Source organism: Gambusia affinis, linkage group LG05 (genome assembly GCF_019740435.1).
Source record: "Gambusia affinis linkage group LG05, SWU_Gaff_1.0, whole genome shotgun sequence".
NCBI lineage: Eukaryota > Metazoa > Chordata > Actinopteri > Cyprinodontiformes > Poeciliidae > Gambusia > Gambusia affinis.
This window is the reverse complement of record NC_057872.1, coordinates 8,739,326-8,860,660: the sequence shown is the minus strand read 5'-3', so window position 1 is coordinate 8,860,660 and position 121,335 is coordinate 8,739,326. Positions and strand designations below refer to the sequence as shown.

Sequence of the window (121,335 nt, the reverse complement as noted above, 5' to 3'; positions counted from 1 at the left end):
ATTTCTGTAGTTGGTAACATGGCCACAGTGCTTTCTGTGCCATGTTTTGTTTTGTTTTCCTGCTGTTTTTTCTATACGCGGGTATAGACTGATACATGCATACCGTAGTTGTCCAAAGCACTCCCAATGAGCTCCGAATTATGAGCTCATAACCACCAGCGGCTGCTGAAAACGAGCTGATTTTAAATTTTTTTTCTTAATCATCTGGTTGGCTTTCATATGAATAACTGTTAGTATTCACACTCTGAATGCTAATAGTGTATCTTTTCTGATAAGTGGACTTTTGTTAGTATTGATATTTGTTTCTTAAAGACATTGTCTTAAAGTTGCATCCTAATTATGTAGCCTTCATACTTATACTTGATACATTTGGTGTCCCCAACTCCAGTCTTGGAGAGCTCTACTGTCTTTCAACTATTACATGCGTTGGTGATAAAGCACACCAGAATCACATGGATGCTTGATTACCAGACCTCTGCAGAACGTAGCGGCATGCTGAGGAAGTAGCTTGGCCATTTCAAGCTGGAATGTACTTAAAAATTGTAACATGGTCTCTCAAGGACTGATGTTGAAGAACCTTGTGACATAAAGTGCTGAAATGCCATAAATTCATATTTATGGTGGCAACATCTTGATGACATAAAGGGGGTGGACTGTGGAAAATGTTTGTTAACCACATCCAATGTCGTCATTGCAATAAAGTTAAACCGTTATACAGCAATTATGTGTCATCCTTATATTGTGCAGTCCCAGCTAATAACAAAATGCTTGTATATAATTGCAGCCTTTTGTGTGGGTCCCATTTACATTTTTGCTTTACACATTCTGTCACTGCAGTGGTGTAGACAGTGATAGTGTATGTATGAGGGTGTGTATGTGTTGTTTACAGGAGATGTTAAAGGACTGCTAAGACCTCTACAGGGTAAATATAACATCACTTCAGAATAGCTTAAATGCACGTTAGAGGCTGTCAGTGGAAGCTGGATGTTGATGAATAAATGAGGCCTTGCAAAGTGTTAACTACACAGAGTATTGTGAAGAATTAAAATGAAGCAGGACGGATATGAAAACCATGATTTAAAAAAAAATAGTTTTCTTTCTTTCTTTCTTTTTATCTTGTTCGGAGGAGGAAAACTGCCTGAAAGCCATTTTGCTTGATGGAGAAGAAACTCATAGACATGAAAACTACATGAAAACTACTGTGATGTGGTATGCATTAAACAGAATGAGATATTCAGTTCCGTCTGTCTTGTTATGCAGAATCCAGTCGTATTTACTCTTCGTAAACCTACCGCTGTTCACACCTGGAAACGTACAATACTCAAACCACTGATAAGGTGGTGAGACTCTGTGGTAGCTCTGAAAGACAGCTGTCGCATGAACAACAGAGACTTTGCTCCACTCCTACTAATGTGTACCTTTCTAGTTACACAATCCATGTTGTCTTGTCTGAACATGTTGCCTCTTGTTCAGTTCAAATTGAGGATGAAGCCAATTACTATTTATGTCCTGTAGGTCAGGAGAATAGCGATGTTCACAGACCTTTTGGACTGTGATGTAAATAATAAGGAACCAGAACTGGAAGGATTTTCGTTCTCGTGAAACGAAGATATCTCAAAATGTTTAACTGCATAGCCAATGCAAAGCATGAGCCTACAACTCATTCCGATTACAATTTATTTAAACAACTTAAAGTAGCTATGATACATACTTCTCAAAAACAGATTACACAAAGCTTTTATCAATGACATGGATTGTCTCTTGGGAGTTTCTCAGCAATACTCCCACATCTGATGACTACTCTGTTTGAGGACAGGACAGTATCAGCGTTGGTCAAGTTAAACGAGTTATTGTCCTACATTTTATTAGCTACATTTCAGTTCGCAAAGAACTTTGGGCAGCATGAACTGGTGGCCTTCATGAATATCAGAAATGCCTGACTAAGTCTCCTGAGCAGCAGTTGGATTTACCTAATAAATCTGTCAACAATATCTCGTGTCCAGTCTCAATTCAGTATCCATGACAACCAATTTCTGTACTTGCTTGCTGTATGTGTGGTGATGGTCTTCGCTGCCTTCATTGCTTCAGTTTTTAACTCTGATATAAACTACAATATAAGTCGAACTTAGAATTTTACACCAAATAAAAATGTAGGTCTGCATTTGCACACTGTAATTTGGCTTGTTTCTTTTGGAGTAAAGGCTTCATCCTGGCTGTAGTGGCCTTTCTGCCCATTGACTGCGAATAATGACACTGTCTTACATCTTCATGTAAGGCCTTTGGCTTGTGTTCTGGGGTATAAAAGCCAAAGACCAAAACACACAATGTTTGGACATTTCCATCATGTGTAGACACGCTTGTAATTGTTTCAACAGATGAACGCCTCACCTTCAAGCATCCTGAAATTGTTCCCAAGGATGGGCCAGACTCCACAATTCTCCTCAGATTACTTTTGACTTTCCCGTAATGTCAAAGAGGAAAGCAGTGTGTTCCAGGTGTGGCCTTAAACTGCATCGTAAATACACTTTATGAATTTATGAGCTAATAGAGCTCCAATTAGCTCAAATGAATCAGTTGACCTCTTAGATGTTTCCAAAGCCATGACATCATCTTCTAGGCTACATTTCATTCCTTAAAAAGGCAGAAAATCATACTGTTTGTAAACTTCAGCTTTTGAAGACTTATTCTTGCATATTATTTCTTTCATTATTGTGGCATTTTGATCGTCTAAATAATTTTGGTCATTCCAACTGACCTGAAACAAGAGAAATTTGGTCTTTCGCTTTAGAGAGTGAGGAAACGAGGTGTCTGGGCATTTTTATTTGGTGTATGTAAACTTCTGATCCAACTGTAGATTTTGCAGCCAACCCACTGATATTCATAAGATAAAATTATAAAATTCACCCCTGTACCATTATCAGCTCTCCATTATAGCTGGAGAGCTTGTCCAGCTCTCTAGCTATTGTGTCGTCATTGTGGGATATCGATGGAATATCACAACGGGATATCGATTGGACCCATTGATCACAAAGTGGATAATGGTGAATATGGAGCTTCCTGAGTTGAGCTTCATATCACAGGTTCACATTGTGTAAAATAACTATTTTTCTCAGAGTGTGACAGAGTTGAATGCCTAAAATCTCTTGAGGAACCTGACAGAAAGTCATGTCAAACGTTGCCTGATATTTGTGGTTCTATTTAATACAAAATTAAGATGAATGCAGAAACCTGGTTGATAAAAGAGAAGCACCTTTTGTTGTACCTATCATTAAAAAAATATATATTTAAGGAAGATGCCTGAAAATTTCTCCCCAGAAGACAAAAAAGTCTCCATCAATCACTTCAACTTAGAGGTCAGATTTGCCCCATTTTAGGATTCCACCATTCACAGGGCAAAATTTTATTACCCCTTTCTCAAAGATACATAAGAAGGATATCTGCTGTTTTTTCTCAGCTTACAACAAGTACAACCGGAAGTTGCCTTTGTCTAGGATAGCTCTGTGTTTCCTGCTTTTAGACTTCACTTCTGTGACACTTTATCAGTTGTAGTATGTCGGCACAATTCTGTCATCACACCACTTGATCAAGTTTTTCATACCAGCTCATATTTCATCTGTTACAATCACTCAGGACTTTAATCAGTGTTGCGTGATCTGCTTTTGAAAGTTTGGAGATCTCCTGTAGCAAGGACGTATCTGATCTCTGGGGTTTAAAGAGTGCTGCTACAGCCTGTTGTATTGACTGTTGGGGGTGTGTGCTTAACAGCACACAGGCTAATGGCATAAACCTTTTAGCCAGGCTGATTGTTTGACCGATAAGAGCCTGTTCTCATACAGACCCCGGTAGGCTGCATAGTTAAGTTAATTGGTATTTTAATGTTAAAACAAGGCTGCTCAACCAGAACGTCCTGATTATTGGATAATAAATTGTGACCATTGTGTTGTCCATGTTTTTTATGGGCACTGCACGTTGCATGCTTTTCACATTATTTGCCCTACTGTGCATATCATATCATCAACTTAGAACTCTCATTTAAAGGCTTTGATCATTGGGACACTGATAATACACAAGAACAGCTCACACCACTCCACACATCCTTTACCACCGTGCGTTTGCTCTGTTTGACGATATTCATCATGTTGTGCTGACCTTGCAGCTCAGAGTTCACATTGAAAGGATTTGTGTGCTGAAACTCACTTATGTTTCTGTATGTGACACAACCTGACAGCGCTTCCTGTGGACCTCGTCAGATCTTTCTCTGCAGGGTATGGGATCTTGTGTTGTGAAAATAGGTTTGTTTTCGGCGTGTTTGCGGTTTCTGTGCTGCTTAAGAACTCAAGGTCTGACAGAGTGCCAGTTGTGAAACTTAAACGGCACAGAGGTGAACCTGATAAGTTCAGAAGGGAGTACAATAAGTTTAACAGAGTTACCAGCTAAAGTTTGGGTGGTGCGTTTCTAGTTTTTCTTTTTTTTTTTTTTTTTTGAGGAACTGAAAATGAATATTTGTGGTTTGTCAGACTGTGCGGATTGTTAGGGCTTTAGCTACAGTAAGGAGTGGCTGAGCAACAGAAAGCAATACTAATCACGTGTGTTCATTTTTAGACGACTTGGACAAAATATCTTGTTGAGAGTCTTTAGCTAAAATCAGAAATTTAATGACTAGAGCTAGAACCGGATAAATTAATACTACTCACAACTTTAAATTAGATTAAAGTTTTCAATCATATTTTAAGTTGACATTTTTCTTCTTTTTCATTGCTGTCTGATTCAAAGGTAGAAATGCTTGACAGGAGCTGTGCTGCTTAAGAAAGTAAAGGTTATTGACTTGCCTTTGTAAACAGAGATTTTTGTAAAGCTGAAAAAAAAACTTTACCTTGTCAGTTATGAACATAACCTAAAAACAAGTTAATTAAAAGTTATATTCTTACTCATAAAAATAACACCTTGTCCTGCACTTAGTATTGTATTATCTAGCTTCCCTGGCACTCTATAATGTGGAGTTTCCTTTTAAACTCCACCCGACCATGTTGTTCTGTAGAGATATTATGGTCACAGCATTTAAGATCCTGGTATTGTTGAATGGATGGTTGTTTGGCCAGAATCTCAGTTACAAATGGGCTGTATAACAGTGGCACAACCCTTCGTTTGCTTGACCTTTTAAGAGTTCAGTAACTCTGAAAGAAAACAGTAGATTTATAAAAACACTGTCTTACAAACCTGTTTTGGATTCTGACCTAAAGAAGCTAGTATCTTCCTTCTGTTTTGTATGACATGTTGCCATTAGCAACAGTGTTTGGGCTTTTGGATATTGTTTGCACCTAAATAATGGAAACTGTGGCCTAATTCTGCTTTCCACTATGATCCATATGTTCTAACTCAATATGTCTCAGAGGAAACTCGGGTGAAACAGGAAAACCTGTCAGACGTACAAGCATAGTTGGAGATTAATACTTGCAGGGAAGGATAATGATAGTGTGAGCCTTTAAAGATGGTGAGTGTGTGTACTGAATGGTTGGTATGAATCAAAACAGTTTCTCTTTGGCATAGGATGACGGCTTAAAGTAAGCTAAGGTATTTGATTTCTCTTTTACTTTAAATTTGACTTTTAACTTGGTCGCCAAGTTTCCTTTTAGAGAACAATGATTTCAAAAGGTTAATCAACAACAAGTCAGGACATTCTGTACATCAGACATAAAAGTGAGGAGCAATGATCACCCTATCTGTGTTAATGAGCATGTTGTGTAACAAATGTTTTCAGTTCAAAATGCAAAAAAATAATATTTCTCACCAGTAATGTAGACTTTTAAAATAATTTTTTCACATCTACTTACATTACCAGTTTCAGGTGAAGTGATGATGTTTTTGTCTCATCGGTAGACATGTCATATGTTGTACTGCTCCCAACAAAGAAACTCAAATATTTTATTTCTGTCACGGCTGTGATTATTTTATAAATGATTAAGTGAACAGTTTTGAGTCAACATTTTTAGAAAGTGAAACCTTGTTTATAATTATTTGCCCTTTGGCCGCGTGTTCAGTTTATGTGACAGTTGCAGATTAGTGTGTCTATAAAAATGTTGTCCATGTCTACATATCGGCATCCCCAATAATTACTATCCATTGTCTAAGAATGCTTTGATGGGGGGAAAAAAGCAGGGAGTCTTGCTTGCTTCTCGATAGTAAGTACATTTACAACTGGCATATGTAAACGGATAGTTTGTTTCAAGTGATGTGAAACTTTTCTGCAACATTTCCTTTAAGGTGTAGAAGAACAATCTTATATTGCAGAGAGTTTGTTAAAAGGGAAGAAATCCTCAGTGGTGGAATGCTAAAAGCTAGTCAGACATGCACAATTTTAGTTAATTTTAGGAACTTTAAACAACTGAAACTGAAAATGTTTCTACCATGTGACGTAAAACTTTATTAACAAATGTTAAATGCCTACATTTTCAGATACGTTTTGGTTTGGTGCTCTTAACAGCTGAATAATGTTTGTGCTACACGCTAAGCTAACTCTGTTTGAGGATGTCGGGTGTATAACAGGCTGCAACTGGGACGTCAGCATTGAAGTAGTTAATTCATGTGATTTTCTTTGTTTAAGTGTTTTGAAAATTATCCTGTCTGACTCATATTCAGCAGATGAAGTGGATTGATCTGGCAGCTTTATAACTTTTAGTAATAACAGATGTTTTCTGGCTGAGACGAACTGAAATTCTGAGTTGGGGCATAAATACCCGCTCCATTTTTTTCTGTATGAATCATGATTCATAAATGATGTGAAATTTTATAAACTCTTCCTATCCTCTGTGTTTCTGCCCTTCTTTTTCTTCCAGGTATGAAGTCACTCCTCTTAACTCCAAAGTGAGTGAGCACTCCAGGTTCATCGGCTGCATCATCTGACCTATGCTGCTGAGTCAGTGTGACATCACGTTTACCTCTGTGGTCTAACGATGCGGACAAGACAAATCAAGTGTGACTTTTTGTGGATCTGAGATTACTCTATGGCTAGTCCTGTTTTAAATCGGTGACCATTCAGCGCCAAGCTGGACCCGAGGACTCAGTCTCCCGACACCCATTCCTGTTCCACTGCCCCGGCCCCTGAACACTCCTCGGATCACAGACACATACCTGAGCTCCACGGACCAGAGCTGCTATTAGCTAGTGAGGAAGAGTGGGAGAAGGAGGAGGAAGAGGAGGAGTACGTCGGTGTGCCCGCTGCACTTGAGGAGTTCAAGGCCACCTGCAAAGATGCCGAGACCATTACTGGTAATGTTGACGCATATATCATAACCCAAGGTTGCAGTCAGTAGCTTACGTCCATTTGGCTTTGCTGAAGCAGCACTTTGTGGCTAGGTATATATAATTCATCTTTCAAATATGCATAGCTTTAAAAGTCCATTTGGCTGTGACGACATGTTTTAGAAGGTGTGCACCAGAACTTATCTCCCTTTAAAAGTTGCAGAGTTACAAGCTCTCAATCTCAGAGGGTTGGATGAATACTGCTGGCAAAAGAACATGTAAAGACTCTATGTAGTGGGAAGAGTTTGTCTGTTTCTGGCCCTGTTTTAATGTCACATCCTGTCAGCGGAGCCTCAGGGGGGCTCAGCTCTGTGTACAAATGAGCATGTGAAAGAGAGATGAGCTCCCAGTAGTTTATCAGGTTTTTTTTTTTTAAACCCATTTCCACTACTTGTTTTCAAACCTCAGCTATTAGGTTTGAAAACACATAGTTTGAAAAGAAATTGTCTCAGAAAGAGACAATTTGATCTCAGTGGAGACAGCTTAACTTATTTTTATTTTAATTAGCAGCTTTAACTACTCCTGCGCTGTTGTTTTCTTACAGTTGACATTGTTTCTGAAGTAAGCAAATTCCAAAAGCCACTTGTAATGTCTGCGATTCTTAGAAGCTGAACTCCAGATAAAAGTTGCCTCATTTCCATCAGCAGGGTTTTTGTTTAGTGTTGCAGTGATTGAGCGCTTTCTTCTTTCTTGTTCATAAAAGCAGGAAATGTCCCTCCCTACTAACTATGTGCGTGACCTCAGTTCTTTTTATTATTTGAGCAGCAATGCCTCTCTATCCTACACTCACAAAGTTTCACAAAGAATGCCATTAGTAAACATGGCAGAGGTGTTGCTCTAATTTCAAGCATCCATCATGTAAATACTTATTTTTCAAGGTCCTGGACAACTTTCCCAATTTTTTAAAATACATTTTTCCATGAAAGTGACAACCATCCATGCATCCTTTTTTATAGGTTTTAGATTTCAACTCTGGCCTCTATTAACATATATATGCAAATCAGTTATGAGTTTTTGTAGTTCTCTTAATTTTGCAATTCTAAATTGTGGTTTTGTATGTCTAGCCTGAAGGTTCTCTAAAATATTTACATTCGCACTTTCCACTAATAGTTTTCTTGCAGAAAAGTTCAACTACGATAAAGATTTGCAGTTGATTTCAGGATTTGACCTTACGGTAGTTAGTCCTGAGTAAAACAATGTAGTTTTCGATTGACCTTGAAACATGAAAAAAGCATACACACGTCTTCGTAGGCCCTAGAGGGAGATGCTCCGATATTTTTCCACAGTTCCTTTTAAAGTCTTGCCAACATCGCTTGCAAAAGCCACTTTGCAAAATGTACTTGTCTGCTGTACAAAATCACATGCTGAAATAGGGGACATGCTGTGGAAACTTTTACTGGGATCATGTGCCTTTCCCATCATCCTACACAAGGCAAAGCCTCTAGAGACTAGATATGTGCTGCCCTCTGCTGGTTTGTTGTGATAACAGTATATAAAGCAATCCAAATAGTTTTACAGTTTATAGTTCAGCTCATGAATGAAATGTTGAGATCCCTCTTGGCGCTCCATCACATTATTTATTTATTTTCCCTCTCACTTGATTTCCTGTTGCCTTTAAATCTCCCCAGTCAGTAAATCCAGAAGATGAATGAACACAATGTGATGAATAGGACGGCCTGTTGCCATGGTGCACTTCCTGGGTATGAGGTTATTTGTCTGTGGTTAGCAGCCAGCAGTGATGTAAGGCATGAGGGGAGTCGCAGTGAAATTATGGGACACGAAAGGAGAGGAAAACCCTTAGAAGGAAAGGAGACAGAGGACCTGATAACACCGACAGAGTTATGCGAGAATCCAATCTCTGTGGAATCAAAACAGTTTAATTGGCAAAACCTTAATCATGCATCAGTGTTTTAGCTTGGCCAATAGTTGGTATTATCTGTTTTTATCCAAAACACAGACTCACACTTTGTTTTATGAACTATGATATTGCATCTAGGCAGGCAGAAATACTCTCAAATTGTCCTGATTTATTTTCACAAACCTCTCCTTTGGGTCCATATCAAACATAGACCCCCAAATGTCTCAACTACAGGATCTCAATGAAAAAGTGATTTCTGGCTATTGTCTGCCGTTTTGGCAATTTAACAATTTAGTTGCAGTTTCATAATGACTTTAATACCTTACCATTTCTTTACCTATTAAAAATATTTAATGCTGCATTGAAACCATGGTGCATCAATAGACCAACTCATTATTGTAGTTGTGGGGAAGGCATGTTGCACACAATGAATCTGCGATAGCTTAGGCATTCTTTAGCTATATTTATAAAGAATTATGATATTAGTAAATATAAAGTTACTTAGGTAATTATTTGTATGTAAAACATGATTGTTTTACATCATACATTGCTGATGACTGTAGTTATTTCTGTGCCCTCTGAGGCGCTCCTACATAAGCTTTAGAGCATTAGAACGCATATCGAGTTCTTTTTTCTCTGCCAAATCCTGGTGTTTATGGGATTCTATGAAGAAAAAGGCTGTGATTTGGCAGAGTTTCTGGTGTGGTTTTGCCCATGTTACCCAGGCTGATGATTATTGCTGTAATCTTTTCCACTGACCTGTTGCTCTGCCGCTCAAATGCTGGCTCAGAGCGATTCTCGACACATGGAGGATTACAAAAAAAAAAAGAGACATATTTAAAGTGTTAAATTTCACCGCCTCCCACACATTTCAAGCATCTGGTTCCCAACCTAGAGGCTGATACAGGCAGACGGTCTTGAACAGGGTCGGGCATGCTGTTACCTCCCTCTGTTTGTAAAGGATCAGGGGCTTGTAGAAAGTTTGTGATTCGCTCCGCTCATAGGAATTGCCCCACCGGGTTTGTTGGCTTTAAGGGTGAGGGAGAACGCTAGAGAGCAAGGGGCAGGGCGGTCCGTGGGGTTATCGTCATCGGCATGACAGACCAGTTTGGCTCGGGTCTCTCTCCACTCCACTCGTCCCTCCCCTTTTTCCTCTCTTTTTGTCTCGCACACACAGAGCTGTCCAAAAACTTTTAGCAGCCGCTCTCTAGCTCTTCCTGTGCCTCACCCTCCCAGCTCCGTCTCTCTCTTTCTCGCTCCCTGTCCCCTCTGTCCCTCTCCGGGACCAGTGGAAAATGTGACTGAAGGACAGGAGAGTAGGTGGTTGTCGGGCTCCAGACACCATGAGTGAGTACAGTGGTCTTTCTGCTGGTTTTATTTTAAACTTTACAGTCATTCTCAGCAGAGTTTTACTCGGTACATATCACCCCTTTGTTTATCTGTCCGTTTCAGTTGTCATGGAAATTGTTTCTTGCTCCCTTGTACTTGTGCAGTCTTTGTAATTTAAAGCACAGAATGATCTAATGTTGTTTGAGTGCATGATGGAAGATTTTCCACAAGTTGCATTGCTCCACTGTGGTGGTCAACAGGAGGCGGCCATGTTGAACTTCAGAGTCAGAACGTCTTCTTTCTGTTAAGCAACTCTTCAGCGCTCTCATCCAGGTTGGTTCGGCAATGTGACTCCAGTACCATGTGGCCAGTTGGAAACCAGTTCTCATGCTTGTAATGTGTGGGTTCGCTGCTCTTCTGTTACCTAACTCAGGCTTCCACATTACTGAATGTGCTGTGTTGGTAGCTGGGTGCTTCGTATCGTAGTATAGCAGCAGGACACTACTGCTGTAGTTGATCTTGAATTTCAAAGGTTTTCTGGGGTTTTTCTTCTCCCCAGACGTCACCATGATTCCGTCAGCTGCGCTCATCCCGATGTGTTTATTGCTTTGACTAATGGTGTGACAGCAGAGTATTCTATCATCTGATCCAACCAATGTCATCCTGTTCCTGGTGCTTTTTTTTTTTCTTTTCATCTGGTCTATATTTACATCTGAAGAGTGACCTGGAACTTGAAATTCTCCTGATCCTATCTAAGCATTTATTGATTGTGATAGACAGAACATCACCAGCTGTTTGTGCTGAGCTTATTTTGAAGTTTCTACCTCTGCTTTACTTTCAGTTCCTTCTCTAACTGCTTGACTAGTGCAGGTTTCCCAACAATAATATGTCTCTATTCTCATTAATAGGATGTCTTTTCTACAGTTTTCAGCAAGAATGCAAAATATACATAAGCAGAATCCAGTAAATTGTTTTATGTTTTTTTAAAAATTATTATTCCTATAATCAGTGGACTTAATGTAAAAAAAATTGTTTGGAAAAAATCAGTGGACTTAATGTAAAAAAAATTGTTTGGAAAAAACATTTAGACTTACCTAGAAATGCCTAAAAATCAACCAAATTGCTGCAATTGTTTTCAAGTACCTATGCATAAAAAAAAATCCATAGATTTGATGGATAGTAAAGTTCAGATTCTATCAAACCATTCAATGTTACAATGTAAAAAGGTTACATACAGAAAATATAAAAACCACACTATTTTCCAGACATTGAAAAGAATATTTACATTCTATAGGAGACATAAATTAGTCAATTGAAAATACAGATTAATATTTTCATTTTTTTATGAATATGGGTCATGTTCCTGTGTACTAAAACACACAGGAAAACTACTGAGTCTGCTTGCTGAATGATTCACCATCTGTTGCGCGCATGCGTGTGTGTGTGTGAGTGCATGTGCATTTTTCAGCACAGTCAGTCATTCAGTTTGGTTTAGCAAACTGTAACAGACGGCATTGTCAGGGAGTCATAGACAGACAGTGAAGCGACAGAACAGCAACACAAAGAATCTGTGTTGATTCTCATTCAGTGTTTTTACTAATGTGGTCAGTTAAAGCTTTGCTGTTTGACATTTCTTGAGGAAAACACAACTACAACATGAATTTTGTTTTGTGCAGAGACCTTATAGGCATCAGATATTTAGGGTTGTTTCTGTCAGACGTTGTGTCTTGTGTGTTGGGCGAAGCTCTCAGTTTTGGTTGCAACTGAGTCGCAGATGTTTGCTGCGACTCTTACACTGCCTGGGGAAAAATATTTCAACTATGGCTTTCTGCCAGAGTTGTAGAATGGATGAGCCTCACTTTTCACATTTTTACTTATCCTCAAATTTTAAAGCTGTGTATCTTTTTTTTTCCCTGTTCAATTTGTGTTGGTCAATAGAGTGAAATCCCAGTAAATGAACAGAAAACTTGTGGTTGTAATAATGTTATTGAACATTTCTAAAATTCAAATGATGTTGGTGCTTTTGTAAAGTAATGCACGTGTTATCAGATTTCTTTTACTTCGAGGTATAATTTTCAGATCATGAACAGTATTCCATACAATTATAATGATTTACAATATTATATTTTCAGTTGGTCATTGTTTTAAATAGCCCAGCTTTTTCCTTGATCGCCCACTAGAGGGCAACATCCACCTTCAGTTTTAGCTGACTCCATGTCTGTTATTAATTTTTCAACTGCATGTAATGAACAGCCAGCACTTCTTTAAGGGAACAAATGTTTCCTCAGAAAAAAGTAGACAATTTTTTTTAGTATTAGGGAAAAAGGCTTTCTAGGATGTAACAACCAGGAGTTTGAAGTTCACTCGTCAGATGTGGCTTTTTTTTTTTTGCTAACCTTATCCACCATTTGACAGAAGTTAATGATTGTTTTGAAAAACATATTGCCAAAGAAAGGCAATATGTTTTTCTATAGTTGAACACTATCTTGTCCTTCTCTGTGTGCAGATGTGTGTAACAGTGCTGACTTGCCAGAGCTCGAGATTGTCAGCCTATTGGAGGAGCAGCTGCCTGTCTACAAGCTGAGGGCCGACACCATCTTCGGTTACGATCAGGATGATTGGCTGCACACGCCATTGGTGGATCCCGACTCTTCCCTTGACCTTACCAATGAACAGATAGAAGAGACCTTCAAATACTTCTGTAAGTTTAACTCTAATTTGAAGTAATACCAAACTAAAAACGAACACTGTTACAATAATCACTATATTTAGAAAAGTCTTAATTGTTTAAGTCGGAGAGGTTAGTGACATTCTTCTCTGACGGTCATCTTTCCATTACAAGTGTGGACTTGGTTACCAAAACAAACACCGGCTGCATCTCCAACACTCGGGTTAATGTTCAGCTTTGTGTTGTGCTCTGAACTTGTGTTTTATGCATGTGTCTGCTTTTGTCTTATCAAACTGCCTCAGCGTTGCCACCGTTTCAGCTGGAAAACACCCACCCACCCACATAGCTGCCTAAGAGTCCAATAATCACAAGCAGGCTCACTGAAACACGTGCCGATGCTGCACGCAGCAAACCCAGAGAACTGAAGTCTGTTTAGTTTTTTACTCACCATTAATTATTCAGTTCTAATTGCTGTCTGCTTGAATAGTGACTCGGTTAGAGTAAGAGTAAATTTGCTTAAATTAGATTACACGTTCTATTTATATTCTCAGTTGAAAACTTAGACTTCACCTCTGTGATCAGTGATTACTGGGTCACTGTGGCCTGTGCAGACACAGGTCAAGGTCAAGGTTTCTTTGGGATTTCTGCCATGCCTTTTTTTCCCCCCTCTTGTTTGTCTGTATTTTCCAGGTATTACAGTTCCTGGCTCTCAGGATCTGCCATGAATGAAAGTTGCTTGTCACCTCTGACAGATGGTCTGGGTGTCGGCACCCTGAGGGCGCATTATAAATAAGCTCTGTTGGGACATATGGGGGTCTGTCAGGCCACGAGGCTTAGGCAGCTTGCACGAAGCATCAAACCAGACATCATAAAGAGTGGTACGCCTCATCATGTAAGCATTTAGTTATCCACTTAGAGGCCCAATCTTAAATCACATCTTCAGCACTCTTTTACAACATTTTTTTCAAAGCTTTGCATTTGCAGCTACATGTGCTAACGTGACCTGCTACATGAGAAGGTCGTGTCTGAGGAGATGGTGACATGGAGGCAGCTGATCAGCTCTGCTGCGATGACATGCCACCCACAGATTTAACCAAACACAGATTATATTGATATTTTGTCTGATTGGTAGAATTGATTCCATTGGATTTTTTTTCTATTCTGATTTGCATTGGAAATTTTTCAGCTAACATTTACTACAAATCTTGACATTTTCAAGATTTGAAGCACAGTATACTGAAAAAAATCAAGGTTTTAAAAAAATAACTTTAATTGTGATTTCTTCCAATGAAATAGATCCAGGGGTTGGATCAGATGTTTTTGGTAATATTTCAGAACAGTCAAAAATAATTATCACAAGCTCATGTTTTAAACAGTGTCGTGAAAAAAATTCTATTTCCAAGCACTGTTCAGGTGAAATCACTCAGTCAGGTTTATTCATGTATCGTGCACAATTCATAGAGCTTGTAGGACAATCAGTAATGAAGCAGGTCTGGATGAAAAGCTCGCTAAGCTCTCCCAGGCAGAGACAACACATAAGTTTTATACCAAAGATAAAGAATTAACAACAAAGGGTGAGATAGTCTGGTTCTGACGCAGCTGTAGAAAACAACTTCCAACCTTCTACATGAAACCCAAATAGTTCTTTTGGTGAGAGTTCACAAACATTTCATATGACCAGACTAGCAGATGTGACCTTATTGTAATTTTTCCATGACATTTCCCCCCTTTTGATTATAAATTAATATGAAAATATTTAATATTAATCAACACATTTCACTCCTCAGTCATAACACAATACTATCCTGGAAGACGTAACAAAAGGAACATATACGGAAGATACAAAAAACCTACCGGCAGTAACCTTGTCCACTCCATAACAATATTTTCACTGAGTTGAGTAGGAAAACTTATCTTGCAACCCCTCTTTGCCAGGGAGGCGGCCCTGTATATGTTCTGTCCAGGAAAAGTGAGGAGCTACCATACCAATGATTGAAGACATAAAAAGCCAAGAAACAATAAAAATAAAAAATAAAAATGTAATACAAAAGCTAATTAAGGAGGATAAAAAAAAATTACATTAAAAAATCATTTAAAAAGAAAAACAAACAACAACAACAACAAATATTAGAAATACCCAACACAAATGTCTGTAATTAGAACAAGATGAAGGCATGATCGTTGTCATAATGAACGTCCTTGTTTTTCTTCTTTCTCTCTCAGGAACTTTTTAAAATATTTATTTCAGTCTTCACTCCCCACTTCAACCACTCGCCAGTGGACCAGCAATAGTTCTTGGGTTGGGGAGCCTTTTGACGTATTAAAGCAACCAATGTTTGTTGTTATTTTCCATATTCCCTACCCAACACAGAACTTTCTCGTTTATATTTGTATGTTAAAACCAATAAATTAACTAAACACATACAAAGTGAGCATTTTTAGCATAATTTAAGGAATCTTTAACTATCCTTCAGCAGTACTCTAGCAGGCTAGTAACTAATATTTCTTTAAGCTCATTACTAATAAACTAGTTTCACGTCTTTTAATAACTGTTGTAGTTTTTCACGCTATTGAAATCAATCAGACATTTAAGCAGTGTATTTTAAAGTGCATTAAAATCTAAGAAATATATATAACCTTACGCCACATTTGTGTTTATCAGTTAAAAAAAATGCGGTTTATATGTATTTTTTATGCACTGTAGGTTAGAATTATGTTCCCTGCCTTCGTCTGGTGAAATTGTTTCATCACTCTCAAGGTGGTGACTGATTCCCTTTAAAGGCAAAAATGTTCATTCATTTTGGGCCAGCCACGTCACCACTGCCAACGCTACACGGCTTTTCCTGCTAACAGCTACTCCATGCCGAAAGGCCTTGGAGTCGGAGCCTGTTACTGTAGCAACCCCTCAGAAGGACAAAGTAGAAGAGAGGAGGGAACAAACGCTGACATGCAGCAGTAGGCGGGACCATGCTGGGAATTAATCTTCCTTTTTATTGGCCAGAAGCTTCCTCAAAGCCCTCCCTTTTAGTGTGGTCATGGTTAGCATCATTTCTGCTGCAAAACCCGTGACTGCTGCTGCTGCTGCTTGTCAGTGTATTCATTGAGTCATTGTAAGAGATGCAGAGCTCCATGTGTGGATCAGTGTTAGTGAGTAGTATTGTAACAGGGAAGACAAAGGACAGAACTGGAACTTAAGGGAACTGAATCACCTAGGAATCGGCCAAAAGAGGAAGACAAACCAACATGAAGCTTTAAATGGACCTGAAGACGATGGGATTTACAGCTTTTGCTCTGAAGCTTCGGAGTGACTGAGGAAAACTGATGAACAGAAAAAATGAGACAACACACTAGAGGACAAGGGGAGACTCGCAGAAGACCATCCGCTGATGGAAATAAACACAACAGTGATTTTTTTCTTTCTTCTTCCAGCTGATGACGCAGGCAACATCTCTGTGGAGTGACATGCTAAAATGGCACCAGATATCCAGTGAATAGTACTAATACACAGACAAGCTGAAAGGATATATGATGAGAATAAGAGGACCTGTTCTAACCTGTGTGGCCTCTGCTGACCACCAAGCATGGGCAAGCAGAAATGACTGACTGATCCACAGACGCTATCTGGAATTACACATTTAAGTGGTAGCAGCACTCCTTTAGCCATGCCGGGATGCTGGACATCCCAAAGATGCTAGGGCCAAACATGCTGGAACATTGGTGCGTCTTTCTAACAGAGCAGTGAGGATGAAGAGACGAGGCCACACAAGAGGCCAGAGGTTTGTCAAGGCTGACTACTATGAACTGGACTGGTACTATGAAGAGTGTACGGACGGTAAGAGACAATATACTTTAGTAAGAGTTGTTAAAGTTGAGTTCAGTATAGTTATACAGCACTAATTCACAACAAATATCAACAAGAGAAACAAATCAGTTGTATGATGAAATATATAATCAGGTTCTGCAGTCACACTATGCTGTTCATATCGTTAAGAAGTTAGGATTTGTTGAGTCATGGACTGCTCATAAAGTTTTTGTTATATGAAGACATGCATAGTTTAACATTTGTCTCAGATTTACAGTGTACAATAATGGGAAGTATTATTTACTGGACAGTAAAATAAATGTCAGCCATTGATTATGGCTAACATTTATTTTTGACAATCTCTATAAAGGCTAAAATATTAGAACAGTGTTCAAAATACAAAATTTTCAACTCATTTCAATTTATATTGTATTATATTATATTATATTATATTATATTATATTATATTATATTATATTATATTATATTATATTATATTATATTATATTATATTATATTATATTATATTATATCGTGTCAATTCACAACAAATAAAAGTCACCTAAAGGCTTTACAGAAAACTCAATTAAATCCAATCCAATTGATCTTAGCTATCCAACAGTGCATTCAAGTTCAATTTAATAGTGAAATTGGTTAGTCAAACGTTTTCTATTAAAGGAAGCCCAGCAGACTACATCAAGTCATTGATTTTCAGCATTCTCTCCTCCTGGACAAGCACGTAGTGACCGTTGATAATCGCTTGCAACATGTTGTTAACTTTTTCGGTAATATTTGTTCTCTAGCCATCCTGCTGTATCATTGATTATAGTAGCAATTGGCCTGATTTGTACAGCGAGCATAAAAGAACACTTAAAAAATGCCTGTTTTTTTTTGTTTTTGTTTATTTTGGTTGTTTGTTTGTTTGTTTTACAAGAGAATATAAATTAAATTTTTTAATCTGACAGCAACATTTCCAAATCCAACCTATTCCATAACAGGAAAAGGTTGAAAATTTAAGACAAAACAGTGGCATTACTCCTGTAAGCTGAAATCCACTAATCACTGAAAAATAGTTAATGTTGAATCTTCTTCCCTTAGTTACAGACTCTCACAATGAAGAGTGTTGTTGTCAGTGCAATGTCTTAATACTTAGACAAGATGTACAATATTAGAAAAACACACAATAATGTTAATGAATATCAAGATAACATAACTTGACATTAAAAATCTAAATGCCTCAGAAGTGTTATCACCTTTCTGCTTTCATCGCAAAATTTCTCACTAAAATATGTTTGTTACTAGCTGCTCAAGCTGGAAATATGTAAATTTCTCTGACTCTAGTTATAGCATAACATAAGGCATTATGTAGAATTTACACATGGTAAAACTGTAATATCCTAAAAATGGATTTCCAATAGCAACAAAAGAGAAACCTGTCCAGAACAAGAGCTCTAACATTTGGGCTTCTCGTGTAATTCACAGTGGATAAAATTAATAAAAATTGAAGAGGAAGAAAATGTTGGCTTCAGATTCGGGGACATTCTGAATGCAACCTTCTGGTTTTGCGAAAACATACAAGTTAGCTGGTCCATCCAGGGCTAAAGCAACCAGATGAAACTTAAACTTAGTGGTGACAGAAAATAAAGAAAATGTAAGTTTTATTCAGGTTTTTTGTGTCTGGATATAGATTTGCTGGCAATACATGTTCAGGTGTACCTCCAGAAAACAGAGTTTATACAAAATGCTACAATCTCAACTGACTGGCTGATTAAAGAGCAGTTTATTGTTGCAAAAGAGCTACCATTTAGCATGGTGGCCACACAGGAAAGATCTTGTTGAAATAAACCACATAGCATGTAATTGAACTGCATCTTAATGATTCTCTTTGTGGTTAGTGATGTTACCTAAATGCACTTATTTGGATGTGCAATATAATCACAGCGCTTCAGCGCCTTGACAAATAGATATTTAACTTTTTTGTAAGCTGTTCAATGTCCTTTACTAGAAACCACAGCGCATTCGAATGAATGAATGAATGAAACAAAAGCATGACTAACAACAAGGGGGTAATTATGTAAAGGTATAACCAAGCAGTAAAATCTCCTTAGGTGTTGGTGCAGTGAGAAGTATTTATGTAATGCGCCAAGGTCAGTTAAAGCATCATGTAGGGTTACATTTCAGGAGCGCCAGTGTGTAACCAGATACAGTGGGTAATGGTCCCACAGATTGGTTCTGGTGCCTGTGACTCATTGAGGATGCCTGGGGTGATGGTACCTGGTCATGTGACAGGTGAGGCTAACGGCAGCAGTCAGTAGCAGTCAGTAGCGTTTCACCAGGCTGTGGCTGTGATTTGTCTGCTGTCGCCTGCTTTGATCTGGCTTCACTGCAGCTTTCAGTAAAATGTGTCACCTGACCTGCAGCTCATAATACGCTGTTTATTTCTGAGACCTAAGATTAGGTATGTTCTGTACACCACTGTGTTCATGTGAATTTCTTGGGGTTTTTTTTATTTTTATTTTAATTTTAATTGTTATCTAATTCCACATTTCTTGTGAATATTGTTCGGATGGAGGAGGAAATTAATTAATTTCATGTCAGTGTCGTAATAGCCATGTGCTTCAGGGATGCTGTAGATTTTCTTACATAACACACAGTGTGGTGCAGCTCAGCACCATGAGACTTCATCTCCAGCTGTGTTATTCAACCGTGGCTGCCAGCCAAGCTTTGATTTCTAATGTTTGGTGTTTTGACTTTCTTGGCAACCAGATTGAGAGGATTATTTTTGACAAATCTCCTCATGGAAGCAGGAATAGCAAGCAGCTGATTTTATTCTGAGCTCGGCATGAGGATGGAGGGGGAAGTAGGTTGGCTTATATTTAGCTCAGTGATTTGCATGTGGCTCCAAGTCCCTTTTTTGTTAACGGCAGATTGCAACACTGCTTGTCGCTTTTAGAAGCCTTCAAACAAACTGGTCCGAATGAGCTGAGTCCAATCAGAACAAGGGCGTGGGAAAAACCCCAATCTATTGTTTCAATGAGAATGTGGGGGCCGCCTGGGAATAGGGGATGTCTTTCTAAATTGTTTTTGATTTAATTATTCAGACTTTTTAACCTGTCAAGAGTAGAAAAACGTAATTAAAAGTTGACTTCCTTCAGATACTCATTCAGCAAATTTATTTTCACTTTTGTTTTTTGGAAATAAAGCCACTCTTTTTATTAGAAATGTTTGGTAACTTTATAAGCGCGTCTGTTAAGAGAAACTGATCCAATTTATTAAAATTAAGCACAAAAGCAAGAATGAAACAAAACATACGGGCTGAGAAGAGTGAATGTGACCAGGAAAGCAATGAAATGTTGTTTGTGCAGAAGCCCTTTATTGTCCGCAGAACAACAGAGCTGTTCTGTGGGACATGCAAGGTCGTCCAGAGCTGGAATCACTTTTCTTAACTAATTACAATGAAAAGCGTGAGGTTTTGTGCAAAGGACTGGCATTTTGGACTAAAGCTCACGATCACTTCTAAAAGTTTGAGGCTCACAGGTTTCATTTTGTTGAACAGAAGAGAATATTTAATGTTTTAGTCAAAAGCTTTTTCCTAATTTCAACTGTTTTCAAAAGTTAAAGTGAACCTCCTTAAAACCAGAAGTACTACTAGGTGGAGTAGTTTTTAGTGATGTTAGGGCATCTCTTTACAGGGGTATTAGCATAATTAATGTCACTTGTGTAGTCCAACTACATCCATGCATTATTGCCCTTCACAGAATCTCAGAATAAAAAAGGGGGAGGTTCAAACATGAACTGGGTGAGATGTTTATTATGATTTAATGACATCGTGGCTCAGACTTGACTCTCGGGTGTTGGAAAAGCAAACCGAGTTTTTTGCACCACCAGTTCCAAATTAGACAGCATGAAGGGCAGAACCGAAAGAAAAGCTGTTGATTTTCTGAAAAGGTTTAAGACTCATTGAAGAGTTCACCTTCCAGCGGGGCAACGAGCTATGATCAAAATTTATTCATGGCCGAACTCATTCCTTACATTTCCTTTCTGTCACATAAAGTAGAGCAACATATAAAGTCGCACTAAAGTGCTTTGTGGATGTGTCAAGATGCAAGAACATATTGGTTCTTCTGCAAGACAATATAAATGATAAAATAAAATGCAGGCCGGACACAGTTTGTGAGTACACAGGCTACTTCCCAGGGACTGGAGTTGGAAGTTTGTTGTTATTGTTTTAATGTTTTGCAACTTGGAAGTCTGTTAAAGACCCTTTGGTTTGTGTGGAACTCGGCTAAAGTGTCTGGACGCTTTGGCACGCTGGTTTGTGTATAAAATGTTCTGTTAGAATCAGGTTATCCCCTCAAGAGGTCCAGCACAGCAAACAACCTGAATGAACAACTTTCATTGGGTTTGAATTAAACACGTTTTTCCGATGATTGGTTGCCTCCTGAGTGAGAGGGCAGAAGCTGTCCTTTTCAACAGGAATCAAACTGGAAAAACCAGGCTGAGGGATGGTGGCTACTGTCTGCCCGAACCTGTTCTCTGGTTTTAAAAAATGCCATTATGACACAATTTGAAAGGAATGCATGTTTTGAAAGGTAGCAATACTGCATATTATCAGGACAAGGACAGACAGGGAAATATTTTTCTGCTTGATGATACTGTGTGCTGGATCCATGTAAAACCTTTCACCTGCGGGGTTTTGTTTATCTCGCCACGCCCTGGAAACCAGTGGCTGTCGCTGTTTGCCCAGCTTCAGTGTCGCCATGGAGGCTGGGATGGGCTGTACCAAGGTTTCGTCACCTGAGAGGGGTTGTAAAATGTCTTATCTTCCTTTTAACCTGAGTAAGAGCCAGCACTCAACAGCTTTAACTTTTCCACCTTTAAGTTGCCAGTGTCTCTCCAGCATCGAAATAAAAATCTCCGTTAAACAGTTGCGGATTACAGAGTTAGGAATTATGTTCTTTAAAGCCCTTCATCTGTTGTATTAATCTGCTCCAACCCAGTTTTCTAACTTTAAATATGAGACAAGTGGGGATGTACCTCTCTTCCCCGTGTCTGTGTTGAAGTAGAGCAGGCCACAGACTGACCAGTCAGAGAAGAGAGGAGGAGGAGTTGATCTGTCTGGTAGTCTCTTACCGACCTGCGATAAGGGACAGCTGATACTCACGCTCCTACGTATTCATCAGGCTGCTATCCAACACATACAAACACGGGATCTTCCCTGTCAGAGAGGCAGGCTCTGCGAGAGGGAAATGCAAACATTTGTCTGTCAAACCCCAGACCTACAGCAATGTACTGGGCCCAGGTAGGACTCATGGCTTTGCCTCTGAGGACTTTGGGGTTTACTGGTTGGCTGTAGCCTCAGAAGGGGAGGATGGCTCTCTGCATGTCCGGCCATGAGGACGCAGTGGACTTCTCCAGCCAGGATCAGGATGAGGAATATGTTTGTTTGCCCATTCATGAAAGCACAAAGCGGCAGGAGGAGGATGAAGAGGCAGAACCTGGCTTCTCCAGGCATGGAAGATACAAACAGAATGAGCAGAATGAAGACATGGATGAGGAGCAGCAGATGCTTTATGAAGGTAGCTACTGGTCAGTAGAGACTGTGTGATAATCAACAGTCTTCATTGCTTGTTTTAAAGCATATAGATAAAAAATGTGCACGTTGCTGTTTTTCCATGGAACGATGTGTTTGTCCTGCAGGTGCAGTCCCTCCTTTGTGGCTCTGTCTCACACTGGACAGTATAGCTCATCCCCCCTGAATGACATAATGAACTCTAATGTTGTTGTAATTCATATCATAATCACGGTTAAGATGAATTGTAACCCAGATGGAATTGGGAAATAATGTCTTATGCTTCCGCATTGTGTGTTGCACATCAGCATTGCTAGCCGACTGTGCTTTGGGGGATTGATTGGTTAAAACAACAACAGCTTCTTCTTGTGTGTTGCCTTAGAGTTTGGTTCCCCTCAGCCTCGTCTGTAACTCCACACTGCAGATTCAATCAGCCGTCTTACAAATTACACTGACAGAAAACAACCCAAGATGTTTAAATGTAAAACTATCAATATAATCAGAGGTTCCCTGATTGATTTTTCCGTGATCGGAATTAAACCATTTTTGTAACAGGTCAAATATGAGGGGTTTTTTCCTCTTTTTTTTTTAAATGCATCAGAAGTGAGAAATTTTATCATTTTTGGCTTATTAATGCATCAGTCAATAACTTTTAATCAATTTTTTTCTGTGTGGAATATATAATAGTGCACTGCTTTTGACATATGCTGACATGCATTTTCGTTTTTGTTTGATTTGAAAATCTGTGAAGGAACTCGCTGCCCCTGTTATGATTTTTCAGAAAATCATTTTTAATCGCACAAAATCAAACTTGGCAAATCAGACCACTGGAAATCACCCGGGGGGAAAAATTGATTGTTGTATTGTTAATATAAACATGCGTTAGCATTTTACATGTTGCCGCATCTTAAGTTTTCTGTTGACAAGAGACGCTATGCTGTGCTAGTTAATTTTTATAAATAGTTAAGCCATATTAACCCAGATCCAATAAGGAAATGATTATTTTAGTGAAATCCCATTGTGTTACATGTCACCAGTCCGATCAGACTGTGTTCAGGGCATTGATTAAGATAACAAGAGCTCATTTCTATGTGTTGTCTTAGTCTCCTAGTGCCTGTGTGTTGCTCACTAGTGGGCTAAATGTGTCAGCCTTGAAAATTACGAATAAAAACAGGCTAATATGTTCAGCTGATTGTTTAATAACATCCATTATAATGTTAATATAACTCTCTGCCATGGCTGAACAAGACATAATGCGTCTTCTCTATTATGTCCTTCACATTAAAGAAGTAGTGGGTAGAGTGAACATGTCTTTCTTAAATTACCTTCTCTGTTCTGTTAGACTTTCTCTCATCAACATGTTTCTCCCCCTTTTGTCTTCAGAGCTAAATTGTTACTAAAATATTAATCAGTAAAGTATGAATACGTCCTCCTGGCACCGAAGCCTTTGTGCATTAATTTATCGTCGTGTATTTTCGATTAGTCATTTCACCTGGGAGGAGTGTTATCGCTGAAATAAGCCAGCATGCGCTTTGATTAGCTGCACGTACACAAATATAAAGTATGACAGGTAAACAGGCTGCACCCTGTCCTTCCACGCTTCCAAGGCAGATAGCAGATGAAGACATTTGTTGTGGTTTGGCAAGCATATGGGTGGATCTGGGGCTGAACGTGTATTACAGCGTGTGTGCGTGCGTGTGTGTCCCTTAAATAGTCTTGATCTTTAACCTTAACCATGAGATTCCTAAAAAAACTGCCAACATTTCCAAATCAAGCATGCTCCATAACAAACGGAGGTTGAAGGCACAATATGATAACACAGAGCAGTTTTGCCGTACTCAAACTATACTGTACTGTAAGGTGATGTATTTATGTCTAGTCTTTGACTAGGCCATTCTAACACCTACATTTGTTGTTGAACTTGAAGGGTCATATCTAAACATCCCTCCATTACATTAAATTTAAGGCTATGGTCCTAACATTGTAAAACATGAAGAAGAAAAAAACATTGTAGGGGTATAAATACTTTAGCAACGTACTGTATATCTTGTTTCTGACAGCCACACTGTTGCTCCAAGTGTTGATAACAAAATGTGTGCTTTGCATGGGCCGACTCTTTTTGCATTATTGTTTTGCATATTCCTTGCATCACATTCCCTTTTTGCTAAAGATAAACTTTGAAAGCATCAGATGTGATCAAATTTCTTTGGCTTTTTTTAGGGTTTCAATGGTGGCATGTGGAAAAGTCAGCCATGATGAGACATGTACCTTCCACTAGGAAATGATAACTGAATCTGCAAATGAAGGAGATGGAAAATAATAGAGGTGAACAGGGTTGCGGTTTTACACTCTGACCTCCGACACTGTGCTCAGTAGCTTATCTTTTCTGACTCATTAGTTAGGTTAAAGACTAGCGTGTTGTTTATGTGGGTAATAAAGGTTGTTCTTTGAATTTTGATCATGCATGTGCTTCTAACTGGAAGCGAAAAGAAGGCTGCAGAGGGAGCAGCTAGACTCTGGTTACATGTCGGCTGTGATGGTTGCAAGTTGAAATCCAGGGGGTGATGAGCTGTTTATTATGCAAAGTTATATAATTTGAAGTCTGATGATACAAACGGCGGTCCACCACCCACTTCTATCTGTCAGGGTCAATACTGGAGACACCTTTACTAGTCACGCTATGCAGGTCCAAGGTTCCATATAACTGAATCAGCAATTCAAAGACATAATGGTGATTCTATTTTGAATTTCAAATTGGTAGTGTAATAAATATGCTTTTTTTTTCTGCACCATTTGACCTCTAAAAGCTTCCAGTGTCTCGCAAAAGTATTCATCCTGGTTTTCTTCCAGGATTTTTTTTTGCTGAAGAAAGCTTTTACCGCAGCATGATGCTGCCATGAAGATGCTGTGTTCAGGAAGATGTGCAGTGCAACGTTCAAAATGTGAAATTTTGGGGTGTATAACTAATAGTTCTGTGGTCAACAGATTCTCCCTCCAGAGCTGTGGATGTCTGCAGCTCCTCCAGAGTTACTATGCGCTGCTTTGATTTATTCTCTCCTTGCCTGATCCTCTTTTTGTAACCTTTTTCTGCTACATAAAACTCCAATAAAATGCATTACCATTTTTGGTTGTAACATGATAAAATGTGCATAAATCAGTGAGGTGTAAACAATTTTTGCAATGTTCTTTAAATGTGACCGTTTGTCTCTTTTTATTTTTTTTATTTAAGGCAGAAATCCTCAGGGTCACGTTTGTAATGCCCGCTTTAAGATGTGCGTTAAGTGCAGTTGTTGTTGTTTGTTGATCTTCTTTTGGACATTTGGCTCTGAAACTTACCATTCCCTCCGTGTCTCCCTCCTGCAGTGTTGTGTGCAGACAGAGTGGGCCAGATGACAAAGACCTACAGCGACATTGACGCTGTCACCCGACTGCTGGAAGAGGTCAGTACGGAAAAGTAAAATCTGTCGAAGCAGATCAAACAGAAGGCGACATTTTTAAAGGGATTTTAAAGCACTCACGTCGGGGACCTGCTAAGTGACGATTTAAAACGTGGGATTTTCTCTGAGGGTCAAAAGAACAACATCGTTGAACTCATTTCCTAAAGCTGATATTTTAATGTATCACCTCCCAGTCAGTGACAAAAAAAAGAGCATAAAGTAGGACATCAAGAGACAAAAGTGTCTGAAAACTGAATGGTGTCGCTGTCAAATAAAGCTTGAGATGTAACACTCAGATGGGCTTGCAGGTTTGCTCTGGACAAAGCTCTGGTTGTGACCAGGCCAGTTGCTTTGTGTTCTTCAGTTGCACATGAAACACAGCTTAGTGTTGCTTCCTTTGTGTGTCAGGCTATTTTTACTGCCAGGAAATAAAATGTTTGTGAGGCGGCAGACTCAGCCTCAGGTGAATAAGCCCTTAATGATTGTTCAGGTATGACTAATAGCAGCCTTTTCTGTATGTTCAGCTCATGATTTATTCCATTACTTCATTTATTGCCAGTCCTTCGGATGATTAATGAATAACCTTCGAAATGAAAGGATTTGTATTTGCAGTAGAATAATCGGACAATTATAATTTGAAAAAAAATCTAAATCTTAATTCTGTGTATTTAACAGGGGGAAAACATTGTAAGAAATAATTGTTTTAAGAAAATGACTAATGGCATAATTATTAGTCGCCCTTTAGACGACCACATTTTGCAAACAGGACAGTATTCAGTCCTCTAGCGTGAAATCCTCCTCCTGATTTCGTCTCTTCTTCAGTCCCATTGGAGGATAGAGAAAGCCATGAAAGAAGATTGATGTTGAGTCTGGTGATGCTTTTTTTGTTTTTTTATTTTTATTTTATAGAAAAGCAGCTTCGCAGCATCATAGATTCTCCATCAGATTTGGGCACAGAGTGTTTTCCCACCTATTTATCACTTCACGTCAGACACACTTGGAGTGTTTGTTGCTGAAAATCTCAATCTTACTCCGACCAGAGCACTTGGTTCCAGTTGAAGTCCCAGTAGAGTTTAGCATTCTCCAGCTGTTTAGGTTGGAAACATTTTTGATTTTATTGTGATGGTTGGAATGTAGACGGTATGTCAGGTTTGCGTTTAGAGAACTCCCTGACCCCATCATACCCTTTGCTGCCGTTTCCTTACAGTGACCTTTAGAGATTTTTTTTTTTTACCTCTCAGACCTGCCTGCTTACCGTGTGCTGACAAAACAAATAAGAGTTTCATACTGGCCAGCAGCTGAACGAAATAACGCAGGAAATAAAGAGAATCATGGATGGAAAATTAGACTTTTATTAAGTAAAAAATTTTAAAAAAGCTTTTTTGATATTTTTTGAATGGAAGTGTTTGGGGGACCAGTTGTTGTGACACCATTAATTTCTGTTAAAACTTGTTGTTTTTTTTGTTTTGTTTTTTTAAGGTGACATTTTACCCCACTGAGTAAATGACATGAAATTTTAAATGTTGGATTTTTCCAAAAAGATTTGAACGTGCACTTATGTTACTGCGATAAGAGATTAATCTATTTTAAGGTTTTTTTATTTACTCGACTCAAAGGTTTTGATGACTTTGTGACGGTATAAACAAACACTTGACGAAGTGGTTTTAATGAATACTGTTACTCTAGTATTCAGAGTAACAGGATAATCTGTTACTCTGGAAACAGAGTATTCTATTCAGTAAATCTTAGTTTTTTTTAACATCCTCCTAAAACATTTTCTGGCCTTTTAAGCATAACCAACTATATTACTGGCACAGACAGCCAGATTTCCTGGTACTTGTATAACTGGCTAATATTTATTGCTTCTTTGCAATACTGATCTGGAGAACAGTGGTATTGGAATTCTGAAAAATTTGGTCGTGGTATATTGCGCAGCTCTCATGAAGGAACTCTGATAAATATGCCTGCAATAAACGCATGTACAGTTCATATTTTGTTTTATCACTTTGTTTTTGTTGATGTTTCCTCCTCTCTAAGACAAATATATTACTAAGAAGACTGATATTCTACTTAAATACACTTTAATTATTCAAAACTGATTGAATAAATTTCTTTTTCTTGAGCAATAAACATACACCTGATGTAGCTTGGGTGGTGTGTGACGTAATGATGTGGAGGCTAATAGCCATAGACGTAGCGGTTCAGGGTTCAATTCCTGAACTTGGGACTTTCTCCACTTGTCTTCCCACCTTCTGAGAAGCAAAAGAGAAAAAAACACCAGTTTGAACATTTAACTGTGAAATAAAGTCAGAAATGGTATACCAACTCACTTGTTCTTGTTGTTGTTGTTGTTGTTGTTGTTGTTGTTGTTGTTGTTGTTGTTGTTGTTGTTGTTGTTGTTGTTGTTGTTGTTTTACACATCTTGCACACTTTCTTTAACAGTGCAAATTTTTGTGGCATTGTAGTTTTGTATTTTTTGATGCCTCTTGTCCAGGACTCCTTTAGGGAAAAAGAGATTTTAATCTCAATGGGATTTAATACTGTTTAAAATAAAGCCTAAGTAAAAATAATATATATATTTTAAATTGCTCTAAATCAAAGTTTGTGTTTGGAGCAGAAAGAGCGGGACCTGGAGCTGGCAGCCCGCATTGGACAGTCGCTGCTGAAGAAGAACAAAGCTCTGAGCGACAGGAACGAGCTGCTGGAGGAGCAGGTGGAGCACATCCGAGAGGAGGTACATACCAGCAGTATTAAAGCGCTTCTGTGATCTATCAGGTTCAAGGTTACAGTAGTTTACTGCCTCATATGCGGGTTTATATATTCTTTTTATTGAGCCTTACAGGTGCTTGGATATGTTGTGAACAAAATTCTCCAAATCAACTCTTTTGTTTTTCCTCCCCATGTCCAGCGTTCTTCATTTTCACATATGTTCACATCCAGGTGTCCCAGCTGCGTCACGACCTCTCCATGAAAGATGAGCTGCTGCAGTTCTACACCAACGCCGCTGAGGAAAGTGAGGGGGAGTCCAACACCTCCACGCCGTAAGCATCCCAACACTCACGTCATCTGCTCCGGTTACATCAGCATGCGGCTGTGGTGTTGAATTGACATTGAGACGTTTTGGTTGAATATTTAATGATAAGTTATGTATTTTGGTAATAAATGTAATAAAGGTGAAATATTGGTGTGTTTACAGGGTGCGTTTGAGTGAGCTTAACGTGTCCACCCCAACCCTGTTTCCATTGGACTCCCTGCAGAAGAAACTCAAAGATTTGGAAGAAGAAAACAAATCACTGCGATCTGCGGTACGTAGTAGCATAAGCTTTCACTGTAATGTAGATGACAGTCTACATTACAGACAACAGGAAGTAGATATACATATGAGTTCTAATGCAAGCCCTCAAACATTTGATTAAACAGCCCTGTTGCATATGTGGCTAAAAATAAACCCCACACTATTTCTAGCCCTCAGTTTGTTCCTAGCTGGACATCTGACCACTTCAGTTTATTTAAATATGTTGGCTTTCTGCCACAGATCCAGCGCTTCAGCAAATTGTAAAAATTTTAATTGAGTTGAAGTCGGGGCCACTCCAGAGGCTTAATGATGCATCCAATCCAAGACCAGTTCTGAGGCTGATTCGATATCATTGTCCAGGTTTTCCACTCTATTATTTCACCCATTTTGGTGCAAAACACCAATTTTATTTTGAGATTGAAACTTTTATTTGACCATTCTGATGCTGCAAAATCTTTAGGAACACGTCTTGGGTTTACAAGCTCCTGAAGATTTAGGGAGATTTGTAGTTTATTCCAGTAGCAACTAAATAGACCCTCAGCATAATTCCATCACCACTTTACCTGATAGATGGTGAAGTGTTTATAGGTATGAAGGTCTCACCCTGACTTTTCCAAGAACTCTTCTTCCTGAACCAGTTTTTTATTTTCAGTCTGAGTGTGGTAATTTGGCTCAGACGGTAGAATGGAAATAAACCGTTTTGAAATAATTCAGTCAGTTTTGGCAGAAACTTGAGGGCTATAAAATCATGCGGGACATTATACATTAAGGGACATTGAACTAAATATTAGTGGGACATGTGGGGGTTATTTAGCTGTGTAAGTTTCCCCCTGTGTGTATTTGAGAAAAACACAATCCATTCAAACTTGCGTGCCCTGTTCACAAGTTGTGATTGTGAAACAAGCAGGGGTTGTTTTACATTTTTGCCATAATTTTGTGACATAGCTTCGGCAATACATAATCAATATTCTATAATAAAAAACCTGTATCTGTTTTCCATGTTAAATAAATGCATCATGAAATCTTGACTGATCACCGTTTTATCCATTTGTCCTCACAGGCGAATCATTTGGAGACTGAAACGATCTCGTACGAGGAGAAAGAGCAGCAGCTTGTCAACGACTGTGTCAAAGAACTACGTGAGTTTTATATCTTCTTTCTTTTTCTTTTTTTCCTTTAATCTCATCCATCATTAAAATTACAGTGGCTATGAAATGCTTTCCCCTCCTATCCTCTCAGGAGCTGCCAACCTGCAGATTTCCTCTCTGGCAGAAGACCTGGCCAGGAAGAGCGAGGATGCTTCCAGACAGCAGGAGGAGATCACACACCTCCTCTCTCAGATCGTCGACCTGCAGAAGAAGGCGAAGCTCGTACGAAAGCCGTAACAAATAAATAAATAAAAAAAAGCCCCAAATGCAAACGTGGATGTTTAGATACGTTAGATGAAGAATTGCTACTGCAAGTCCTGTGTTGTCCTTGGTGTTCACAGTATGCAGTGGAGAACGAAGAGCTGACTCAGCACCTGGGTGCAGCCAAGGACGCCCAGAGACAGCTCACTGCTGAGGTAAGCTGCAAGCTATGACCACATGACTGTAAAGGACAGCTAACAGCATTATTATTAAGCTATTTTATGTGTGTTTTTATTTATGTTGAAAGTGATGATTTCTGAGGACCAAAGCATTCTCCTAATGCAACAAACTCCAAGTATTTAATTTTTACTTAGAAAAATAAGTTCTAGACTTGGAAGTTTGCTTTGTAACTATTGATAATGAAGTTTTCTACTATATATTTACTCATAGTAATATTTTTATCAAGCTTTAGTTAGGTACAAAAACACTTAAAATGAGAAAAAAACATTTCAACATAAAAGCCTCTTTGTGAGAAAACTTATTTTGTCAGAAAGGAAACAAGCATAAATATCCTTAATCCAAGATATTTAATCTTAGATTTCACTTTTTGTGATGATTAGAGACTGGATGTTAATCAGGTTTAGGTCAAGGTTAAACGTGGATGGAAGTTTTTGGATGGAATAATTTGAGTTTATCTCCCTTTCAGATCTAAATTTAAAGCTATTTTTATTCAACCAAAAAGTTTGTTTCCTGATAGGAATTAAGACATGCATCTATTAAAAGATGTCATGTCTTATTTATGCCCTTATTTACGTCCAAAGCAATGTATTAATGGCTCAGGTGCATCAAGACTAAATTTGGTATTATATATTATATATTATATAATTATATATATCATATATATATTATATATAATATATAATATATATTATATATTATATTATATATAATATATATATTATATATCATATTATATATTATATATATATATATTATATATTATATATAATATATATATTATATATATTATTATATTCAGTTTAAATGTTAACTGTTTTTTTTTTTATTCTGCAGAAACACAAAAAGTATTTTTGGTTTAGTTTCTGCTGCGAATGTCTTGGTATGAGATACCAGATGAGACAAAAGTAACTAACAAGTAAATTTTCTGCAAGAAATAGGATCTTATTTAGTGTCAAAAATTCCCTAATTTTGAATAAAAAAAATACTTGTTCCACTGGCAGATCATTTTATTTATAACATGGGAAAAATGTCTTGCTGCAAACGAAACTGGAACTTTCTCATCAGTATTAAGGATTTATTGACTTCAAGCAAGCTGCTACATCTTGCTGAAAAGTTACTTGTAAGTTAGTTTTGTCTTATTTCAAGTGCAGTAAGATATCTGCACCACAAATTGCACAAGAAAATGCTTTGTAATATTTTATGTTTTTGCTGTGATGATCTCTGCAATACATTTTTTAAATATATATTTATGTTTTAAGTCAAAAGCCTATGTCAGGCCAAACCTGCTACATTTTTAAAAAAAATTTCTGTCCTTCCGCCTCTCCTCTCTCCTTGCTCAGCTGCAGGAGCTGCAGGATAAATATGCAGAGTGTATGGAGATCCTCCATGAGGCTCAGGAGGAGTTGAAGAACCTGAGGAATAAAACTCTACCTCTCAGCACCCCGAGGCGTTTCCATACACTGGGCTTATTCCCAATGGTCAGCACATGAGCCGTCGCACCTTTAGTATATTAGACTGCCAGCTCCAGCAGAATGAATGGATTCATTTTCTTCTCCCAGGACTCGCTTGCTGCAGAAATAGAGGGAACTATGAGAAAAGAGCTTCAGATGGATGATCCAGGCGTAGAAGAACAGAGGTGCCTTTAGTTTTACGCTCTAAACGTTGTTCCTGCATGATACTTTGAGTGTATCCCTCGATCTCCGTAGTAATGCGATTGTGTCGCTCGTTTCTCCAGACTGCACCCAAAGCGAGTTTTCCAGACGGTGAAAAACCTCAACCTGATGCGTCAGCAGCGTTCCTCCGCGGCCCCCTCCCCTCTGAACATCCCAGGGTCCAATCAGAACTCGTGCTTCACCTCGGGCCGCTCCAGCAGGGTGGGCACGCCTCGCTCCAACTCCATCCACGGGAGTGAAACAGGAAGTGGGATCATCTTGGACAACAGGACGAGCAGTGTCCTGGAGGGACCGGATGACGGGTGAGGAACATTTTGAATCTTTAGCAAACAGAAAGGGGGGGAGGGAAATAGAGATTGCTCTTCTTCTTATCTCTCTTTCTCTGCTCAGGTCGGAAGACTCCAACAAGCGACCCCCTGGTACGCCGGGGACGCCGGGCAGCAGGGACCTGGAGGCAGCCCTGCGGCGCCTGTCGCTGCGCCGTGACAACTACCTCTCAGAGAAACGCTTCTTCGAAGAAGAGAGAGAGAGAAAGCTAGCCTACCTGGGGAAAGAGGAGGAAAAGGGAGAGGCTGAAGACAGCGGGGGCCCGGGGACCCCAACGGAGAGCCTGCTGTCGTTCTGCTCGCATCCCTCCTTTGGAAGCATCTGGTCGGGATACTCCATCACAGCCAGGTCCTACCTGCCGGAGAAGCTGCAGATTGTAAAGCCGCTGGAAGGTGATTATTGGTCTAATGATCCTCTTGACACAAATAAGGAAAAGAAAAATCGTAGCTTTCGGAACGTTTTCCTGAATTCAAACGAAAACTCAAAGAGAAAAGAGAATCACAACCAGAAGCAGAGACAGGACTACAACTACGTCTTTCTAAGTAGTTCAAACAGTGAGACACAGACTAGTCCAACGCAAGACAGCAGCAGCAAACACCCGAACCGCTATTTAATCTTTCATAACCAGAGCGAGTCACAGATCCTCCCGAGTGCCTCACCGAATGTGAAGCTGCGCAGAAGCTCCAGTCTGTTGGAGATTCGCAGCCTGTCGGGTTTACAGCCTCCCCTCAGAGCTCCTCTGGCCCTGGGCAGCCGTCTGCTGACGGCCTTAAGACAAGAGGAAGGCACTTTGAACCCTCAGCACTCCTTTTATTTCAGACACACACAGCCACGCTGCTGGTTCGAAGTGTAGAAAGAAACACAGGCCACTGACAACGCAGGAATGTTACAGATCTTAAAAAGTGAGTACGTGGTCTGTATATTTTTTAAAGCAAACATACTTTGTGCTTGTATGCATTTAATCATTACATTATCCAAATCATGCCTTATTTGTTAGGCATAAACTTACGTTTTAGCTAAGATTGTCAGCTTAGTTATTACGTCATTCATTTACCTCCACATCCAGATTTAAGCCGTAAAAAGCCTTACAGTACTTGTAACTTTTTAATGATCAAGCTGCTACATGCACCATTTGCAGTGTTTTTCCTCCACCTAGTGTTCAGAACTGAAATTACAATCACAAACGTGTACATGACACTATTTGCTGTCTTGTGTGTAAAATGAAATAAAATGGGAGAAATAACTACATGGTAGCATAAACAATGGGATGGAAAACAATGTGGGCTTTTTTCTGTACAGTATAGAAAATTTTATTTTGTAGTTCAACAATTTTTTATAGTTTGGTCAAAGAGAATAAACAAAATAGATAGTATATAATTATAAATATTAGTTCCACAGTGGGGGTAATTCAGGTGTAAAAGCAACAAAGTGGCAGAGATGTAGGTTCACACAAAAATATATAAATTATCGTGTATATTTTTTGTTTCATTTTTAGCTCTGCTCCTCATGTTTGTGTCTTTTGGGATTTTTTTGTGATCAAGTTCCTTGAAGTGTGTGACTGTAACGTAGCAAAACAGGACAAGTTCATAGATTATTGTTACTGTTTCATCACACTGTAGGTTTGTTACTGCTCTCTGTGTTGTTTCTTCTATCCTCATAACCAAATTTATTAGCATGACATCTGTCTTCTGAAATGTGACATTTACACATTTGCTCTCCCAGTTACACAGCATCTTTTATCTGCAGCTGATTTTCTTTTCTCTCCATTTCTGTCTCTTTTTGAGCTTTCTTTTCTATATTTGATTCTTTCTTCTTCCATTTAACTTGTTTTCTTTGTAAACAACTTCCCTAATAAAATCTAGTTTCCTCATCTTCCATTCATTATATTCTTGTCTCTTTTTTTCCCAGTTAATTCGCTCACATGTTCCCACATTTCACATTAAAAGCACCCAAAACAACAAAATAAAGTGCTGAAACTTAACATGGACATTTTGCCCACTTTGCTGTCTGTCATCATGTGAGAGTTTTGGACAGTTAAAACATGGACACAATCTTTTCTGATCTTATTATCTTTATGCTTGTCAAATATTTTGTTCAGCGGAACATAGTGCTGCAGCTTAACAGAGCTAACTCTCACAGGCTAACCTGATTCATGTTGTGTAGTGGTTTTTTACTTCCTGTGTTGTTGGCATGCCTGTTCATTCGCTTCACATTTCAGACATAAATGTTAGTTTTAGGAATAACACCAATGTTTCATTTCTCAGAACTATATCTCAATAGGTTTATAAATCTACAGCTCATTCTGTCAGGTGTGTTCAGGTAGAAGCACGGCTGAAATGGTCGTATCTTCAGCATATTCTCCAGTAACATAAGGCTTTCCTCTTTTGCTTGTGCAGGTTCTGCTACCCTGCACGCATGGCAGCAGCTGGCTCAACCACACATGGGGGCTCTGCTGGATCATCGGCCGGGCGTGGTCACAAAGGGCTTTCGCACTTTAGAGCAGGACCGGGAGCGGGAGGACAGCTGGCAGCTGGATCAGCCGGAGGAGGACGAGGCGTCGTGTGACTCGTTCAGCGGCTTGTCAGGGGAGAGCCCTGCTCCGACAGGTCCGCTTCACTCTACCTCCGCCGGCTGTAACATCAAGGGCAGCAACCAGCTAGAAGGACTGAACGGAGGAATTTGTGGTCCGAAAGAGGCAGTGGAAGAAAGAGACGGACCCGTCGCCGGGGCGCTCCTTCCCCTCTTCTGCCCTCCCCCGTCCTCTCCCGTTCCCTCTTGTTCGGAGGGCAGCAGGCACACGGACCTCAAGGAGCTCCAACCCCTGCAACCTGCCACTGTGGACCGCATGCCTGGTGAGGGAGCGTTTTAGCAGGAAAAGGAAAAACCCAACCCCAACCCCTCCACCTCAAAATGCAGATTTAAATAAAAATAAATCTGGAGCATGGGGAGACTAGAAGGAGTGGGCAGAGGAAGATGGGTGGGAGGGTGGAAGGAGTGAAGGGAAGGCTGTCACTGGACATTTCACAGCTGTAACGTGGCAACGCCTCCTGCATGATCACACTCACCTTCGCTCAAGCCAGGAGCCGCGCCTTACCCACGCAGCCGTCCGCCTCCGTCCAGACAGAGTACTTTTTGACTGTTTTTTTTTTTCTTTTCTTCTTCTCAGTTTCTCCTTTTCATACGCCGCCTTTTCTTTGCTCTGCTCACACTTCCTCAGTGCCTGGCAAGTTTCTCATACCAAAACCTGCAAAGCTCTAAAAAATTTAACAACAACAAAAATAAATTAGAGTTTGGAAATGACTGACACAGTGCAGAGATACAGAAGTATCATCACATTCGGATCCAGCTGGCTTGCTTGTGTGCATGCCTGGAGGCTGCATCAGGTGTTGCGACTGCAGCTGTTCCAAGTCACATGAATGCATGACACTCAGAGCTAATTCAGTGGCTCTGTCAGAGGGTCACCTCTATCAGCCCACACACACTAATCTTGATCTGGCCACGTTTGGTCTCTGGCAGTGTTTGCATGTAGTTGCCATCATTTGAGATTTATTTAAAGAATGTAATTTTCATCTGTTTCTTGTTCATCCCTTCATTTCCTATCCTTGCTTCACTCAAATCTTGATTCAAAGGGGGAAATTTTTGCTGGTTGTCTTTTTTTATTTATTTAATTGCTTTCGATTTATTTGCATTTAACTTGAACTTAGCAGGTCAGTTTCAACAAGTACGAAGGTCATTAGATGTTGAAATCTCTTGAAAAATACAAAAGCAGGGCTAATTAAAACGGGTGCTTTCGCTTGGGGTCTAAACTGTGACTGCGATCTATTTCCCCTCTCTTTACAACGTGCAGTTGTTTTACAGCGTATGATTTTTGGTGCATTTTTCATCATGACTGACAGAATGTGTTTTGTTCTCCTCCTTCTGCAATTTGCCTCAGTGCATTTCCCAGGGAAATGTCTGTCCCACACCAGCTCCACCTACACCTTCACCACCTGCAGGATTCTCCACCCGTCTGATCAGCTGACCTCGGTGTCCCCCAGGTAACATAACACCTAAATATTCATCAACTCGTGCTTTTTCGGCTTGATTTATGTTATTTATTTTTTCAGTTTTGGGTTCTTTTAATATTCACTTCAAATCGCTGTTAATTTATACAAACATACAGGCGCTAATTAAATGGAGCTGGACGCTTCTCTTTTTTTTGTTCTTTTTTTTTCTTCGAAACACATTTTGGCTCAAGAGCTTGTGTCCCTGCTGTGTGATTGGCTTGACAGGTCATGTGATGAGGAAGACGAGCCGGCGCTGTATCAAATAGCTCTTCTGGCAGAATTAGAGCAGACCCATTGAAAGCACCGTTCAGTGTGCAGATGGGTGAGAACGTGCATGGTTGTGCATGTCTGAAGACCTCGTGTGGGTGTGTTTGAACCTGAGTAACATCAGGCTTTGCCTCTAAATGTGTTCTTTAATCCAGCGTGCACAAGCCTCTCTTTGAGGTGGATACTGATCACAACAAAATAATAATTCTAAACACAGTGTTCAGGCCTGTTAAGAGCTTTTAGGACGAAATGATTACAGTGACTAAATCTAACTGTCCTTCATATTGTCTGGGTGCAGAAAGTCCAAATCCAGTTTGAGAAACCATTTTTCTTACCCTCTGACTTTCCACTGAATGTTTTTAAATTGACTTTTGTCTTATTTTGTAACAAGGTGTTTGACTTCTGAGGTTTGGGAGTTTCTGCTAAACAGTGCCAGAAGACGGTGATGACGCCTCTGTCAAAGATGCCTCAAAACGTCCACCGTCTTAGTCATGCATTTTCTGGATGACATGCTTGAAATCTAATGATTACAGAGTCTGAACAAAGCTTGACACAATCGCTGCGCTGCTGTCGAGGTTTCTGGCACAGAAAATATTAGTGGGTTTGCATGCAAGTTTCTCTAAACCTGCTTTGTTTAAACTGAAATGAATCATGCATGTTTTGACACGTTGATGCAGTTTTAACTGAAAGCTGTCAGACATCCGTGGTCTTTTTGAGCAAAAGTCACTTCTCACTTATTGGCCGGCGAAATGTTATATTTTATATTCTCTAATGTAACGTTTTAGTGGAGTGTCATTCTGTTGGTAGACTCTTAAACCATATGACTTTACGAGTAGTAGAAGTTAATCTTTTGCTTTTTGATACATGTTTGCAGCTTGACCAGTCTTCATATGTGAAGCGACACAATACTGTATGCATTGGATAATAATCTAATGTGAATGTCTAAACTGGCAGGAAGGACAGAAAATGAATAAGTCCAGAGGAGGAGAGATGTGGTGTGAACATGGAGGTTGCAGGGACTGGATGAGATGCAGGTAGATGAGCCATTGTGTTGAGCCCTGAAAGGGAGGAAGACTGTCTGTGGTTTTGTGCAGATCGAAGACATTGAAGTTTGTTTTTATTTTTATTTTATTTTATTTTTTCAACCTTTACCAGCCTCACAAGCTTTATGTTTGAAGAACGTCGGTAGTAGAGATGCTCCGATCAATATGTTTTGATCAATTTGTGCCCCACAGTTTTTCTTAGGCTTTGACTTGCTGTTGTCAGTCTTCACCATTTTGTTTTTCTCTGCTATGTCAAAAGAAGGTAGAAGAACCATAGTGAAAAATGTTTCTCCCATAATGTGCTATAGGTGATAGCAGAGGCCACATCGTGACACTTGCACAAGAAGACTGTCTTTTACCTTCTTATAATAGAAACATAAGGATTGAGACTCTTCTGAGTTTCTTACAAGAGTGTTTACATGTTTAGCTTGGATTGCATTATATCAGCTACTTCTCAAAGTTTAATCCATGCATGGTCTCCTGTGAGTTTCTACATAATTTCCTCAAAAATTCATTGTAGGATTTGCAGAAAAGCCTTTCAGAAGTAGAACAATTCACAGCGCTCTCTCTGTTCCTCAGTTGTTAAGCAGATGTGTTATGGTGATTATTGATAAATCAAGTTCATCTGTTTCTGAACTCAAGCATTTTTCACCTAATGACTGTCATATCTGTCTTCTTTTCTACTTTGCCCTCCTCTTTATGTCTCCAGCCCTGCAGCAGCGTTTTGTCAAAGCAGCTCTGCCATCGGCACTCCGATCCACACCTCGTCCCCCGTACCCTTCTCAGCCCCGCACACGCCCTCCTACACGCCCTGCTGCACCCCGCGCCGCCTCTCCCTCTCTCTCTCCCTCGGCGAGTCCTCCACCAACTTGAGAGACTCCACCAAGACCACCAGCACCTCTCTAGGCCTTGTGCGCCTCCTGCTGGAGCATGGCATTTCTGCCTCGGTGTACGATCCTCGCAGCTGGGACCGAGGGCTGGGCGCCAGCGGCTCTTCAACGCCCACAGGAAGAGTGCAGGTGCAGAGCAGCGCTGCCAAGTCCGGGGAGAATGAAGTCAGACAGCTGGTGAGGCGACCGGACACGCTCCTCCTTCAGCCCTGCTCCCCTCCGAACTCCCCGCCCCAGGAATCTGCCTCAGCCGCCACGGCGCGGCCCATGTTTCAGTTTAGCCCTTCAAAGGAGGATCCGCCGTATTACGACGCCTTCCTCGCCTCCAAGCCGGCTCGCACCATTCTGAGGGAAGTGCTGATGGATCTAGAGAGAGAGTACGACGGCGAGGCGGACGAAGACGGCCAGAACGAGGTGGCGAACCTCGGACTGGTGGACAAACTGAAACGCTTCCAAACGCTCTTCCCTGTCTCCGCCTCGGTTTCCTCCGGGAGCGGTCTGTTGGCGCCCTTCAGCTCCAGCGGACTGGGTGGCGGGCTCCCGGGTTTAAATGCAGGACTGAGGAGGAACCGAAGCTATCCGGCCATGGTGGGGGCCAGCATGGCTATGAAAGACCCCGGTGGAGCGCCCTGCGCTCTCATCCCACAGACAGCGCAAACATCACACCCACAGGATCCGGCGCAGACAGACGAAACGGGCAAAGTGCAAACACATCCCTCCGTCGTCAGGAAAGCCATTCACATACCGCAGACTTTACTCTCACTGGAACCAGTCACACCACAGAGGATAATACAGAGACACGCCAGGCCAAACTGGGATTCAGACAACTCAGCAACACGAGGCCAATGCAGTGAGGGTCAAACCAGGACGTGGTAGGAAAAACTCAGTACGTTAGGCCGAAATCACAGCGTTTTAATACACTTTTCATGTTATCGTTACACATGTACAAATACAAAGCCAAAAAGTAAATGTAGCGCACACTTTGTCTGCAAAAGCAGACTGGTACAATCCGCCCTCATTTCCCCTTACAGCCAGTAGTCTGTGAACCTCAACAAAATGTCGGAGTGACGACTGAGAGCAGTGGTGGCTGAAACTGTTACACTGTGTTATATTTAAATACTGTCTGGCCAGATTAACGACGGAGTATGCTGCCTTCCTTTGTGTCATTATTGTACAATGTACTGTATATGCAATATACTGTGGCATATAGCATATTATTAAAGCCCCAGTCTGGAGTACTTTACGATGTGGCTGATTTCATGTGCTATGTGTAGAGATGCACCAGTTTCTGTCTTCAGCTCCAGTCCTCAGGAGCCAACGTCCTTGAACTGGTCCAACGTACTTGAATCAAACCAATAGCTCTTTACCTCTGCCCAGATCGAGACCTTTAGATGAACTCTGAGATTACCAGCGTCTCCAACTTCAACAGGCTTCATAGCAGTCAGAGGATGAAAACTAAAAGGGATTTTTTTTAAAAACCCCAGAAATTTAGCTGAATTCCCCTCAGCCTCTTCGTGTCATAAAACATAGTTTCCTGTTAAATATCTTCTTACATCTTTGTACTTTCTCTAGTTTCATTTTTTAACAGAGAAGCTGATGCCGAAAGCAGCTGACTTTGATTCCTCTTCTGGCGTCGTTGCCAGCAAGACACAGTCATGTTTGTGCTGGTTGTGTTTGTAAATCGGAGGGATGATTGGACAGTGACATTTCCGACCAGCCAATAAATATCATCAAATGTTTTCCTTTAAAAAGCTGTCATTGTTTGATGAAGCAATTTAGGCGTTTTTATAAGATCCTAACTGCTTGTATTTCTATTTTTCTGCGCTGAAGCTGAAAAAGCGTCACAGTTCTTGTCTACAATGACTTTTCCTCCTTTCCTTTCTTTTGTTATTTAAAAAAATAAAATAAAATCCAGATTGGGGCTTTAAGATATCTTGTTGCTGTGACTGAATGTTCTTATGTGCCTAAAAACAAACACACTGTATTTCATTGGAAAACTGATTACGTTTGTAAATGTTTTTGTTTGCCTTTTGTTTTGCTGTGTGCAACAGACAAGGCTTTATTTGTGCAATTCAACGGTTTGCGTGAGATTCTGTGCATTCTTCTCATTTCAGATGTACATTTTTATTTTTTATTTTTTTGTTTTGTTTTGTTTAAGTCCTCATAAAATGTTGGATTCTACAGGAACAGAGTAAAGCTGTTGTTAAATCTGAAGGAGTCCCAGAATAATTTCCTTCCCTGTGCCCTTTATTTATTTTGATTGATCTGTCTGTATGCATCCAGGCAGTAAAGGATAACATTTATGAATGTAGGTGTCGGAGTTTGACAGACAAAATGACCACAAAATGGTTTAGCAAAAATGTGCACGATAACTGCAACATCAGCACAGCTGAAATCTTGCATTTTAACCCTCAAAGCCGATGTCAGTGTGCTGCGTATATTTAGTTTTTCAAAGCATTTATCCCAATACTGTCCACTTTGTATCTCTCAGCATGTACATAATTTACTCAGTTTGGGTCAGAGAGCAGTGAAATCTGAATCCTGCTGATCTCCAGCTCCTGTCTCCGCAGAGTTGATCAGTTCAATCTTTAATCTTTCCGGTTTGATTGCACCTGAACGAGGGGCGACTGAAACTCACGTTTGTAAAATGAGTCGGTAAACTAAACTGGGATCCCAACACGCAGCGTTTCGGACTTTTACACAGATCGACATTTAGGCTGTTGTTTTTGGTAGGTGTTTCAATGCGTTATCTGGGTTTGGACTTTGTACCTGGACCAAGACGTTGTAGCTTGAATGAATGGGAAATTTAGCTGTTTTGTTTCATGAGTCACGCAGGTGATAATTGCACATCTTTAAAGTGAAGGATGTTTCGGGTTGTTTATTTTAGTGTCATGTGGAATCACCTTTACTGTACGGATTAAATTCTTCACACATCAGTGGCTTTCAGAATAATTTCTCTTGCCAGCAGGGGCATCGCTGTCTGCAAGCCCGTTTCTGCCTTCAGCAGCAGCACATTTTAAGAAAAATAAAAGAACTCAGTATTTCAGAGGAGAAGAATGGAGCAGTAATGCTGGTACGACAGCGGGTGTCTTAATGTAATTTTTGTGCCACGTCATCCGAATGTAAGTTATTATTCAGCTTGTAGGGCCATTGTACAGATTTCTGTCTGATTTAATCATTTCATTGTAACTGTATGCAACACAAACATGTATAATTTTGAAATATAAATATATATATATATATATATATATATATAGAGAGAGAGAATGGTTAAAAAAAATGTCATAAAGGCGAGTAGTTTATGTAGGATTATAGGGAAATATGTTCTAGTCAGAGACTGGTGGGCTCTATTTTATAAAACATGTCCAACTGTCAATAAAATATTAAATGAAGATGTAATTGTTGTCTTTATACTTTTTATTCTGAACATCTGATGATGTTCTGCTCCTCTCAGCTATAAAGTTGGCAGTATTATGTTGTTTCCAGGTATATAGTTCCATTTAATAGCACAGTCAAGTAACTGTGCTATTAAAGCAGTTACTTGACTTACTAAGTTAGTTAGTAACTTAGTAACATAGTTACTATGTTACTAACATAGTAACTTAGTTACTATGCAATACTAGTAAATAGTAACTAGTAATTTACAGCATTAAATTGGGCCTGTGCCTCTTTGAAACCTCCTCCTCTTTCTGAGACTCCACCTTCATAACAGCGTTCCACTATCAACCATTTAACAACATTTTTTGCCAGCACTGCACTGAGGAGCACCTTGTACAACGACCTCATCAAATGTGCAGTCCCACCAGGTGTTAGCTAATTACTACTGGCTAGTCTGAAGGGGCTGAGCAGGGAAGCCCTGCTCTGTGAGGCGAAAGCACGAAAGTTCTGGAAAATTCAGCTCCGAAGACGAGCTGCATCTTGAAGGCGGGGCTCGGTCCAACCAGGTGTTTTGTACAGCTGAGTGGTTGCCATGGGAGATTAAAGTATTTCTCAAATATGCATAAAATAATCACAGCAACACTCTAGGCATGTTTCTTATGACGGAATGACATTATCACATGACTTAAAGTTCAGAAAAAGTTGATTTTACATAATTCTGTCTCTTTAAGGGGCTGCGGTTGTACATATTCCTAAAGATTATGCTCTTATTTTAACATAACAAAAACTTGAAGTAAAATTTAAATTGAAGTATTAAATGAAAAAACATTTTAGACTACTACAGTTTCTTAAATTCACGTGTGGATCTCAACAGCTATTTCCGACCTCTGCAGTAATTATTGCAGAGACCTGCTACATTTATATGATAAATGTTATTTATATATATGTATATATAACAAATATTATAAAATCTGACAAATCAAGTAACAGTTACCTTGAACCTATCTTCATATCTGTAAAAGTGATTTTTGCGAAATGCTTTGTTATGTCTGTTGTACTGACAGCTGTTTTCCACAGGGGGGCACTGTGTCCAAACCACATGCATTCCAAATCCTGGACGCGGAAGTAGACCTAATTTAAGATACGTTTGATGTATTTTATGGGGTTTTGCAGACACATTTAAATAAAATTAAATAAATATACTTTATGAATAACACTTATTTTATTCTTGAAAATCAGAATAGAGATTAGAGGTGAAGAACGAGAGGCGTTCAACAGAAAGCTTGACAATTCTTCCTCTCTGAATGATGGAGACAGGATCAAGACAGATGGATAAGCAGGGCAGAATGATTTAAAATTTGTTTTCGGTGCTTGGAGGAAAACCGGCAGGTGTGTCTCCTACATGGAGAAAATGAGAACATTCTGCAGAGCTGAGTCAGATGGAAAATAGGACAACCTTTCCTTTTTTTCTTGGGTTCCTCAAGCGTGGTTATTCAGTGCATCTTGTTTCTGAGATAGCTGCATTTAAAACCCAATGTACATGTGAAGAAATTAATAACAAGAAAACAAAGTCCAGAAATCATAGAGAAAACACCTAAAGTACTTTTGTGTTATCTACTTACATTTTGTGCAGGCAGGACTTCCATGTTCCCCGTCAGCTGATGTGAGTGCGTAGAGGCCAGGACTCTTTGGCACGGAGCAATTGCCAGCTGCTTGGAAAAGAAGGTCACTTCAGAGACGGGATGTGTGATTATAATCTCGGAGGGTGACCAGCTGCATCCCTTTGCAGTCAGCCCTTCACATAAAGAAGATTGTTGGCACTTGAATAATTGACCTGAGGGCTGCCAGAAAACTAAGATGCAGCCTTGATCGTCTGTTTGGATGCTGGATGATTTACTGGGTTACTTGGTCAGTTTCTGTCACTTACACTCTCTGTTAAGGAAATTATAGTTACCAATAAAACTTGCATTTTTTTTTTTTTTTAAAGTTCAACAATAAACTCCTTAATATCAGACCAAAGTTAGTCAAATCATGGCAGACTAATACTTGCATATGTGTGATTTCTGCTGGCTGTTTTAAAGTTTCTCACATACAAAATTAGAGCATCGCAAACTGTTGCTACCACCATGGAAAAAAGTTAATGAACGAAAAAACCTCTTGAGACAAGGAAGAAAAACGAGGCTCTGTACATTTTGATTCCATTTGATTTTCTCAAAACTATGTCAACATACATTAAATACAAAACACAAACATAAACTCAGGTTTTTATTAAATAAAAAATGTTTTTATTGTGAAATTCTGCTATTCTGAATTACTAAATTAAGGTACGTTTACGGCAAATAAATATTGCGCTTAATTTCATCTGAGTATAAATCCAGCTGTTCAGTGAAGGTCTCAGAGGTTTGTTACATTAGCGAAAAGGAAAAAAAACAGCATCATGGCGACCCAAGAAACCCAGCAGACAGAAAGTCGTGGGAAGTTAAAATCAGATTTCAACACATCATCACCACTGTGAAACATGGTGGTGGCAGCGTCATGCTGTGGCATGCGTTTGTGTTTTGGAACCTGCTCACGTACATGACAATAGTTTGATTCACTTTAACGTTTTAAAACGGATCTTAAAAGAAAGAAAGAAATCAGGCAAACAGCGATTACCCTGATTTATTAAACCCTTCATGTTTGTAATCCAGCATAAATATTTGAAGCTTAAACTATTGTCCGTCCTCAGAGGCAGGTGTAAGACCTAAAAACTAACTTTGCAACGTCTGTGATTATTGTTGTGTTGGAATTATATTTTTAGGCCCAGTTGCCAACTCCTCTGAGTTTTGTTTTCCTTGAATTGGCCTCCAGGCAGCTCCAGACCACCCGTCTACAACATGAGTTGTCCTGTTTATTTATAGACACTCCACGATTTTAAACCCAGTAAACGGCGCAATAATGAGGAAACACGTTATGGAGGTTTTTCATATCGCTTTGTAGGTTGAACGTATTCAATATCACCATTTAAAAGGAAAATAAATATCCGTTTCAGTTCTAAAAACAGAGTGGAATTTTCTTTTAAAAGCAATGTCTTTTGAATAATGTGTGCAGGGCGCAGCCATTTCGAAAAGTGGGGAAATTTCAACAAGACGCTGCATAAGATGAAAAAAATGCGCTAGATGTTTTCTGGCTTTAAGAGTTTTAAAATGCATTCACTCAAGTGCTGCCAGGAGTAAAAACTCACACAGGCGCACATTTCATGATTTCATAGCTCAAAACCTACTGAATATAGTTAACCGAGATGGATTCATTCTGAAAACAGCCAATAGTCAGTCAAGAGTGTTGTGGTCAGCATGACTTGGCAGCAATTCACTTTTTTTTGTAAAAGATCTCAGCTAAAGGGTTTTGGTTCACAGTCAAACTTCCAGTTGTCTGATTGGTCAAATCGGCATTTATCGTTTAGTTTTGTTTGATACATTAGACACATTATACGTAAAGCATTGTTTTACATTTCAGACAAATTGTCTTTGCAAACAAACATCAACATTTTTAACAGATGTCTCTGTTTTATTTTGTCACATTGTTTTCTGAACGTACTAATTCTTTTCCACCTGTTCAGTGAACGTCATTTAATGAATAGAAATTAGAAACCCAAACCCCCTAAAATGACGAGAGAGACATAATTATAACCAGCAAAGTAAGGTTCACCGCTCCTTCACTGCTCTGATTCTCAGAGCGTGATCCGGAAGCGGTCTTCAATTCATTCCAGCACCAACAATCCTTCATGTGATCGTCAGCGCCTCCAGAAGGGACAGCAAATTGAAAGTTAATGCCTTTCACTTCAGCAGGGGGGGCTTAATTATAGACGGTGTGAGGAAGGTCCTCCTCCCCGGCTTCAATCATCGCAGCGTTGTTGTGACATTTTTAGCTTTTAACAATACGTACATCAAATTATCAGAACCTGCCAGACACCAAACTTAATCAGATCAAATGAGGTGGGATTGCATTTTCTCTCGGTGAGCTCGGCTGACCTTCTCTCCTGACAACCTCTGACATTTTGGCTGAGAGATATGGGGGCTCTCTGAAGCCCAAACACCCCAAAAACATATTTGACTCCGCCCACTGAAGTGGGCCAGAGTGATTATTTTTAATTGTTAGAGCTTTACCTTACAGGTAGAGAACTGCCACCGTTACGAAGCTTTGGCACAACGAAAATGAAAAGTTTGTCAAAGTTCTTCCCGTCTGTTCCACTCCATCCTGGAGAACTTGTGACAGTTCCTTGAGTTCAATGGGCCTCCGTGTTTCTTGAACTGCTCCCAGCCTGACTTCGTGATGCTGTGATCAGAGCCATCTGCTGCAGGTCTGCTCGTTATTGTGGCTGAGGACAGCTGTTTATGACTGGCTCATCATCGTGAGCCGCTGAATGAAGCTGGGAATGATTAGTTGCTCCCCGATGGTGCGACTAGCTGGAAAACTTTTTCACAATGTGGGAGCCAATCAGTCGGATCGGCTTGCACGACTACAGTCTCCAAGCCGGTCACTCAAACCACGTTTCATTGTTTTACACTTTGTGCAGATGCCTGGCTTAGATTTGTTTTAGTTTAGTTTGCCCTCTTTGGGTTTGTGTCTTGATGACTTCGACTTCACTGTGAGCAGCATCTTCGTCTTTCCCATCAGTCGTTCCAAATCTTTTTCCGAGAATCCCCACCTTTTTCGTGATTCTCGTCTCTTCCAGAGATTTGTCGTCGTTTCAATCTCCACAGCATCGTCTTTAGATCGACTATCCCGCCTTAAGTTGTCTTCTGAAGGCTTCAGAGCCGACGTGCGGTCATACACCGTCTGGGAAATCTTCATCACGTCCGACTTCAGAGTCTCTCGATGCTTCATCGGCAAGGTCATCTTCTAAACCAGTACCTTCGCCATCTACCCCAGGGCAGCCTTTACTGTCTCCAGGGCAGCCTTCATCTCCTGCACCGTCATCTTGAGCACCGTTATCATTTTCCTCACAGAGGTTCAGCCTGAGCTGGTGACTTCAGAGCCTCAACCATGTTTAAGCTCAACTAAATTCGACGTTGACGGTTCTTTTGAGCTCATGTCACTGGATGGACGGGACGGGTTGTTCCTGAACCTTCTCACCTATTCCCTTTCATTTGAGGATGGCAGTGTGTGTTAAATGTTTAATATTATTGTAACACATTCACACTTTTGGAAAAATTTTGAAATAAAGGCTCAGAATGAGCGCATGGAAACTTTAACTCTACATATTTGTAAGTAATTTTGAGTTTTTATTCAGTACATTTTCTGTACTTTTGGAGCTTCTGAAATATTTGAACGAAGCAGCAGGATGCTCTGGGATCATTCTGGACGACAAATATGTGACAACAAGTCTTTCAATTTTGATTTAGCAAAAAAAGAAAAGAAAAAAGCTCAATTTCATATGAACCCTTTTTCACAATAAAGTAGATTTAAAACCTTTTACTCAAAAATATGAGTTTTTAGGAAACTGCTTAGTGAAAGCAAAGACAAACAGCGCCAGCATGCGCGTGAGACGGATTCGGACTCGGAAGTTTGCTTCAGACCTCTGGGACAGAACCAGCAAACACGCCAAGGCCTTTGATTGGGAATGTGACAGTGATGACATTTCCAGCACAGAGCTATATTTAGCCGCCTCCGCTTGCATCACCTGAGTCATCGGAGGGATGCAGAACAAGATGACATGACAGGAAAATGACATGAAGATGTCGTGTTTATTTATCTGTCTGTCTTAGAGAGGCAGATTATGTTTGTACGACGCTGAAGCTCGGACATGATCGCACATACGACCTTTATCTCTATCGCAGGTTGCTATAGCAGGAGACACAAAGTTGGACATGTCTGAATTATTCAGTTTGGAGCAAAAGATGAGAGAACCAGGCAGAACAGAAAGGTGTCATGACTTTAAAAGCATTGCCAGGATTAATGACGGTGTGTCTGTGAGTTGAAGTACTCGCAACATTGCATGCATATTTAATACAAACGTTGCTTTAAAGGTTCTAGATAGTTCTAGATTTCAGTTGCTTGTTTTATTTAGGACTTGACGAAAACACAGCAAGAAGGAAATTTGTCTCCCGAAGATGCGGCTTCAACAAACAGCCGCAAGTTTTCAAAGTTTGCGGAAATGCTTTAAACGCAAAATGTCCCAGAGGAAGCTGTTGGACGGCCGTGTAGACACGTCCGGCAGAGTGACAGCAGGGCTGCCGGGGCGCACTGATGGCCCTTGACAGCCAACTCACAACAGGAAGCTGAGGATTGGGAACAAGAGCAGAGGCTGCACAACGGAAGAGGTTTTTGTGAGTCAGTGTAGCATCAGCTTGGTTTAGTTCAGAGGGTTTGCATGTGCATGCAGCTCTGGGGAGCATTAAGAGACTCCACTGCTCTGAACCCCCAGTGAAAACCTCCTGGTTATTCCACCAAGCATTGATTTCTGAACTCTTCCAGAGTGAAAGCATTATTGTTGTTTCTAAATGAATTTGAACGTCTTTGCATTATGATAGCCTGAAAGCGCTGCATCTTTGTCATTATTCTGACCATTTGTCATTTCCTGAAAAATAAATACTGAACTTCTGCTTGGAACTTCGCAGACATGTTGTCAGTAGTTCAGGGAATAAAAGAACAATGTTTATTTTATTCTAACACACACCTGTAATAAGTAAAATAAGAGAAACGGATCATTTTAAGTGGTCTCTTAATTTTTCCCAGAGCTGTATATATTTCACATCCTCTTACAGGTTTTTCCTTGTGGACGCCGGTAGCAGCAGAGTGCAGCTCCATGTACAGCAGAGCAGATTTGTTTAAATCAAAAGGCTTTAAAGGCTTTCATTCAAACGAGGTTGGGATTTATTTTTGTTTATAAAGTCAAGATTTTAAGGCTTTCTTCTATCAAAATATGATTTTAACATGTACTTTATGTCGTATCATTGTGAGATGTAATAGCTAGAAACAGGCACGTGGAAGGAAGAGACAAGATTTTTGGGATTTGTTGAGAAAACCAAAGTGAAAAGCAGAGGAACAGAGACACAATCAGACTCACAAACTGAGTCTGTTTGAACCTGCAGTTTCAGAATAAACTCTGCATAGCAATAAAACGTTGGCATGTGAAACTTTAATAAACAACCACAAGATTATTAAACCACAATACATTTGTAAAAATGTGATTTTTGTAATATGCAAAAATGTGATCAGCTTAATATGCTCAGTCATGAGAAAAGTATAGTTTTAAGAGCAAAATAATAATAAAAAAAACTCATGAAGCATCGAAGATAATTTCAAAGATCAACTTCACCACCATCCACACAACAATACTCATATGAGAAATCTAATATTTTACGCCGTGATCATGATGTGCAGAAGAAAAGAGGTTCAAATATCTCTTTATATGTAATATTTGTCAAGGTTTTCTTTGTGGTAACTGCTGCTGCATAGAGACCAGAATAACAACATTATAATAATGACATTATAATAGCTTTATTATATGTTTGCATTACCAACATGAACATGACCATATCCATAAAGTGTGTTTAATGCCTTTACCTGAAGCTTTTTGGTTTTGATATCTGCTGTTTTTATTTGGTCGTTGCATTTCATGGCCGCTCAGCTCTGTGTGCTTTACACTCATTAGCCACACTTCTCCGTGTAGGACGGGCCTGTTTTATGGCTCCCACCTCCTGTGGACACGTCCTGATGTTTTATTGCTGCCCGTAATGGTCAACAGCAGGAGGAAAAAAGGAAAGAATAAGAAGGACACGGAGTCACAGACCTTCAGCCCGTGTCCTTTCTAATCCACCGTCCTCAGCGTGACACGTTTTTTAGACTCGTCTACTTCAACATGAGCTAAAGCGACGCACCGACGCTTCACTGACGAGGGCCAAAACAGACCCGCAGACATAAAATGAGACTCGTTCTTAAAAAGATAATAAACTAAAACTGCTAATGAGTTGGAGAGACTTTTGACAGACCTAAATTTGTTGTTGAGCGTCCAGAGAAGTACAGAGTAGAGCCGTCTGCAGCAGAGACGCCCAAACTAACCGTGAGCATGTTATTGGTGAACAGCTGAGGTCTTACTTGGCTAAAAAACAACAAAGAAACAACATATTTTCTCTTCTGCCTTACCACAGAAGACAATGTTACAGCAGAAGAAGTCAAAGTGGTGGAAGTGTTTTTCACACAGCTCTCTATCAGAGCGACAGGTTCACTACAGACGTATGAAATCAGGTCTGTGACGTTTTTATTTACTTTTGAGTTAATGTGAAACATGCATGGAGCTAAAAAATATGCTGGATAACATAAAAACACACAAGCAATTCTGATGTATTATGCAAAGAATTTTAAAATCTGACCTTTTACTCCTCTTTTCCCGAAGTGAGTCGGATCAGCGCTGTCATATTAAATACACTCATAAAAAATAAATCTGAATAGCTGAAAATGCACAGACTGTTTTATAATTTTACTGTGATATAATGTTGAACGCTTCCAACATGTGAATGTTTCTTGGATGTCTCTCCAGTTATTGTGGACTTGTGTGTGTTTATCTGATTATTTTTGACATGCTGTGTGACTCAAACTTTACCTGACTTTTTAACAAAAGACAAAGCATTGAAGAGCGGTTCTGCCAAAAATCTACCTCTATTTACAGAAAAAGGAAATATTTCAGTAAGACAATATTAAAATGTTTGATCTTTTTTTTTTTTTTTTAAATCATTTTCCACCTTCTCATTTTCAATTGCATTTGAGCTTGTGAGTATTGAATGTTATTTTTATTTTTATGTCTGAAGTAAAGAAACAGAAAAAAGCTACACAAATGCGAAAGAATCTGTGCTCAAGTGAGCGTGGCGTGAAGTGTGGACGACCGGTATCACTGCACAACTAAAAGGTCAGCCGGTATGAAAGCAGCGACAGTGAAGTAAAATGTTAGCTCAATAAATGAAGGTCTAGTTGGTGATTTCTACAACAAAAAGAAAACAAAAGATAATGAATATGTGAGAGTCAGTAACATGGGAAAATCACAGACTGTTTCTCCAAACAACTCTGTGAATGAAATGCCGTTTTAATAGCGAGCCACGAAAATCATGGTAACAAAGCACAGTGACAGTGAAAGGAAGCAGCGAAAAAGTCTAATTCTTCTACAGATAAGCAGTCTAAGTTTTGTCCTGTCTACAACTTTTTTTCCTTAATGTCATTCTGCCGTCTTACAGCTAACGCCACACATGGTAAATGCACTTAAAATATTGGTATGGACAGCAGCTGCAGCCAAAGCCTGTGACTCAGACTTGAGTGGTGCAGCTACTCATCCCATGAAGGGGGAAAAGTTGTATAGAATATTCTGTAGTTGTCAAAACAAATAAAAACAAAGAGAAAGAAATCCCTTTGTTTTTTTTTTTGTAACCTGGGAAACTTCATACTTGTGATCTGGCTGCTTGTTTGAATTATTTCTTGTTCTGTGGGATGAACTGTGTCCTTACCTGAGCACAGATCCACAGTCTTCTGTTGTCGTTTTCTTTGAAGCCAAGTTGGATGCACAAACACTGTGAGAGTGAAGCACTTTTTAAAGATTACTCAACCATCCTGAAAACAGTGCAAAGCCTGACTGAATTATTCACGTTTTGTGTAGATTTAAAGGCACCAAACTATGATGAAACATGCGCCGTAGACAAAAACAATTATTGATTTTAATATTTAAACACTCAATATCCACCTAAATTTGACCAGAAGGCTTTAAAATAAAACAGAAGAGTGAAACAGATGCACCCTCAGCGTGAGAGAGTGTGTCATGCTGGGGAAAAAAAACAAAAAAACATAAGATCCCGTTCAACTCAAGTTCTTCCTTGCAAGTCCCCCAAACACCAGTGCTTGAATTTATAACGATGTTAGAAAAACTAAACTCAGAGCAAATACTTCCTCTGTTTTTTTGTTCTTTTTTTAATGTTTGGTTTGGCCACTTGACTTTAAGGTCATGACAGTCGTTAACATGCACAGACACGCTGCTTTGCTCATCGGGACCGCTCCCGCCATGAGTGCACTCTCTTTCCCTCCATCTGTCATTGGAAAGCAGGACTGGGTCAAAAACACTGCCTACATTACTGTCGCTCTTGTTATGCGAATTCTGGGCTCCCCGCGGTTTTGCTTCGCGTGAGTCATTGTGTCCGTCCGCGCTTTCTGACATTAAAAATGGCTGAATTTAAATAGTCGGCCGCATTACGAGTGCCTGAGATTCTCAGACATTCCCCAAAAGTCATCAACGCTGCCAACCTCGAACTCTGATTAAGTGCCACAATGTTCCCTCAGAGCTATTATTATTATTATTACTATAATTATTGAGAGACAACGGTGTAGAGCTAGAGGAAGCTGTAACTTTTAATAATTTTACAGCAGCCTCCAGATGGTCTTTAGACATTTGGTGAATAGTAAACGTGGGATTTCTGTTGGGTTAAATCCTAACATTTCAACTCAAAATACTTTTTTAAAAAAAAAAAAGAATACACAATTGTAATAAACCTAATAAATCAAAACTTTTTAAGTTGGAAAAATAGGCAAATACATGAGTAGTAGATGAGATTATATATCTATGATCTCATCAAAGATTATTAGGATGCACAAAAACTCAATTTATCTTTTCTTCCTAACTGAACAGTTTGTATTCACAGAGGAATTTCATGACTTTCACAGTCAAAAAGCTGTGAGGTTTCTTTTTTCAGTAAAATGGACTAAAATATGCAAATGTGGAAGACTGAATATTGGAGTGGCGGCTAAATTAAAGCCCTGTTGAGTCCTACTCCTACTGACAGTGAGTGGGAATGAGGTTAAGGGCAAAAATCTCTCTGGGTACGAAAAAAGAAAAAAGCCATTTGTGATGATGGAGAGAATGAACTTCTGTTTGTCACATATTAGTGTCAGATTTCCCAGGATGCCTCTGGGTTTTTTTTTTTTTGGCCCTCCATTTTGAAGCGCAGTTTCAGATTTACAGTTTCAGAGGTTTCCACTCACTCATCTAAGGTCTGCATGTCACTACTTCTTACTTTTGAATTTTTTATATGAACAACATAACAAACAGCTTTCAAATAAATGTCAAATCAGCGAGTGGGTCCACACATTTGATTTTATATTTTCAGTTATCTGAAAATTACACTTACAGGCTCAAAAATGTACAAACACAGGGACTGTTATTTTTTTCTAGATTTCCCCCGGAGAAGACTTTCTTCTTTTATTTTTCAGACGGGGCATTGATTGTGTTTGAAGAAGCAAAGCCGAAAAACATCAGACCGAGTGTCAAGCATAGAGGCGGTTGCATTATGATGTGGGCCTGCTTTTCTCTCTGGTACTAATGCATTGGGGGAAAGTGAAGAATAATGATGGCCTCTGTAGTGTTTCACTCACCTCAAAGCAACACTTAGATGCCTGGAAGTTGGACAAAACTGACTGTGACGAGTAGAAACTTCATTCGGTCAACTTTAAAATGATTTTGGTGTGCTTAGTTAATGTCGTGTTTTAAACTCTTCCAGCTCTGTCAGGTTGCTGGGAGGATAAGCTGTAAGCAGGTCTGGACTTTGACTAGGCCACTTCAGGACATCCACCTTGTTGTATTCGAATCATCTCTGTGTAGCTTTAGTTTTAGGTTAAAGGGCTTTATTGTGTATTTGTTTTGGTCAGAAAAGTCAGATTTTGTTGTCATGATTGATTTATAAAAGCATTAAAATAGATAAAACATCAGAGAAAACAAAAAAGATTTGTGTCAGTAATTGTACAATGAGATTGTGGCTGCTCCAAGCACTGAAATAATATTGAGCAGATTAGTCATGTGTCATGAAACTAAAATTATGAAAAAACCCGTAACTCTGGCAAATAATGATCATTAATTAGTTTCTTTCTACACACACATAAGCTCACTGCCGTTTGGTGAGCGACGTCTTGCAAATACAGAAGATACTTGATTTTTTACTTTTTTAAATCTGTATTCAATACCAAGCATAATTTGGTATTTGTCACTCGCTGATCTTTATTTTAGTTTTAATGGGAGGATGTGTTGTTTAGAAAGCTCGTGTCTGAACCTCACACAAGGCCAGCCGAATACAAATCACCACCAAATTAAACTTTTTGATTTTTAAAAAATCAATAAAAAAATAGACGAAATTTTATTTTGCTATTGCAGAAATCTTATGGATGTGCCACAGAAAGGTCTATACACACGCAGTTGGTGACAAAAGAAAAACAAAACAAACACTGTACATTATATACATAAGCTAAATAATGTAAAATCAGTTCATACATTAAATGTTTTTTAACCATTTTAATGGTGACGTACAGACAGGAGGAGCAGGTTCTTATTGAATGGCGCTTAGCGAGAGGTTGCGCAATCCCAGGTGAGGCTGAACTCGCTGCTGCCTCACCAGCTGCACTTCTGAGGATTTAAATGGGAAAAGGTGAAAATTCAGCGATTTTGAAGAAAAAAGAATCAAAATTGGTGAAGCTAAATAAAAAAATAAATACTTTACAGTACAAACCACAAGGTGAAAAAAGCAATCTAAGTTATTTTGTCATTATATTTTTCCATTATGACAGGTGAGGCTCTGCCTCACTTGCCTCCCCTGACCGCACGTCACTGGTAACTATGGCAACCAGTAACAGTTTAAAAGCCCACTGACTCTGATGTTTGCATATCAACATATGGACATCAATCTATCTATATATATATATATCTACCTATCTATCTATCTATATATACAGTACAGACCAAAGGTTTGGACACACCTTCTTATTGAGTTCAATTAGAAGGTGTGTCCAAACTTCTGGTCTGTATTATCTATTCCTATATATCTATATTTATACATATATATATAGATATAGATATATAGATCTATATATCTCTCTCTATATATATATACATATATATGTATGTATAGATATAGATGTATAGATCTATAAATACACGCAGACTCGTTGCCATAGCAACTGACAACAACACCCCTAAAAAAAAAAGAGCAGAACATTCAGTCTGTTGCAGCAGAACAGTTTTAGGCTTAATGTTTATTTTGCGATTATTAATAAGTGAAACAGTGAAACCTTGGGCACATTCAGTGCCCTGCATTAAACCTCTAGCTCTGGTTCACAAACCTCACAGTAAGTTGTTAGGATTTTATGTGACGACATCAACACAATGTAATAAACAACCATGACTTACAAATAAAAACACCCTCAAAAGTAAAATACTGCATGGTTAAAGGTTTAGGCTGGAACGAAACTAAACGAGCAATTTTAAAGCGGCATGAGTCAGCTTAAAAAGCAAAGTACACAAGAACATTTTCCACTGCTAGCTATGGCCACATGTTGAAACTTTGTCCATTTGATTCTTACCTTTCAAATACAGGACGATGTAAAACGCAGTAAGAAGCTCAGGTCTTTGTCAGATTGAAAGTGTGATCTGCCAGCCTCTCCTTACTCAGGACTGCTGCTATTTATAGCATCCAAAGTAAAGAAAAGAAACCCGATGGAAACAGACAAGGTGAAAAACATATACATGCCTGGACAGTCTGCTGTGGTCACTGGGTGAAAATGTTCTGCAGTTATCAAAAAGATCACAGTTTCTGCTGGAAACCAATGACTAAGATCAGTTGCGTCCATCAATGCTGAAGTTAATTTCTTTACGTTTTTGCCTTTCTTGTAATCTTTCATATCCTTCAAAGTGCTGGTGAGAAAATGTTTCTCAGTAGTTTGACATAAAACTATTTTAAGAGCAACTTCAAACACACAAGTGTTTTCCTAATTTTTCAGTTTCACGTCTCGCGGATAAAGTAGCAAATAGCAAACACAAACATTCAGTGACATGTAATAAGAGGAGTTTGAGAGTCTAAATCTGTGAGAAAACACTTTGGACCTGTCCTGCCAGGGCAGCCAGGACCACAGCTTCCATCTCGACTCATGGATTGACGTTAATACGAGAGAAACATGCAAATGTGATGAGGGATTACTCTGAGGATTAGTTTCACAGATAATTATCAGGAGCAAAATTTCCAACAAAAAGAAACACTGGAATATTTACTCCAGGGTAATAAGTATTCTGTCTCAGTTCTGCAGCAACTGGGTGGAGGAGAATAATGACTCAAAGTCTTGTTCAGATCTTTTCCCCAGAAGGATTTTCAACAGGAAACAGATCAAAGACACACTAAGAGGACGTTTCAGTCGCCGCTGCTTCATTAATATGTTTATTCAAATGATATTTCATCTATCTGACAGTACATGAGACAAAATCACACTAAAATCAACATTTTATCTTAGAGCATCTCTAGAATATCTGAAAGAGAGCCCAGCTTGTGAACCTGAGACAGATCGATGCGACCCGACGAGCTATTGGCAGCCAATCCAGGAGCAGAAGCTTTGTTTTTTGGGGTTCTTCAGGAAAAAATAAATAAATAAAAAATATCTCTGAGAAAAACTCTCTGAGCCCTGAATCACATCTCCGTCGTGGCCTGACGGACTTACTGCTGTTGTGTGAGGAACAGCAGCTGCACAGCTTCAAACAGAAAAACTCTCCAGAGGCTCATCAGGTCAGCGGAGAAACTGACTGGCTGTTCTCTCCGCATGCAGGAAGAATCCCGTTGCTTCACAAAAGCCATGAACATTATTAAAGATGCAACACACTTTGTTTCAGCTGCCACCCTCAGGACGAAGCTACCAGACACTCAAAGGACGTACGATCCGTTTTTTTAAAAAAAAAACACTTTCCACCCAAAGGCAGATATTGCGCTAAATAAATCCTGACCTTTAATCTCAGGTGAAATGTCTGAACCAGTATACAGACACTGCAGGTGCATAAATATGGTCTATTATTGTGTTGTTGTTTTGTTTTTTTTTACTCTGTCTTGGGTTTTTCTATCCTGTTCCGATAAAAATGCGTTTTTTATCTGAATAACAAATTGACGCTGATGTAAAAGATTTGACAGAATTCAAATAGTATTCACAGAACAAAAACAACTATTTGTCTCCAGAAGCCGCTCTGAGTTAATTGGACTCTGTCTACATAAATGATACAAGAGTCCACTGCGAAACCTTTAGAAAACGACAGACCTTTAGACCTGCTTTCCCACGAGGGTAATTGTCTGACAAACCACTTAAGCGCTCAGGAAGATTGTTAGAGAAACGGCGAGACAGAGAAGGTGGACACACAAGACTCTTGACTTATCAAGGCGGCACGGCGATTACGCCGCAGCGTGTTTGTCTTTTAAATGAGTATCGCTGTCAGCGTGTGCTTAGAATCAGCGTTTCTTTGTTGTCGGCGCAACACAAATGGCACTCTGGAGTGACTGAGATCCAATTAAAGATCACCTCCTCGGACTGTGCCTTCCCTGATTCGGTCCCACCAATCACCCGTCTCTCCAATCGCAGCCAGAGGTCGATGAGCGACGACTCTCTTTGCTCAGTGTGGAAACGGAGCAGCATTTCAAACTTCTAAAAACTCACATTGGTTTGACGCTTGTGTTAGTGCTTGCTTTCTGTAAGAGTATTTGTCATTCGACGCTGACGACAAATACGCAAAGTCCAGTCGTGCCGGAGGATCAAACGTTTTCGTTTGTGTCAGAAATGTGTAAATCTGCCTGTATCCATCAGTTTAGACGGAAACATTTGTTTTCTTCTTTGAATGTTTCGGCTTTTTATTTTCTTTGAATTGACAAGTAAATCGCTTAAAAGAAGCCTTGAGAGAAATTTCCCCAAGTTTGAGTTAAAGGTGTGATAAAATGTTTTTTTTTTTTTTTTTTTTCAGCTCAAACATGTTGCGTGAGATTGTCTGTCATGTAATATTTTGGTCCCTTGAGGACTCTGTCTCTGTGTTGCGCTGGCCACCTGTCCAGGCTGTCTCTTGCCCGTTAACCGCTGAAGATGGGCACCAGCACATCTTATGACCCCACAAGAATAAGCTTTTTAGATGAATGGATGATTTTTACAAACCCCGAATGTCTAGCCATTGATAAGAAGTAAAGAAACCCTTTGGAAAGATGATGAAACGTCTTCAAAAACCAGATTTGAAAATCAAAATCAAATCAAATTTTATTTGTATAGCACATTTCAGCAGCAAGGCATTTCAAAGTGCTTTACATCAAATCAAACACAAAAATACAATGCAACATAGAATCAACATTAAAAACACAACATCAAGTCAGATTCCATCAATAAATTTGTAATTGATTACGTTTCAAATACAACTCTAAACAAGTGGGTTTTTAGTTGAGATTTAAAGGAAGTCAGTGTTTCAGCTGTTTTACAATTTTCTGGAAGTTTGTTCCAGATTTTTGGTGCATAGATGCTAAATGCTGCTTCTCCTCGTCTGGTTCTGGTTCTGGGGATGCAGAGCAGAACCAGAACCAGAAGACCTGAGAGGTCTGGAAGGTTGATACAACAACAGCAGATCTTTAATGTATTGTGGTGCTAAACTATTCAGTGATTTATAAACTAACAACAGTATTTTAAAGTCTATTCTTTGAGCGACGGGGAGCCAGTGGAGAGACTTTAAAACTGGTGTTATGTGCTCTATCTTCCTGGTTTTAGTGAGAACGCCAGCAGCAGCATTTTGGATCAGCTGCAGCTGTTTGATTGATTTGTTGGACAGACCTGTGAAGACGCCGTTACAGTAATCAATGTGGCTGAAGATAAACGCATGGATGAGTCTCTGTAGATCTGGCTGAGACATTAGTCCTTTAATCCTGGAAATGTTCTTCAGGTGATAGAAGGCCGTCTTTGTGACTGTCTTTACGTGGCTCTGAAGGTTCAGGTCAGAGTCCATCACTACTCCCAGGTTTCCGGCTGATTGCTGGTTTTTAGTTGTAATAACTGAAGCTGTGCACTGACTCTAGATCTATAGCTCTAGATCTATAACTCTAGATCTGTAACTCTAGATCATTCCTCTTTAGGTCCAAAAATAATAACTTCAGTTTTGTTTTTGTTCAGCTGGAGGAAGTTTTGGCACATCCATACATTTATCTGTTCTAAGCATCTGTTCAGTGATTGGATGGGGTCAAAGGTCACCTGGTGACATCGTAATGTAGAGCTGTGTGTCATCTGCATAGTTATGGTAGCTAATATTATTTCCTGTTATAACCTGAGCTAGTGGGAGCATATAGATATTGAATAAGAGGGGTCCTAGGATTGAACCTTGGGGTACCCCACATGTGACCTTTGACCTCTTTGATGAGAAGTTTCCAATTGAAACAAAGAAATCCCTGTTCTTTATGTACAATTCAAACCAGTTAAGCACTGGACCGGAGAGTCCGACCCAACTCTCCAGTCGATTCAGTAATATTTCATGGTCAACAGTGTCAAAAGCTGCACTGAGGTCCAACAGAACCAGCACTGTGGTTCTCCCACAGTCCGTATTTATATGGATGTCATTGAACACTTTTACGAGGGCAGTTTCTGTGCTGTGGTGAGACCGGAAACCAGACTGGAAGGAGTCAAAGCGGTTGGTTATCGTTAGGAAGCTATTTAACTGTTTACACACAACTTTTTCAATTACTTTGCTGATGAATGGGAGGTTGGAGATCGGCCTGTAATTCTGCAGTAGTGATTTACTACTAAAACAATCATTTAAAAGCACTATGTATGTAAATAGGAGAACATTATAAAGCTTTGTACATTTTTTTGTACAATGCATTTTCTCCAAATCGCCAGAGACTCCAAAACGGTTCCTGATTCTGCTTTCTTCCAAAAGAAAAGAAGTTTTAAAAAAATATATTTCGACACAATTTGTTAAACAAAAAAGTAATTACAGATGCAAAATTCAAAGCTTACCCCACGGTCATCCTCCCATGTGTGATGTCTATCCAGTTAGTTAAGGAACGCCTGTGAGCAGAAGTGCCTCACAACGCAGCATTATTAGGTCCAGATTCCCATCGTCTAAGCTGAGTCAATGGACAATAGCTGCAAGTGTCTTTGAAAACAGCCGCCATGTCAACAACAACTACAACGTTCACTGTCTTAACCCACAGTTTAGACTCATATACAAATAAAACAGTGGTGTGATAAACAACACTTCCATTGAGGGAAAAAACTAGAAGGTGAATGTCAAATTTTTTTATCATCAATCGTGTTGAGGAATATTCCTGCCACTCATCCAGCTGCTCTCTATCAAATTATGTAGAGAACTGAGGAACAATACATTGTTTATTCAGTGATTCACACGCAATGGCCCTTTACTTTACGGTGAGTGATCATTGAAGCTACTCTGGTGACAGCTCTGTTTCGGTTGCCCGCCTCCCTCTGTGTGTTTCTATGCAAAATGGAGGTATGACTAAGTGCATTGTGTCTAAAGAGCTCACATGACCGTAGCTCATCCTGCACGGTAAACAAAAAGGTCATCAAGTGTTTGAGTGAGCGCACACGTATGTGCATTATTCTAAAAGTAATACCGAGAACAATCTACGCTCTCAACAGTATCAGCGTTACAGGAGATGGATGTGGGAGGAGCTTAAGCGCAGCAGAGCGTGCTCTGTTGCGTTTCATTTAAGGAGGTCGACATGTTTCAGCGTCCTAATAGAAACCCACAAAACGTGTTACGATAATGTATATTTATCACACACGTTTGTATAAAACACAGCAGTGCCGGTTGTTCTGCAGCCTTCCTGTCTTGAGAAAACCAGTTTGAACAGCAGAAAATATTCAACAATCAAATATTTTTAAATTATTCTGCAAGTGGAATGAGAAAATCTAACCATTTGCACTGAATCAATCTTTTGGCCAGCAGAGAATTTAATAGGGAGATCCATCTTTAGCTCACACTCAGTATTTTCATCCTATCTCTCATATCCAAACTTTTTTCTATTTGAAAATGAGATCTTTAGATTATCCATTCCGCTGAAGATGAAATCCCGGTTGATTTTTCTCTTGTTCCTGACGTCTTGTGTGAAAATATTTAAATGACCAAGCTTGAATGAGGGATTTTGAATTAAATTTTTACATTGCACAGTGAAATTCAGGCTGGGTTTCTATAACGAAACAAACAATAGCATAAAAACAAGCTAACAGAATAGACAATAACTAAATAACATCAGTGTAAATTTGCTAATCATGAGACTTAGAGGAGAAGAATGGCAACATGTAAATGTGTTGTTTCTTGTCTGAAAATCTTTTTCACATTCTACTTTGTTCTGAAATAAATAACCTGCTGTCTGACATTAAGTAGGGCTTTAAAGATTCATCCACACTTCTGCAATTTTACTGATAAATGCACCCTATCAAGTACGGGGTGACATAAAATCTGCATGCTAATGATTGTACCACTTTGAAGAACGAAGTCCTGATCTCTGAAATATAACATTCTGAAATCAAAGAAACAAAGTAATGCTCTTTCAGTTTCTCCCATTAAATGTGTGAAGTTTTGTAAGGGTGGGGGGGGAAGTCTATAATCAGTGACAATATGGCAGAAGAAACACGGCACTTTGTGGTTTGACGGGGGAATTTAACGCAGGCATGCATGAATTACAAGCTGAAGAAAAACCCAGGAGTAAATGTCGACAATGAACTGCAAACCTGGGTTTCTTACACTGCCACAGAAGAAGCCAAAGAGGAAGTGAGTCAATGTCCATCATAATTCATGCAAAGTAAGTGCTGGGTCTTTAATAACATGTTCTTGCTGCGTCACCTCAGTGATTTCACATTCCTCACCAGGAAGACAGACGTCAAACTTCACCTGCACAGGACATGATAAAATGAGCAGTACTGATACAAAACCTGCTATATTTAGTGCTAAAATCCAAATGATGGTGTAAGTTGTGAAAATGTTGAGGAGAAAAGAGTTTTGCGATGGTTTTCAATTGTTATTTGAAATACATCAATGACGTCTCTTTTAACCATAATAAGGGTCTTTTCCCTAAACCTGTTTCTGCTTGCTTCTTTTTTCTTCTCTAAGTTGCCGTATTTTCTCTTCCCAGCTCTTCTTTTGAATGTCGTCGTATGAATCACAAGAAGACGAATAATAAAGCAAGACCCCCGCAGGCTGACCATGGATTGCGTTTTTCCCTGCGGACTGGTTCTCTCTCCTCTACTCATCGGCAACTTTTGAGAATTCATTTTGCACCGCGAGGTGAGCTAAAGGGACAAATGGAGGTAAGCAACAGGGAGCGTGGGTGTGAGTTAGAGTTGTGTCGTTGTTGTCGTTTCATTATCAGTGTGATGATGGATCGTACACTAAAGCCTCCCACCGGGACCAATTGGTCTTTTTAGTGTCGCCACCAGCTCCGTGAAGCAATAGAAGTTTTGAATCAACTCACATTTCTGCTGTTTGCTAACAACACTGAGCGACAGCAAGCAGCGCACAGACTTTTATTTTTTGTTGAGGGGCAATGAAGATTTCAGCAGTGGTCTACCACGGCAATTGTAGACGGCAAACAACAACAAACTGACGTCGTCACGGAAGCTAAAACGCTTGTAGCTTCCCATAACTCAAACATTTGAGTTCAGAAGTACATTTCTACCTCGCAATCTACCTAACAGGTTTCGAGAAAGGTGAAGAGCTGGAGTCAAAAGTCAGTTTTCAAGAACAGGTGGTTTTAGATGTCGCCTTGATTCAACACACTTGAATAGATTTAGGGCTTAATTAGCAGGATTCAGTAACGCTAGATCAGGGGTCTCAAACTCCAGTCCTCGAGGGGCGCAGTCCTGCAACTTTTAGATGTGCCTCTGCTGCACAACACCTGAATAAAATAATTAAGGCTCTGGAGAACTGGTCTACACAAGGTGGAGGTAATTAAGCCATTTCATTCCAGTGTTTTGTACCTGTGGCACATCTAGAAACTGCAGGACTGCGGCCCTCGAGGACTGGAGTTTGAGACCCCTGTGCTAGATGATATGTTGAGGAGGAAATTCAGGAAGACTGATTCAGTCATATTGGAGCGAGGTCAAATCTAAAGCATGCAGGATTCCAGCCCTTAAAGACTGGAGTTCCTGGATTACCCCTGGTATCCGGGAACGCCTGACAAACGGGCAATAATTAACTAATCAGACATTTTGATGGTGGACAATAGTGGTAGACATGACACAATTGCATGACAGCAACTTTAAGTAAAAGGGGCAACGGAAACTGAACAAGTTTTTAAAGAGGTCAGTGGGACCAGGCTGGTTTGGGACATGTGATCCCCAAACCAGCAGAGTGAGATATCTGTGCAGAAGTATTAAAGAACAGCTAATGCTCTGGAGAACCTTTGAGCTCTCCAAATCACGTTTGGAGAAGACAGGCCCTTGTGGAAAGGACAATGTGTGAGTGTTTATGGGTTCATACTGAAAACTCTGAACCCTAGAGCAAGTCTGGGAGAGATGTGCGCTACTGTGTGAGCATGCATTTAATTGAATCTATTTGTCATCTCAGTGTTGTGTACCTCTTCCATGCAACAGAGACTTGTGAACAAACTCAAGTAAACCTTTACTTACTGTCTTATCTACAAGTTTCCTTTCATATAAGTACATGTGGATAAGTAACATCATCTCTGCTTGTGTGCATGCGTGTGTGTGTGCGTGTGTGTGTGTGTGTGCGTGTGCGTGCGTGGGTGTGTGTGTGTGTGTGTAACCTGTGGTGCTGTTTCCATCACAACTTACTTCATTCAGGCAGCAAACTCCTCTATTTCCTGTGAGTGGCAGACTGCCTTGGGCTGGCAATAAACCTGTCAGAGAGAAGAGATGAGAGGAGAGGGAGGAAACAGGTGAAAACAACTGCTAGGCCAGACAAAATACTACCTTTGTAGTTCAAAGACTGTGTAATGTCACTTTCGAGAGATTCGAAATCCGTCCTAGATGTGGAAGAGATTTAATATAAAGTACAGGGAGTGAGTGATGGGTTTGTAGCCTGCCAGACTTTTCAGTGCTGCTTTAATGGAAACTAGGCCAGGCTAAATAGAGCTATTAAACACACACACACTCAGAATGCATCCTGATCCGTCTGGGGATCCATCACCAGACCCAGCTATCTCTGCTGTCTTGTACGCATATTTATGCTCTTCCTCAGAGGAAAAAATATGCCACAGTCAATCTGGGTTATTTCCCATATTTATTATTGTCTAATAACATCACGTAACAATTATTTCCCCTAAAAACTCAGTTTTATGTTTTGTCTCTGAACTTTCCGTCGCCACCCCGACACACGAAAAAACACTGAGACAGGTGTATTACCACACTGTGTTTTTATAGCCCATAAAGAAACATTAGTACTGATGAAAGGAGCGCATTAGAAAAAAGCAGCAGAAGTTAGTCCTGTTATTTCCCCAGAGAAACTAGTTTCTCAGTAAGACCTGAGCATTGAGCAAACCAGGTCTAAACTCAGGCTTTGCCGATTGAAATCCGAGTGGCTTCGTCTTATTAAATGTTTCGAATTACAGGAAACTGATACGTCCTGAGATCGAGTTTGGATCTATATAAATCTGCATGTCAGAATTAGAGATCACACAGGGGGAAGTGCAGGAAGACGGGTAGCGGCAAAATTCAGCGAGATTATTTCCTTGGAGAAAGGAGAGTTCAAGCAGCAATAATACCAGAGCACAGTAACTCAGAGGTGGTCCATTATGACCACGGCACACATTCCCCACAGCCGAATAACACGACTAGTGTGCAAAGCATCTCATGTGATCACTTTTTATTTCATTTTGCAACTTCTACATGACATTTGCCTTCAGATTGAGACGGCCTGTTGCTCTCACAGCTTCCCACTTCATCGCTTAGCGACCGACTGCTGAGATGGCCCAGAAACTCATGAAACCCTTCCAACAAGGCAACGGGGCCACCGAGGAGCCCTCATTATCCATCCCTTGTCCCGTAGAGGGGTCGGGAAGGTTGCTGGTGTCGATCTCCAGCTACGTTCTGGGCGAGAGGTGGGGTCACCCTGGACAGGTCGCCAGTCTGTCGCAGGGCAACACAAAGACATACAGGACACACAACCATTCACACACACACTCACACCTAGGGAGAATTTAGAGAGACCAATCAACCTGACAGTCATGTTTTTGGACTGTGTGAGGAAGCCGGAGAACCCGGAGAGAACCCACGCATGCACAGAGAGAACATGCAAACTCCATGCAGAAAGACCCCGGGCCGGGAATCGAACCCAGGACCTTCTTGCTGCAAGGCAACAGCTCTACCAACTGCGCTACTGTGCAGCCCGAGTCACGTGTTTACTCGAGTCAAGCAAATTAGTTCAAGGTATGAGGCAAGCCCATCTCCCAGTTCACGGCATTAAAGTTAATAAAATCAACACCTACGTGTTAAGTACAGTAACTTTAAAGTGTAAATCGCCACTATATTTCATCAGTACTGCTCTCACTTTGTGTAGATCCATCACATAAAATCCCCCCAAAACACACTATTTGTAGTTATAATATAAAAAACCCACTTTTTGCTCCCTTTGGAGCCCCTCTATAAAAAAACGATCTCTACATCCATATCGCTCTCCATATTAACGATAAAAACCACACCTGCAAATTTACACAAAGAGCTATTTAATCAGCAAAAAAGTTTGTCTGCCTTCTAATATTTTTTTCTAATCTCAGCTGCATTTTAGCCGTGAATAAGTGATAAACATAAATATGGATTGGTCTGATTGTTCTGTACGATCCCCCCTCCTCCCCTCCAACACACTCCCAGTGTGTTCACTCAGCCACCAGTTTCAGCGGACAACAGGGAACGTGACGGCTGATTGGCGCAGAGCAGAGGCCCCCATCCACTGAAGAGGCCTCTGACCCACACAAAACAACGCTGCAATTAACTCAAGCACCGTGACTCATCACTTGGAGGAGAAACGGAGACAATGAACATGAATGTATTCGGTAAGAAGCTGTCTTCATGTCATGTGCGACGTTTTCTGGGACAGCAGTCGCGTCAGCACAGGCGGTAGATCTGTGTGTGTGACCTTGTTTGGGTTTTCTCGCACACACTGAGCGTTTCATTCCAGCAGATGGAGAGTCTTGTGTGTAAGGTTTATTTATTTATTTACTCTTGTTTTAGAGAGCTTGTTTGGGGGCGGGGGATACGTTCACCAAGAAATTGATGACACATAAATAAACAATGTAATTATTTGCACTGTGTGTTAGGATTAGTGTATTAATTAGCCCTCACAGCTACCGTGACATACATACATACCAAAGAGTTGTCAACGTATCTGCAACAGATGCTTCAAGCAAACAATAAGGTTGCAAATTTAAACCTATGCAGACGATCTGAAAAGCAGAGGCGCGAAATCAGGAGCATGAAATTTATGCAGCAAATGTTGTTTGTTTTTTTTATGCTAACTAAACAAGTGGACACAAAATCAGGTGGATAAAGCAAGCAGCTGCAAGGAGCTGTGGTAACGTCTTAAAAATCAGAAGCATTCACCCAAGGATCTATTTGTTGTTGGGAGGGAAAAAACGTAAATCAGGTTTCCTAAAAAAATATCTTACACATAAATACGTTGGTAATGCAAAACAGCCCACGATTACAAGAACAAAGCCAGCAGGTGGAGACAACATGAAAAACGTCCTGACATGATAGTGTGAACTGGAGACAAACAAGAGATGCAAAACGAAATAGGCCACAGCGTCAGGGGGACCATTTGAGTCCAGCAGTGAAACCCGACTTACGTTTCATCACTGCATAAGGACGCATTAGGAACCAACATAGCATCTGGAAAAATAGCTACATCCATCTAGCAGCAGGCAGTTTAGTCAGCATGTATGGGCAAACAAGAGTGGAGAGTCATAAAAGAGTAATGGAAAAAAAACAAACAAGAAACATCAAATGCATGTTAAAGCTAAGTTAGATTTAAAGCTCTGGTATGGTCAAAGGAAAAAAATATCCCCCATCTCCTGAATGTCTGAGCTGCAAGGAGGACTGATGCACAGCAGGTAGCTGAACATCCTCTCCACCTGCAGAGGCAGCGACTGGGGAAATGTTGAACCTTATTTTTACACCGTTTTCCTAATTATTATGCAAGTGATATTTTCTCAGATTTTCTTAAATGGTCAGTGCAAATCAGTATAATTTTCAAGTCATGAACTATTACAGTATAAATCAAATTTTACTGAACAAAGCTCCCCATGAGAACAGTATTTTTTTCAAAAATAAAAAACTCAAAATGCACTGTTCCTAATTATTATGCACAACAGATTTTCTAAACACTTTATAGATTATAAAGAACTGCAAACGGTCATTCTTTGAATGTGCCGCATTAAGTGGTCAGATGTACTAAAATTAAAAACTATTTCAATCAAAAACATCTTAACAGACAGAGTTACATGTTAACATTGGACCTTCTTTGGTATCACAGCACAATTCTTGATCCATTGAACTTGTGAGTTTGTGGAAAGTTTCTGCTTGAATTTCTTTGCAGGATGTCAGAATATCTTCCCAGAGCTGCTGCTTTGATATGAACTGCATTCAGATCTTCTGCTTGAGGAAACTCCAAAGGTTCTCAATAGGGTTGAGGTCAGAGGTCAGAGGAGGATGGTGACCACAACATGAGTTTCTCCTCTTTTATGCCCATAGCAGCCAATGACACAGTGGTTTTCCTTGCAGTATTCATTGTCATGATGAAGATGATTTTGCTACTGAAGGTTCAGCTCTTCTTTTTGAACCATGAAAGAAAGTGATCAGTCAGAAAGTCCATATTCTTTGCTGAGGTCATTTTCACACCTTCAGGGACTCTGAAAGGGCCGACCAGTGATTCTCTCCTCATGATTTCAGCCCAAAGCATGACTCCTCCGCCTCCTTGCTGACGTCACAGCCGTAGTGGGACGTGGTGGCCGTCCACCACCGATCCACTACTGAGTCCATCTGGACCATCCAGGGTTGCACAGCAGTCATCAGTGAACAAGTCTGTTTGAAAATTAATCTTCATGTACGGCTTGTCGATTGGAAAAAGAGTGTAACTTGTTCATGTTGATTTTACAGATGTGACGCAAACTATCACATTAGGATGTGTTAGTGCCTCTGATTGGCTGAAGCCATTTTCAATAGTTTCCCAGATGAATATAAAAATACAGTAGAAAGATAGCAGCTCAAATGCTTTGTAAAAGTTTTTAAATGTAAATATTGATTTCAGATCGGCATGGCTGCTATGAAAGAGAAAGCTGAGATGTTTTTGAAGTGAGGTTTTGTTGAAAGGTGAACTGAACTATTTTATAATAATGAGGCACAACAACAAGCTGCTCCACATGAAACATCGCCAGCAAAAGCTGTGAATTTACCGCAGACCGTTAGAGTTGGCCAGGATTTCAGAGCAAAAATCTGTTTACGAAGTTTAAGAATTTAATTTGAGAAAACGATTCTGCGGCTGACATCCTTTGCCTGTGGACAGCCTTCGTTCATTTAACTTGCCATTTTTCTACTTTAACATCCATCTTCCCTCTTCGCCCAAAAATAACGGACAGGACTCGACTAACGAGGTGACAGCTTTGCTTGTCTAATGAAACCCTGGGGGAGGAGGGCGGATTATTTTGCTTCAAGTCAGATGTCTGTCTGAGCGAAAGACCAGAGGATTTAGAGACGACAAATTAGACGCAGAGACATGAAAACTGCAGTCTTTGATGCTGAAAGAACGGCGTGTACGAATGAAATGCAGACCTGCGTAGTAAAACAATAAAAAAAAATGTGCTTCTTAATAAGTAAAATCTGTGATAATCAAATCAATCTATGTTAAGCATTTTGAACATATTTAGTCAGGAGGTCAGTGAATTGGGTTCCAGCCTCAATAAAGGCTTCACTGTTAAGTACAGAATATTGATCATTTCATTACTAGGTTCCCTTATATTATATTTTTTGTTTTTCTTCTGTTTTTTTTATTTATTATTTTTGCTATGGTCTAAGTTCCAAGTCACCTGTGACCAACATTCATCCGATCATTCTCCTGGTGTTGAAACCTTCCGGTTCTCCAGGGACAAAGTTTTGAAACACCCCACTTTGTACATGAGCATTGTACAAAGTGCATATGTCAGAAGTTCATATATCACTTCAAATGTGTCCTTAAAGGGTCCAGAGCTGCACGTACGTATGAGCTGATAAAATTCAGACAAAACCAATGAATAACAAAGTTTTATTCATTTTAGCCTCAGGGTCAGAATCTCTACGGGGGATTTAAAGTTTCAGGCCCAAAAGACTCAAGAATGAAATAAAGAAAGATGCTTTCAGACCTTGGAGTGACCTTCACAGCAGGTAGACAGCTGGGAACTTTTTAATGACTTCCCCCAACAAATAAATCAGATTTTCAGCAAGCGTTGAATCAACAACTTAACTTGACAAAGTTAAGTTGAGTTTTGTCTCAAGTATAAAACTTGACGATTCAACTTTTTGCAAGCAAGTTGCTGGATGACGGCTTTTTCTTGATGTTCTGGGTTGCGGTTTAATAAAATGTGTGAAATTTATTCAGCCTGTTTTTCTTTCTTTCTTTTCGTTTTTTTTCATGAAAGACGCTCATGAAGCGACTTTTTCCTTCCAACAGAGTTTCAGAGGATTTTTGTCAAACCAAGAAAGAACTCAAAGTTTCTTCAGTTCCTTTAAAAAATCAACAACAAAAGAACCAATTAAACATAAGTTTAATGTGGCAATGTGTGAAGTGTAGACCTAAACCAGTCTCCCATATATTACGGCCGTTATGCGTCTGGGGTTTGATTCCCCACCGAAACCTCTGCTGCATGTTTTCCCCCTTTCTCTCTCTTGCCACTTCCTTTCTAATCTACTTAGAAAAAGGCCTCTCTTTAAAAAAATCTCGTTTCCTCGATTCACCTCTAATTTTTCTCAATATTCTATAGATATTCTAGTAAAATTGCAACATAAGAAACAAATTTAACAATATTTCTCGCTCACAAAAATGTGGTGTGTTCTAGAAAAATAGTTTTGACAGTAAGAGAGATCTTGAAAGTCAGACGCATCTTGCAATATAGAATATTTGCTGTTGCTGGAGAAATTATCATTGTTTTCTTAGTGAAAGCCAGAGCTAATAAAGGACTTAAACTGCTACTTTTCTAAATTTCTGCTGAGGCCCGCAGTGCTGCATTGCTAAAGCTAGCTTTTGGATAAACAAGAATTGTAATTTTTCTGGATCATATGGAAAGGAAGTAATCAGCCCACAAGAACGCCGGGAGAGTTTGGTGCCAATCTTCAGGACGTTCACCAAAACCTGGGCTGGTAGCAAAGTATGCCGCAGCAAAAAGCAATTTTTACAAACCTGCCTTCAACGCAACTACCGTGTTTGGAAGGAGAGAAAAGCAGAATCGTGGCATTGTGCGAAAACATGAATGTGAACAAATGGCATAATTGAAGATTTCAAGAAAGTCAGGATTAGGTCAAACACTATTTCCATCGCGAATGGAGAAATCTATTTTCTCCATTCGCTGCTTTAACTTAATATTAATTCATAATATCATTATGAATTATCATTATAATATCATTATGAATTAATAATATCATTATTAATTCATATCATTATGAATTAATAATGATATTATTAATTCATAATATCGTTATGAATTAATAATATTAAATGTGAGGCATTGATCAGTTCCTATTTGTCTGTTTCAGTGTAAAATACCTTCGCTGTGACCAACAGGATCACACACACCTTCTCTGTTTCCATGCTGCAAAAATGAAAGTTACACTAAAAGTTTCTTTGAATTACTCTTTGACAATCCCCACAATGGCTTCATCAGAACTCCTGTGGAGATTATTGGTAGGTACATGCAAACAAAGCTGCGGGTTGAAATTTGGCCTTTTTATGGAGCTATGAAGCCTGTCCTACCTGAACAATACCTCCCCACTCTTAAAAGCAAGAGTGATTTCTCTTTGAGCTGCACGATGAATCGCTTCAATTGCAGTCTATTGTAGTTCAGGCTAAATAGAGCCTTTTAGCTTGTCTCCACTTGAGTCCTCTGATTGTGTCAATAAGCTCATTCTGTGACCCAAGGTGAGTCAGGCGTAGCCATCACTATCAAAGCTGCCACAGCTGAAACTATCGTGTCGGTGTGTGTCCGCGGTATGTGTGCACGTTTGCGTGTTCAGTGGCGTCAGTGCTGCCAGTTTCTGCGCCATCCAGAGGCTCCTCCCACCGGTACAGGCTCCTCCCACTTCCTCTGAGTCTGTATAAAGTATAGCATCCCCTCCCTCTCTCCCATATTCTCTCAGCCTGAGCACTGGAGCAAAACTCTGCTTCTTCAGATCCTCGTCTCCTGGTTTGCCGACAACTGGAGGTAAGAAATACACGTAATTTTTTTGTCATTCAACTTTGTGAATTTTGTAAAAAGATAAGCATTTAAAGTTACAGATCCCTTAAATGGTGTAGAATTTTAAAAAGAGGGCTAGAGTTACTTTGCTTCTCTCCTCCCCCCAATTTTTTATATTTTTATTAAATGATAATATGTAGAACTCAACGTGGTAGATCATAAATGGTCATAAATATCTGAATTACAGGAAGTGAGGATGAGTATTAATAGTCAGTTGTTTATTGCTAAAAATAATGGTAAATATAAATTTGCCTCTTATGAAACATAATTTGAAAGTTTGTTAACCGTCAAAAATATCATACCTTTTGAATTTTTTTAGAATTTCAGTGGAGAAAAGTTTGCTTTTAGCTTGAATTTATTATTATTATTATTATTATTATTATTATTATTATTATTATTATTATTATTATTATTATTATTATTATTATTATGTTGCATTTCAGTAGTGACTTAATAAATGCTAGGGCACATTAACAAAAATAAAAACCAGAGCTATTCTTTAAAAGCTAAGCAAATTGTAAAATGTGTGATGCAGAGTTGAGGAAAAGGTTCTCACGCACAGCAGCACATCATTATCAGCCCGATGAATAATGAATGAAAGACGACCAGCTGCTATCAGGAATTATATTAGCATTGAAAGAATGACTACTTACAGCACCACTGTGCCACTTTCTATAAAATTACTGAAATGGACATTTGTTTTCCGTTCACTGTTACATGTTCAGTAACAGTGAACAGAAGTCTGCAGAGCGCTGAGCTGCAACAGCAGCCCAGATGCAAACGGAGACAGTGGGATTTTCCAATTACTGCAGATTGAAAGCCTCCAAGCAACTGGTGTTGTTTTGATCTAATTGGACTTTTCTTCTGGAAGAGTTTTCTAATAGCAAGCATCGTTCATATCTAATGAAGATTACTCACCAGGGTGAAAAATTAGCTAAATCAGCCTCTCAAATGTAATATTGCATTCCACAATAATAATCTATCAGTGATATTCTGAATGTGAGGAAATATTTCATTGGCATCATTTGTTAGAGGAAATTTTCTTAAAAGAGGTAATTATAGATGAGAACAAACAAATATGATTTAGTTCCCCAGGGATTTTATTTTTAATAGAATCTGAACCCAAAAAGCAAAACGCAGAGCCAAATTAAGATGTGGAGATAATTATCGTATTTCCTTTGAGATTTATTCATCGCTGACACTGACACACTCAGTGTGTGTGTGTGTGTGTGTGTGTGTGTGTGCGTGCGTGTGTTGAACAGTAAAATGTTCCATCACTCTTTGGCGGCTCAACCAGAGTGTATAAAACAGACAAGATGATGTTTCCGTATTTTCATCAGACATTAATCTCTTCCCCCCGTGTTGTTCTTTAGAAACTATGAAACTGTGTTTGATATTTTTAACTTAAATGGTCTGTAGGTTTCTTTCTAATTGAAGCAAAAGATTTTGATCATTTAACTGTGTGGTGTTCATGTTGTCTTTTCCATTTTCTTTGTATCCAGTCATGAATGTAGGTATCTATGTGTGTGTTATCCTGGCTGCTTTGTCCAGTGGCTCCCTGAGTCTGCCTCCACAGTTAGTGGTAAGACACACACACACACACACACACACACACACACACCCACACACACACACACACACACACACACACACACACATTGACACCATAAGTCACAAAAAAGTTAAAGCAGTTCATATGAGAGACGTTACATATGTTTACTTCGGTGCTTTAAAAGAGGCACATATAAAGAAAATCATCATCTACACTTTTCCCTAGTTAAATGAAATTTAAAATGAATTTCCATACATCTTCCTTTCTTCCCCCAGAGAGCTGAGAGTACGGCTCACTTAACAAACAGCCTCCATGCTCCGTCGTCCAGCCGAACACGCCAGGTCCGCTCGGCTCCAGCGCCACCTTCAGACCGGTTCGCCCACTACAGCCAGCTCCGTGAGAACGCAGCGGCTCCAAACAGTCTGAGCCAGCTCCTGGACAGACTCATCCCCAGGAAAGGTGAGTGCTCTGGGGTACGGAGACAACAACGAGAAGCTGTGGTTATTAACGTCCTTCCCTTCAATCATTTATCTTTCTCTCATCGTCTGGTTATTCAGTCCACCGTCATTCACGCTGAGCCCGTATCCCACCATCTGCCGTGTCCCACCTCCTTTCTGCCTCCTCCCCGTCTCTTCCACTTCTTTTTAACCAAACCTCCTCCCTCCATCACTTCCTCCCTCGTCTCCCTGTCTCCGCTTCCTTCTCTAGGTCTGCTGAGCTCACTGCCCTTGCAGAAAGCAAAGGGAATGAAACAGAAACGGAACAAGTCAGAATAGGTTAAATTGCTCCTTCTCAGCGGTTCATACCATCATTAACAGCAGAGTAGAAAATAAAGGATGTAAAAAGACCTCAGTTTTCATCACTCAGTGTGTTTGATTTCTCGCAGGTTCTGCCCTCCAGATCAGATCCTCCCTCAGCAGCAGAGCCCTGGCCCCCAGCCACAGGATAGAGGACAGAGATTACCTCGGCTGGATGGACTTTGGAAGACGCAGTGCAGACGAGTATGAATACTCCCCGTGAAGCCACAGCTGGCTTTCACCACCCAGCCCCTGTCACCCCCCGTTTAAACCAGCATAATCACGTTACAATTTATTTTATTTTTTTACTTTTACAACACACTTAAATAAGTATCCTGTATTGAGCATAAAAACGACAAAACCTGCTTAATAAATGGGAAAGTAACATATATTTTAATTCAGACAAGAGACATCAAGTCAGTATTTTTCCATCTGATTACGTCATCTGCTCTTTAAAATAAATCATTTCATTAAAGAGAGAGAAGCTCCATCATGTCTTAAATCAGTTTTGCAGTTTTTTGTTGATGTTGTTCTTTTTCTGTGGGTTCATTTCAACGTTCACCAAATACAGTTTAAGTGCTCTGGTGTTTAGGACAGTGGAGAGTTTATATGAGTTCCACACAGAATAAAATCACAATTGCATCAAACTGCTGAAAATGGTGCTGTGTCTCACAGGAGTATGAGTCTTCACTGATGAAGTTATTTTAAAGTCAGTTTAATTTTGCTTGACACTTTCGTGAAAAGGTGTGACGTCAAAGTAATATTAAAAATATCTCAACTCAGCTAAAGTGTTGGAATATTTCTGGAGCATTTTGTTGAGCGTCTGAATCTCTCACCGTCTTTGGTGTCCCAAAAAATAAAAAGGAGCCTGGGCGTTTTGTTTGGAGTCGTAACGCTTTCACACGGCACACAGCCTCAGTTTGCTTTAACTTCACACAGATGTCCAGCGAGAACATCTTTTTATGCCCCACCATCTGCATCCGGAGCGTGGCGTCACTCTGAATGACGCAGAGCAGCTGAACAGGGATCGTCTCCGGTCCGCCCTCCGGAGGCTGAATCTGGGGGAACAGAGTGAAAAGACCAGAGCTTGTTTCAAAAATTTTCAGGATATCGCCTCTTCACCATCCCATCGTCACACTCAACTCTGCATGTTGTCTCTGCAGCTGATGATGAAAGTGCTTCTCTTAGGGTAGTTTCTGTAATAAGCATGTTTCTACTAACTTATTAGTGTCGAATCTATTTGTTGAAGGGTTTTCATTATAAATATACAAACGCACCAAAGTTACCAAGGAGGAAAACAAACATGACGAACAAGCGCAGCCCTCACTGTCATCTAAGTACTGTGCAAAGAGCGCAAAACAATATATGTAGCTTTACGATACCAGATCAACCAGTATTACTAGAAACCAGCTATTCTTGACGGTCGATTAAAGAAAAGAAGAAAAGATTTCCAAGTCTGATAAAAAATAATTTTTTTTTAAACTGGACCTTAATCAAGTGTGTTACTGGGATGTGGGTGGGGCAGCATCCTTCCACCTCAAAAGGATCCAGCAAAGTTCAAGAAGCCATAACTGTGTGTCCTCCAACAGGTAGCTCCACCCCTCAGAAACAACCCCAAAAAGGTCAAAGTATCTCCTAAACTGTGAGTAAATTCAAATGAAGTTATTAACTACAGGATAAGTAATTGTCCAGTTTTTGGAAAAAGGTATTGATGCTCTTATTACTGACAATAGAAATTGAGAGGCACCGACCTAATAGGTCCTCTTTTATCAGAGCAATAATATGTCCAGAATGACAGACATTACAAATTAGTTGTCCAATAACAGTGGCTATGATTTGGAAGGGAAGAGGCTTTCCTCCATCTCAGTTTCTACTTTCTTTGTCATTCAATGTAAGTCTAAATAAAGCTCGTCCATCCTCTGACGTCAGCAAGAAATGCGGGTCTGTCGTTTTGTATCAATGCTGATATCAAGGACTGCATGAAGGCACCGTCAGCCCAGAACCACAAACAAACAGTTTGTCTGTGAGCAATAAATGGTTTTCACCAGAACTTTATAACATAAGAGCTAAATTATGAGTTAGTGTGAACAAAAACTGAGCTGTCAACTCATCTTTAGACTTGTGGCTAACTTTCCATGGTTATTCATGTTCATTACTGCATTGTTGAAAAGAGTCGATGCAGCTGAAGAATAAAAAAAAAAAAAAAAGGGCACCACACACTGGATTTCTTCTGTAATGTGAAATTAGAAAGTGTCACCACATCATTCAACAATTCCATTCTTTTATTAAAACAATCTACCAAGCTTCAGAATATGAACTTTAAAACTCTCAGGAACGTGGTTTATTGTGACTTTGTGTTCCTTCAGCGGTGTTGCTTTTTCAGCAACCACTAGAGGGCGCCTGGGAGGAGCGCCTGGGCGGAACCAGCAGGTGTCCTCAGGAATGCCTGCATTCCCTCATGCTCATCAGCAGGCGGGGTAAGAAGAGCTGGCTGAACGGCCTCCGATGGCTGAGTGTTAGGTCCGGCCGGTCCCAATACTCGGACTGGACGCTACGCCCCTACATGAAGAGCGTACCCAGTCGAAATGAATTTAAGGGTTCCAGTGTTGCAGGTTACATTGCAAAAGTGTGAGAAATGGGACAGTAGGCCTCTGAGCCACAACGTCGACATCAAAAATGGCGGACCAGTCGCTATTTAGGCATTTGTACTTCTAAAAAGCACAACTGTAACAAGAAGTCGTTTTTAAATTTACAGTAGAAGTATTGTTGCTTTCCAAAATCATCGCAGGAGCTATTTGGGTGTACAAATGTGTTTTGTTACAACTTGTTGAATACAGAGCAGGATAGTATTCGTAAATATAAAGTAGAGTGAAATCACAATTACTTCAATACATTATATTTGAAAACTGTTTTTTTTTTTTTTTTTTTTTTTTGACAGATACAGTGAACATTGCCATTTTTCCATTGTTTAATTGAAAATATCACCTGCAGCAATGAATTGTGGGTAACGTACTTGCTGAAGTCCACCTGGATGCGGGCTTAGCAGAAGTGCGGAAATGGGACCGAGAAAGGGCGGGGCGTAAAGGCGGATGTGGAGAATTGGGACGCAGTCAGACCCTTCGTCATGAACGCACATTTGAAGGACACAAGGACCAATTCAACTCTGTCTCGTCCCAGACTTTCAGATCCCAGTTCATCTTTCGTTTTCTCTCGTCTCCTGAGAGCGTCAGTGCATGTGGGTCAGAGAGCTAATCACCATCATGACAGAACGCTGGGAAGACCCAGGCACCGTGGCTCTTTCAGAGCAACAATCTTTCACTCAAGCCCATGATGCTGACCTCAGAAACCTCATCGATAAACAAAATACATCTATCCAACGCCTGGATTCAAAATTTATCAACTAACACTTCTCCTCGTCCAGCAGATGTCCCCAATGCTCCATCTCCCAGGCCTTTCAGATCACCTCCCTGCTGTGAGGTCAACTGAGAGGTTTGGTGACGACGTCAATTGTAGTGGGGGGTTCCTACTGTACGAATAAATATTTCTTATTTACTCTGTCTTTTGGCGGGCATCTCTTTTTCCAGGCATCTCGTAATTATGAGATAAGGTGCCTATGTTCTTCTTTGGCGAATGCAGTGCACTTCTGCACATCCCTAATGATATCAGCTGTTTTTTTCTAGCTGCATGTTAAGGTCACACTATAGAAGATGGACCACCCAGCACCCGTCCGAGTGTGCTTACGAGTTACGCAGATTGCTGGAAATTGTTTGTGAGCTGATGTATGCAGAAAGTGGCAGTGTGGATTGAAACAGAATAACAGACTTTATCCAAACTGATGAGGCTGATTCTAGGAAACAAACCTAGGCATCAAGATGTTCCACAGGACTTTCAGATGTAGCGTTTTGAAAACAACTAAACCAGAGGGTGTGAAACTAAAAGTGTTCAACATCTTGCTGGCCCACCATGTCTGTTCTAAACAAACCCATAATGTATAACTAGCAAAAGCACGCTAGCTATCAAAAAAAGCAGCCATTGGTTAGCTGCTGTTTAGTTATTGCTGGATAATGTAATACCTACTGAAAATGGACCACAGAGAAGAACTGCAATAAACCAATTCAAATCTGAATCGTGCATCTTTTTTACTTCTGCAGAGTCATGATGTGATGACAACAATAAGCTACAAGCCAAACTGATATTAAAGTATCATCTGCTAACAAATACCACTTGCATAATTTTTTTTTGTATAGCTCAGCTCTCAGTAAGTCTGTTTCTGTGCTTTCCACAGGCTCCTCCCACTGGTATAGGCTCCTCCCACAAGCGCAGGCTCCTCCCTCTGAGTCAGTATAACAGGCATCCTCTCCCTCACATTCCCTCAGCCTCAGCAGTGAAGCCAAACTCTGCATCTTCTGATCCTCTTCTAATGGTTTGCAGGTAAGAAACACACATCATTCGTGCAGCTAGCTACAAAATACTAGAACTATGTATTTTGTTAAAACAGAGCCACTTAAACTTACAAACTCCTTAAATGGTGTAAAATTCTGAAAAAGATGCATAAAGTTAGTCTGTTTTCTCCCAAGGTTTTAAAGTCTTTATTAAATTATTAAAGGGGAAATATTATGTTCTTTCCCGACACATAATACCATTTTATGGCACCATAACAAACTATTGTAACTTCAGTTAAAACAATTGAAGTTTTCAGAAAGTCATCAGAACATGGCTCCTCTATTAACCTCTAACAAAGTTTTTAACCAGCATTGAACTGAGAAGTAGCTTGTTTCGCCACGTGTTTGCTAATTGCTGCTGGCTAGTCTGAAGGAGCTGCTCTGTGAGCTTAGAAACTTGAAAGAAGAAACTCCAAGGAGTTGCTTCCTTGGAGTTTGTAGGCAGAGCTAAGTCCACCCAGGCGTTTTGCACAGCTGAATGGTTGCCACAGGAAATTAAAGGATTTCTCAAACGTGCATGAAGGAATCAAAGCGGCATTCCAGGTATGTTTTTAATGAAGGGATGACATAATATGATATGAAGTTCAAAGAAGTTGATTTTACAAAATGCTACACCTTTAACAACTCAAAAGATGTAGATTTGTGGTGGAAATGACAACAGCCCCTGTGTTTTAAATCTCAAATTGACAGTTTTTAAATTAGTATTGTGAATTAATATGCTTCATTGTCAAATTCTTGGCATTTATATATTTCTAATATCTGTTTTTCTTATGTCTGGTTTAGTCTGTCATGATGTGTGCCTGCTTTTCCTGGCCAGGCCAACCTTGTCAACCAAGTTTTGATCTTAAGGCATTTTTGTTTTTGAATATGTGAACATTTTCAGTGGAGAAAAAAAAAGTCTTACCCTGAATCCAATTTTGTATTTTTTTTTGCATTTCAGTAATAACTTAAGACTAGAAAACATGCTTAAACTTTGAAAAACTCGCGTGATGTGGTGGCGCAGGGGGTTAGCTCGCCTCACGTTTGGAGGCTTCAGTCCTCGACGCGGACGTCGCGGGTTCGACTCCCGGTCCCGGCGACCTTTGCCGCATGTCTTCCCCTCTCTCCTGTCTGCCTACTGTCGCAAAAAATACGAGCCACTAGCGCCGCAAAAACTCTTCGGAGAAAAAATTCAAAAATCAGCTCTTTTACGATCTGCTAAAAAAAAAAAAGAAAAAAAAAAAACAATGCTAGGGCACATAAACAAAAGTAAAACCAGAGCTATTCTTTAAAAGCTAAACAAATTGTAAAATGTGTGATGCAGAGTTGAGGAAAAGGTTCTCACGCACAGCAGCACATCATTATCAGCCCGATGAATAATGAATGAAAGACGACCAGCTGCTATCAGGAATTATATTAGCATTGAAAGAATGACTACTTACAGCACCACTGTGCCACTTTCTATAAAATTACTGAAATGGACATTTGTTTTCCGTTCACTGTTACATGTTCAGCAACAGTGAACAGAAGTCTGCAGAGCGCTGAGCTGCAACAGCAGCCCAGATGCAAACGGAGACAGTGGGATTTTCCAATTACTGCAGATTGAAAGCCTCCAAGCAACTGGTGTTGTTTTGATCTAATTGGACTTTTCTTCTGGAAGAGTTTTCTAATAGCAAGCATCGTTCATATCTAATGAAGATTACTCACCAGGGTGAAAAATTAGCTAAATCAGCCTCTCAAATGTAATATTGCATTCCACAATAATAATCTATCAGTGATATTCTGAATGTGAGGAAATATTTCATCGACATCATTTGTTAGAGGAAATTTTCTTAAAAGAGGTAATTATAGATGAGAACAAACAAATATGATTTAGTTCCCCAGGGATTTTATTTTTAATAGAATCTGAACCCAAAAAGCAAAACGCAGAGCCAAATAAAGATGTGGAGATAATTATCGTATTTCCTTTGAGATTTATTCATCGCTGACACTGACACACTCAGTGTGTGTGTGTGTGTGTGTGTGTGTGTGTTGAACAGTAAAATGTTCCATCACTCTTTGGCGGCTCAACCAGAGTGTATAAAACAGACAAGATGATGTTTCTGTATTTTCATCAGACATTAATCTTCCCCCCGTGTTGTTCTTTAGAAACTATAAAACTGTGTTTGATATTTTTAACTTAAATGGTCTGTAGGTTTCTTTCTAATTGAAGCAAAAGATTTTGATCATTTAACTGTGTGGTGTTCATGTTGTCTTTTCCATTTTCTTTGTATCCAGTCATGAATGTAGGTATCTATGTGTGTGTTATCCTGGCTGCTTTGTCCAGTGGCTCCCTGAGTCTGCCTCCACAGTTAGTGGTAAGACACACACACACACACACACACACACACACACCCACACACACATTGACACCATAAGTCACAAAAAAGTTAAAGCAGTTCAAATGAGAGATGTTACATATGTTTACTTCGGTGCTTTAAAAGAGGCACATATAAAGAAAATCATCATCTACACTTTTCCCTAGTTAAATGAAATTGAAAATGAATTTCCATACATCTTCCTTTCTTCCCCAGAGAGCTGAGAGTACGGCTCACTTAACAAACAGCCTCCATGCTCCGTCGTCCAGCCGAACACGCCAGGTCCGCTCGGCTCCAGCGCCACCTTCAGACCGGTTCGCCCACTACAGCCAGCTCCGTGAGAACGCAGCGGCTCCAAACAGCCTGAGCCAGCTCCTGGACAGACTCATCCCCAGGAAAGGTGAGTGCTCTGGGGTACGGAGGCAACAACGAGAAGCTGTGGTTATTAACGTCCTTCCCTTCAATCATTTATCTTTCTCTCATCGTCTGGTTATTCAGTCCACCATCATTCACGCTGAGCCCGTATCCCACCATCTGCCGTGTCCCACCTCCTTCCTGCCTTCTCCCCGTCTCTTCCACTTCTTTTTAACCAAACCTCCTCCCTCCATCACTTCCTCCCTCGTCTCCCTGTCTCCGCTTCCTTCTCTAGGTCTGCTGAGCTCACTGCCCTTGCAGAAAGCAAAGGGAATGAAACAGAAACGGAACAAGTCAGAATAGGTTAAATTGCTCCTTCTCAGCGGTTCATACCATCATTAACAGCAGAGTAGAAAATAAAGGATGTAAAAAGACCTCAGTTTTCATCACTCAGTGTGTTTGATTTCTCGCAGGTTCTGCCCTCCAGATCAGATCCTCCCTCAGCAGCAGAGCCCTGGCCCCCAGCCACAGGATAGAGGACAGAGATTACCTCGGCTGGATGGACTTTGGAAGACGCAGTGCAGACGAGTATGAATACTCCCCGTGAAGCCACAGCTGGCTTTCACCACCCGGCCCCTGTCACGGCCCCCATTACCCCCCGTTTAAACCAGCAGAATCACGTTACAATTTTTTTTTTTTTTACTTTTACAACACACTTAAATAAGTATCCTGTATTGAGCATAAAAACGACAAAACCTGCTTAATAAATGGGAAAGTAACATATATTTTAATTCAGACAAGAGACATCAAGTCAGTATTTTTCCATCTGATTACGTCATCTGCTCTTTAAAATAAATCATTTCATTAAAGAGAGAGAAGCTCCATCATGTCTTAAATCAGTTTTGCAGTTTTTTGTTGTTGTTGTTCTTTTTCTGTGGGTTCATTTCAACGTTCACCAAACACAGTTTAAGTGCTCTGGTGTTTAGGACAGTGGAGAGTTTATATGAGTTCCACACAGAATAAAATCACAATTGCATCAAACTGCTGAAAATGGTGCTGTGTCTCACAGGAGTATGAGTCTTCACTGATGAAGTTATTTTAAAGTCAGTTTAATTTTGCTTGACACTTTCGTGAAAAGGTGTGACGTCAAAGTAATATTAAAAATATCTCAACTCAGCTAAAGTGTTGGAATATTTCTGGAGCATTTTGTTGAGCGTCTGAATCTCTCACCGTCTTTGGTGTCCCAAAAAATAAAAAGGAGCCTGGGCGTTTTGTTTGGAGTCGTAACGCCTTCAGCGTTTCACACAGCCTCAGTTTGCTTTAACTTCACACAGATGTCCAGCGAGAACATCTTTTTATGCCCCACCATCTGCATCCGGAGCGTGGCGTCACTCTGAATGACGCAGAGCAGCTGAACAGGGATCGTCTCCGGTCCGCCCTCCGGAGGCTGAATCTGGGGGAACAGAGTGAAAAGACCAGAGCTTGTTTCAAACAAGTTTTCAGGATGTCGGCTCTTCACCATCCCATCGTCACACTCAACTCTGCATGTTGTCTCTGCAGCTGATGATGAAAGTGCTTCTCTTAGGGGAGTTTCTGTAATAAGCATGTTTCTACTAACTTATTAGTGTCGAATCTATTTGTTGAAGGGTTTTCATTATAAATATACAAACGCACCAAAGTTGCCAATGAGGAAAACAAACACTACTAAAAAACCCACTCCATAATAACGAACAAGCGCAGCCCTCACTGTCATCTAAGTACTGTGCAAAGAGCGCAAAACAATATACGTAGCTTTGCGATACCAGATCAACCAGTATTACTAGAAACCAGCTATTCTTGACGGTCGATTAAAGAAAAGAAGAAAAGATTTCCAAGTCTGATAAAAATGTATTTATTTTTTAAACTGGACCTTAATCAAGTGTGTTACTGGGATGTGGGTGGGGCAGCATCCTTCCACCTCAAAAGGATCCAGCAAAGTTCAAGAAGCCATAACTGTGTGTCCTCTAACAGGTAGCTCCACCCCTCAGAAACAACCCCAAAAAGGTCAAAGTATCTCCTAAACTGTGAGTAAATTCAAATGGAGTTATTAACTACAGGATAAGTAATTGTCCAGTTTTTGGAAAAAGGTATTGATGCTCTTATTACTGACGATAGAAATTGAGAGGCACCGACCTAATAGGTCCTCTTTTATCAGAGCAATAATATGTCCAGAATGACAGACATTACAAATTAGTTGTCCAATAACAGTGGCTATGATTTGGAAGGGAAGAGGCTTTCCTCCATCTCAGTTTCTACTTTCTTTGTCATTCAATGTAAGTCTAAATAAAGCTCGTCCATCCTCTGACGTCAGCAAGAAATGCAGGTCTGTCGTTTTGTATCAATGCTGATATCAAGGACTGCATGAAGGCAGAAACACAAACAAACAGTTTGTCTGTGAGCAATAAATGGTTTTCACCAGAACTTTATAACATAAGAGCTAAATTATGAGTTAGTGTGAACAAAAACTGAGCTGTCAACTCATCTTTAGACTTGTGGCTAACTTTCCATGGTTATTCATGTTCATTACTGCACTGTTGAATAATAATAATGTCGATGCAGCTGAAGGATAAAAAAAAAAGGGCACCACACACTGGATTTCTTCTGTAATGTGAAATTAGAAAGTGTCACCACATCATTCAACAATTCCATTCATTTATTAAAACAATCCACCAAGCTTCAGAATATGAACTTTAAAACTCTCAGGAACCTGGTTTATTGTGACTTTGTGTTCCTTCAGCGGTGTTGCTTTTTCAGCAACCACTAGAGGGCGCCATGGAGCGCCTGGGCGGAACCAGCAGGTGTCCTCAGGAACGCCTGCATTCCCTCATGCTCATCAGCAGACGGGGTAAGAAGAGCTGGCTGAACGGCCTCCGATGGCTGAGTGTTAGGTCCGGCCGGTCCCAATACTCGGACTGGACCCTACGCCCCTACATGAAGAGCGTACTCAGTCGAAATGAACTTAAGGGTTCCAGTGTTGCAGGTTACATTGCAAAAGTGTGAGAAATGGGACAGTAGGCCTCTGAGCCACAACGTCGACATCAAAAATGGCGGACCAGTCGCTATTTAGGCATTTGTACTTCTAAAAAGCACAACTGTTACAAGAAGTCGTTTTTAAATTTACAGTAGAAGTATTGTTGCTTTCCAAAATCATCGCAGGAGCTATTTGGGTGTACAAATGTGTTTTGTTACGACTTGTTGAATACAGAGCAGGATAGTATTCGTAAATATAAAGTAGAGTGAAATCACAATTATTTCAATACATTATATTTGAAAACTGTTTTTTTTTTTTGCTTTTTTTTGACAGATACAGTGAACATTGCCATTTTTCCATTTTTTAATTGAAAATATCACCTGCAGCAATGAATTGTGGGGAACGTACTTGCTGAAGTCCACCTGGATGCGGGCTTAGCAGAAGTGCGGAAATGGGACCCAGAAAGGGCGGAGCGTAAGGCGGATGTGGAGAATTGGGACGCAGTCAGACCCTTCATCATGAACGCACATTTGAAGGACACAAATGTGCGTTCTTTCGTTTTCTCTCGTGTCCTGAGAGCGTCTGTGCATGTGGGTCAGAGATCTAAACACCATCATGATGGGAAGACCCAGGCACCGTGGCTCTTTCAGAGCAACACTCTTTCACTCAAGCCCATGATGCTGACCTCAGAAACCTCATCGATAAACAAAATACATCTATCCAACGCCTGGATTCAAAATTTACCAACTAACACTTCTCCTCGTCCAGCAGATGTCCCCAATGCTCCATCTCCCAGGCCTTTCAGATCACCTCCCTGCTGTGAGGTCAACTGAGAGGTTTGGTGACGACGTCAATCGTAGTGGGGGGTTCCTACTGTACGAGTAAATATTTCTTATTTACTCTGTCTTTTGGCGGGCATCTCTTTTTCCAGGCATCTCGTAATTATGAGATAAGGTGCCTATGTTCTTCTTTGGCGAATGCAGTGCACTTCTGCACATCCCTAATGATATCAGCTGTTTTTTTCTAGCTGCATGTTAAGGTCACACTATAGAAGATGGACCACCCAGCGCCCGTCCGAGTGTGCTTACGAGTTACGCAGATTGCTGGAAATTGTTTGTGAGCTGATGTATGCAGAAAGTGGCAGTGTGGATTGAAACAGAATAACAGACTTTATCCAAAGTGATGAGGCTGATTCTAGGAAACAAACCTAGGCATCAAGATGTTCCACAGGACTTTCAGATGTAGCGTTTTAAAACAACTAAACCAGAGGGTGTGAAACTAAAAGTGTTCAACATCTTGCTGGCCCAACATGTCTGTTCTAAACAAACCCATAATGTATAACTAGCAAAAGCACGCCAGCTATCAAAAAAATCAGCCATTGGTTAGCTGCTGTTTAATTATTGCTGGATAATGTAATACCTACTGAAAATGGACCACAGAGCAGAACTGCAATAAACCAATTCAATTCTGAATTGTGCATCTTTTTTACTTCTGCAGAGTCATGATGTGATGACAACAATAAGCTACAAGCCAAACTGATATTAAAGTATCATCTGCTAACAAATACCACTTGCATAATTTTTTTTTGTATAGCTCAGCTCTCAGTAAGTCAGTTTCTGTGCTTTCCACAGGCTCCTCCCACTAGTATAGGCTCCTCCCACAAGCGCAGGCTCCTCCCTCTGAGTCAATATAACAGGCATCCTCTCCCTCACATTCCCTCAGCCTCAGCAGTGAAGCCAAACTCTGCATCTTCTGATCCTCTTCTAATAGTTTGCAGGTAAGAAACACACATCATTCATGCAGCTAGCTACAAAATACTAGAACTATGTATTTTGTTAAAACAGAGCCACTTAAACTTACAAACTCCTTAAATGGTGTAAAATTCTGAAAAAGATGCATAAAGTTAGTCTGTTTTCTCCCAAGGTTTTAAAGTCTTTATTAAATGATTAAAGGGGAAATATTATGTTCTTTCGCGGCACATAATACCATTTTATGGCACCATAACAAACTATCGTAACTTCAGTTAAAACAATTGAAGTTTTCAGAAAGTCATCAGAACATGGCTCCTCTATTAACCTCTAACAAAGTTTTTAACCAGCATTGAACTGAGAAGTAGCTTGTTTCACCACGTGTTTGCTAATTGCTGCTGGCTAGTCTGAAGGAGCTGCTCTGTGAGCTTAGAAACTTGAAAGAAGAAACTCCAAGGAGTTGCTTCCTTGGAGTTTGTAGGCGGAGCTAAGTCCACCCAGGCGTTTTGCACAGCTGAATGGTTGCCACAGGAAATTAAAGGATTTCTCAAACATGCATGAAGGAATCAAAGCGACATTCCAGGTATGTTTTTAATGAAGGGATGACATAATATGATATGAAGCTCAAAGAAGTTGATTTTACAAAATGCTACACCTTTAACAACTCAAAAGATGTAGATTTGTGGTGGAAATGACAACAGCCCCTGTGTTTTAAATCTCAAATTGACAGTTTTTAAATTGGTATTGTGAATTACTATGCTTCATTGTCAAATTCTTGGCATTTATATATTTCTAATATCTGTTTTTCTTATGTCTGGTTTAGTCTGTCATGACGCGTGCTGCTGCTTTTCCTGGCCAGGTCAACCTTGTCAACCAAGTTTTGATCTTAAGGCATTTTTGTTTTTGAATATGTGAACATTTTCAGTGGAGAAAAAAAAAAGTCTTACCCTGAATCCAATTTTGTATTTGCTTTTTGCAGTTCAGTAATAACTTAAGACTAGAAAACATGCTTAAACTTTGAAAAAATCGCGTGATGTGGTGGCGCAGGGGGTTAGCTCGCACCACGTTTGGAGGCCTCAGTCCTCGACGCTGACGTCGCGGGTTCGACTCCCGGTCCCGGCGACCTTTGCCGCATGTCTTCCACCCTCTCTCCTGTCTGCCTACTGTCGCAAAAAATACGAGCCACTAGCGCCGCAAAAACTCTTCGGAGAAAAAAATTTAAATTTAGCTCTTTTACGATCTGTTAAAAAAAAGACAAAAATAAAAAATAAATGCTAGGGCACATTAACAAAAATAAAACCAGAGCTATTCTTTAAAAGCTAAGCAAATTGTAAAATGTGTGATGCAGAGTTGAGGAAAAGGTTCTCACGCACAGCAGCACATCATTATCAGCCCGATGAATAATGAATGAAAGACGACCAGCTGCTATCAGGAATTATATTAGCATTGAAAGAATGACTACTTACAGCACCACTGTGCCACTTTTACTGCCAAATTACTGAAATGGACATTTGTTTTCTGTTCACTGTTACATGTTCAGTAACAGTGAACAAAAGTCTGCAGAGCGCTGAGCTGTAACAGCAGCCCAGATGCAAACGGAGACAGTGGGATTTTCCAATTACTGCAGATTGAAAGCCTCCAAGCAACTGGTGTAGTTTTGATCTAATTGGACTTTTCTTCTGGAAGAGTTTTCTAATAGCAAGCATCGTTCATATCTAATGAAGATTACTCACCAGGGTGAAAAATTAGCTAAATCAGCCTCTCAAATGTAATATTGCATTCCACAATAATAATCTATCAGTGATATTCTGAATGTGAGGAAATATTTAATCGACATCATTTGTTAGAGGAAATTTTCTTAAAAGAGGTAATTATAGATGAGAACAAACAAATATGATTTAGTTCCCCAGGGATTTTAATTTTAATAGAATCTGAACCCAAAAAGCAAAACGCAGAGCCAAATTAAGATGTGGAGATAATTATCGTATTTCCTTTGAGATTTATTCACTGCTGACACTGACACACTCAGTGTGTGTGCGTGTGTGTGTGTGTGTTGAACAGTAAAATGTTCCATCACTCTTTGGCGGCTCAACCAGAGTGTATAAAACAGACAAGATGATGTTTCCGTATTTTCATCAGACATTAATCTCTTCCCCCCGTGTTGTTCTTTAGAAACTATAAAACTGTTTGATATTTTTAACTTAAATGGTCTGTAGGTTTCTTTCTAATTGAAGCAAAAGATTTTGATCATTTAACTGTGTGGTGTTCATGTTGTCTTTTCCATTTTCTTTGTATCCAGTCATGAATGTAGGTATCTATGTGTGTGTTATCCTGGCTGCTTTGTCCAGTGGCTCCCTGAGTCTGCCTCCACAGTTAGTGGTAAGACACACACACACACACGCGCGCGCGCACGCGCACACACACACACACACACACACACACACACACACACACATTGACGCCACAAGTCACAAAATAGGGGGATTCTTTTATTATTTAATCATAGAGTATTTCAACACACTGTGACTAGACAGGCCAACATGAAAGAATGACATAAGAAAAACATCTATTTGGGCCCCGTTTACTTCCGTGGTGGCACACATAAAGAAAATTAGCATCATGTTAAATTAAATTCAAAATGAATTTCCATACATCTTCCTTTCTTCCCCCAGAGAGCTGAGAGTACGGCTCACTTAACAAACAGCCTCCATGCTCCGTCGTTCAGCCAGAGTCGCCAGGTCCGCTTGGCTCCAGGGCCACATCACAACAATTTCCATGCTCCACAACATGCAAAGAACCCACTCTCGTTTCTGGGCAGACTCATCCACAGGAAAAGTGAGTTCTCTGAGGAAAGAAGGCAACAACGAGAAGCTGCGGTTATTAACGTCCTTCCCTTCAAACATTTATCTTTCTCTCGTCGTCTGGTTATTCTTTTTCTTCCTTGTATGCGTCCGTCTGCAGTCCACAATCATTCACGCTCAGCCCGTATCCCACCATCTGCCGTGTCCCACCTCCTTCCTGCCTCCTCCCCATCTCTTCCACTTCTTTTTAACCAAACCTCCTCCCTCCATCACTTCCTCCTTCGTCTCCCCGTCTCTGCTTCCTTCTCTAGGTCTGCTGAGCTCACTGCCCTTGCAGAAAGCAAAAGGACAGAAAAAGAAACAGAACAAGTCATTACCATCATTATCAGCAAAGTAGAAGATATAGGATGAGTCCTCATCACTCACTGTGTTTGATCTCTTCCAGTCTCTCCTCCCTTGATATTCTGGGCCGTTCCTCAGCGCTTCCACCCCAAGAAAAAGAATTAGATGAACCGGCTGGCCTTCTCTCCCGACCCAGTCACAGACCACAGCACCACATTGTGATTTTCAGTTTTACAACAGATTTGATTTAGAATACTGTACTGAGAAAGATGGGAAGCAGTATTTTTCCTCAAAATAAATCATTTCATTAAGGGCAGAAGCTCCATCATGTCTTAAATCAGCTGAGTTCTTTGTGGAGTCATCTAGTCAAATACAGATTAAGTGCTACTAAGGACAGTGGATGGTTTGTATGATTTCCATACAGAATAAAGAACAATTGTATCAAACTGCTGAGAATATTAAAATATCTCCTTCACCTTAAAAGTCTGATGAAACAAAAGCTAAAATGTTTTGTCACAAAGATCATTGTCAAGTTTAGGGGGGAAAAATTGTTTCCTACAAGCCTGAGAAGACCATACTCTGTTACGCACGGTGGTGGCAGCATCATTTTGAGTTTTGCTGCAAGAGGGACTGGTGCGCTTACTTAATAAATGAGATGAGGAAAGAACATTGCAATACGGTATTCATATTTTCATGGGCAATATGGGAATGACACAAGAACCCGTCGCTCAACTAAAAAGGACTTCACTTGATGTTTATCGGAAAATTATTTTCAGAGTCTTAGAAAACTTCGGAGTGGGATCATGAGTCCGCCAAGGTTTCGTAACACTCATGTTATAAGGTTTTGCGCCAATAATTGTTGAGAATACATGAAAGAAAAAGGACAAATTAACAGTTTTACACTGTAATCCATTCATGTTTGTTCCCTATAATTCATGGTGACATTTAAAACAGTGTGTTGATCTCTGCCGCTGCAGAAAGTCACATTATTTCAGTGAAAATTTCAACAACAAAAAAATGACCAAAGAAAACATAAACTCAGTTACACACTCGAATCTTTTGGCTCCTTTATATTGAACACAATAAACGACATCGTCATCTCGCTCTTCCGTAGCGCATAAAATAGACATCCACACATCAGCATATTTATTTATTTGAAATAGTACCATCATTAGAGATACACCTTGCAAAACATTCAACATGTTAAAAAAATAAAATCACACGACAAAACAAAAATACAGTTGATCTTAAACCCTAGTGTTAAAAGTACTAAGACACAAGTCCCGGTTTGAAGAAAATTTGAGATGTAACATTCAAATCGACATTTGGCTTGCTGTCATTGTGACAAGGTGGAGGTGTGGCAAACAAACAAACGGACGACTAAAAGATCCTCCAGGTTTTACCGCAGCGATAACAAGAACTGGTCCTTCTGTTCAGGAGGACGTAGAAACAATGAAAGCAGCAGCTGCTCATCTACCTTGTAACTAATGGGATTTTATGGCAGCTTGCCGGGAAGCTCTCAGATCAGGAACTGCAAAGTGCAACAGATAATTTACAACAAACAATGTACTCCTCTCCATTCTAACACTTTAATTAATTTACTACCGGGAAGGAAAAAGTGTCTTAAATGAGAGAAAACTAAACGGATCAGATTGGGAGTTATTTTGATCATTTCTACAGTTTTAACGTAATAAGAAATAACAGACATTTGGCACAGGTGAGAGAATGGCTATGCTGGGATATTCTGTCTCACGAAGCGGTTAGCTAAGAGTTGCTAATGATTAGTTTTAACTGGCTCAGATGTAATGATCTAAAAATATGACCGAGTGTGCTTACGAGTTATGCAGATTGTCGGGAAACGTACGCAGAAAGTGGCAGTGTGGATTGAAACAGAATAACAGACTTTATCCAAACTGATGAGGCTGAAACAAACCTAGACATCAAGATGCTCCACAGGACTTTCAGATGTAGCGTTTTGAAAACAACTAGTTTATTAATGCTATGAGGCATTAATAAACCAGAGGGTGTGAAACTAAAAGTGTTCAACATCTTGCTGGCCCACCATGTCTGTTCTAAACAAACCCATAATGTATAACTAGCAAAAGTATGCTAGCTATCAAAAAAGCAGCCATTGGTTAGCTGCTGTTTAGTTATTGCTGGATAATGTAATACCTACTGAAAATGGACCACAGAGCAGAACTGCAATAAACCAATTCAATTCTGAATCTTTTTTACTTCTGCAGAGTCATGATGTGATGACAACAATAAGCTACAAGCCAAACTGATATTAAAGTATCATCTGCTAACAAATACCACTTGCATGGCGATGTAATATTGAAAGACACTACATAAAATCATTTTTGAACACATTCACCTTTGGAATAACTTCATATTGTATATTTCAGTGTTAGGAACACAATGTATTTCTGGTATTGCCACACTGAACAGTAAACACTATAGACACAGTTGTTGGTCGCTAAAATACATTTCAATATATCACGTCTCTCAAGTATCATAATGAAGCAAAAGAAGCTGCTGATTCTTAACTGAATGTGCATTTTTGTTTTGTATGACAGTGAATTTTCTCTCTTCGTAGGTTGATATGATCATATAAATAAGACTGGTAATTTGTTCTCTTCTGTCTTGTTCCAGTTTGGTTTTCAGAGATGTTGAGATCAAGTTATAAGGATCGCTTTATATAAAGGCTACACATTTTACGGCGTACAAGTTGCTTTGTAAACTACTTTTTTTTTTAATTTCCTGATAGTTTTTTAAATTTTTTTTATTGAATGCATTACTCAGATCTAGTTGACCACTGCACTTTTTTTTTTTCTTTTCTAAGAAAAACCTCTCAGTCTTTTTCACAGCTGATTGTCCAGGCGTCAGTGGAAGTGTCCCATAGCTTCAGCTGCTTTTACCCTCACCACAGGATCTGGATCCTGCAGCAGCACCACTAAACCTGTGCACAGAGACACAATCAACCTGTGAGCGTTCGCGACCCTCAAATCTACCCGGTTGACTTAAAGGCAACTGCTGAACTTACCTTTGGAGATGGTGCCCATGTTGAGGTGAGAGAGGTGCTCCTGCTGAATATTCCCCAGGAGGAACCCTAATGGTGGACATCGTCATTGCAACGTGTCAAAAGCAAATCCAAGCAAGATTGACCAGAAGAATGCTTTTAATTACACTAATCCACATCAGCGGATGTTTGTCGTAGCCTTTATGCGTCATTGAAAAGGCAGAACTGATCTCATTTTGTGGGTGAATCTCTTCAATCAGAATGTGAAGAAAAACATTCTTAGAGTAATTCAATCCAAAAAGTGAAACTGGTGTTATTCAGTGCAGAATAATGCACTTTAAGCTTTTTTTCCTTTTAATTTGAATGATTGCTGCTTAAAAGGTAAACAAAACCCCAAATTCTGTTTCCTCAGAGAATTAGAAATGCATAAAGAAGAATAAAAGTAAGAATACTGGGAAGGAAATGTTCTGTCATGGTTATGATATGAGCTACATCATAATCGGAGAGATCTAACACAACGAAAGCCAGCTGGTTGTTCTGTGTACAAGCACTTGAATGGAAAGTTGAGTGGAAGGAAAAATGCGGTAGAGTTTTAAATCTTCATGACATTTTCTAGCATAGGTTCCACTGATAAGTGTTTCTTTATATTGAATCTACGTAATTATTGATAATTATAATCAATAATTATCAAAAAACTGATTTAAAAAAACTTGAATTGTGATGAGCTTTTCGGCCATATCGTCTGACAACAGAAACATGAAATCACTGTGCTGGACTGGCCTGCAAACTCTGCTCACCTAAAACCCAGAGGGAATGTAATCTATGCAATATCCTAATTTTCTGAAGCCAGCTTTGGGGTTTTCATCTGCTGCAGGCCACAATCATCAACATTTGAAAACAGAAATAATTTTCCTTCTCAATGATATTCTGTCTAACTGAGATGCATAGGCATTTCCCTCATGAACAAACACTGAATTAGTTTTGTTTCATTGTTAGGAGCTAATGTTTACAGTGAGAGTGGCATTGCGGAAAGCTGCTGTACCTATAAACATGGCCGCTGCAGCTCTGACTTCAGGCCAGTTGCTCTTGAAGAACTGGATGACGGAGATGTGGTAGAAGTTCAGCATGCCGGGAAAGTCCTGAATCTACAAGCAACAAAATCCTCACTGATCAACAACAACAAACGACGACGTCAGAACAACGACTCCTTTAGAGCAACTCAAGAGAATATTCTGCAAAAAGACTTTAACGCTTTGATGGGGTGGGGGGTTTTTCAAACAGAGAAACAAATATTTCAAAATAAAAGCGGCTGAAACACCGTCTCACCAGGTACTTTGTAAGATCGTTGATGAACTCTCCGTAGTGCAAACCTTTGTCCTCGTGCAGGTGGTTCTGAAACATGGCTGTGATCTGCTCCGATCCAACGACGGGAGCACACACTCGCATCGCATATTTACACGCCTGAAAAATTCAACATCCATTGACGGAAGACTGGAGATTTATGAATGAAAAAGCTAAAGCAGCAGCTTAAGTTGTTTCTGGTCCTTCTGTACCTTCACCACTTGAGCGTTTGGGTCCACCAGGTGCAACAGTAAGCTGACCAGAACATTGTGGATCTGGTCTTTGAAAACCTGCTCTCCCGAGCCAAACTTGGACAGGTTGCCCATTAGGAGGATGGAAGCGCAACGGATGTCGTCATTGTCCTGCACAAACACAGATGGATCCGTTAGGTCATGTAGAGCTGAAAAACTGCCGAGCTCTGAAAAACTTCAGCTTGCACAGGTGATTTTTCAGGAGAAGATACACATCGTTAGGACGGGAGAACAAAAAGATATCGAAAAACCAAGATCTAAAGTATGACCCATGTTTAGTGTAAAACATTACAACAGCACAATGCACTGAACTGCAACTGTTTCACTTTCTGCAGAGCAATAAAATATTCAGGAAATAGTAGCATTATTATACATTTTTCTATCACTGTGCAGCTCTAAGTGACATGTTTGATCAAAATTATGCTGTCCCGTATAAAGAAGCAAAAATAATAATAATAATACGGCTACAGAAATAATAAAAACAGAAATAAATGTAACAATTATGTTAAAAAGGATTGTTTGAGAAATCTGTAAAATATTATGCAAAGAATGAGGCAAATGTCCAAAATGAATTAAGTAAGAAAGGGAAGCTAAGGGAATTTTTATTTTTAAGGATAAGAATGTTAATCCTTTAATTCATGTCTGATATGGATTAACGAGAATATAAACCTAAACTGACTGGGCCAGGAGAAAATCCTGCATATGGGGGAGAATGACCTCGTTAGTTCCTTAAATGATTTTATTATCTTTCAGAAAGGGGAAAGAAAAGTAAAACCACACCGCTAAAAGACAAATTTAAAATTTAAAAACAAAATAAAAAACAATTTCATAAAGGATTTTATTAACTTACACTTTCTAAGAAGGGTCTAATTTTCATGAAGATGTAGACCACCAGTAAGTGGACATTGTTCTTGTCCAGGTGAAGAAGAACTTTAGACAGACCGGACATGGCCTCCAGGGTAATCAGTTTACCTGAGTAAACCATCAATAACTAGTCAGTTTCCAATCCAAAGTAAAACAAAACTTTACTGACACCAAACCGTTGTTCTTCGCTCACCTGGGTCGTCTTTCTCCTCCATTCCTGAGCTCATGGCTGCAAGCAGCTCCTTGGCGTATTTATTCACCTAACAAGGGAAGAGCGACGAGTTAGTCTGCCAGTTAGTCAGCCACCTCAGCGTGCGAACGGTGGCCTGGTTGACCTTCTATATGTTGGTGCACCTTTTCTGGCGATCCCACTGCGATGTTGCCGAGTCCTCGCACAGCCAGCATGCGAACGGTGCAGCAGGGATCCGAAATCCTCTCCATCATGTTGTTCATCAGGACGTCGATCAGCATCAGCTCAGTCGCCACATGATGGTTCAGCAGCTGGGCGCAGAAAATGAGCCGGAGGAAAATAACAAACGCAAACTTGATCTGTTACTGAACAAAAAGTGACCGGCGCTTCCTGCGACGCGATTCTCTGTCTTTAGTTAAATGGTAAATTGTTTTTCTATTGGCCGAGTCATCAAAGCCGCACATCAGCAGGAAGCGTCGGCGTTTTAGGTTCGCAAACAGTTTCTCACCTCAGAAAAGAAAGCAGTGACGGTGATCCTCTGGCATTCGTAGATGTTGTTCAGTGACGGACAGAGACACTCTACGATCGCAGGCAGTCTGGGACCAGCATGCTTCGCCATTGCTCTATAAACAAGACAAACATAACCAAGTGCAGAATATAGAGTAGAAAAGTTACCTAATTTCACATCTGCATCCTCTGTATGTAATAAAAGGTCTACATATAAACATAACTGTACTTCTGTGCAGCTTAGATTCATTTTTATTTTGTCCAGCCAGCTTTTGTTTCTGTGTGTTTACCTTGCTAGTAGCGTTACCCCGGTAACATGTGTATTTAGCTCCTTCATCGCATCCCAGGCATCGTCTTCATCGAGTCGTTTCATCACCTCGTCCAGCTGAGCTCGGGCCAAGAGGATTCTCAGAGCCTCGGCTGCAACCCTGCAACACAAAATTATATCTTTAAAAAGTAAAGTCTGCAGCCAGCGGCTCCACAGCACCGTGTTGCTACTCAGCCCCAATAATAACTTTGACCAAACAATATACAAAAATAAATGAGGATTATTGATAAATATGAGGCAACTGCAAAAAGCTATTCATGGCAGTGTGATAATACTACAAGAGACTTTGCTCTAAAATATGCAAAGAGGGTTGAATTAGCCTCGTTTTTCAAGAGAAAAGTGCATTTTATTCCTTTTTTTGTAAAAAGATTTGTCGTTTTTCTTTGGTTTTAAAACCAAAACCTAATTAAAACACAGTAAAACCTTCTTTATTAAAATCTACCAAATGTGAACGAATTTCATATGAAAGAGAGTGACTTAATTTGTTACGTTGGAAGTGCCATTGATGATATTGGAGGAAAGTGAATGAATGAATTGAAGTTAAAATTATACAGTGAATTTCCAACTTACCATGTGAATTGATTGGAAAGGGGAGATGGAAAGGTTGGTAAGAAATTTTAATTTAATGTTGTTGTTTTTTTTATTTTGTTATATTGCAAAACAAACAAAAAAACAACAAAAAAAACCAAGTGATGGAGGAAAAAAACAACAACTTCAATTTCACAATTAACAAATTTCTTATAGTAAATACATATAAAACCAAAATATTAAATAGGTGTATAGACATAAAAAACACATGGAAGGCTAATTTACCTCCGTCTCTCTAAAAAAGCTCTTTGGATTCTTACCGGCAGCCGATCCCTGAAATTCACCCATAAAAACAATCCAAAGCTACGTACCCTGCTACGTGCAGGGAGCTAGAGTGTTTATGGTTGTTGTCTTTGGGTGGCGTGACTCCGACGCTCGCTCCCAGTCTGACGGTGAGACAGGAGAAGAGCTGAGGGAACAGGCCGAGTGCCGGTTCCTGAGACTGACCGTTCAGCAGCAGCTCCTTCAGGCCGCACGTCATCTGCACACATAAACATGCATCGATACATTACCTTTGTCTTCTACACATAAAGTTGGCTCTACTTTGCTCTGGACTAGATTTAATTTCACACCACATAATCCGCTTTAGACTTTATAACAATCAGCACTGAGATATTTTCAAGCTGAAGTTGCTTGAACGTCCCACTCACTGCCAGCGGCTGATTGGTGGCCACTTTTGTCGTGCCTCCCCTCATCATCGACTCCTTCTTGTCAACATAGGGTGCTGTGATGGCAAGCTTCTCCATCACCATCTCCATGATCTGATTGGCTACAATGGGATCCGCTCCCATCGCCATCCACATCTCACTGGTCCAGCTGAGGAAGCAGAAACATTTAGCACTAGCAGATTAATAAAAAAAAACAAAATAAAAGGGTGAAACAAATACAAATAAAACACGAGTATTTAGAAGAATGAAGACGTTGGATGAAGCATTTTACTGCAGGTGGTTTTGCGCACCTGTCGTATGGAAGTGGTTGGTTAACTAGAGTGTTGATGACAGTCTGCAGATGCTGAGAGGCCAGGATCAGGACCGTCTGTCCCACTGCTACTCTCACCTTGAAATACAAAAACACAAGCACAACGAAAACATTTCATCATGACTTCAGATCAGAGGTGCCAGACTCATTTTTACTCCAGGCCACATTAAGATTATCAATCAATCAACTGCACTTTCCTGGAACAAGGCAGCTCAAAGTGCTACATTACACTTTTTAGATTACCTTTTGGATTATCATGCAGAGAGATTCCTACGGTTGCAACCCAGAACAGAGATTATAACAAACTTAGAATGAAGAAAAAATAGCTTAGCAACTACTTTTTAAACTCCTATTCTTCCAACCCAGAAAAGAAATTAGACTTATTGATATGTATCTAACAACCCAGAACAGGAGTATCTAGTTTATATACTTTGGATCAACATTATTAGATTATTTTTCTTCTTTTGCTCTTTCCTTTGGTTTGTTCATTTGTTTGCATTTCCTTTTTAATTCATGTAAAGCACTTTGAATCGCCTTGCTGCTGAAAATGTGCTATATAAATAAAATTAACTTACCCTTACATCATAAAGACACAAAACGTAGAAAGTCACCAACAACTGAAACATTGCATTTTGCCAAGTGCCGTCATAACACATCAAAATGTTGGTTAGTGCATCATTTATTATGGTTCAATAGCAAATCTAAGCAGGTGGGTCTGATTATGAATGTACTCAAAGAGCCAATTGTGCCAAAAATATATCAATATAACTACAAAATTAAACTGTTATTTTACAAATAAATTTTTACACATTAATGCAATTTGGCAAAATACAGATAAAACTGCTTACAATTCATTGATAAAATAACATTTAGGCACACAACTGTTTTCTCGAAGGCTCTAATGTTATGGCAAGCCACATTTGGAAACGCACAAAGCAAGTGCATAAAACCATAAATGTAACACAAGTTAGTACCTGCTCCTCTGTAATGCTTTGGAGACGCACATGCAGAACCTCCAACATTTCTGGGACCTGCAGAACCAAAACACACATTACACACACGCGCCACGCGTTACGTCACCTCACGGTGTGAAGACGTCAGCGGCCCTGATGTGGCTGAGCGCGTGTGTTTACCAGATCTTGTAATCCGGCTCCCCTGTTTTTCAGCAGAGTGTTTAAGATGACGGACGAAGCTCTGCAGCAGTTGGCCTGACTGTCGACCAGCCCTTCAAACAACATGAAGACCAGCGTCGTCAGCTGCTCCTGAGGCAGACGCTTACTCATCACCTGACACACGCAGGAGAACACCCAGTTACACGCCGCCGAGCTTTTCAGGTTCATAATACACTTAAGTAGGAATCTTAAACTGACATTGTGACGAAGACATGCTGATATGTTTATTACTGCAGGAAAACGGCAACACTTTGTTCCATTAACATCCCAAAATTCAATGTATGTGTTCAGCATAAATAATTAAAAAATGCATGAGAAAGTACATCACGCATTTGCATTCATTCCTGTAGATAAAACCTAAGTTAACCAACTGGTTTAAGCTACATTTCAAATAAATGATATTAACACAGTATGTGTGGTTGTAGACTTCAAGTTTTAACATGTTTTGCGATAACGACAAAAGAGACAAAAAGACCTATTTATTATTCCTGTTCTTAATTTACTGCATGGCACAACAACACGGCTCTTGAAAAACATCCACATTCACCTTTGTGAGATCTGAACAGGTCTTGTAAAGCACTGAGTGGCCCGGGTTCTCCAGAGCTTCCTTTAGAGTCAGCAGACCTTCAACACCTTCATCTCTGTAGTCCAAGGAGAATCCTAGGAAGCACAAAACTAAAATATTACAGTGCACATCCCTTAAGCCTCTGTAAAACTGTTGTATATCATAATGGCGAGTGTGGGTGCCTTCGTATCGCAGCTGTATGGAAAGCAGCGTGTAAATGCAGTCGACAGCCGCGCCGCGTACAACCAGCAGGGGGTCAGAGCAGCGGGGAGACAGCCGGCCCAGCAGGGCTCCCAGGTTGTGGAAAGACACCATGCACTGCAGACATGGGGATGCACAAAGAAGCAAAATGAAACAGTTGGAACAATTATTAGCTCCACCAAAGAGGAACAATATTAGAGTGAAATTTTAAATCACAAAAACGTGTGGGCTGTGCAATAAAAAGAAGTCTAAAGAAATGGCAGATCACTGAAGACGTGATCATTATGAGGTTTAAAGATGCATTCGGTCCTCTGTGTGATGTGTGAATGTGCACCTTGACAGTCAGGTTCTCCAGGTAGTAACCCAGCAGGTCAGAGGTGGCTGTGATGGCCCTCTCCCTCTCATGGTCATGTACAGAGCCCAGCCATGACTCAATGTGCTGCAAAGGATGAAAACAAAACCTTTGGCTCGGGAGGTAAAATTAACACACACAAACAATACAACACAAACTTTAAACATATGTGCAAACACAAAAGAAGGTTGATATATCATTTACTTGACTGACTGGCTATAATTAAGAGATATTTTCCCCTCTTTTTGTAACTGTATTGTCTAAACAAGGACAACCACCACAGATTCAGCCAATCAAGTTCAAAGTTGAATAGACACACACCACCAGCATGTGTACATAAAGACTAAGAGCTGATGATGTCATAAGAATAGACATCAGGCTCCACCTTAAAGATACCCTGCAAGCCGTCCGGACTGGGATCCCTGGCCAGTACGCTCCTCAGAAGCTCCTGCAAAGCAGCCAGCGTGTCTCTGTACAAAACCTAGAGGGACGAGACCAGAGCTTTTTTATAAGTGACGGAGTCAGACCAATATCAACCTAAACAGTGTGCCTCTGTCTGGACATTTCATCCGTGAGTCACCTTTCTCTGCTTGGGGTCGAGGATCTCCTCGTCTTTAGTTTTCTCTGGAGTGTGTGTGTCGGGCGGCAGGGAGAACACGCCGTTTACACACACCTTGAGCAAGTCAAAGCTCTCGTTCTCACTTAGCGGAGGGTCCAGGGACCTGAAGCACTCGCAGTTAAAGATTAAACTCCGGAAGAAAGCGAGCGCAAACACCTGATTTGGGTGATATGGCGATATTAGATCATGAAGGATCCAAAATTGCTGACAATGAAGAGAAACTGTGGGATCATCTGGGAGACAAAATCTATGAATTTAGTTTTATTCTCCACCTCAGACATTTGAGTTTTATTTTCCTCCTTTGGCTCATACAGAAGGGAGGAAATGATAACTGGTTTTAATAAACAACATGGCAATAATATATTATTAACATGATACAGTTACCATTAATGTTCCAGAACAACATTATCACGAAAGCCGCATCGGGCGACACACTGTGTCAGCTGTGCAGATGTGACCAGCATTGGGAAAGCCCTTTGTTTAGTTTTTTTAATGCAGAATTACTGTAATAAAATCATAATTTTATTACAGTAATTCTTGTAAAACGAATAATTTTTTTTTGCCATGTGGCAAACCACAACAGCCACCTGAGCGTTCATGACCGGTTTTATGTCAAGCATGTTAAAGCTTTGTTTATGACCTACCAAGTGTTTTTTATTACATTTTATACTCATCAAGGGAATTTAAACAAAAGCAGTAAACGTGAATGTGTTAATGCCACAACCTTTTGCTGTGTAACATTTCAGAAAATGTGGATCATCATTCAATCGTATTTCTGCAACACGGCACAGAAAACGCAGCGGCTTTAGAGAAATAAAGGATACACCAGGTTGGCGCAGGTTGTCATCACCAGGGGGCGCACTGGAGTCTTCAATGAGTCAGACGGCTCTGACTTGATGAAATCCTGATCCGTGAAATCAGAAGACAGGAATTAAAAAAAATAAATAAATAAAATAAAGGTAAATATTACAGTAATTTTGATGAAACTACAAGTTATCTGGTAAATAGTAATAATACTGGCCAGCATAACGGTGATGAGCTCCTGCTTGCGGGAGAAGATGTAGCCTTGTTTCTTCACACATCTACTGATGGCTTTAGCTATGAGCCCAACGCTCTGGATCAAACTGAGCTTCATAGTCAGGTCCTGAATCAAGGCAAAGACAGACAAAAACAAAACAAGCACAGGAATCAAATACAAGAACAACTCCAGCAGACTGATTGTTGTTAATAGTGAACGCAACCATAAGAGCAAAGCACCCAGCAAAGCAATCATTTTAATCAATCCAAAATGCTGTTGAAGATTGATCCTCCATGCCCAAAGATGGAGAGAAATCTGAAATCCTAGTTGCAGATTTAGAAGTGATTTGAAAAACGGCAGATCAATTGCCGTCTAAAAAAAAAGAAAGCACCGGATGAGCCTAAAGCCTCTGAGAAATTAAGAGTTAGGAAATTACAAGAGCATTTCACAGAGAGGGTGAGTCGCTGATGAGTAATTTAACAGCAGTCCACCTTTAAGCAACTACCAAGAAAAAGAGAAAGGGTGGAATCAAGGAAGAAATGTAGATATTTATGAAATAAAGGTTGAGAATGGCATGAGATGTGATAAGAGATTTGAGGAATGTAGGTTTCTATTGAAGCAATAGTAAATGTAAAAGAATACATATTTAAAAAATGCATTGCAGTCTGATTTGCTGATATGACTTTGACTGCATTTAGCTCCAATCGTAGGATTACTGTTAGCTTTAGGGTTTGTAAACATCATCTTATTAGAGCTTATTGTCACAACAACTCACAATTACTATCATGATTTTAAAAAAATTAATTGCTCAAAGTGATGATAAATGATACAATAACTGGCTGTTTCTTTTGTGCACGATGTGAAGTGGAGACACAAGATCTTCTAAATTGAATTTAGTTTAGATTTTAATAATGAAGACCTTCGTCACTCTACTGACACCTGGTGTCAAAAAACATAAATAGATGTACATAAAGTTCACTTGACGTGAATGCACGCTTCTAATCAGGTCTACAACCACAACTGATGTAGTTAATCAATAATTTGTTACTGTGGACCGAATTTTAAGCAAGGTCAGCAAAAGCTTAAAGGAAATGAGCTTGTTTCATTAAGATCAAGCGGCGTGGAACTGACTTTAGAGCTGTCAGGTAAGTATTTAGCAAAATTCCCCAGAGAGGAAAACCAAGAGGAGCAAGATGAAACAAACAGAAGAAACAAAACAAAACCCTTTAAACCTGTAACAATACCTTTGTCTCTACTTTAATCCCAAGAACCTGCATAAAAAGAGGTAACAACGTAATGAGCTCATAGAAAAATTCTCAGTTTCTATGCATTTTAGGCTGAAAGCTGACATGATCAGAAATAACCCAAAGTGTGATGGGATAAGTGGTAAACAGCACAAAAAACAAACCGTTACTGCATTTGTAAACTGTCCATGACATCTTATGCTGAATAGACACACAAGAAAAGGATTAAGTGAATGAAGCCATGCCTAGTTGTGGTGGGAAGGAAAAAGGGACTTGAAATATCCGTCTAATCAGAAACTAAACGTCGATCTGAATCATATTATGATCAGATGTTACAGGCCAGCCCCTGTTTTTTTTTTGCCATGAATGCATATTATATTAATGCAAAACTAGTCACTAAATGTGTCCTGCATTTATTACAAGCATGCTACAAAATTATTTATAAATATAAACCTTTATCTAAACAACCATCAGCTTGCTATCAACTGCCACTTCAGTTCAGCGGCACAGAAGTGACCTGCAGAACTTCCCACAATAAAGAGAAGCTTAGACAAAGACACTGTTCACTGATAATAAATATTACTGTCATCACAGTGAGGAAGTTATCCGAATCATCTGCATAGACGGTTGGTTTCGTAATCGCTGCCTCTTTCTCCCAGCATGCTCCGTACCTTGGTGTTGAAGTGTTTACTGATGCAGCGTAAGATGTCCTGATCGATGCGGTTGAGAATCTTCTCTGGAGGTGCGTTCAGCGCCACGTGGCCGTAGCACAGGATTAATGTGCTCTTCACCTTCTCCACCTCGACTTCATTACGCTCCTGTGGCAAGAAAACGGTCAGTAAAGCTCTTTGCAGGAACCCGGACAAAACATTTCCCGTTTGGGAGGGCTCCACAGTTTGTACCTTGAGCAGGTTGAAGATGCTCGGCGACTTTTTGAAAGCGTCCGATTTGCCAAACTCGTCGAGCTTGGCTAACGTTCCCTCTAAATGGCTGTTGGCACACAGACCGACACCCATCGCCACTCCCTGAGGAGAAAAGTTCAAAGTTAGACGGATGTAGAACAGAAATTAATGATGGACATTACTTGTTATTGTTTTATCGTTTCAGTTACCTCTCGTTCAATTGCATCATTGTGTCGCGCTGCGAGGAGGACTTCCTGTAGCTGCTTCTTCACAACCTCCTTATTGAAACACTGCTGGAGAGTCACTCCGATACATCGGTACAGGAAGCTCTGGAAGAGAAGAAAGGGATTTGTCTTCTACTCTTTATTAGACAGTTTTATATCCCTTATAAATGTTGAACCCTTGACACTGATAAGTTTGCACAATCATACATATTTTGCACCACATCCTACCCTGTAAAACAGAAATATGTGACCTTAACAAATCTTTCATAAACATTTCGGTTATAGAACCTGAACTTCAAAACTTTGTCTAGTGGCCCTTTAATATCATTTTACTAATTATGTAGTGAGTTCAGAGACTTTATTGGAAATCTTAGAAGCCGCAACTTTTGACCTGCATAACACGTTTTACTGTGTGACATGTCAGTAGCTTCTCCAAAATGGAAAGTTAATAAAACCCAAAACTCAAACAGGGTATTTGTAGATTACAACAAGTCAACTTTAAGGCTTTTTAAGGCATTTTAATGTCACCTTGAATGATATTTAAGACAGAAAAAGCAAAAAAAAAAAAGAGGGGACAGTCAGTAGAGCTTGCTGCATTACAATCGAGCATAGCAAAAACTGCGAACCCAGTGTCGGGTCAACAAGAAAGATGACAAAGCTAACTAGCTAGCTAGCGAGGGTATATTAGCAGGTATTTGCCCCTGAGTCACAGAACGCAATGAAGATGTTTCTGTGCGACTCCAACTTTTTTTTTGTCTGACAGAAAAGTCGTGCGAGAAAAGAAAAAAAAAAGACATTAAATTGTCCTGCCACAACAAAATTTAACACCAACTTATATTTCAAGGCCTTAATTTTAGACATACGAAAATAAAGCTTATTACACACACAATACCTTCTCCTCCAGGGCGTTGTTGTATGTCGAGAGGTATCGTGTTGCTTCGGCAGCAAACTGACAAACCCACTTGTCATCTTCAATCGACGTCAGGGTTTGAGACAAGAGCTGGGGGAAATGTCAAACAGCGATATTTCAGACAGCTAAATATCGATTCTACTAACATCTAGTCATATGAAAAAGGCCAATAATTATTGGCAAAAGTTCACATTCTTCTATTATTATAGACAAAAACCCACCTCTAGTAGTTTCTCATCCCACTTCTTCTTATCCAGACTCTCTGCTGTTGACTCTGAAAATAATAATAATAATAATAATAATAATAACACAAGGCAGGTAAAGTGTGATCATACAAATGGAAAACCCGCACTACAATCTAATCAAACTAATAAAGAAACAGTTTGCACACCCTCTAGCAGTGAAAGCAGAGGAGGAATTTCCTTCTCCCAGACCGTTTCTGTTTTGGGGTGAATGTTGGTGCTGAGGATCTGGAGGAGTGAGAGCGACGGCGGTCCATGGCCTCTGCTATTAAAAGGAAACGCTGCGTTGACCTAGAACACAGCGACACCGTTCTGTGAAAATAGTTTAAAAAAAAATCTACAGCTGGAGTCCTAAACAGGCCAGGAGGGAAAGAAAATCTGACATCACAGAGAAGTAAGTCATGATATGCTGCAGGGTGTAACCAAGACTTGGTCAGAAAGAGAAATATGTATTGCAATTAATTTTCACCCATTCAATCAGACTTAATAATTCGCTTTCTACAGCCCCTATTTTACACTCTAGATGCCGAGAAGAAACTTCAGCAAATCCTTCTTTTAGCATATGAGCTTATGGCTCATTTGTAATGTGCAAATTGACTTACCAGCAGTCTGATCATTAGAGTTTGAGGAGATGGGAGATTAACTGGTGGTGAGGATAAAAAGAGAAGAATGTGTGAATGTGAAATTCAAACTAACTATAAGAAACACTTTTTTTCAGATTTCAGATTCAGATTTACTTCCAGTACTTATTTGCATTTTTTTTCTTTGCACATTTTACACCTACACCAAATGAGCAGAGAAAATGTGTTTCAGTATATCAAGTACATCAAGAAATTGCAAAGATTTTCCTCAGCAAAGGTTAATCTGTTTTGCAAAATGACCAGAAATAATTATCAAAGATAGCACAACTGTAAATATCGACATTGTTTTAGAAGCTTTTCTGATTACGTCACAGCTCACATTCATCACACTGTGTAATTTGTTTTTACTGATCTGTAAGAACAGTGTACTAACCCTCCTGTGTAAAATCAATCTGGAAGCTGGGCTCCTGGCTGCTTTTCTTCTTGTTCCCCAACACGATGAGACTCTTGCAGAGAGGAGTCGTGGCATTGCTGAACTGTGAAGGCGTCAGATAGTACAGCAACTTGGGCCAAAGCACCTTCCAGACAAAACATAAAAGAAAATTCACGGTAAGAATATCAGCATTCAATATCCACGAACACATCAGTCGGTCATTTAGACATTTACGTCAGCGAGGCGGCCAACGGTGGTGGTGAGGAGATGGAGGGTGCTGTCACACATCGTCCTTAGTGCCTCATTGGTCACCTCCTCTGGATCGCTCGCTGATCTTTGGTGGGACTTTGAGACACGGAGGAGCAAATATTCGTAGGAAGACGTTTTACTTTCATAAAAAGTGCAAAAAATATAAAAGAAGCAACTTTTGTCTAGACACTGTTAATTAGTTAGCTTCAGGAATCATTAAACAACTTCAATCTTAGCTGGACCATTAAGATGATTAGGTACATTTTTTATCTCCTACCATCTGCAGATCTCATGTATGCTTCACTAATGACCTTGTTGCTTTATTTTACTGCACCTGTCTGCTTGTAAATCTGCCGTCTTATTTTTTGTGCCAAATCAGCTTTGGTGGAACATGATCCAGTTTTTGTGATGAATTACTTAGTCGGACCCATTAAATTCCACAGAAGTGGAAAGCTGGAACAGATGTTTCAAGTTTTTTTTAGTTTCTTTGTTTTTTACCTGGTATGTGTCGTGCAGAGCACAGTTTTGAACTATGAACCGGACCAGTAATTCCCCTCCCTCTAATTCCAGGTAACCATGATGTGCCATGGCGCTGATCACCTGGACCACACGCTTCTTCACCTGCGAAACAGACATATCCAGATACTCAAGATACAAGGCAGTGTGCAGCAGCGTTTGAAAAACATAAAAACAAAAGTTCATTCTGAACTGAATATTTCTACAATCATCAGCTGATAGATTGATCTCTGTCCATCCATATCTGAGAGTTTATCTTCCATGTTAAGAAAAGTTTAAAAGCAGAGTGATTGGCGCAGGTTAAATCTTAAGACGTTTGTTGTGCCAACTATGAAAACGGAAATACAGTCTACAAAATATTTTTCCATACTTATGCACACGTGGAAAACACTTCAAACTCCATATTTTTCCATCTTGCATAAGAACCCTGACCAAAAGAAAAAAAGGACAGGCTGTCCCCCCAGAATAAAATGAATCTCTCTTTGCGCCGTTATGATGTTACCTTGTTGCTGTGGTCTGCCATCGGCTGTCTAATACTGGCCAGAATCAGAAACTTTTTGCTCTCCATTGTAGAAGCTGCAACACCGAATGCACATAAAAAGGTGAAAGCATTCATAAAAGCTACGTTAAAAAATTCAATTTGTGGCGTGTGGTTGGAGCATTTTCCTTACAGGAGGAGTTTATGAGGTGACGGAGCACAGCCAGGGAGCCCATCCTGCTGCGCTCGTTGCTATTCTCCAACCGCTGCAGGACGTACATGACCAGCCGGTCTGGAAAAGAGTTGGCTGGTGGGAGAGGAGAGCAGGAACAAGCAAAGGAATAAGAAACTTGAGACGGACAAAGCTGACAAAAAAGTAAAACATATTAATAAAATAAATAACTAAATATAAAAAGTTAAAGCCAGGAAAAAAAAAAAAACAAGCAAGCAAGTGAAGGGGGAGAAGCTGTGGAGCAACTTTTACAGTTAACGAGATTATGTGGAGGAGACAGAGCCAACACGCTAATTAATGCATGATCTCATTACTGCACTTGTGACTCCATAGAGCTACATCCGATAGATCAGCCGGATGGATGGGGTTTAAACATTGCCATATAGACATTGTGGTCACCCTTCCCATTTTCATACATAAGAAATAAAAACAGAACCAGTACCGAGCAAGCTGAAGCAACGCAAGACTTCGTTGTGGTTCTTGACGGTAGGAGGGTCGCTGTAATCAACAGGAGCAGAAACCTGCAGGGGACGAAGGAAAAGTTACACTGATTTCTGATCTGATCATAAACAGTGCGTCTGGAACTTGATTTGCACGTGTGAACTTAAAGATGCACTAATTTTCCATTTAATTGTTTTGCATTGTGTCAAAGTGCCTAAACCAATCACAACCCATTCTGATTTTCCTTTAAAAATTATAATGCAAGAAGAGATTTGAACAACATGTGCTTTTATTCCTGCCGTCCTGCTGTGAAAGTTCACTTATTCTTTAAATTAGCAAGGAGGCTTTGCTTAGAGTGAGACAGTAATGACTGTCTATTACATTATATAAGAAAACAGATTATACTTTTTCCTGATTTAAGTCTTACTCTCTCTTATAGCCTCAATGAAGTAAGTTCTGTATTTATTGACGTGTTCCAGAAAATTTCTTTTAAATATCTTGTTATATTTCAATGCTTAATTTGACTTCATCTTTAAGCATCTAAAATGAATTCAACAACCTTCAAGTCTGTGTCGCTCATTAATAACCTGCATATTGTAAAGTAATGTCATCGTAACGGTATACGGTTGTATACGGTTCAGGCACTGATCTGACAAAGATTTGATTATTGAGTTACAAAACCAGCCAATAGAGCTAAAAATTCAATGACTGATAATGGCAGCAAATTTCTCTCTTCAATAAAAATGTGAACGAGAAAAGAAGCAATGACAAACCAATCACACTTCTTTGTCCATTTTTTAAACACTTCTGGTTAAACAACTTTGCTTTGCTGACAAAAAGAAAAACAAAAAAAAAGGCACTTTTACATGTTTGCAGTTCTTTTGCGCGTCCATTCGGTCATTTGTGGTAAATTTCTGCGATAACAAGCATTATTCAAGTGCTGTCAAAGTCCATGAAACCACATGACTATGACTACAACGTGACATGTGACACAACTAAAGAGAACAATCAGGGTCACCCAGATTGGAGCTGCGGCCTCTAACCCGCCGTTGACGTGGCTTTACCTGCTGATGCAGAGCCAAGAGGAGACCGTCCAGCTGCGTCTCCAGGACTCTGCTGCCCATGTTGACCGACGCTTCGAGGACTTGGCACAAGCTCTGTTGGGACCAAACGGAAAACGCTTAGCCTCAAGCTAACTCCGAGAGCGCGCTGTTGTAGTCGACAACCTGACTGCTGTGGACTGTCTGTGCCCACCTTACTGATGACGTAGTGCTCGGTGTTTTTCTTGTACAGGGACACGATGGCCGGGATGATTCTGGGGAGCTGCTCCTCCAGTTTATCGCTGGCCATCAGGTGACACATAGAGCCCACCGCCTCGCCCACAGTCAGCCTCAGCTGGAGGACGCACAAAGACAGACAGGATACGAGGTGACGGATGAGACAGACTGCACATTCACCGCTCCGCAAGGGAGGAAATCAGAAGAGAGTGCCAGGACAACAGCCAACTTTATTTACGAGTTGAATAAAGTAAATGAAAAATCATGATATGACTGGGACACGTCTTCAAGTCACCAGTTAATAAAAAAACTACTGACTGATAAAGAAAAGGGAAAACGTATGTCACTCTGGGAGCATCTGGTCGGCTGTCAGGAAGCCTCTAATGGATCCAACATCGACTTCAATTAAGGAGAACAGTGGAGGGGCTGTTACTCAGTAGCACTCTAATGCAGACTCATTACAAACAGAGGATTCTTGTGTTTCTTTGGGACTTTTACTTCTCCACAGGATAAAAATCTTCCTAATTACAGTACACCCCAAATATATGACTTTATGCTACCTCTAGCATTGTGTTTGTAGGCTGATATATTTCATGTCATCTTGTTCAACTGTCTGTATTGATGTGGAGAATCCTTTACCTTGGGCTCCCTGCTTTGTAACCAGTTATTGAAGAGAATGTCAAAAGCTGCATAGATTTCACCGGAGAACGTGTCTTTTCTGACTGTGGGATCTGGAGCTTTGTCCAGGTTGGCCAGGTACTCCAGGATGCTGTCACTGAAATGACACAGTGCTGCAAGGACAGCATGAGGAGGACAGAGAAAACAGCAGGAGAGAGAGCGACAAGCACAAAGCAGGAGGAGGAGGAGCAGGAAATGGGGAGTTTACTTATCCAGAAGGTGTCACTTTGTGTTCCATCGTTATTATACAGAACATCCGAGAACAAGTGTTTGAAATTCTTAGTCAGTTCTTTAAGATGAGACGTGAGCGGAAAGGTGGGAGGTTCTTACCGGATGAAAACACCCACTTCATGTTGTCCTGTTTGGCGATGCCCAGCATTGGCAACATGGTTCCCAAGATGGCATTCAGGAATGGCACCATCCCATAAACTAGAAAATGAAAATATTGAGAAATTATATCAAAACCATAGAAAGTAATATTTTTTACAACACTGGAATGAGTCCTTTTGGAACTCTGCAAGAAAGCTTCTGGAGGAAACAATGAGGACTCCCTACGAGTTCCTCACAGTCTTGAAATGTTAGAGGATTAGAAATAACGTCTCTGTTCTAGGAGAGCATTTATTGACTCCAATTGATAAAACTGTTCAATAAATACATAGAACATAATTTGACATGCATGAACAACAAACTGAGGACTCGCCACACAATTCTCTCCACACAACTTTACCCATAATTCCATCGGTCTGCACAAGTCGGTGACAGTAGTCAGGAAGAGTTGGCACAAAATGTTAGAGAGTTTGATGTTTTCAGCTGGCCTTAGTTTTTTTGATACATCCCCAGAAAGTCTAGTAAGTGTGTGGTCCTTAGTCTTTTAGTCATGAGGCCAAAATCTGCTGACACCAGTCTGTCAGCGTGAACAGCAATATTTACAAAACCTTTGTTTATAGTTAGAACTTATGCACGTGTTAAGAAAGATCAAACAATATTTTATAATATGTTGAATAGAATTCAACATATTATAATGTATTTTCTTTTCCATGGCAGGATAACCTCTCACAGGTGTAGGAACGTTTGAGCGAGTCTCAATCTCAGTGGAACCGGCTCATTCTAGTAAAACACTAAATTGAGGGAACGTTTCTGAGCAGGTAAAACAGGTTCCTGTTCTTCTCCCAACAGTCACTCAGTGCTTTCCAGCCAGAGTTGTGACTTCCTGGTCAGCGTCTGGCGAGTTGGTTCACGTGAGCCACTCTGTGGTGGTTACCTCACTAGAGATTGAAATGTTTCTTCCCCTTTTCTGTGTCTCACCGTTTGAGTCAGAGAGGTTGGCCAGCGTTTGGACCACGAAGAAGTGAGGTAGGATCCCTGGCTGGAACTTGCTCAGTATCTCCTCCATGATGTCATTGATGTGTTTGTTTCCCACGGCAACCAAGATGTTACTGGCCGCCTGCTGCCAGTCAGGAACGACATCCTTAGACAAGAGGGCACGATAAGAACAACACGTTATTATCAGTCTGTGGATGTTATTTACTTTGTGTTGTTTTAAATAGAAATAAAGGAGCAGCCATTTCACCTTGGATCTGGTCATTTCCTCTGAAGCCAGGGAGATGATGCTTTTTATTCTGGGAGCACCGATCTCCTCTATCCTGCAGCCAACAATCAGCTCAATGGTCTGAAGAATCACAACTCTGTGACTCACTACCAGCTGCAAGAGGAAAACCGAGGAAGAGCAGATTAGGAGGAAGGCATAAAAATATGTGAAGATTCCCAGAAAGACATTTGCAATACAGAGTGTGTCAGGTAAAATGCCCTCCTCTGCTTTGTGTGTTGCATCATGTGTGTCGGTTAAAACTTCCTGATTGCAATGTCACAGTGAGACAAAGATGGAGAGCTCGATGGCTGAGGTGGTGTGATAAGATGGATCAGTATAATTCTCAAGTCATGAACTATTACAGTATAAATCTAATTTTACTGAACAAAGCTCCCCATGAGAACAGCAGTTTTTTCAAAAATAAAAAACTCAAAATGTTCTACATTATTATGCACAGCAGATTTTCTAAACATTTTATAGATTATAAAGAACTGCAAACGGTCATTCTTTGAATGTGCCGCATTAAGTGGTCACATGTACTAAAACCAAAAGCCATTTAAATCAAAAACATCTTAACAGACCGAGTTACATGTTAATATAGAACCTTCTTTGATATCACAGCACAATTCTTGCATCCATTAAACTTGTGAACTCTCTGAAATTAATCATAGTGATTCAAAGAGCCCTGACACACAATACTATCTATACATTTAATAGCACAACAAAAGATTTTCTCTTTATGACACTTTAATCCAATTTGCACAATAATTTGGAACACGGTGTACAGATTAATGAACTAATGTAAACGTAAACTAAGTCAAAGCTAAATCTATCGATGTTTCATATTTAAACCTCAAACATTACTGTTAAACTTGATTTGTTCAGTTGGGTTAGAAACAAAAGGCTGAATTAAAACCTACGTACCAATAAAATGACGCCATGTTAAATCAAATCACGTCTATTCTTCACTCTATAGTCTTAGTTTGTCTTTTGATGTTGTTTTCAAGATTACATAGTGAAACCTCTGGAGCTTCTGAAGCAGCTTTGACAGTTTCATTTCCTTATTTGTAGGTCACCAGGTGTCTCAAAGCAAACATCGGCATCAACCAATTTGCAGAAGTTTAGATTAAATTTTTTTTTTTTTTATTAACATTCTCCAAAAGAAAGTTTTATAATTTGTCCAGCTCCATCTCATTTAATTTAGGCCTAACAATTGTAACAAAATTTCAAGACAATAACTGAATATCCTGAAGTTTTTACCTTGGGATGCTTCAGGAGGTAGTCCTGGCACATGGCCAGCACTCGGTCTGGCTGCTGTTTTCCCAGAGTCAACATAGACTTTCTGACCTGATCCTGGACCTCAGAGTCCTTATCATTGGCTGCATCTAGCAGAGCCAGAGTCACCTCTGCAGATTAAAAAACAGTTTCAAATGTTTGTTTCATCATGTTACTTCATGTAGTAGCTACTTGTAGTTACATGTAAATGAGAACAGAAAACTTAAGTCAGAACATTTCAATTTAAAAGGTTGTGACAAAGAAAGACTTTAGCATGAAAACGTACGCTCTACGTCTGTGTCTTCCATGGTAGCCGTCACGAAGACAGGCTTCCTCAAACCAGATGGAAACTTTCTGCTGGGGACAGATGAGCAGAGGCTCCCTGGAGCTGAGAAACAAAATGCAAACTACCATTAATACAGGGAGAGATTGTTGGCCAGAATTACAGCAGCATCAATCAGTCTATTCCAGGCTATTCTGTTTTTCTTTGTTCATTCTATTTCTTTCCTCCAATGGAGTACGGCACAAAAGACAAAAACACATCTGCTGTACCCTTTTTCATAATGAGAGTTGTTCGGGAATCAAACGGAAATTAAAGGAATCAAAAAATCATCCCCGTACATGCGTCGCACCGCTTCTCTAACCTTGCTTCTACTAAATGCAAACAGTGTTTCCAAATATATTCAGTAGGTTGATGCTTTTACTGACTTTGAATGGAGGAAGTTCATGTCACCAACCAGAGCCGAGCAAGGGAAAACGAACCAATTCTGATCTCCGGTTTATAAACAGCTGGTTATAAACCTCATAAACATGCACCAAACATCCCTTTACACATTAAAAATTGTTTTTTAGCTTTCTAACGTTTTATGTAAACAATAGATTTCCTACAGCTTGTGAACATAGTTACTTTTTTAATTAGTTTGCAAATCTAGAGAAGTCGGCAGCAAGTAACGTCTTATTAATTGTGCAAAGATGCATGTGAACCAAGTTATTACTGAAGTAGACAGGCTGAAGGCAAACTGTGCAGCTTCTTATGATTAGAGCTCACTCAGCAGGTAATGCTTCCATAGGACAAACCTGCGTGACAGCTTACACACGCTTTAAATACTATACAATTGAGTGGAAACGGGTATTACAGTTGGACTATATTTATCTAAAAAACAAAAAGTCGCAGCTGTCACACATGTTTTCTACCAAAATCCATTCAAAATGCCTATAAATTAAGACAAGCAGCTCCGATATAGTTGCTGGAGCTCAAACGCTATATGGCATTAAAGGACAAAAATACTGTGAACTCCTATGTCAGAAATATTTTAGGGTAAAAAAAAATATTGTTAAGGAGATAGTTTTAAATTAGTAGGACAATAAAGGCGCTGCAGTGACCTAACCCACTGACACAGGTTAGCACACTAGCCTAGCAGCTGCTGCGGAAAAGAAGCTAGCTGCCTTCTCAAGGAGGAGGACAACCAGAGACAATGAGGCTAATTTACACATAACCCACTCACCGAGAGAGCGTCCCCAAAGCAAATCACGTCCTGACACAAGGTCAAATCTTTGTCTCGGCTTGACAGACCGTCACGGTGTGCGTAGTGAGTACGTGTTTGCAGGTGTAAACACGCCTGGTCATGTGCTTCTTGTCAGCAGGAAGGCAGGAGGCTGACCGGGGGCGTTCCCTTCACCCAGCACTAGATACATAGAGCTGCTGCTGCTGCCTGCTTTCTGTGATAAAATGAATCACTCTTGTGAAATATAGCATGTTACTACATTTGTCTTTATCGGAGAATAGTCCAGATGCATTAACAGCACTATGTTAAAGCCATCTGCTGCTATGAATAAAGATTAGCTGCTCTAATTCTTTTTTCTTTATTTATTTTTTGATTGCATATAATACTACGGTGGCCCTGAGGTGCAAACCACTACAACATTAACAAAAACACAACATTAACAAAAGCACTACAACATTAACAAAAACACAACATTAACAAAAGCACTACAACATTAAGAAAACACTAAATTAACAAAAAACGGAAAGGGTATGTCCCAGTTGGAGACCTGAGAAATCGATGATTGGACGACAATGCTTTTGAACCGGAAGTTACCGTTCGGTCCGTTGTTGCGATATGTATAGATAGTGTGCGCCATATTGAAAGTGGCTTATCAACCAGCAAGCTAATACAAGTAAAGTTTGCAAAGTATTTCAAGTTAATGAATGCCACTGACACAATCTCTCACACATTATTATATCGGAATGAAAAAAAGGACAAGGTTTCGAACTTTTTGATGTGATTATTTTATTGTTTGGGGGCACAATAATTACATTTGATACAGCTGATTCTGATAAATACCTTTACAGTGATGTATTCATGAACATATTAACACAATTCAACAAAACAGCCAATTCAATGTCATTTACTATTTCAAGATATGAATTAAAAGACGTAACGTAAAGGCAGTGGGTCCACTTTGTACAGTAAAACCGTTGAAACCAATCCATGCAGCAGGTTTTCTCCACTGCCACTTTCAAGATGGCTGTGAAGTAAGTGGGACCCACCAACGTACAGTATTCATGCCTATTGTTCAATTAGCGATTTCTCAGGTCTCCAACTAAGACATACCCTTTCCGTTTTTGTTAACGATGTAGTGTTTTTGTTAATGTTGTAGTGTTTTTGTTAATGTTGTGTTTTTGTCAATGTTGTAGTGTTTTTGTTAATGTTGTAATGTTTTTGTTAATGTTGTAGTGTTTTTGTTAATGTTGTAGTGTTTTTGTTAATGTTGTGTTTTTTGTTAATGTAGTGTTTTCGTTAATGTTGTAGTGTTTTTGTTAATGTTGTGTTTTTTGTTAATGTAGTGTTTTCGTTAATGTTGTAGTGTTTTGCACCTCGGGGCAGGGGTAGTGTAAATATCTATCCATTTTCTTACACCCTTGTCCCTAATAGGGTCGGGAGATGCTGGTCCCTATCTCCAGCTGTTCCAGACGAGAGGCGGGGTCACCCTGTACAGGTCGCCAGTCTGTCGCAGGGCAACTGCATATAATATTGGGAAATAAATAGAACAATAATGAAAAATACACTTGAAAGTATTAAAAACAACTGTTTTCATGTTTTTTCTTCAACTCAAACTTTAACTTACTGGAAATAAAAAAAGATTCTGACAGAGCAAAGATGAATGACTTTTTCTAAAAGTCATGCAAGACAAAAGCAGGATGGAACCCTATTTAAACCAGAAACAATGATTGCTACATCATTTTTTCAAGGAGTCGCTTAACTGCTTGACTCAGCTGAACAAAATCCACTCCCTTCAAGACAAACATTCCCAAGATCTTAAAACAAACACTGGACAAAGAGCTTTAAAGATTGTGTCATCCTCAACGTCTGTTGAATGACGGTGCAGCAATTTGAAATCATTTGACAATTGTGCAACATCACATGCAAACTACAGCATGACAGGAAATCTAGATCAGCCAAGATAAGCTCTCATTTCCCTTTTAATTTTCAGTCACCAATATTCAGTTTAAAGAAATGTTGAAAATGCTCAAAACAAACAGCTGTTTATCACTTAATCACAAACAGTCAGAACCCATTATATAGAGTTATATATTATATAGAGTTAACCCCTTCTAGCTCTTTAGATCTATAAATCAGTCTGCAATCAGGTTGTTCTAGAGGTTAAATAGATATTATTAGAGCTTAATTAGCGAAATGGCAGCAATTTTGCTTATTTCATAACTTCATAACCTTTGACCTTCTCTCCTCTGATCTGTTTAACAGCTACAGTCTCAGATCAGCTCAGCCCTCCAGGACTGTCAGCAACAGAAACAGAAACTTTATGCCTGTTGGGCAAATATAGACTAGATTTGCTTTGCATTTCCCCACATGATGGCAATAATATAGTAAGATCCAACTAGATGCTTGAATCTAACAATGTTGCTGTACAGAGTTTTTGTTCAATGTGCCCCTTTTTTAAATTTGAGGCCCTGCCCCTCCAAAGGTCTTTGCACGGCCCTGACCAATCACTTTGACACGTCAACATCAGACCTATCATTCACTCCTCTGTTCTTCCTGCTTCAGAGTTATTACTTTTTGCTCACATTTAAACATCCATCCATGATCTTACATATTTATCCCTGTTGGGGTCCTGAGGGTTACTGGTGCCTATCTCCAGCGGTCAACGGGCGAGAGGCGGGGTACGTCTTGGTCAGGTTGCCAGTCTGCCGCAGGGCAACACAGAGACAGACAGGACAAGCAACCATGCACACACACACACACACACACACACACACACACACACACCTAAGGAGAATTTAGAGAGACAAGTCACGCAAATCTGCAAACTCCATGCAGAAAGACCCTGGGCCAGGAATCGAACCCAGGACATTTTTATTTTATTTTATTAGGTGACAGATTTCCAGGCTTGCGTATTTCACAAAATGCCAGATGGTGACATTTTGTCCTGCTGCTAACAACACTAGCATCAGTCAATAAATAGTTAATATAATTATCTAAAATTACACAGATTGAAAGTGGCTTCATTCACATGTACTGACGCTAAGACTACAATCTAAACCAGTGGAGAAACATGATGTCATTGTTCACAACTTTTCATTCTACTGGAGGAATTCAAGTGAATGGGAGAAAGCGGGCTACATATGGTGCGCAAAAGAAAGTTATATTTCAGTTCAACGGCTTCATCAGAGCTGCAGATGAAGAACTCACCTTTTTACAGAGAGTCTCACGCCAAACCAAAACAGACATGTTTACATATCTGCCAATTTTCCATGGAGAACATCGTTGTTGCTTTCATATATTTCTTGTTTCACTGATGCAAATCAGATGCAGAAAACTGACTTCTGTAGACGCAACAACAAATTTGAATCAGGGTGTATCCTAACATTAAATAAATGTTGAGGTGTGGCTGACAGAGAGGATCAGACGTACATCAGCTGAGAATGAGCAACTTCCTGCCAAGGTCAGTGGAGGAAATATGAACTAAGGAGAAATTTATTCTATTTTTTTTATTTTTATAATCAGTCTGTACAAACCTGTGTTTTCTAATTTGAATGTAATTCTTTGTAGTAAATTATTAATAAGTGATTTCACAAAACTAATGACAAAATATTTATCTACTTTAGATGATTTGGAGACTGTTATTCATCTTACTGATTGGTAAGTCATTTTATTTACTAGAATATCAATTTAGTCTGGTACTGATGATTCAAACTATTATAATGTTGCAATCTAAGTGTTCGCAAAAGTCCAGTTTTACAGTGAATGAGCTCACAGTAAAACACAACAGATAACTGAATGACAACACTAGAGAGTAAAACTGGTGTGAAAATGTTGTGATTATTTCAAAATTAACTTCAAGTTGGTCAATAAATAAAAATTGGACTTTCAACGTATGTCTCTGGCACTTCACAGGAAGGCTTTATGAAACTGAGCAGACAGCAGGTGAGGCTAAAATAATATTGCTGAATCATAGAAACTGAACTGATGTAAATCACGGATTGCAAAAGTACAGACCAAATCTTCTCTTTCATCCCCAGATCTCTGCAACAGACAGAATATAAATCTGAGAGACAAGAAAACATCTCAGTCTTCAACCTACATTCATTATGGCACACCGTGCACTAATGACCAAGCCGTGGATGGGGATCGTATCACATGTGCTCACACCCTGCAGCAGATTGACTCCTGGTGGACAATTGACCTGAAGGCTCTTTACAACATTTCCTGTATGTCTATTTACAACAAAAATGCTATTAATACTGATATATCAGGTGCAAAGATCTACATTGGGAACTCTCTACAGAACAGCGGCACCAAGAACACACTGTAAGAACATCTTGTTTCCTTATATGAAATTTATATCACATTTTGATACCTCAAAATAAAAATAATAGTTTAATGATAAATTTGATGCAATTTTGCTTCATTTTTTTGTGAAATGTTTTACAGAAGAGATTTCTCATCCAAATCTAGTTTTAAACCTGGATTTGAATTTGCAATGCTTTGCTTAAATTTGTTTACATACACTCAGCATCAACTTTATTAGTTGGTTCACTTTGCATTATTGAAAGCATCTTTTTTGCCTTCATTTCCAAAATAACAGATCTCAGGCAGAAAGATCAAAAGTCTTTTCAGCGATTCATTGACAACGTTTACTCCTCACCTGCACCACTATTGTCCTCAAAGGATTTCTAATGAAATCTCCTTTGAGATTTGCGTGCCACGCATCATGAATGTGCATCATGCAGCACATCCAAAATGCAAATCTCCCATTCCACCACATCCCAAAGATTGAGATCTGTTGACTGTGGAGACCATTCGAGTTCAGTGAATTCATTGTTGTTCTCAAGAAATCAGTCTGACATGATAGGCGCTTTATGACATGGTGCATAATCCTGTTGGAAGTAGCCATCAGAATATGGGCACACTATGGTCATGAAGGAATAAACATGGTCAGTAACAATACTCAGGTAGGCTGTGGCGTTGACGCAATGCTCAATTGGTACTAATGGACCCAAAGTGTGCCAGAAAAATATCCCCCACACCATTGCACCACCACCACCAGCCTGAACTGTTGACACAAGACAGGATGGATCCATGCCTTCATGCTGTTGACTCCAATTTCTGACTCTACCATCCAAATGTCACAGCAGAAATTGAGACTCACCAGGCAACGTTTTTCCAATCTTCTATTGTCCAGTTTTGGTGAGCCTGTGTGAATTGTAGCCTCAGTTTCTTGTTCTCACCCGGTGTGGTCTTCTGCTGCTGTAGCCCATCCACCTCAAAGTTTGATGTGTTGTGCATTCAGAGATGCTCTTCTGCATACCTCTGTGGTAACGAGTGGTTATTTGAGTTACTGTTGCTGTTCTATCAGCTGGAACCAGTCTGGCCGTTCTTCTCTGATTTCTTGCATCAACAAGACATTTGCACCCGCAGAACTGTCACTCACTGGATATTTTCCTCTTTTTCAGATCATTCTCTGTAAACCCTAGAGATGGGTGTGTGTAAAAATCCCAGTAGATCAGCAGTTTCTGAAATACTCAGACCAGCCCATCTGGCACCAACAACCATGCCACATTTAAAGCCACTTAAACACCTAATAAAGTAGCATATGTGTTGTAGTATTATCAAGACTTTGACAAATTCTGACAGTTTCAGAGAGCTCAAAGTTATGACATTTTTCAAAAGGTTTCCTTTTGATTTCCTTTGATTTCTTCCCAATGTGGAGTCATAACAAACTCTCTGCTTTCCTTGGTGGTTCCACCTTCTGCATCTCCATTTTCAATACCATTCAGTTGTATTCAATGTCAGCTATGGGTTTTTTCCCCCCTCTCATTCAGGGTTTTCAACATCACAAGCTTCCAAAAAGATCAGATAAATGTCTTTGAATTTCCCACATCGGTGTCAGGGCGCTACGTCACTGTGATCAGACCAGGAAACCAATTCCTGGTTCTTTGTGAGGTGAACATCACTGGCACAGAGCTAAGTATGTTTCATTAAGTTCTCAGCCTAAATAAAACCTACAACCCGTTTATTATTCTAATATGGACAAAATTATAAATATATTCATTTCCTCTCTTCCCCTTTCTTTACCAGAATCTCCCTTTAAGCTGATCGACACAAACAAGACGTGGGGAGAAGCTCTGTCTTACTGCAGAGATAACCACAGAGGTCTGGCCTCCATCTTGGATGAACAGATGCAGATCTTTGCTGAGCTGGAGGCTGAGAAAGCCACCAGTCCCTTCGTTTGGATCGGACTTCGCTACACCTGCAGCCTGAACTTCTGGTTCTGGGTGGATGAATGTAATGTTCAATATAATAAGTGTGACACCAGTGGAGCCATGGAGAAAGATGTACAGCATCGCTGGTACAACCAGTCTAGTGATGAAAAGTTCAATTTCATCTGTGCATTGAAATGACACAGATGTTATTCTGCAAACAGATTTTATTTTTCTTCATGAGTTCTCTCTCATGAAGAAAGAAAAGCTTCTGTTTCTGATCTTCATTCATTGTGTTTGTGTCTCGTCCTCTGATCCTTGAGAGGTTGTTCTCTCCTCTCTGGTGTCTCCTGGTCTACACTGAGATTCTTCTTCCTTCCTGACTTCATTAAACAGAGGAAACACTGTTAGAAACTTTGATTTATACAAGAACCAGAAGACATTTGCATGTTTTTTCTGTAATAAAATATCAACTTTCACAGTTTCTCTGTTATGCATCATATATTATGCAAAACAGCATCACAGGATTTGGCGATTATATAAAACCGCAACCACTTTGTTCTATGTTAAAACCTCTGTATTACTATTGCCATTATTGACAACTTCTTATTGTTATCTTACTATTATTGTTATTATTATTATTATTTAATTTTTTTTCCCTCTATGTTTTTATTTTATTTTATTCATTGTTATATAATGTGTTAAGAAGAATTTATAGATGTACTTTGGTAAAGAGTCGATAATTATTCTGATGATGTTTGTCCGGTTGTTATTTATAATTGTCATTATTATCATCCATAGATTTTCTTGTCTTGTTTTAAGAGTTAGTTTTTTGCCATTTTGTCTACAAAATATGTTTTATTTGTTGGCTCTTAGCACCATATATTGAACAGGCACATAAATATTATAGCATGGTTTTAATTACAGGTTTTGATCATTATTGAGTCGGTAAGTAAGTAGCAGTAACCAAATAGTTTTGCTCTTAGTTTTGTATGCACTTGTCCTCTCTATACAACTGATTGCTTGTTTTTAAAAACCTGTTTGAAGTAAATGAATAAATAAAGGAGGAAAATATTTGAATGAAGCAACTTTTAGTAATGTTGCCGATGAATATTATTCATTTTGCATCACCCTTTACAAAAAGTTGCAGATTTTCTTCAGCTTTATTTTTTGCCATATCATCAAACTGTATTCCTCATCTAACCCAGGAAGGCCCTGCATCATAGTCCTGCTGAAATGCTGGCATGGATTCACCATTTAGCTAACATT

General features: G+C 39.8%; 5 protein-coding genes and 3 long non-coding RNA genes across 15 annotated transcripts; 5 read left to right on the top strand and 3 right to left on the bottom strand.

The window, feature by feature from the left end:
• Positions 1-7,029: 7,029 nt before the first annotated feature.
• trak1a (trafficking protein, kinesin binding 1a) lies at positions 7,030-41,309 on the top strand. Of its 7 annotated transcripts, none has more exons than XM_044117860.1 (17): positions 10,326-10,504; positions 12,993-13,187; positions 25,892-25,968; positions 28,583-28,699; positions 28,906-29,006; positions 29,162-29,270; positions 30,321-30,399; positions 30,500-30,630; positions 30,750-30,824; positions 32,190-32,327; positions 32,409-32,485; positions 32,585-32,824; positions 32,913-33,241; positions 35,246-35,701; positions 36,784-36,886; positions 37,121-37,217; positions 38,915-39,048. In XM_044117860.1, exons 1-16 carry the CDS (start codon positions 10,501-10,503, stop codon positions 37,191-37,193), a joined length of 2,304 nt encoding a protein of 767 aa, XP_043973795.1. In that variant the 5' UTR covers positions 10,326-10,500; the 3' UTR covers positions 37,194-37,217; positions 38,915-39,048. The 7 variants fall into 7 exon arrangements, with proteins under 7 accessions (XP_043973793.1, XP_043973795.1, XP_043973792.1 ...); XM_044117857.1 differs by lacking the exon at positions 37,121-37,217 and adding an exon at positions 10,747-10,819 and having other exon boundaries at positions 10,329-10,504; positions 38,915-41,309; XM_044117858.1 differs by lacking the exons at positions 10,326-10,504; positions 37,121-37,217 and adding an exon at positions 7,030-7,266 and having other exon boundaries at positions 38,915-41,309.
• A 2,247-nt stretch (positions 41,310-43,556) lies between these two features.
• On the bottom strand, positions 43,557-46,803 carry LOC122831574. The gene is made up of 3 exons (XR_006370722.1): positions 46,619-46,803; positions 44,096-44,268; positions 43,557-43,991 (listed from the first exon to the last, which is right to left on the bottom strand). It is a non-coding gene; the product is annotated as an uncharacterized LOC122831574 (long non-coding RNA).
• A 3,253-nt stretch (positions 46,804-50,056) lies between these two features.
• LOC122831569 lies at positions 50,057-50,526 on the bottom strand. The gene is made up of 3 exons (XR_006370721.1): positions 50,447-50,526; positions 50,248-50,345; positions 50,057-50,155 (listed from the first exon to the last, which is right to left on the bottom strand). It is a non-coding gene; the product is annotated as an uncharacterized LOC122831569 (long non-coding RNA).
• Positions 50,527-71,601: 21,075 nt separating this feature from the next.
• Positions 71,602-82,371, top strand: LOC122831568 (cholecystokinin-like). The gene is made up of 5 exons (XM_044117849.1): positions 71,602-71,665; positions 73,201-73,280; positions 73,526-73,709; positions 74,137-74,289; positions 81,806-82,371. The coding sequence occupies exons 2-4, from the start codon at positions 73,203-73,205 to the stop codon at positions 74,268-74,270; spliced, it is 396 nt and encodes a 131-aa protein (XP_043973784.1). The 5' UTR covers positions 71,602-71,665; positions 73,201-73,202; the 3' UTR covers positions 74,271-74,289; positions 81,806-82,371.
• On the top strand, positions 78,397-81,807 carry LOC122831567 (cholecystokinin-like). The gene is made up of 4 exons (XM_044117848.1): positions 78,397-78,478; positions 80,746-80,825; positions 81,042-81,225; positions 81,653-81,807. The coding sequence occupies exons 2-4, from the start codon at positions 80,748-80,750 to the stop codon at positions 81,784-81,786; spliced, it is 396 nt and encodes a 131-aa protein (XP_043973783.1). The 5' UTR covers positions 78,397-78,478; positions 80,746-80,747; the 3' UTR covers positions 81,787-81,807.
• Positions 82,372-85,919: 3,548 nt separating the features above from the next.
• LOC122831566 lies at positions 85,920-89,350 on the top strand. Its single transcript, XR_006370720.1, has 4 exons — positions 85,920-85,966; positions 88,237-88,316; positions 88,610-88,772; positions 89,184-89,350. It is a non-coding gene; the product is annotated as an uncharacterized LOC122831566 (long non-coding RNA).
• An 863-nt stretch (positions 89,351-90,213) lies between these two features.
• mroh1 (maestro heat-like repeat family member 1) lies at positions 90,214-114,010 on the bottom strand. 2 transcript variants are annotated; one of them, XM_044117846.1, is made up of 45 exons: positions 113,849-114,010; positions 112,630-112,731; positions 112,329-112,474; positions 111,051-111,182; positions 110,786-110,948; positions 109,811-109,909; positions 109,442-109,593; positions 108,780-108,920; positions 108,590-108,682; positions 107,527-107,605; positions 107,046-107,159; positions 106,877-106,950; positions 106,357-106,479; positions 105,844-105,954; positions 105,610-105,754; positions 105,198-105,238; positions 104,745-104,886; positions 104,575-104,627; positions 104,336-104,443; positions 103,429-103,548; positions 103,220-103,342; positions 102,989-103,135; positions 102,318-102,344; positions 101,077-101,199; positions 100,880-100,959; positions 100,017-100,158; positions 99,822-99,917; positions 99,419-99,523; positions 99,066-99,201; positions 98,866-98,978; positions 98,280-98,432; positions 98,121-98,177; positions 97,127-97,224; positions 96,819-96,984; positions 96,480-96,649; positions 95,543-95,680; positions 95,254-95,368; positions 94,910-95,056; positions 94,749-94,815; positions 94,542-94,663; positions 93,653-93,802; positions 93,426-93,560; positions 93,142-93,244; positions 92,124-92,189; positions 90,214-92,039 (listed from the first exon to the last, which is right to left on the bottom strand). In XM_044117846.1, exons 2-45 carry the CDS (start codon positions 112,649-112,651, stop codon positions 91,963-91,965), a joined length of 4,914 nt encoding a protein of 1,637 aa, XP_043973781.1. In that variant the 5' UTR covers positions 112,652-112,731; positions 113,849-114,010; the 3' UTR covers positions 90,214-91,962. The 2 variants fall into 2 exon arrangements, with proteins under 2 accessions (XP_043973781.1, XP_043973782.1); XM_044117847.1 differs by lacking the exon at positions 102,318-102,344.
• Positions 114,011-118,076: 4,066 nt separating this feature from the next.
• On the top strand, positions 118,077-121,112 carry LOC122831564 (macrophage mannose receptor 1-like). Its single transcript, XM_044117845.1, has 3 exons — positions 118,077-118,174; positions 119,689-119,834; positions 119,945-121,112. The coding sequence occupies exons 1-3, from the start codon at positions 118,077-118,079 to the stop codon at positions 120,265-120,267; spliced, it is 567 nt and encodes a 188-aa protein (XP_043973780.1). The 3' UTR covers positions 120,268-121,112.
• Positions 121,113-121,335: the final 223 nt, after the last annotated feature.

Bases quoted from the DNA above. Each gene is read 5' to 3' on its own strand.
- trak1a (XM_044117852.1), top strand. From the start codon at position 22,328: ATGGCTCTCTGCATGTCCGGCCATGAGGACGCAGTGGACTTCTCCAGC. The intron at 25,969-28,582 runs GTCAGTACGGAA...TGTTTGGAGCAG, and splicing joins TCACCCGACTGCTGGAAGAG to AAAGAGCGGGACCTGGAGCT. The intron at 28,700-28,905 runs GTACATACCAGC...GTTCACATCCAG, and splicing joins TGGAGCACATCCGAGAGGAG to GTGTCCCAGCTGCGTCACGA.
- LOC122831568 (XM_044117849.1), top strand. From the start codon at position 73,203: ATGAATGTAGGTATCTATGTGTGTGTTATCCTGGCTGCTTTGTCCAGT. The intron at 73,281-73,525 runs GTAAGACACACA...TTCTTCCCCCAG, and splicing joins GTCTGCCTCCACAGTTAGTG to AGAGCTGAGAGTACGGCTCA. The intron at 73,710-74,136 runs GTGAGTGCTCTG...GATTTCTCGCAG, and splicing joins CAGACTCATCCCCAGGAAAG to GTTCTGCCCTCCAGATCAGA.
- LOC122831567 (XM_044117848.1), top strand. From the start codon at position 80,748: ATGAATGTAGGTATCTATGTGTGTGTTATCCTGGCTGCTTTGTCCAGT. The intron at 80,826-81,041 runs GTAAGACACACA...TTTCTTCCCCAG, and splicing joins GTCTGCCTCCACAGTTAGTG to AGAGCTGAGAGTACGGCTCA. The intron at 81,226-81,652 runs GTGAGTGCTCTG...GATTTCTCGCAG, and splicing joins CAGACTCATCCCCAGGAAAG to GTTCTGCCCTCCAGATCAGA.
- mroh1 (XM_044117846.1), bottom strand. From the start codon at position 112,651: ATGGAAGACACAGACGTAGAGC. The intron at 93,245-93,425 runs GTGAGACGGTGT...TGTTGCTTGTAG, and splicing joins ACGATCTTACAAAGTACCTG to ATTCAGGACTTTCCCGGCAT. The intron at 92,040-92,123 runs GTAAGTTCAGCA...CTCTGTGCACAG, and splicing joins CATGGGCACCATCTCCAAAG to GTTTAGTGGTGCTGCTGCAG.
- LOC122831564 (XM_044117845.1), top strand. From the start codon at position 118,077: ATGTCTATTTACAACAAAAATGCTATTAATACTGATATATCAGGTGCA. The intron at 118,175-119,688 runs GTAAGAACATCT...CCTCTCATTCAG, and splicing joins AGCGGCACCAAGAACACACT to GGTTTTCAACATCACAAGCT. The intron at 119,835-119,944 runs GTATGTTTCATT...TTTCTTTACCAG, and splicing joins CATCACTGGCACAGAGCTAA to AATCTCCCTTTAAGCTGATC.